The following is a 144,179-nucleotide window of genomic DNA, read 5'->3' as shown; positions in this document are numbered from 1 at the left end:
CCAGACTACAATTTTGATTTTTCTTTTGGTCTTCCTTCATTCATGATGTTTTAGGTTTCGTTCTTTCAATCCGCCAAGCTCTGTTGTGCCACGAGAATGCTGACTTATCCTCCAGGTCTTACACATCCAACTCTGTCAGAAGGTCATTCCTTATCAACCAGTCTAAAGCAGTTCCCCTCATCTAAATACCACTACTTCCCCTCTCTCTATTGCTATGTTTTATTTTTCTCAGAACACTCATCAGTATCTGGAATTATCCTGTTTATTTTTGGCTTATTTATTATCAGATTTCTTCCCACTTGTCTAAATATCCTAGTAGAATAGAAACTCCATTTGATATTTTGTCAGTTATAGTTGCAACACAGGATGATATTTTTCCCCTCTAAATCTCTTTGGTCTTATTTCTCATGAAATAAGACAGGAAGATGTGTTACACATAGGCTCTACTCAGAATCCTCAGAAAAATATAATAGACGTTTTTGTCTTTGAGGAATGAGACTTTATATCTACATTTGACCTTTTATTTCTCTTCATCTTGCTCTATGATTCCCTTCTTCCTTTAGTAACCCAATGGTTTATTACAATTTAATGGACATTTCTAATACTTTATTATAATGATACAATATATTTTTGTTTTTTGTTCACGTGTACAAGTATTTATGTAGATGACATAAACTGTATATGTCTTAAATATATGCCATTTTTAAATTTAATAGGTAGTGTTGAATTGTTCTCTAAAGAGCTATACAAATATTTATGCTTACTATCTGTTTCCTTCCTATATCCTAACAGTGGATATTTGCAAAATTTTAAATTTGGGGCCAACCTGACATGGAAAATGTGTTAATACATTATTTTATTTTTTCATTCAATATATGTGACTGAACATATTTACTTAGATATGTTATTTGATTTTTTCTATAAATTGCCAGTTAATATATTGTTCTTTAAAAAAATTGAATTTTCTTTATCTTATTGATTTTATATGATTTTAAAAAGCTTTGACATTATTCATTTTATCTTACATATGTCAGAAATATTTTTTACTTTCCTATCATTTATCCTTGAACTTTTTCTGGCATGTTGCAGCCAAAATATTAATTTTTTTCTTTGTAGCTCTTACGTTTAGTAATTTGTCAATAAAGAACTTCTTCAATCAAAAATTATAAAAATATTTTCTTATAGTTTTTTCTAGTACTTATATAGATTTTAATTTTCTTATATAGATTGTTTTAATGTATTTATATAGATTTTAATCTTTAGTCTATAATTTTCTCTCTTCAATGGGATTCAAATTAAAATTTCTCTTAGTAAATATATAACTATCTCAACATTGTTCCCTAAGTTATAACCACCAATCAATTGAAATGTTAATTTTATCTTATATTAAATATCCATATATATGGATATATAGAGTTGTTTCTTGATAATATTCTTTTTTTTTTTTTTTTTTTTTTTTGCGGGTCTGGGGATGGAACCCAGGGGCACTCGACCTCCAAGCTACATCCCCTGCCCTATTTTTTTTTTTTTTATTCTTTATTTTGAAACAGGTCTCACTAAGTTGCCGAGGGCCTCACTGAGTAGCTGAGGCTGTTTGCGAACTGCCATCCTCCAGTCTCAGCCTCCCGAATGCTGGGATTACAAGCATGCGCCACCACGCCCGGCATATTCTTTCTTTTTTAGAGCAAAACTTTTTTTAAAAATTGAAGAACAGGATATAAACAAAAGTATAAATACTATAAGTGAACAGCTGGATGCTTTTACAAAGCAAACCATGTAACTACAAGTGGGTCCAAAAAATTATCATTATCTGAAAAGCCTCTATTTTGTATGAATTCAATCATATCTTCAAGTTGTAACAATTCTCTATATGTGTATACACATGTGTGTATTTGTGTGTTACTGGAGTTTGAACCCAGGGGGATTCTACCTTCGAGTTATATCCTAAGTTCTATTTCATTTTGTTTATTATTTGAAACAGGATTTCACTAAGTTGCAGAGGACCTTGTTAAGTGCTTAGCTTATGATCCTTTTGTCTTAGCCCAAGTACTAGGATTATAAGTGTGTACTACCAACCTGGCTATGATTCTGTCTTCTTAAAATTTATTTTTTTATTGATTCTACAATATTAGAAAGGACTCCAGAAATGTACAACGACTAACTTGTTTTGTTTCTGCTTTGAATGGGAAATACTTTTTATGTTCTCTTGTTAAATATGATGTTTAACATATATTGGTTCTTGGTAGATTTTGCCTGATAAATAAATAAAAATAATTTTTTATTCTATGTTTATGAACTTTGAAAAAAATCATGTAGAGAAACTGGTTTTTTTTGTTTTTTTTTTTGTGAAAAGTAAGAATCATCAAAAGCAGAAACACTTTCTTGTTGTTGCAAAGTATTTTCTTTTTTCAGAGGTTGGGGCAGGGTGCAATGGGAGAAAAGCACAGATATTTTGGGATTTCTAAGACAAAGCTCTCATGTAGGTTCAGACTGGCTTGCTTAGATGTCTGCTAGCTGGGCCTCTCCTGCTTCAGGAGGAGAGAACTCACCCACCTTTAGCCTCTACCCTTCCTTTACTACCTTTGCAGGAAAGACTGCAGAAGTCCATCTCTCAAGGTCTAAGAAAGCTGTCAGGCCTACTCAGGTAATTACTGTAAATTTATTTTACCTAAATTCCAGAACACTGATGCTGAGTGCCCTGAGTATTTTCTCAACTAGCAGAATTATAAATCATAATCCTTAAATTACAAGGAGGAGAGATGAGGACATGGAGGTGGTCATAGGGGTGGGGATTGGGGTTCTTCCATTGGAACAGTGTTTATATTCTCAAGGTCAGGTGACCTGACTTCCTGTGACACATCAGGAGGATGGAGGTGTCTATTGGGCTCTTTCTTCCTTGCTGACACCTGGAAGTATGTCATTACTTTAGGCCGATATAAGACTTCTGACCTAAACAACTGTAAAATAAGAAATCTGGTTGATGTAAGCCACTACATGGTGATAATTTTTTATAATAGCAGTAGAAAACAAGTATACCAATGCTTTAATTTTGATTTCCATATAAAAATAAATTGGAGCATTTAATTTCTGATTTATAATGTTACTGAGGTGTGATTAGGAAATGTCCAAGTTTTTTTTTTTTTAAGCATTTCTTTTGGGTCCCCTGCCATATGTAAACATTGCCAGGGTAGTTTCTGTCTCCTTGTTGAACGACAATTGATAATATATATATATATATATATATATATATATATATATATATATATATTCTATTTTTATTGTGAATTAGTACAAATTCACTGTTGAGTATAAAATGCTATGCTACTATGTAGCTCTATCAAATCAAAATGATTAAAATTTTTTTTACTTGGGATTGAACCCAGGGGCATTCTACCTCCAAGCTTTACCCCTAGACTCTTCTATTTTTTATTTTGTTTCTGAGGTTGTCCTTGGACCTGTAATTCTCCTGACTCAACCTCACAAGTACTAGGATTATAGGCATGTGCCACCACACCTGCCTATTGAAATTCTTTTTTTACTTTAATTTATTCAACTACTTGATCTCTTAAATTTTGAACCATTTTAAATTCTTTTATAATGATTGCAAATTTCAAAATAAAATTTTGTGTTTTTTTAATTTTTAAAATACACTTTTATTGGTATATTATAATCTCACATCATAATATAAATATAGTGATAATGGCAAACATGTTACACAGCATTTGGTGGGCTTTCTCCTGGCTCCCTCTTCATTCTTTCCACCTTACCCACACAGGGCATCGAGATTAACATTAGTATTCTCATGTATGTATATAGTGTTGATGGAAGTCATTCCTTCATTGCTCCTCCCTTTCTTCCTTCCTCTCCTTTTCGTAGGCCACCTCCTTGGCTCCACTAAAGTTTCTTCTCCATTATCTGAAGCCCCTCAATTATCCTGATTTCCCCATAACTTCCACACATTAGAGAAAACATTTGACCCTTCACTTTCTGTGACTGGCTAATCTAACTTAATATATGTTTTCAAGGTCTATCCATTTTCCTGCACATGACAGAATTTGGTTATTTTTTTATTATTGAATAGAATTACATTGTGAGAGCCAGACGTGGTGGTACACACTTGTAATTCCAGCCTCTGGGAGGCTGAGAACAGAGGATTGTGGTTTGCAGACAGCCTCAGCTAATTAGTGAGGTCCTCCATGACTTAGTGAGACCCTGTTTTTAAGATAAAAAAGAAAAATAGGACAGGTGTGTAGCTCGAAGGTCAAATGCCCCTGGGTTCCATCTCTATACCTGCAAAAAAAAAAAAAAAAAAAAAAAAAAAGAATTCCACTGTGTACATTTTACAATTTTGTAATCCATTCATCTGTTGATAGATACTGGGTTAGTTTCTTAATTTTGATATTGTGAATTATGCTGCTATAAACATGGATATGCATGTTATTGTAATTCTCTGATTTCAGTCCCTTTGGAAAGACACCTAGCCATATGGTGGGTCCAGTCCCATTTTTTTTTTGTTTGAGGATTCTCCACACTGATCTCCATAGTTACTCAACTAATTTGCAATCCCAACAGTGTAGAAAAGTTAATATTTCCCCACTTCCTCACCAGCATTTGTTGTTTTTTGTATGCCTGATGATTGCCATTCTAATTTGGGTTAGATGAAATCTCAGTGTAGTTTTGATTTGCATCTCCATTATTGCTAATGGTGTTGAACATTTCTTCATTTATTTATGGCCATCTGTATCTCTTCTTCTGTGAAGTGTCTATTTAGTTCAATGGCCCATTTCTTGATTGGGTTATTTATTTTTTTACTGTACTTTGTATATTTTAGATATTGGTCTGCTATCAGAGAGATAGCTGGCAAAGATCTCTCATTTGTAGGCTTTCTCTTTAGATTCTTGATGAAAAGAAACTTTTTAGTATAATGTCATCCCATTTATTAATTCTTTTAATTTATTGAGCTTTGGGGATCTTTCTTTTAATTTATTTTTATTGGTGCATTGTAATCATACATCACATTGGAATATAAGACTTGAGAGGATATACAAGCACACATCATCCAATTAGCCCTCATCCAGTCCCCATCCCATTCCCTCCCCCTCCCTCGATCCCATGCTTGTTTGGTGATTAATTTTGATACATGTGTTTATGTACCTCCTGCTTTTTAAAGAGGCTCCATCCTCCCCTATTCCATACCCTCTGATTGGTCACCTTAATTGCTTCACTATAGGGCCCTTTCTATAGCTCGACCACTTCCTGTTGCCTATTTCCTCCTAGTTATTGCTGATTAGGGGAAACGTCTGGTTTTAATTTTCTGCGATATTCTATTCTGATTTTATGCAACAGTTTTAATATGAATGAAAGCCGGGTGTGGTGGCGCACACTTGTAATCCCAGCATTTGGGAGGCTGAGACTGGAGGATCACGGTTCGCGGACAGCTTCAGCTACTTAGTGAGGCCCTCTGCAACTCAGTGAGACCCTGTTTTAAAGTAAAAAATAAAAAATTGGGCAGGGGGTGTAGCTTGGAGGTCAAATGCCTCTGGGTTCCATCCCCAGACCTGCAAAAAATATATATATTAAAAAATAATATGAATGAGTATTGGATTTTGTCATTTGCCCTTTCAGCATTTATTGATATGATCGTATGATTTTTTGTCTTTAGTTCTATTTATGTGGTGAATAACATGTATTGATTTCACTATGTTCAACCAGCCTTGCATCCCTGGGATGAACTTGGTCATGATGTCCAATTTTCTTGATGTGGGTTTGAAAGCACATTGCTAGTATTTTGTTTAGAATTATTGCATCTATTTTAATCAATGATACTGGTCTGTAATTTCCTTTTCTTGAGGGATATTTATTCAGTTTTGGTATTAGGGTGATACTGGCCTCATGGAAGGAGTTTGGAAAGATTCCATCTCTTTAGATTTCATGGAATAACTTGTGAAATATTTGGTTTGGTTTTTCTATAAAAATTTTATAGAGTTCAGCTGGGAATCCATCTGGACCTTTGCTTTTTTGACGGGAGGCTTTTTATTGCTATATCTATGATGAAATATTTGATGCTAGTGACAATTTCAAGCATAAAAATGAATATCTATGTGCTATCAGTGGATCTTATGAATTTCAACATAACTGACACTGAACAGCACCACTGTGACTCCCTCTACCTTATATTCCTTTTTTCTCTAAGAGTTAACCACTGTCCTAAGTGTAATGCTTATCATTCCCTTGCTTAAAAACAAAAAATCTACCATGTACGTATTTCTATTACTACAAAATATATTATTTACTTTTGAGTATTTAAAATGTTATAGGTAGTTGTACTGGGGTTTCTCTAGAGAAATTGAATTAATTGTGGACACACACACACACACACACACACACACACACACACAGATTCATTATGAAACTTGGTTTATGAAATCTGTAGAGGTTGGAAAGTTGCATGATACAGCATTTGAAAGCTTGTGACCCAGGAGGGCTAATGTTGTAATTGAGTTAAAGTATGAAAGTCTAAGGACCAGGGATGTCAATGGTGTAACTCCCAGTTTAAGACTGAAGGCTTAGCAGGGTATGGTGTCACACAATGGGGTTGTAGCTTGGAGGTAGAATGTTCCTGGATTCCATGCCCAGTACTGAAAAAAAAACCCAAAAAACCAAAAACAAAAAACGACTGAAGGCTTGATTAAAGACTAGGAGTGAGAGGTGTGCACATGTACGTGTTTGTGTTGGTATAGGTGCCTGAGTGGGAAGGTCTGAACACCAGGAGCTCCCAATGTTCAAAGGTGGGACCTGGAAACACCATTATAGGTATATCCAGAAATTATGCATTATCAGTTCTCTGGGCATTTCTTAGTTTATTCAAGTAGTCACACAAAATTATGAAGCACCAGTGTAATCTGTGAAATCCATTCTTGGCTCAACTTTGTGTTTAAGATTGATTTATTATTTGTAGGTGTACTTATATGTTCTCACTATTATATAGTTTTGTATTGTATGAACTTAGTATGATCTATATTTATTTATTCATTTTCTTCCTAGGGGATATTTAGATGACTTCCTTCCTTCTCTCCTTCCTTCCTTTTTTTCTCCTCCCCTTCCTTCCTCCCTGGGATTGAACCCAGGAGTGATTTATATCTGAGGTACACAATCAGCACTTTTGTTTATTTTGAAACAGGGTCTTTCTAAGTTTCTGTGCACTGGCACTGACTCTGTGATCTTTTTGTCTCAGCATCCTAAGTACTGGGATTATAAACATGTACCACCATGCCCACCTTGCAAAGAGTATTATATGAATATTTTTATGCTTCTTTCCTGGAACACATATATAAGAACTTCTCTATGGTATATGTCTAAAAAAAGATCTGTGTTGAAATTTCAAGTTAGCGCTAAAATGTCCTCTAGAGTGGTTGTAGATATAAACCACAAAAGCAGTGGTCCAACATACTTTTGCCAGCCTTTAGTATTATCAGACTTAATTTTTGCCAATTTAGGAAACTTAGAATGATTTTATGTTTTCTTACTTTGCATGTTCTTAATTCTTAATGAGTGGAATATCTTTTCTTATGTTTTTTGGCCATTCGCTTTTCTTTTCTGTAGAACATTTTTTATGTCTTTTACTCAATTATTGAAATATTTGTAATTTTAAAATAAAATCAAATGTAACATTGATTTTCAATGTTTACTCTTCTGTTACTTATAGATGTTGCAAATATCTTTTTTTTTAGCTTGCAACTTTCACTTTGGTTTTTATTTTTTATTTTTATTTTTGGTGGTACTGGGGTTCCTGGAAGCCCTCCTTCCTCCGGGCTACACTCCCAGACCTATTTTTTATATTTTTGAAACAGGGTCTCTTACGCCAGCACGGCTGGCTTGGAACCTGCGCGATCCTCCTGTCTCCGCCTCCCAAGCGCGGGGATTACAAGCGTGTGCCACCACGCCCGGCCACTTTGGTTTTTATTTTATAATTTTGTTTTAAAGTCTTATTCTAAAAGTATTTTCCTACTCCAATGTCATAAGAATATTCCCCTATGTTTGTCTCAGACTTTTAAGAATTTCAGCTATTGGGAATTGATTTTTGCTAGTGGTGTAGCCTTTTTAATTTATTTTTTCCACAGTAACAATCAATTTTTCCAGTACCACTTATGAAAGGTTAGTTTTTTTCAGGTGATTGCAACACAGTTTTATTAAATGTCAAGTTTTCTTTTTTATGTAGATCTGTTACTGGAAATCTATTCTATTATGCTATTATCTATCAGAGTGCCAATACTACTCTATAAAAGTTATTATAGTTTCAGTGAAGATTCTGATATGGACTAGGGTAACACTCTGCTTCTCTCCCCTTTCTATTCTTATTTTTCTTGTCTTCTTTCTCACCCATTTTGACTATTTTCTAATTGTAGAGTTTTATAACTTCATGTAAATTTTATAATCTTTAATTCAAGAGCTTTCAAGTTTCTTAAAAAAAACCTTTCTAGAACTTGACTGATTTGATTGAATCAGTAGATAATTTTGTAGAGAATTGACAACTTTATGAAATTGAGTCACTCTATCTTGAGAATATATCTCCATTACTTTAAATTTTCTTTAATTAAGATAGTCTTGGAAACTCACCAAGAGCTGTATGCACGTATGTCACTATCACTCTGAATTACATTACGATATGAGACTATAATGTACCAATAAAAGCATATAAAATAAAATAAATAAAATAAGATTTATATAAAATAACAACTGCTATAAATATTAACATGCAAGTTTTTGTATGAACATATATTTTCAATCATTTGGAGACTATACCTAGGAAATAATTGCTGGTTCATATGCTAACTATATGCTAAACTTTCTGAGGCATGTTCAAATTGTTTTCCAAAGCAGCTCCACAGTTTTGTATTCTTACCAGATTTGCATGAAACTTCTAATTTTTCCACATGGTTGCCAAAAGTTGTCATTCATCTCTGTGTGTGTATGTGTGGTACTGAGTATTGGACCCAGGGGCATTTTACCTCTGAGCTATACCACTAGCCCTATTTTATTTTTTATTTTTACACAGGATCTCAGTAAGTCCCCGAGGATCTCACCCAGTGGATGAGTCTGACCTAGACTCTGAAGTCTTCTTATCTCAGCCTTTCAAGTACTGGGATTACAAAGGCATGTCATCATGCCTGCCTCCCATACATCTTTCTGATCATAGTCATTCTAGTAGATATAAAGTAGTACCTTACTGTGGTTTCAGTTTGTATTTTTCTTATGATTAATATTGAATCTCTTTGATGTATTTTTTGCCCATTTACACATTTTATTTAAAAATGTGTATTCAGATTCTTTATGTTGGGTTGTTTTTTTACTATTGAGTTATAAATATATTTTATTTTTAAGGCTTAAATTTTTTTTTATTGGTACATTGTAGTCCTACATTTTAATGGAGTACAAGAAGGTGGAGGCAAACATGCACACATCACCCAGTTAGCCCTTACCCATTTACCACCCTATACTCTCCTCTCCTCCTTCTCATGTTTGGTTTAGTGATTGACTTCAATATGTTTGTGGATATATATCATGCACATTAGAGAATTTCCGTCTTCCCCCTCCCATCACCCTCAGTTAGGTTGCCTTATATGCTTATCTATAGTATCTCCTTCTTTGTCTAGAGTTCCTCCTGTGACCCATTTTCTCCCTAGCTTCTGCATATTAGGTAGAACATCCGATTTCTTATTTTTTGTGACGGACTAATCTCACTTAGCATGATGTTCTTCAGTCCCATCCATTTCCCTGTAAATTATGTAATTTTGTTCTTTATGGCTGAGTAAAATTCCATCGTGTACATATCCTGTAGTTTTGTAATCTATTTATCAGTTGATGGACATCTTGGCTGGTTTCATAGTTTGGCAATGGTGAATCATGTAGCTTTGAACATAGATATGCATGCATTAGTTTGCTAGTTTGGTTTCCATTCTTTTGGGTAGATACCTAAAAGTGGTATTGCTGGATCATATGGTAAGTTCGTTACCATTCTTCTGAGGATCCCGCATACTCTTTTCCAAAGTCATTACACTAATTTGCAATCCAACCAACAATGTATTAGAGTTCCCACTTCTCTACACCCTTGCCAGCATTTGTTGTTGTTTGTTTTGAATAATTGCCATTCTAGTTAGAGTTAGGTGAAATCTCAGGTTAGTTTTGATTTGCATCTCTTTGATTGCTAATGATATTGGGCATTTTTCATAGATTTATTGGCCATTTGAATTTCTTCTTTTGTGAAGTATCTATTTAGTTCACTTGTCCATTTTTATTGTGTTATTTGTTTTCTTAGAGCTGAGTTTCTTGAGTTCTCTATATATTCTAGATATTAGTCCTCTATTGGAAGAGTGGATGGCAAAAAATTTCTACCATTCCATCGGCTCTCTGTTGAGGTTCTTGATAGTTTCCTTTGCCATACAGAAACTCTTCAGTTTAATGCAATTCAACATATTGATTCTTCTTTTAATTTCTTATGCCTCTGGAATCTTGTTGAGAAATATTTTACCAGTACCTATATATTGAATTGTTGGGCCTATGCCCTCTTCAAAAAGCTGTAAAGTCTCTGTTCTGATTTTCAAGTATTTGATCCAGCTTGAATTGACTCTTGAGAAAGCAAAGTGAGAAAGTGGGATTTATGTACATCTTTTTTCTGCTTATGGTTAACCAGTTTTGACAACACCATTTGTTAAAAAGTCTATCTTTTTTCCAATGTATATTTTTGACCCCTTTGTCAAAAATCAATAGGCTGTAAGTGTGTGGATTTGTTTCTCAGTCTTTTATTCTGTTCCACTAGTCTATGTTTCTGTTTTTGTGCCATGCTGTTTTTATTACTATGGCTTTGTAGTATAGTTTGAAGCCAGGTATTGTAATGCCTCTTACATGGTTCTTGTTATTAAAAATTACTTTGGTTATTCTGTTTTTTTTGTTGTTCCAAAATAATTTAAGAACTACTTTTTCTATGTCTGTGAGGATTGACTTTAGTAGTATTATGGGGATTGCATTGAATCTATACATCTCTTTTGGAAGAATGGCCATTTTGATGATTTTTATTCTGCCTATTCAAGAGCATGAAAGAGCTTTCCATCTTTTAAAGTATTCTTCAATTTATTTTACTAATGTCTTATAATGTTTTTTGTACAGGTATTTTGCCTTCTTGGTTAGGTTTATTACTAAGTATTTTAATTTTTGTGGGATATTGAGAGTATAAGTGTTTCCTGGATTTCTTTTTCAGTGAATTTATGGTTACCATACAGAAAAGCTTCTGATTTTGTAAGATTGATTTTGGATCTAGGCACTTTGCTGAATTTGTTGATAAGTTCTATGAGCCTTTTAGTTGATTTTGTTGGGTCTTCTAAGTGCAGTATTATGTCATCTGCAAATAGGAATAATTTTAGTTCTTCTTTTTCAATTTGTACTCCTTTGATTTTCTTTACCATATTGCTCTGGCTAGAGTCTCAAGTACTATATTGAAGAGGAGTGGTAGTAATGGACAACCTTGTGTTTTTTCTATTTTAGGGGGAATTCTCACAATTTCCTCCCATTTAATATGATGTTGGCTCTGAGCCTATTGTATATTGCTTTTATAATATTGAGATATGTTCCTTCTATTCTGATATTCTGCAGGGCTTTTAGTATAGATGGGTGTTGGATTTTATTGAATGCTTTTTTAGAGTCTAATAAAGCAATCATGTGAATATTTGCCTTTGGTTCTGTTTGTGTGGTAAATTACATCGATTGTTTTTTGTATGTTAAACTACCCTTGTATCCCTGGGATGAACCCGACTTGGTCATGGTGTAAGATTTTCTTGATTTTTTAAAAATTTTAGTACTAGGCACAAAACCCAGGGGCTTTCTACATTTGGGCTACACTCCCAGACCTATTTTTAAAAATAATTTATTTAGGAACAGGGTCTTACTGAGTTGCTAAGAGCCTCACCAAGTATCTGAGGCTGGCTTTGTACCTCCGTGATCCTACTGTCTCAGACTCCCTCATACTGGGATTACAAGTGTGCTCCATCTCTCCTGGCTCGTGATGTGGTTTTGAATGCATGTTGCAAAAATTTTTAAAGCACCTTTGTGTTTAAGTTCATCAATGATATAGAGCTATAGTTTCCTTTTCTTGAGCTGTCTTTATTTGGTTCTGATATTAATGTAATGTTGGCTTCAGAGAATGTATTTGGGAGAGTTCTTTTGCTTTCTATTTCATGAAATAGAGAAGTATTGGGATTAGCTCTTTTATAAGGATTTTATAAAATTCACTTGGAAAACCATATGGCCTTGGTTGTTTTTTTGATGGTAGGCTCTTTTTTAAATTTTTTTTAATTGGTGCATTATATTCATACAACTTATTGGGGTAAAAAAACTTATGTGTACAAACATGTACTCATCGCTGATTTAATCCCTACCCAAATCCCACCCCATTCCCTTCCCGTCCCTCCCTCCCTTGCTTGGCTTAGTGATTGACTTCGATATGTTTAAGTACATTGTGAGCTTTAGAGATTTTCCTCTTCCCCCCTCATTTCTCCTCCTTTAGGTTGACTTGTTTGCTCCTCTTTTCTCCCTAACTCTCACATATTAGGGAAAGCATCTGATTTCTTATTTTTTGTGCCTGACTAATCTCACTTAGCATAATGTCCTCCAGTTCCATCCATTTCCCTGAAAATGATGTAATTGAGTTTTTTTTTGATGGCTGAGTAAAATTCCATTGTGTACATATCCCACAGTTTTGTAATCCATTCATCTGTTGATGGACATCTTGGCTGGTTCCATAGTTTGGCTATGGTGAATTGTGCAGCTATGAACATAGATACACATGCATTAGTTTGGTAGTTTGGTTTCTTTTCTTTTGGGTAGATACCCAACAGTGGTATTGCTGGATCAAATGGTAGATTTGTTCCCATTCTTCTGAGGATTCTCCATACTGTTTTCCAAAGTGGTTGCACTAATTTGCAATCCCACCAACAATGTCTTAGAGTTCCCACTTCTCCACATCCTCGCCAGCATCTGTTGTTGGTTGTGTTTTGAATGATGGCCATTCTAGTTGGAGTTAGGTGAAATCTCAGGGTAGTTTTGATTTGCATCTCTCTGATTGCCAGTGATGTTGAGCATTTTTTCATGCATTTATTGGCCATTTGAATTTCTTCTTTTGTGAAGTGTCTATTTAGTTCATTTGCCCATTTTGTTATTGGATGCTTTGTTTTCTTAGTGTTGAGTTTCTTGAGTTCTCTGTATATTCTAGATATTAGTCCTCTATCAGTGGTGTAGGTGGCAAAAATCTTCTCCCATTCTGTTGGCTCTCGATTGAGATTCTTGATAGTTTCCTTTGCTGAACAGAAGCTCTTCAGTTTCATGCAATCCCATGTATTGATTCTCCTTTTAATTTGTTGTGCCTTTGGGGTCTTGTTGAGGAAATGTTTGTTTGTGCCTATGTGTTGTAGTGTTGGACCTATGCCCTCTTCAAGGAGCTTCAAAGTCTCTGGTTTAATTTCCAAGTCTTTGATCCATCGTGAGTTGACTTTAGTACAGGGTGAAAAAGTGGGATTAACATCCAATTTTCTGCATATGGTTAACCAGTTTTGCCAACACCATTTGTTGAAGAGGCTATCTTTTTTCCAGTGTATGTTTTTGGCCTCTTTGTCAAAAATCAATTGGCTGAAAGTGTGTGGACTTGTTTCTGGGTCTTCTATTCTGCTCCATTGGTCTATATATCTGTTCTTTTGCCAGTACCATGCTGTTTTTATTACAATGGCTTTGTAGTATAGTTTAAAGTCAGGTATTGTGATTCCTCCTGCGTGGTTTTTGTTGCTGAGAACTACCTTGGCTATTCTGGGCTTTTTGTTATTCCAGATAAATTTAAGGACTGATTTTTCTATGTCTGTGAGGAATGATCTTGGTAGTTTAATGGGCATTGCATTAAATCTGTAGATCACTTTTGGGAGGATGGCCATTTTAATGATATTTATTCTGCCAATCCATGAACATGGAAGGTCTTTCCATCTTCTAAGATCTTCTTCGATTTCTTTTTTCAGTGTTTTATAATTTTCTTTGTAGAGATCTTTTACCTCCTTGGTCAAGTTTATTCCTAGGTATTTTATTTTTTTGTGGGAGATCCTGAGTGGAAGTGTTTTCTGAATTTCTTTTTCAGTGGATTTATGCTTGGTGTACAGGAAAGCTTCTGATTTTTTAAGATTGATTTTGTATCCAGATACCTTGCTGAATTTGTTGATCAGTTCTATAAGCCTTTTGGTTGAGTTTGTTGGGTTTTCTAAATATAGTATCATGTCATCTACAAATAGTGAAAGTTTGAGTTCTTCTTTTCCTATTTGTACTCCTTTGATTTCCTTTTCTTGCCTTATTGCTCTGGCTAGAGTCTCTAGTACTATATTGAAGAGAAGTGGTGATAGTGGACATCCTTGTCTCGTTCTAGTTTTTAGGGGAAATTCTTGAAGTTTTTCCCCATTTAATATGATGTTGGCAGTGGGCTTATTGTAGATTGCCTTAATAATGTTGAGATATGTTCCTTCTATTCCAATTCTCTGCAGTGTTTTTATCATAAATGGATGTTGAATTTTATCAAATGCTTTTTCAGCATCTATTGAGATGATCATTTGGTTTTTGTCTTTGATTCTGTTTATATGATGAATTACATGGATTGATTTTCGTATATTGAACCAGCCTTGCATCCCTGGGATGAACCCTACCTGGTCATGGTGAATGATTTTCTTGATGTGGTTTTGAATGCGTGTTGCTAGTATTTTGTTTAATAGTTTTGCATCCAAGTTCATCAGAGATATAGGCCTGTAGTTTTCCTTCCTTGAACTGTCTTTATTTGGTTTGGGTATTAGTGTGATGTTGGCTTCATAGAATGTATTTGGGAGAGTCCCAGTTTTTTCTATTTCCCGAAATAGTTTGAGTAGTATTCGGATTAGTTCTCCTATAAAGGTTTTATAGAATTCACTTGGGAAACCATCTGGTCCTGGGCTTTTCTTTGATGGTAAGCTCTTTATTGCTATTTCAATCTCTTTGATTGTTATTGGTTGGTTTAAGTGTTCTATATCTTCTTGACTCAGTTTAGGAAGGTTGTATTTATCTAGGAAGTTGTCGATTTCCTCCAGATTTTCCATTTTGTTGGAGTATAGTTTTTCAAAGTAGTTTCTGATAATCCTCTGGATTTCTACGCTGTCAGTAGTAATGTCTCCTTTTTCATCCCTTATCTTCATAATTTGGGTTGATTCTCTCTTATTTTTAGTTAGATTGGCTAGTGGTTTATCAATCTTGTTAATTTTTTCAAGAAACCAGCTTTTGGTTTTGTTGATTTTCTGTATTGTTTTTTTATTCTCTATTTCGTTAATTTCTGCTCTAATTTTAATAATTTCCCATCTTCTGCTGGCTTTGGGGTTCAATTGTTCCTGCTTTTCAAGGGCTTTGAGATGTGTCATAAGGCTATTTATTTGAAGATTTTCTGTTTTTCTTATGTGAGCACTCAGTGCTATAAATTTTCCTCTTAATACTGCCTTCAAAGTGTCCCAGAGGTTTTGATATGTTGTTTCTTTATTTTCATTTGTTTCTAGAAATTTCTTGATTTCACCTCTTACATCTTCTATGACCCATTCTTCATTCAGAAGTGTGGTGTTCAGTCTCCACATGTTTATGTTGTTTCTCTGGGTCTTCTTATAGTTGATTTCTAGTTTCATTCCATTATGGTCTGAAATGACACAGGGAAGTATGTAACATTTTTTAAATTTGCTAGTGCTCATTTGTGTCCCAGGATGTGATCTATTTTGGAGAAGGTTCCATGAGCAGCTGAGAAAAATGTAAACTCTGCTGTAGTTGGGTGAAATATTCTATATGTGTCCAACAGGTCCATTTGGTTAATGGTGTTCTTTAGTTCTGAGATATCTTTACTGACCCTTTGTCTGGAAGATTGGTCTAGTATTGTGAGAGGTGTGTTGAAGTCTCCCAGTATTATTGTGTTGGGATTTATGTGTGACTTCATGTCACAAAGAGTTTGATTTATGAAAGTAGCTGCCCCTATGTTTGGGGCATAAATGTTGATTATTGTTATTTCCTCTTGCTGGATTATTCCTTTTACCAGTAAAATGTGACCTTCTTTGTCTCTTCTAATAAGTTTGGGTTTGAAGTCTAACTTGTCTGATATCATAGCTGCTACTCCTTCTTGTCTTCGAGTTCCATTAGCATGGATTACCTTCCTCCATGCCTTTACATTGAGTTTGTTCCTATCTTTACTTGTAAGGTGTGTTTATTATAAGCAGCAGATGAATGGATTCTGGTTTTTAATCCATTTAGCCACTTTATGTCTTTTTATTGGGGAGTTGAGGCCGTTTACATTCAGTGTGATTATAGAGAGATAATTTTTAATTCCCAACATGTTAAGATCTTATTTCTGTTTGAGATTCTGTTTATTCTTCTTTGCTTAGTTGTCTGCTGAATGGGAATTCTTGTTTCTTTTGTTCTGGCGTGTATTACCCATTTCCTCTTTGCAGTTAATCTCCTTGAGTATTTTCTCTAGCGCTGGTTTTGAAGACATAAATTCCTTCAGTTGCTGTTTGTCATGGAAGCTTCTTATTTCCCCATCTAATTTGATGGATAGTTTTGCTGGGTAGGAAATTTTTGGCTGGAAGTTGTTTTCTTTCAAAGTTTGGAATATGTTACTCCAAGCCCTTCTGGCTTTCATAACTTGGTTTGGGAAGTCTGGAGTGATTCTAATTGGCTTGCCTCTGAATGTCACGTGGCCTTTTGTTTTTGTTGCCTTTAAGATTCTCTCCTTGGCTTCCACATTAGTCATTTTGACAATTATGTGGCGTGGGGATCCTCTTCTCTGATCCTGTCTAAAGGGAGTTCTATAAGTTTCCTGGACCTGTGTATCGACTTCTTGCTCTATGTTTGGAAAATTTTCTGCTATTGCTTCCTTGAAGAGATTGTTGATCCCTTTGATTTCACCTTCTTTTCCCTCCTCTATTCCAATTATTCTTAGGTTAGCTCTCTTGAAATGGGCCCATATTTCTTCAATGTCAGATTCCTGCTGTCGGGTTTTTTTTTTCTAAATTAGAAACTATGCGTTCATTTTTAGAATGATCATCTTCAAGAAGCGAGATTCTATTTTCCATGTGGTCTAATCTGTTGTTTATACTTTGAATTGAAGCCTTTACTTCATTAATTCCATCCTTTATCTCTTTTTGACTCTCTTTAAATTCTTTTCGAAAGTCCTCTATTATTTCTAAAGTTATTTTCCTAATTTGATCTTCTAGAGATCTTTGGATTTCTGTGTCATCAGATTCTGATGTTGTGGGGTTGTTGGCATTCACTGCTCCATTGTTATTTCTCTTTCCCATGATTTTGTAAGTTTGTGCCTTCTCTGGGTTCTTCCCTGAGTCACTACGAGTTCACTTAAGATGCTCTGGATCTTGTGTCTGTGGTATCTCAGTCACCACTACTCCTTTACTGGGTTGTATCACAAAGTCTCAGACCCAGGGAGTCAATCAAGGCTGCTTAGACCGTGGGGGGTGCCAAGTTGGGCGTTCTCCAGTGGGGAGTTGTGACTATGGTATGATATCTCTGCCACTGCCACTCCCCCACTGGGCTGCACTGCTAAAATCTCCGACCCAGGGAGACTATCTGCGCAAGTCCCTGGGAGTGCAGTACTGGATTTCTCCCCTAGGGGCCGCAATTTGACTCACAGTTGTTGAGTGCGCTGATGGAGCTGTAGTGAACTCGGTGGATTCGCTGCTGCCGCCACTGGCAATATGGTACCACTGCCACGCCCTCGGCCGTGATGCGGCGTATTTCTTCTCTGGTTTTGAACTCCGCTCTGAGTCCTTGCCAGTTGTGCTGTGCCCGGCCCTTGGGAGCTTTAGATGTTCCCTGCACCAACAAAACTGCTGACTGCCGCCCGGCTGTTCAGCACCTGCTCACCTTGGCTCACTGTCAACCCCTCCTCTCAGGTGCCTGGTGGCTGGTTGAGTGGGTTGGTCTAGGGCCATCTGGTGAACTCACCGCTGCTGCCAGCAGTAAGATGCTGCTTCTGCATCCTAGGCCGCGAGGCCAGAGTACCTCCTCTCTGGATTTGATCTCTGTTTTGAGTCTCCCTCCTCTCTGGAGCCTGGTGCTGCTAGGGGAGATGTAGGCCGCGCCGCTCCGGCCGCTCTGCGCCGCAGCTCTGGCTGTTCTGCACCATGGCTCTGGCCACTCTGGCTGCTCCGGCCGCTCTGCACCGTGGGTCTGGCCACTCCGGCTGTTCCGCGACGGGGCTCTGGCTGCTCCGGCTGCTCTGCTCGGCTGCTCTGGCTGCTCCGCTCAGCTGTTCTGGCCGCTCCGCTCCGGCTGCTCCAGCCGCTCCACTCCGCCGCTCCAGCCAATCCGCGCTGCGGCTGTGGCTGCTTGGCTCTTCTGGCCGCTCCGCTCGGCTGCTCTGGCCGCTCTGCTCGGCTGCTCTGAACCGCGGCTTCGGCTGCTCTGCACCGCGGGTCTGGCCACTCCGGCCACTCAGGCGGTTCCGCGACGCGGCTCTGGCTGCTCCGGCTGCTCAGGCCGCTCCGCTCCGCGGCTCCCCCAAATCTGCGCTGCGGCTCTGGCCGCTCCGCGCCGCGCCGGCACGGCACTTCGGGCTGGTTTTTTTTTCCGGTGTCTTGATTTTCCAGCCCTTTTTCTCTGTCCCTTGTATTTACCATTTTTATTTCTTTTCTGGTGGTGTTTTCTGGCTCTGAAAGACGCTGGTTTTGTGGTAGTAGAGTTGGATTGTTAGCGGGACTTGTAAGTGCCCTGGTAGGCTCTTTATTGCTGCTTCATTATCTTTGTTTGCTATTGGTCAGTTTATTTATTTATTTATTTATTTATTTATTTTATTTTTATTTATTTTTTTGGTGGTACTGGGGTTCCTGGAAGCCCTTCTAACTCCAGGCTACACTCCAAGACCTATTTTATATTTTTATTTAGAAACAGGGTCTCCTAAACCAGCGCACGCGGCTGGCTTCGAACCTGCGCCTCCCAAGTGCAGGGATTACAAGCGTGCACCACCATGCCAGGCTGCTATTGGTCAGTTTAAATTTTCCATATTTTTTGACTCATTTTAGGAAGGTTGCATGTATCTAGAAATTTGTCAATTTCTTCTAGAATTTTCTTTTCCTTTCTTTCCTTCTTCCCTTCCTTTTCTTTTCTTTCTTTCTTTCTTTCTTTCTTTCTTTCTTTCTTTCTTTTTTTCTTTTTTTTTTTTTTTGGTGGTACTGGGGTTCTCAGAAACCCTACTACCTCCAGGCTAAACTCCCAAACCTATTTTGTATTATTTTTATTTGGAAAGAGGGTCTCTTAAGCCAGTGAGGCTGACTTCGAACCTGTGCGATACTCCTGTCTCTCCCTCCCAAGCGTGGGAATTACAAGTGTGTGCCACCATGCCTGGCTTAGATTTTTCATTTTGTAGGAGTATTGATTTTCAAAGTAGTTTCTGATAATCCTCTGGATTTTCATGCTGTCAGTGGTAATATCTCTTTTTCATCTCTTACTTTAATAATTTGGATTGATTCTCTCTTTAGGTTATGTTGACTAGTAGTTTGTCCGTCTTTTTTATTTTTTAAAGAAAGAAGCTTTTGGTTTTGTTTATTTTCTGTATTGATTTTTATTTTCTACTTTATTGATTTTTACTCTGATTTTAATAATTTTCTGTCTTCTACTGGCTTTGAGGTTAGTCTGTTCCTTTTTTTCAGTGGCTTCGAGATGTGTCATTATGTTATTTATTTGTTGATTTTTTGTTCTTATATGGGCACTCAGTGCTATGCATTTTTATCTTATACTATCTTCAAGGTGTCCTAGAGGTTTTGATATGTTATGTCTTAATTTTGTTTGTTCATAGAAATTTCTTAATTTCACTCCTCACTTCTATGACTCATTCTTGTTTAGCAGTGTGGTGTTCAGTCTCCATGTTTTTATGTGATTACTCTGTGTCTTATAGTTGATTTATAGTTTCATTCCCTTGTGGTAAGAATGTCTTAGGTACCCAAATTTTATGATTCACTCTAACCCTTAGCCTCTTGTGAACTTCTGGGAGGGGCTTGCTGTCTTTGTGGCATCTCCATCTTAAGTGGTTATTTTGGATCTCTTCTTTTTTAGTAACAGAATCATACAGTCTGCATGCATAACTTTGAAAATGTACATATTGCCATACATTGGTAAATATAAACTACTTGAAGAAAGTTAGTTCAAAGTTATTTTTTATCTGCTTTTAAACTAAAAGCCAGGCTTTTTTTCAGAGAGAAATGCATGATTTAGGTTTACTTGATAATTATTTTATAGTTTGAAGATCCTTATTAACATTATTCTAAGTGATATGTAGACTTCTATATTACATGGACATTTTCTGGACATGATGCTAAATTAATGTTATCTGTGAAATCTGTTATATTAGGTGACGAGGCTAAATTATTTTTTCTGTAATTATATATGGACTGAGATTTTTAAAAAGTCACCTTTTCCTTTATGCTAGATTATAAAAATCATTACACTGCAAAGACATGCTTTTCCTTTTACATCTTAAACTTTTCCTAGCACTTTGTATTTACATGTTGTTGGTTTGTGGCTTTTAAGTCAGAATTAAGTAAAAAAAATAAGTTGTAATACTTGTGAGACCTAAGTAAGTTTTCTGGTGATTAAGCACATTACACCAGAATTCAATATAATACACTACTTTCTGTACTCAAACAGATAAGTCATTGTGTAGTCTATATTGTCTGCAAGATCTATATTGTAAACCACTTCTTGACAACTGTTTCCTTTTATGTTTGAGTAATCTATATTTTAACACATGACTTTTTTCTTGAAAAGTAGTAAAGCCATGGATCTGTGCAAAACAATTTTCAAATTTATAATATTAAGTATGTAATGTGAGAATAAGATTTGTATGTAAAAACACTTTTTCCAGTCTGGAACTTACAAGGAAAAAAATCCAAGAAATTTGAAACATTGATTTTAATGAGCCAACATACATAAATGAATGAATGAATAAAAAAGAAAAAAGAAAAAACCCAGGAGAGTATGTCACATTTTTTGAATTTGCTAGTGCTCACTTCATGGCCTAGGGTGTGATCTATTTTGGAGAAGGTTCTGTCAGTAGCTGAAAAAATTGTGAACTCTGCTGTAGGTGGGTGGAATATTCTATATGTGTTTAATAGGTCCATTTGGTTTATGATGTTCTTTAAGTCTGAAAACATGAAAACTCATGTTTTGTCTAGAAGGTCAGTCTAGTTGTGTGAGAGGAGTGTTGAAGTCATCCAGTATTACTATATTGTGATCTATGTGTGACTTAATGTCACAAAGAGTTTGTTTTATGAAAGTGGCTGTACCTATGTTTGGGGCAAAAATGTTGACTATTGTTATTTTCTCTTGCTGTATTATTGCTTTAACCAGTTAAAAATGACCTGCTTTGTCTCTTCTGATAAGCTTAGGCTTGAAGTCTAACTTGTCTGATATCATAGTTGCTATTCTGCTTGTCTTCAAGTTCAATTGGAATGGATTACTTTGCTCCACCTTTAACCATTGGTTTGTGAATATCTTTACTTGTAAGGTATATTTCTTGCAAGCAGCAGATAGATGGTTTCTTGTTTTTAATTTATTTTGCCACCTCATGTCTTTTTTTTGGGGATTGAGGCCATTTATGTTCAATGGGACTAGTGAGAAATGATTTTTAATTCCTAACATTTTGAGTTTTAACTTCTGTTTGAAATAATGTTTTTTCTTTGTTAAGTTGTTTGTTTGATGAAAATTTTTGTTTCTCTGTCTCTGATGTTTACTAATTATCTCTTCTTTTTTTGTGGTACTGGGGATGGAACCCAGGGGAATTGTACCTCCGAGCTACACCCCACCCCTATATTTTGAAACAGAGTCTCACTGAGTTGCAAAGGGCCACACTAAGTAGCTGAGGCTATCCATGAACTGTGATTCTCTGGTCTCCACCTCCTGAATTATGGAATTATACTACTTTGTAGTAATCTCTTTGAGTATTTTCTCTAGTGCTGGTTTGAAAGACATAAATTCTTTCAGATTCTGTTTGTAAGGGAAGATTTTTATTTCCCCAACAAATTTGAGAGTTTTTTTTGGGGAATGGAAAATTTTGGACTGCAAGTTGTTTTCTTTTAGAGTTTTTAATATGTTGCTACAGACCCTCATGGCTTTTATAACTTGGTTCAGGAAATCTAGAGTAATTCTAACTGGTTTTCCTATGAATATTACTTGGTCTTTTGCTTTTCATGCCTTCAAGAATCACTTCTTAGCCTCTACCATAATCAGTTTGACTATTATGTAGCATCTTGTACCTTTTCTCTGGTCTTGTTTAAAGGGAGTTTTATATGTTTCCTATTCCTGTGTATTGACCTCTTGTTCTATGTTTGGAAATTTTTCTGATATTACTTCTTTGAAAAGATTCTTACTTTTGGGAAGATGGTGACGGAGAAAAGTGGTGTTTATGACTCCCACTAACAATCGATCTCTATTACCACAAAATCAGTGCCTTTCATAGCCAGAAAACACCATCAGCAGAGAAATAAAAACTGTAAATACAAGGAACAGAGAAAAAGAGGGCTAGAAGAACAACCAGACACCAGAAAAGAAACCAGCCTGCAGTGTCATGGCCAGAGCTGTGGCACAGAGTCGCACTGCACCATCTTTCCTCGCAGCAGCAGGCTCCAGAGAGGAGGGGGACTCAGGACAGAGTTCAAAACCAGAGAGGAGATATGCCGGCCTAACGGCCAAGGATACAGCAGCAGCACCATACTGCCGGCGGCAGCGGTAAGTACACCAGACGGCTCCAGACCAGCACACTCAACAAGCCACCAGGCTCCAGAGAAGAGGGGTTGACAATGAGCTGACGTGAGTAGCTGTGGAAAAGCCAGGTGGAATTCAGCAGTTTTTTCAGTGCAAGGAGCGTTTAGAGCTCCCAGGGTCTGGGCTCAGCACACTCTGCAGGGACTCAGAGCAGAGCTGAAAACCAGAGAAGAAATACGCCAGCCTCATGGCCGAGGATGTGGCAGCAGTACCATATTGCCAGCGGCAGCAGCAGCAAGTTCACCAAGTCCGCAACAGCTACAGAACAGCATATTCAACAACCGTGAGTCAAATTGTGGCCCCTACAGGAGAAATCTCAGTACTGTACTCCCAGGGACTTGTGCAGATAGTCTCCCTGGGTCAGAGATTTTTGCAGTCCAACCCAGTGGGGGAGAGGTGGTGGCAGAGATATCACACCATATTCACAGCTCCCTGTGAGAGAACATCCAGCCTGGCACCCCCATGGTCTAAAGCAGCCTCGATTGACTCCCTGGGTCTGAGACTTTGCAATACAACCCAGTAAGGGAGTAGTGGTGACTCAGATACCACAGACTCGAGATCCACAGCACTTTAACTCTTAGTGACCCAGGGAAGAACCCAGAGAAGGCACAAACTTCTGAAATCATGGGAAAGAGGAATAACAATGGAGCAATGAATGCCCACAACCCCACAACATCAGAATCTGATAACACAGAAATTCAGAGATCTCTAGAAGATCAAATCAGGAAAATAACTGGAGAAATAATAGAGGGCCTTCGAAAAGAATTCAGAGAGAGTCTTTAAGAGATAAAGGATGCAATAATTGAAGTCAAGGCCTCAATTCAAAGTATAAACAACCGATTAGACCACATGGAGAATAGAATCTCGCTCCTAGAAGATGATCACTCCAAAAATGAATGCATAATTTCTAATTTAGAAAAAATTCTGACAGCAGGAATTTAATTTTGAAGAAATATGGGCCCATTTTAAGAGAGCTAACCTAAGAAATAGGTAACACAAGACAGAACCAAAGAAACAAGATTTCCCATCCAGCAGACAACTAAGCCAAGAAGAATAAACAGTATCTCAAACAGAAATAAAATCTTAACATGTTAGGAATTAAAAATTATCTCTCTATAATCACACTGAACGTAAATGGCCTCAACTCCCCAATAAAAAGATATAAAGTGGCAAAATGGATTAAAAACCAGAATCCATTCATCTGCTGCTTATAATAAACACACCTTACAAGTAAAGATAGGAACAAACTCAATGTAAAGGCATGGAGGAAGGTAATCCATGCTAATGGAACTCGAAGACAAGAAGGAGTAGCAGCTATGATATCAGACAAGTTAGACTTCAAACCCAAACTTATTAGAAGAGACAAAGAAGGTCACATTTTACTGGTAAAAGGAATAATCCAGCAAGAGGAAATAACAATAATCAACATTTATGCCCCAAACATAGGGGCAGCTACTTTCATAAATCAAACTCTTTGTGACATGAAGTCACACATAAATCCCAACACAATAATACTGGGAGACTTCAACACACCTCTCACAATACTAGACTGATCTTCCGGACAAAGGGTCAGTAACGATGCCTCAGAACTAAAGAACACCATTAACCAAATGGACCTGTTGGACACATATAGAATATTTCACCCAACTACAGCAGAGTTTACATTTTTCTCAGCTGCTCATGGAACCTTCTCCAAAATAGATCACATCCTGGGACACAAATGAGCACTAGCAAATTTAAAAAATGTTACATACTTCCCTGTGTCATTTCAGACCATAATGGAATGAAACTAGAAATCAACTATAAGAAGACCCAGAGAAACAACATAAACATGTGGAGACTGAACACCACACTTCTGAATGAAGAATGGGTCATAGAAGATGAAAGAGGTGAAATCAAGAAATTTGCCTCTGAATGTCTCGTGGCCTTTTGTTTTTGTTGCCTTTAAGATTCTCTCCTTGGCTTTCAAATTAGTCATTTTGACAATTATGTGGCGTGGGGATCCTCTTCTCTGATCCTGTCTAAAGGGAGTTCTATAAGTTTCCTGGACCTGTGTATCGACCTCTTGCTCTATGTTTGGAAAATTTTCTGTTATTACTTCCTTGAAGAGATTGTTGATCCCTTTGGTTTCACCTACTTTTCCCTCCTCTATTCCAATTATTCTTAGGTTAGCTCTCTTAAAATGTGCCCATATTTCTTCAATGTCAAATTCCTGCTGTCGGATTTTTTTTTTTCTAAATTAGAAACAATGCGTCCATTTGTGGAGTGATCAACTTCAAGAAGTGAGATTCTATTCTCCATGTGGTCAAATCTGTTGTTTATCCTTTGAATTGAGGCCTTTATTTCAATGATTGCATCCTTTATCTCTTTTTTACTCTCTCTGAATTCTTTTTGAAAGTCCTCTATTATTTTTTTTTTTTGCTGGTTCTGGGGTTCCTGGAAGCCCTTCTACCTCCGGGCTACACTCCCAGACCTATTTTTACATTTTCATTTTGGAAACAGGGTCTCCTAAGCCAGCGAACGTGGCTGGCTTCGAACCTGCGCGATCCTCCTGTCTCTGCCTCCCAAGCACGGGGATTACAAGCGTGCGCCACCACGCCCGGCGAAAGTCCTCTATTATTTCTAAAGTTATTTTCCTGATTTGATCTTCTCGAGATCTCTGGATTTCTGTGTTTTCAGGTTCTGATGTTGTGGGGTTGTGGGCATTCACTGCTCCATTGTTATTCCTCTTTCACATGATTTCAGAAGTTTGTGCCTTCTCTAGGTTCTTCCCTGGGTCACTAAGAGCTAAAGTGCTGTGGATCTCAAGTCTGTGGTATCTCAGTCACGACTACTCTCTTACTGGGTTGTATCACAAAGTCTCAGACCCAGGGAGTTAATCGAGGCTGCTTAGACTATGGGGGGTGCCAGGTTGGGCGTTCTCCAGCGGGGAGTCGTGACTTTGGTGTGATATCTCTGCCACCACCACTCCCCCACTGGGTTGGACTGCTAAAATCTTTGACCCAGGGAGACTATCTGCACAAGTCCCTGGGAGTGCAGTACTGGATTTCTCCCCTAGGGGGCGCAGTTTGACTCACGGTTTTGAGTGCACTGATGGAGCTGTAGTGGACTCGGTGAATTCGCAGCTGCCGCTGCTGGCAATATGGCACCACTACCACGCCCTCGGCCGTGATGCTGGCATATTTCTTCTCTGGTTTTGAGCCCCCTCTAAGTCCCTGCCAGGTGTGCTGAGCCCGGCCCTTGGGAGCTTTAGAAGTTCCCTATGCCGAAAAAACTGCTGACTGCCACCTAGCTGTTTAGCAACTGCTCACCTTGGCTCGCTGTCCACCCTTCCTCTCTGGAGCCTGGTGGCTAGTTGAGTGCGTTGGTCTTGAGCCATCCGGTGAACTCGCCCCTGCCACCAGCAGTTAGGCGCTGCTGCCGCATCCTCGGTCGTGAGGTTGGCATAGTTCCCTGGTTTTGAGTTCCACTGAGTGCCTGCGGGGTGTGCTGAACCCGGCCCTTGGGAGCTTTAGATGCTCCTTGTGCCGAAAAACCTGCTGACTGCCGCCTGGCTGTTCAGCAGCTGCTCACCTCGGCTCGTTGTCCACCCCTCCTCTCTGGTGCCTGGTGGCTGGTTGAGTGCGTTGGTCTGTAGCCGTCTGGTGCCGGCAGTAAGGCGCTGCTGCTGCGTACTAGGGCGTGAGGCCGGTGTACCTCCTTTCTGGATTTTAGCTCCGTTCTGAGTCTCCCTCCTCTTTGGAGCCCAGTGCTGCGAGGGAAGATGTAGCCAGCACAGCTCCGCACCGCGGCTCCGGCTGCTCAGGCTGCTCCGTGCCATAGTGGCTGCGGCACTACAGGTTGGTTTCTTTCTGGTGTCTCGTTTTTCCAGCCCTCTTTTTCTCTGTTCGTTGTATTTACAGTTTTTATTTCTTTGCTGATGGTGTTTTCTGGCTCTGAAAGGCGTTGGTTTTGTGGTAGTAGAGATTGATTGTTAGCGGGACTCGTAAGTGCCGCTTTTCTCCGTCGCCATCTTCCCGGAAATCTGGAAGACTTATTAACATGAAACATTTAAGGAAAAATCTGTACAATCACCATAATTTATCATATATATATATATATATATATAATTATTTGTGCTATACTCTTACATACCTGGAAGCAAAATATGTTTGCTTACACCAGCATAAACATAAATATGTGAGTGATGTGTTGTGCTGTGTTATGTCTATTATAGATATGTTCAAGAGAAGCCATAAAATTCTTTAAGTAAAAAGTGAAAGTACAATAAAGTGTTTTTAGAGAGAGGGAAAGCATGTGAGAGCAAGCAAGAAAGAGAGGTTCCATGTTCACATAGCTGTTACTATGGTAAATCATTATAATTGTTCTATTATATAATTAATTATTGCTAATACCTTACTATGTCCAACTTATAAATTAAATTTTATCATCTGTATGTATGTGTAGGAGAAGATATAGTATATAGGTTTTGAGACTATCTGCAATTTTAGACTTCCACTAAGGATCTTGGAACATTTCTTTGCCTGAGGAGGAGCTAGCATAGCTTTTGCCAGTGTTCTTTGTTACTGCTTATATAGAGTAGTGGATTTTCAAAAATTCTTATTATATCATTTTGAAAATGTCCTGATCTACCAAATATTGGACCATATATTCTTAATTTTAAAAACAATTTAAAATATGGAATAAAAGAGACTGATAGAAATCAGTATAAAAGACATCATTATGCCTAACTCTCATAACTAACGCAGACTAATCTTTTTATCATTGTACTCTTTTGAAATTTCTCAATAATAAAATATTGTCGTGATTCAATTATTTAGTTGTTTCTGTCCTACACAGTCATCTGTATTAAGCACTTGAATTAATCAATATAGGTTGTGGCTAAGAGCATAAGCTTTATTTTCTGAAAAGAATACATTTAGTTTCCATTTTCTTATAAATTCATAACTTTAGACATATTTTAGTGCTTCTGACTTTCAATCTTTTCATTTTTAAAATAAGAATCATAATATATACTTAGTAGTGCTATGTTGAAGATTGAATGACAGAAGTTATGTAAAGCTCTTTCCACAATAAATAGTGCCTATTATTATTTAAAATTGAGGTGTAGGTTTAATAATTTCAGTTGGAGAAATTAGTAGGTGAGATGATTTATTCATTGGTAGATCTAATATCCTCCCGCTTGCTTTCTGTTGGTTACTTTCAAATTTTTATGCTGCTTTTTTTTCTTGTGGGTCTGGGGATAGAACCCAGGGGCACTCGACATCCGAGCTATACCCCGTGCCCTATTTTTTATTCTTTATTTTGGAACTGGGTCTCACTGAGTAGCAGAGGGCCTAAGTAGCTGAGGCTGTCCGTGAATTGTGATTCTCTGGTCTCAGCCTCCTGAATGCTGGGATTACAAGCGTGCGCCACCACGCCCGGCTATGCTGCTTTTTTCTATGTGATTTTTGGCATCATTTGTTTATGTATTTTAGTTCCAAAGCACAGTGAAAGGCCTTTTCCTTGATAGTGTTCCTGTCAGTTATACTGATTTACTTCCTCCATAGGGCCAGGAAATTCTAATTGAGATTATTACATCCAGCCAGACAAGTAGGCTTAGCAGTAGGTTTATCACTTCATATAACATAATAATTTTACATATATAAGTGGCATGTTAGTGATGAACACAAATGTTTCACAAAATGATATCTTTCTTTGCATAGCATCATATGACTGTAATCCCAGTACTTGAGAGGCTGAGACAGGAGTATCACAGGTTCAAACTCAGCTTTAGCAATTTAGTGAGGCCCTCAGCAATTTGGTGAGACCCTGTTTCAAAATAAAAAAATAAAATAGGGCTGGGGCTTCAGATTGTAGGTAGAATGCCCCTATGTTCAATCCTCAGTACCACAAAAAGGAAGAAAAGGAACTAGCTATCTTTACTTGTTAATTCTCTGTAACTAGTATTGGATAGAAATAACATTCAAGTGTCAAAATATTAATTTGTTAAAATTTTCTAATATATTAAACAGTTAAAGAGAATATAATACTAAATGTTAAGCTGATCTAATAGATAAAAAATGGATATTACTATTATAACTGTGTGTGTGTGTGTGTGTGTGTGTGTGTGTGTGTGTGCACGCGCGCACATGCACGTGCATGCATGTTTGATTGGGAATTGAACCCAGGGATATTCTACCTCCATGCTATATCTCCAGCCATTTTTAATTTTTTGTTTTGAATCAGGTTCTCATTGAGTTGCAGAGTCTTGTTAAGCTCTTGAGGCTGATCTCAAACCTATGATCCTCCTGTCTCAGTATACCAACTACTGGGACTACAAGTGTGTAGTATGACACCTGGCTCACTATTTATAATTCTCAAGAGTACTCACACAAACAATGAATAACAAAATTTAAATTATGTAAAATGTATATGTAAATATTTTTATCATTTTCTCAAAAAATAGGTCATATGATCTTGCTTTTGGGATTCACTATTAATTGGTGTTCAAGCCTTTTAGTAGTTATATTTAAAATATTATATTATTATTATTATTTTTTTTTGCAGTACTGGGGATGGAACCCAGGGGCATTCTACCTCTGGCTATACCCCCACTCCTATTTTTTATTCTTTATTTTGAAACAAGGTCTTACTGAGTTGCAAAGGGCCTCACTAAGTACTAGCTGAGGCTGTCCTTGAACCGTGTTCCTCCTATTTCAGCCTCCCAAATGCTGGGATTACAAGCGTGCACCACCACGCCTGGCTTATATGATTATTTTTTGAACAAATACTTGTGGTAAGATTGCAGCCCTTGCTTCTATTACTGAAATTTAAAATAACTCACACAATGTTTATTGGAAGTAATGTACATAAAGACTATCAATTGTTTGAAAACATGTATGAATTCTGTTAGTCTAAATCAGAACTACATTGAGATTCCATCTAACCCCAATGAGAATGCCAATCATCAAGAATACAAAGAACAGTAAATTCTGGCTAGGAAATCAAAATTCTTATACATCCTTGGTGGGATTACAAATTAGGTCAACAGCTATGGAGATCAATGTGGAGATTCTTTAGAAAACTGGGAATGGAACCACCATATAATCCAGCTATATTACTCCTAAGTATATTTCCAAAGGAATAAAAATCATAATATTATAGTGAAACATTTGTATTCATGTTTATAGCAGCACCATTCATGATACCAAGTCATGGAACCAACCTAGATATCCATCAATAAATGATTAGATTACAAAATTATAGGATATATACCCAACAAAATTCTACTCAGCAATAAAAAGAACAAAATTATGTCAATTTCAGGAAAATGGATGAATCTAGAGAACATCATGAAAAGTGAGATTAGCTAGTCACAGAAAGTATAGGGTCATATATTTTCTCTCATATGTGGAAGCTAGGGAAAACTTGGGATACAAGAAAGACTTTAGATAATGGGGAGGAAAAACCCCAGTGGAGAGATGGAGAGGGTCTAGGAGAGCTTAGTATTGGTGTGTGTGGGGGGAATTAATGAAGAATACTCTTCTGTTGATCTATGTAAATATACAAAAATTATCAGTGCCTATCTCAATATCATATATGGGGAAAAGGAAGTAATGGGGAGTTAGCCAGGGGTAAGTTTACTAAGTGCTATGTGCATGAATATTCCTATTACTCTGAATTTCATAATGATGTAAGACTATAAGATACCAATAAAAATATATTTAAAAAAGATGATGTAATATTTTAGTTTGTTATAAAACAAATATACCCTAAATAAATGTCCTACTTATACGATGCAGAACAGTCAAGATTCCAAATATAAGCAGCCTGTTGACCACCTGACTTAATAATAATAGTTTTTATTCATAGGAACATTTATAATTATTATTTTACATTTTATCTTCAGAAATACGCGGTGATCACAGCACATTTATTGAGTTTCTTCTACAATTTAATAGTTTTATTGGCCCTCTCTCATGATATCTTGGCTATCCTTTATGAAGTAAATGAATGGGATCTTCTGATCTTTGGTTTCCCACTGGGATTTCCCAGTGGCTGTTACATTAGGAGAATAGAAGCCTGAAGAAAAGAAATATTTGATATTTATTCATCCTCCTTGTTTTCCATCCTATCTCTATAGAGTTTTTTGAGAATATCTACAACAGACCACCACTTATATAACTATAGTTACTATGGACTTAATCCTTGTCTTACAAGTTGCATGAATGATACATAGCTAAATACTGAGCAACTTATTAGCCTCTGTACTCTAGGTAGAACAGAGGACAATATTATTTTTTGTTGCTATTGTTGTGCTGGGGATTGAAACCAGGGATGTTTTTACCCCTGAGCTATACCCCAGCCCAATTTTACTTTTTATTTTGAAACAGGGTCTCAGTAAGTTGTGGGAACCTAAGTTACTGAGGCTTGCCACAAATTTGTGATCCTCCTGTCTCAGCCCCCCAACTACTGGGATTACAAATGTCATAATGTCTAGACGAAGGGTAATTCTTAATTTGGGGGAGACAGTACCTAGAAGAAAAACTAGATACCAGAAGATATGCAGTGAAATATATATGTATAAATTAATATATCCAAATAGGTCAATAAATGAACATAAACATGGAAAAGACACATTAAAGTTATACAGTTTTATTGAATCATTAAAAGTGTAAATTTGCTGGGCGTGGTGGTGCACGCTCTCAAATGTTCATGGAAACATTATAAAAAATAAGCACAACCTAGCCGGGCGTGGTGGCACATGCTTGTAGTCCCCGTGCTTGGGAGGTGGAGACAGGAGGATCGCGCAGGTTCGAAGCCAGCAGCGCTGGCTTAAGGGACCCTGTTTCCAAATAAAAGTATAAAAATAGGCTGGGCGTGGTGGCGCATGCTTGTAATCCCCGCGCTTGGGAGGCAGAGACAGGAGGATCGCGCAGGTTTGAAGCCAGCTGTGCACGCTGGCTTAGGAGACCCTGTTTCCAAATAAAAATCTAAAAATAGGTCTGGGAGTGTAGCTTGGAGGTAGAAGGGCTTCCAGGAACCCCAGTATCTCTCTCTCTCTCTCTCACACACACACACACACACACACACACACACACACACACACGTATAAAAATAGGTCTGGGAGTGTAGTCTGGAGGTAGAAGGGTTTTCAGGAACTCCAGGACAAAAAAAAAAAAAAAAAAAAAAAAAAAAACCTTCGAAGAAGCTTAATGATCATCAAATAAAGAGTGGATAAATACATTATGTTATATTCACATAATGGAATGCTATTCAGCAATAAAAGGAAATAAACTATAAGTACCTGAGAGCACATGGATGAATTTCTAAAGCATTATGCTAGAAAAGAAAATCAGATAAAAAAAAACCCCACTACATACTATATTATTCCATTTATGTTACATTATAGAAAAGGCAATTACAGGGACAGAAAACTAATCAATGTTTGGCAGTTGGCTGGTTTTGGGAAAGTGAGAACTGACCGCAGGGGTAACTAAAGGAATCTTTCTAGTTCTTGGAAGTGTTCTGATTCTTGATTCTTTATTCTGGTGGCTTTTATATTGCTATATACCCATGTCAAAATTCATCACATTCACATTTGAAAAAGATTTTTATTGTGTAATTATACTTCAATAGGCTTGGATTAAAATAAAAAGAAAGAAAAAAGAATTAATCAGTCAACTCATTGATCATAGGTAAGTGTTAAGTTACTCTGTGAGCTGTTGATAGTGTATTTTGGTTTTGAGCATTTTTCAGTGTAATTCAGCTTACTTGGAATTTGAGGCTCTGATATAAGATTATTTATACTTCTGAATAGCATGTTATTGGAAAAATAGAGTAAACTAGGAGAGTTTATTTTTTCAGCTAAGAATCTTATTTGTGCTTGTGTAACAGAAATACATGTGCATATTTTAAATGATGGATAAGTGTGAAGTAGTTGAGAATCGTAAGAGAGGAGGAAGACTGTAGAGTCAAGTGTCCTTGAAAATGCTAATTTTCAATTAAATAAAATAAGCAATTCAATGAGCAATATTTAGCAAAGACCAGTTTTGCAGAAACCTAAGCCCATCAGAAGAAGTAGTTTCTTTTGGAGTTATCTGGAAAAGCTCTGGGAATACTCTCACCCTTGCCAGATTAGATTTGTACTTGTGCCCAGCCTAATTCAAAAGGAACTATAACTAATTTTTGGTGGAGATCATAGGAATTCAAATTAAATTGACAAATAAATCCTCTAACAGGTATTTAAGTAATAGAAATGTTAGAAAACAAACCATGATTTTAGAAAGATAATCTTTTCTTTTGCCTTTTAACTCATGATAAGAGATTATGCCTTTATTGCTATTTAAAATAAACTCTGAATAGCTTATATTTTCATTCAAAATTTAATTTAAAAATGGTCATTTACTTACTTTTTTAGTTCTCTGATTTACTATTTCTTGCAAAAATATGTGGTTTATATCTTATTGTCTTCTTTGCTATTTTTTTGTAACTAGCAATTTATAAATTTATTTCAAACAACATGAATATTTTGTTACCTTATGCTGTTCATTTTTGAAATAGTAAATTATTTTCTTTTTTATGTTCCATAGACTCTATCTGTGGACTCTCTTTCTATGGTGGCATTAAAAAAAAGTATTCTTAAATTTATGTAAACTCTGTGCATTTCAGAAAGGGGTACAATCTTCCCCAGCCTTTAAAGAATTTATCCTCTCAGTCAAAAGCACTTGGTTATTATCTAAAAAAGTTCTCTATCCCAGTCTTATAGCATTTGTTCTTTCTCTATGTGCCAACATTTAGAAATTCTAGGAATTAGCATTTAATATGCGAGTAAAAATCACATTTATAAAAGAGGACTCCTGTGTTATTGGTGTCTACTATTTGTCAAATATCAGTAGGACCTTCCATCCTTCCTTTTTCAGTGCTAGAACTTGAACCCAGGGTCTTAAACATGCTAGGTTAGGCAAGCATTTTACTACTAAAACCAAATCTTCAGCCCTTTCTTGTATTTCTTAATCTTCCTCCAGATTCTGTGAGACAGGAAGAAGCAAATATGATATAAAGTGATTGGACTAGCTTTACATAGTATGGTAAGAAGCAGTGGTAGCATATATCCCCATATCTAGCAGACTTGAAATGGGCAGCCTTACCATGTAGTACATAAAAGAGAAAGAAATTCACACAGTAAAAGAAGATGTACAATTTAAGTTTCCTGTACTATAACTTTTCCAAGATTTTCTAAAATCTTTTAAAAGCTATAGAAATCACATACATCCATGTCCCTTTGTTTCTGTATTATATCCACATCAGTGGCTGGAAGAAACAAGATTTCATAAAATAAGATGTGGAGATTTCTCAACATTTGATTGCTTTTCAAGGTTTCTGTAGAATTAAATCAGATTTTCCTGTCGGCAATCTCTGTGTTCAAAAAGATGTGTGTCATGATTTTGATTTTGATTTTTATGTTGTTTTCTTAGATGCCTCCAACCTTTTTGAAACAAGAACAAACATATTTTTATGGATGTGTTTGAGCAGGAGAATTACAAATATATATTTTCCTGCGATGGCATTCTCCCTTAAACCAGTACAGAGTGCATTTTGCAGCCTGTGCTAGTTAAGCAATCCTGAGAAGTACCTACAACTATTACCCATGAGTCCAGTTCTGTACTTACAGCAAACATCTCTGTAAAAATAACTTATCAAACTTTTGTTTGGTTGTTTCTATGAATCTTGAAAAACTATTAATCAGAATATTTTTGACATTATCTGGCACCATCAACTAAATGACATAAAGAAAAAGTGAATTTCATATCCCTGTGAAGTGGGTGTATTAAATGCCATAGATTTTTTGGATGATTCATTTAAATTAAAATGGTTGAAAACCTGCTGACAGAATCCAAAAGGAACTTGGCAGTGTGTTCCCAGTGCAGGCATGGAGAAGATAGAATCTTTGCAGATTTTATTAAAGGGCATTTCCCTCCCTTCTTTCCTTCTCCAGCCGATGAAATAATTGTTGTAGGAGATCATGGAAATTGATCCACACAGTGCCTCAGCAATCCTTTCATTTTGTGTGTTTCTGATTACTTATAGTGCTAAGTGTGTTTGAAGGTTATAATTGAAATAAGTTATATTAATAATACTTATGGCTTTTGGAAGAGTTTGGATATGCTCATTCATTAGACCTTTACATATTGTAATTTAATAGAAAGCATAAGATGTGCATGCAAATATAAGGCTGAAAAATTCAATGAAAGAAACACTTATGAATTTGTTATGCTAGATCAGAAAGAAGCATAGTTTGAAAGTCAAGGAAGGCTTTCTGGCATTTAGACTGCAACTTCCATAATAATGGTGGGCCAGAGGAGGGTATTCAAGTGGGAAGGAACAGATTTTTTAAAGATAGGTAGAAAAATGTTGGATATGGATGGGGAACTTGAAGTTGTACAATTTGGCTTGAAATAGAATAAAATGGGGAAATCAAATGGGTTGTTTCAGGATTCTGGACGCATTGTATGACAGACTAAAGAATTTGGCTTTTATTCTACAAGCAATTGAAAAATCAATTGGCACTAATGCATCCATTGGAGAACTCAGTGTACCAGAAGGAATTCCAATAGTCTTGTGAGAGGTGTTAAGAAGTCATTTAGCAGAACTTATTTTTTTCTTGTTTATTTTTTCCTCTTCTCTCTCTTTCCTTTGATGTGTTATCAAATATGTCAAAAGTAAACTTTCCAAGATTTACAAATCATACCTACTAGCTATTAAAGTCAGATCAACCATAATTGACCAAACATAACTGATACTGAATTTCCATAGTGGAGAGACTCATTATATCTTGCTTCTCAAAGCTTTGTACCAAAGAATCCTTCATACAGAGTATAAAACTTTTACCTTCAGTGTTCTGAAAAAATATCTTCAAAAACTCACTAGTATAGATTTTCTTTGAAGTATTTTGTTTGGTTTTTGCTTGCTTGTTTTGACATGTCACTTTTTAATGCACTTTAAGCAATGTAAACAAAATTCTTACTAAGTTCTACATAGTAGCACATGCTTGTAATCTTAGTGCCTTGGAGATGAAAACTGGAAGATTATAGGTTCAAGGCTAGTCTCAGAAACTTAGTGAGACTCTCAGCAACTTAGCAAGACTGTCTTAAAATAAAGTACAAGGACTAAAATGAGCTCTACGTGTCTCATCTGGTGAGTGAAAAGATAAGGCAGGAGCCATCTTGGCAAGCTCAGGGTGGAACTGGTTACTGTCAGAAGCTGGTGGTTCTCAGAGATAAACTCCAGCAAAGAAGAAGCTAAATTTTTCTGAGCCAGTGATTGTAGAGAACCAACATAAAAAAGCAATCACATCCTTTTCTTCATGCTAGTGAAGAATTTCAAGACTGCACATTTCCAGACCACCTATCCAAGCTACCCAGTGAACTCCTGCAGCTGTAACTGAACTTAATGGGACCAAAAAATTACACACCCTTTCTGAAGGGATATGAGTGGTTACAACTAGCTTCCTCAAATCACAAGTTTACAAACCTTCGCAATGGGGGCCTGTGTGGCTGCAGGGACTTAGTTGGAAACAAACAGTCCCAAGGGATCTGTGAGTTTGCAAATCATTTCTGCAGAAGTGGGGGTAAGGTTTATAGTTGGATACAGCAGAAACATAAATTAGCAGGCAATCCTTAGGGACACTTGGATGGGCAGAACTTTGAGAGAGCAGTTTCTTCCTGCATTTATTGGGTCTTGAATAATCAAGACTACCAGTAGTGGTGTTTGTGAGGTGAAGTAGCTCAGCCCACCATACTGCAAACTCAGAAGGTTTAAACTCTCACCTGATGGTATCTGGCTGCCACAAGTACAAAGGCTGGTAGACAGCAAGGCCTCATGTGACAGCAGCTACCCAGAATAGCTGTGGTGTCCCTGGGGCTAAATAACTAAGCCACCCAAGCCCTAGGCTAAAAATTGTACAATCTCTCCCTACAGGAATTTAGTTTCTGAGAGCAGAAAGACAAGAGGCAAGAGGCTAGCGGAATTTCATGTGATTGTAACTAGCAGAGTAACAGGAATGCGTCTGGGGCAATTTGACACAGATAACTACACAGCCTGGAAATGCAGCACTTTCGCAGCCAGCCATTTGTACCTTGTGATCATGCATGCCAGTGGCTGACTTTACTTCAGGTGACTGCAACCAGCAGGTGAGTGGTGATATCCCTGGACCATCAAAGCTCAGCCAGCTGGGCTACAAATGTGGAACATCATCTCTAGCACTGCTGAGCTTGCGCCTAGTGACTACAGAATCTGGAGGCTAGCACCATGCAGGGTTTCACATGTTCACAACTAGCAGAGCATCAGTGATATCCTTGGGGCATTAAATGTTAGTCAGCAGGCTGCAGACTTTGAAAGGAACATTATAGCCTCTAGCCCAGGTGAGCTTGGGCCTGGAGAAGATAGAGGTCTATGGCCAATCAAAGACTTCTGCTTGCCTTTACAAATAACTATACTCCATTAAAGAAGTTCTGAACAACTAACTCAAAAGTTTAATTATAAGTGACTGATTCACTGATGCAAATATATATTTCCAGCATAGGCTTTACTGTAAAGGATAATAGACATAGTACTCCCACATAAAAAGGAAGAAAATGCCAACACAAAAGAGCCACAAACCTGAGAATTCTGAAAACATGAGAATGAAGGTGAAGGAAGAAACAATATACTACTGCACCTTAATAGCAAGGGTGATGACTGATACTGAGCTGCAGAAAATGCTAGAAGGAGGATTCAGAATTTTGATTTTTAATATGGTCAAATGCCATAGAAATGAAATCAGAAGAAGATTACAGGAACTAAAAGAACATCGAAATAGAGAAGATGAGGCCCTAAGTAAAAACCAAAAAACACTTAGAACAAAATGAAACATGCAATAATTCAAACTGAGGGCATTAGAAATTTCCTCAGATTAAATAATATTAGAGAATTTCCCAAACACAGAAAAATGAGGTGGACATCAATGTACAGGTGACATTTAGAACTTCAGTTAGACAAGATTTAAGAAGTTCTCCATGCCATAAAAATGAAAATAATTAACAACATAGAGATCAAGGAAAGAATTTTAAAAGCATTGAGAGCAAAATAATAGCATTCAGAGGCAAAACAATAATCATCACTCTAGACTTCTCAACCTAAATCATGAATTCCAAGATGGACAGGTCTGATATACTCCAGACACTGAAAGAAATCACCTTCCAACCAAGACTGCTATATTCAGCAAAGATATCTTTCAAAAATTATGTAGAAATAAAAACTTTCCAAGATAAGCAGAAACTAAAATAATGACTACAACACCAGCACTAGCAAAATACTCAAGGAAATATAACATAAAGAAGAAAAATGAAATAAATGCCAGAATCAGAGAAAGGGTGAATGCCATTACATGAGCTCTAAGCAAAGGAGAATTACAAAATATTGAACAAAAAATATAACTCAAAATTACAGGGAACATAAATAATCTCTCAATTATAACATTGAATGTAAAAATACTAAGGTCTCCATTTAAAAGGCATAGACTGGCAGTGTGAATTAAAAACATAATCCAACTATATACTCCTTTCAAGAAACTCACAGACAAAGATATTCATAGGTTAAAGAGGAAAGGATGAATAAGATATTTCATAAAAATGGAGACATGGAGAAGCAACTCTCATATCTAACAGAGTAAGTAGGCTTTAAGCAAAAACTTATAAAAAGAGACAAAAAGACCCACTTCTTACTATTAAAAGGAGTGATTCAAAAGGAATATATTAATGATAGTAACCACTTGTACTACAAATGTGGGCACACTCACTTTTATAAACTCTTCAGGACATTAGATTTTGATAGACTTCAATACAATAATATTAGGAGACTTTAACACATCTCTCATACCACTAGATCAATCTTCTAGACAAAATATCAGTAAAGACTCTTCATACCTAAAGAAAACTGCAAACAAAATGGACCTGATAGACATATACAGAATATTCCAATCAACAACAGCTGAATATACATTCTGAGAAGAATGCTCATGAAATCTTTTCTAAAATAGACCATATTCTAGGCCACAAAGCAAGTACCAGCAAATTAAAAAAAATAATATTATTCTTTGCATTTTTCTCAGATTATAATAGAGTGAAAATAGAAACCATCAACAGAAAGACCCCCCAAAATTATATAAATACATGGAGATTAAGTGATACACTTTTTTCGGCAGGTCTGGTGATGGAACCCAGGAGCATTCACTTCTGAGCTACACCCCCTGCCCTATATTTTAATCTTTATTTTGAAACAGGGTCTCACTAAGTTGTGGAGGGCCTCACTATGTAGCTGAAGCTGTCGGCGAACCGCGATCCTCCTGTCTCAGCCTCCCGAATGCTGGAATTACAAGCAGCACCACGCCTGGGTAAGTGATAAACTTTTGAATGAGGTCTGGATTATACAAAAATTAGGAAAGAAAATAAAAATTTTCTAGAATTAAATGAAACTGAAGATACAACATACCAAAATATATGGAATACCATTTTTTGAAAGAATTATTTATAGCAATGTGTGGCGCATAAGAAAAACAAATTCCCCAAACAAACAATCTCATGGTATACCTCCCACACAAGAGTCAACTCAAGATGGGTCTAATACCTTATTATTAAGCCAGAGACTGTGAAATTACTAGAGAAGGGCATAGGTCCAATAATTCCACATACAGGAACATGTAGGAACTTTCTAAATAAAAAACCCCAAGGCTCAGGAAATTAAAACAAGAACTAATAAATGGGAAGAAACTAAACTAAAAAGCTTCTGTTCATAGAAAAAAAATCAAAATCTAAAGCAAGAGCCTCCAGAATGAGAGCTCTTTGCTAGCTATTCTTATACTTTTTTTTTTGAGGTACTGGGAATGAAACCCAGGGACATTCTACCTCCGAGCTACACCCTCAGACCTATTTTTTATTCTTTATTTTGAAACAGGGTCTCACTGAGTTATAAAGGGCCTACTAAGTAGCCGAGGCTGTTCGCAAACTACAATCCTCCTGTCTCAGCCTCCCAAATGCTGGGATTACAAGCGTGCGCCATCAAGCCTGGCTTGCTATTCTTCTAATAGAGAGCTAATATCTAGAATATACAAAAAACTTAAAAGACTAAAAACTACAAGAATAAATAGCTGAATAAAAATGGACCATTAAACTAAATAGATACTTCAAAAAAGAAGAAATACAAATGTCAATAAATATATGAAAAAATGCCCAACATCATTAGCAATCAGGGAGAGGCAAATCAAAACCACACTGATATTTCATCAAACCCCAATTTAGGATGATGATCATTAAGAAGTCAAACAACAATAAATGCTGGAGAGAATGTGGGGAAATTAGAACTCTTCTACACTGTTGGTAGGACCTCAAATTAGCAGCTGCTATGGAAATAGTGTGGAAATTCCACAGAAAACTGGCAATCAATCCACCATATGATCCAGATATATAACTCCCAAGTATCTTTCCAAAGAATCTGAAATCAGAATATTTTAGCAGCACAATTCATAATAGGCAAATTATGTAACCTACCTAGGTGTCCATCATCAGATGAGTGGATTGCAAAATTATAAGATATACACACAATGGAATTCTATACAGCAATAACAAAGAACAAAATTAAATAATTTGCAATAAAATGGATAGGCCTGGAGAACATTATGTTAAGTGAGATTAGCTAGTAACAGAAAGTGAAGGGTCATATGTTTTGTCTCATATGCAGAAGTTATGGAGTAATTGGGATATGAGAGAAACTTTAGATAATGTCAAAGAAACCCCAGTGGAGCAATGGATGAGGTTTTGAAAAGAATTACGGTAGGGGAGGGAGAATTAATGAAGAAAACACTTCCATTGATATTGTGTGTATATATTTATATATATGAATGCGAAATGGCCCAGTGCCCATCTCATTATCCTATGGGGAAGGGGAGGGAGTGGGGAAGGATACAGGGGGAACTTACCAAGTATTGTGTGTAAGTATGTCCTATCTTTCTGAACTGTATTATGATGTCAGACTATAATGGACCAATAAAAGTATATAAAAATAAGAGAACATAAAATAGGGCTGAGGGCATGGGTTTAATCTCCTGTCCTAATAAATAATAAGTGAATACAAAATACATAAATAAAATGCTTACTAATTTTAAAGGTAAGGAATGCTTGATTTTTCCTATAAATGCCTTTGAGTAAAACTGACACTCAAAGAAAGAGGAATGAAGTTTGTGCCATGACATAGTATGCATATTACTCAATATATTTCCTTTCTGGATTCATTTTACCTATTTAGAGGTACACAGGATGACAGCTTTCCATACCCTTAAGGACCTTAAAAATAGCAGGGTGTGGGGACGGGCGTGGTGGCACATGGTTGTAATCCCTGTGCTTGGGAGACGGAGACAGGAGGATTGCAGGTTCGAAGCCAGCCCTGATGGCTTAAGAGACCCTTTTTCCAAATAAAAAAGTATAAAAATAGGTCTGGGAGTGTAGCCCGGAGGTAGAAGGGTTTCCAGGAACCCCAGTACCACCACCACAAAAAAAAAAAAAAAAAAAAGCAGGATGTGGTGACACACACTTGTAATCCCGGTGCTTGAGAGGCTGAGACAGGAGGATCACACAGGTTCAAAGCCAGTCTTAGCTACTGAGTGAGGCTCTCAGCAATTTAGTGAGACCCTGTTTCCAAATAAAGTATAAAATAGATCTGGGAGTACAGCCCAGAGGTAGAAAAGCCCTTGGGTTCCACTCGTATTAACACACACACACACACACACACACACACACACACACACAACCTTAAAAATATACTGAGGAGATGAAACATAAAGACTGTGAGTAGAGCAGAGTGGATCACATCTATAATCTTAGTACTTGGAAGGCTTAGACAGGTGGATCACTGGTTTAAGGCTAGCATGTTGTAACTTATAAAGAAATGATTAAATGGGTTTAACTCAGTGGTAGAATGCCCCTGGGTTTGGTCCCCAGCACTACACAAAGAAAATAAAAGGATTTTTTGGTTACTTAACTTACTTAAAACGATTTTTCTTAACTTTTTATTAAAATTCAATTCAGCTAATGGAAATACATTATCAGGCTACAATCAACTGAACTATCCAGATAAAAAATAAGCATATAGGAGACAAGGGGAAAGGAGAGAAATATTTAATATTTATATTTTATCTTACAATAAAACATAGCATAGCACTTCCCATTTTAAAAGAAAATTGATTTTTATACCTTTAAAAACACTTTTATTAGTGAATATTAATTTCACTTCATAGTGAGAGGTTCAATGTGATACAAACACTTGTGTGCATAGCTCTTGGTGTTTTCCTTCAGCATCCTATCTCACTCCTTCCCTGTACATGTTGGTGAGACTGGCAGTGATACCATCATATGTGGACATAGCATTTTTAACTCTTTCCTTTACTAATCCTCCTTTAGCCCCTACCCTTGAGGAAATTGATTTTGCTAATGCTTTTTAATATAAATATCTTAAAATTGAATTGTCTTGAAAGGGTTAAATAATTTACATTTATCATCACTGAGAAGATTTCATTTATATTGCTGATAAAAATGTAGGCTTAATTTGCAAGTACCAGCAAATAGACGTTTTTGCCATATTCTCTTTTTCATTGGATCTTTGATTTCTGTTGTTTCTGTTACCTATTTCTTCTTTTACGTTTCCTTTTTCTTCCTCTTTTTTGTGGTACTAGGAATTAATCTTAGGGGCATTCTATCTCTGAGTTAGATCCACAGCCTTTTTATTTTTTTCATTTTTCTCTTTTGAAACAGGGTCTCATTAGGTTTCTAGGAGTTTCAGTAAGTTACTTAGGCAGTCCTTAAACCTGTGATCCTCCTGTTTCAGCCTCCCAAGTACTAGGACTAAAAGCATGCAGCACCATGCCCAACTCTTACATTTTTCTTAACATTCAAATGGTATTTTAAAAATATTTATGACAAATGGAAGTAGTCTATGACTTATATTTAAAGAGGGAATCCTTTTATCATAGGTATTGTAAATTATGATAAAGCTATAATTATTAACATAAAATACAATCACAATATTGTGTTGTACAAGAGACTGGTTGGTGGATATTTAGTCAGTAGCCTTCCACTTAAGAAATATATAGTCCAACTCTTCTGGAACTATATATAATAAAATATTCATGATGGTCATTTAGAATTTTCTGATATTTTAAGTGAGTAAAACAATTTTAATCACAGAAACAGTAAGTGTATTTAAAATAATACTTAGAATAATATTTTGCCGGTTTTTGGTATTAAGGTATTTACATGTGGTAACTTTGATTTTGTTTACTTCTCTTTTTCAAGAGCCAGTGCTAGATTCAACTGCTATTTTTTTCTATTTCCTATTTTCAACTCCTTTGAAAAGATTTTTTTTGGTAGTTTTGACTTGGAAGGAAGACCTATCAGCTCTAAAAGTAAAGCCAACAGAAATTTATCCTTTAACATCTTCCCTTGGTTTTATTTATATCTGTAGTTACATAGTCACTCCAGGACATGTATGTAGAAAACGTGTGGCACATCATACTAAAGCTGATGTATACTACCACCATATCCCAGTAGAGAAAGTTATGGTTTTCATAGAAAGTCTCTTTCTACAAATATCCAAACTCTTGCTATTTGTCAATTGGTAGGAGCGGATTGGCTAGCATTGGTGACTTAAGTCATACATATGTACTTATTTCTCTGAATATTCTCCTCCCATGCCTTCTCTTTTGGGACTCAGTCTTGTGCCTCTGGAATCCCAATATAATTCCTCTGTATTTGTTACTTGCTATGTCTTTGAGTGTGGCCCATTCATTCAGAAGCAGACCACATAGAGGAAGAGTAGTCATCGGCCCTCATAAGATCTTGTGTCCTCCATTCTTTCCTCAAGGGATTCTGGTGTTTTCCTGGAGGATCTGTGATACTTTTTGGTATTGTTGTCACTTGTAAATGTATAGTCTATCATTACCTGTGTTTTAGAGAAGTAAAAATATAAAATTTTCCCTCATTTTCTATACATAAAATTTTATTAAATGTACTCTTTTGAAACATTTATTTTTCTACTGTGTGACTCTCAACCCAAGTTGGGTTTCACTCTCTTTCTACTTCTAAATATCAATTGGAAGGTAAAATAAGATATGAGAGCTATAATAATATAGCAAGAAGGGCAGAGACTCTAGAGTGACAGCGCAGACAGCTCAGGCTATGAGTTCTCTTCATATTCCTCTACTGTTTGACTATGGTCAAGTCATAGGACCTGTCTGAGCCTTGCTTTCCTCATTGGCAAAGGGCAGACCAATTATCATGGAGACTAAAATTTGTCGCTAATTTGATATAGTATATGGTAGCTTTTATTAGGATGTATGAATGTGTGGAAGTATTTAATAATTTACAAAGTGCTTTATAAGTGGAGAATTAAGATCCACTTCATATACATATCCCTAAAGCATTAAACCTGATCAGGATTTGCCAAGATCCGTAAAACCCTTTCCCTTTTTTAGATGATTTTGAGACTAGTCACTGGCTTCTCTTCCTTTTTTATCCCCACCTCTGCACTCTGATGCACTTCTTGTGGGAATTACTGATTAGCCCTTAGCATGTTTCTATGCACTGATGTATATATTTTAAATGTGTGTTTTTCCTTCCTAACCAGCATTTATTTCATTGACCTGTTCATGATGTCTTTCTCATTAGTACATTTCAGCATGGGTATTTAATAGAAAATATATAGCATATAGGCTTTGATTAAGAAATACTGGCTTTGGTGAAGGGATCTGAAATTAACTTTAGAGTGCCATCTGGTTTGAGTTTTGGCTCTGCCACTAATCTCTGGGAATTTGCTTATAATCTCATATATAATATGTATATATGATTATAAATATATTATAAATACATATATATGTATTCTAGAGAACACAAATTGGATCATGGTTGGGAGAATTGCTAAAGATATATCTGGGGGGATGCAGCATTGTTCCTAAATAAGTTAATTTGGATTTCTTTCTCTTATCTTTCTCAGATTAGCAAATCTTTTTATATTATATTTTAATTGTCTTCTATGATAGCCTAACCCTATGTCTCTTGACTCACTTTTCTTCTACCTACTCAAATGTCAGAGCTTCACATAATTTAAACAAGGATCTATTTCTGTTGTTTATTTTTATGCTTGAGTGTTTTGGTGTAAGTAGGTGGGAATATTAACTCCTAAATTGTCACATTTCAAAGGAATTCTTAATAAATGTATAAAAGTTATAAGATGAAACTTTTTATTTTTCTGTGGTGGATATTACTGTTTGCCTATTCTGCTTTCATCAGTCATCTTCCTTTCTTTTTCGCGTAACTATCCTGAATTTTCAGGTAGCTTCCTTCTGCCATTTCACCAGGTGTTTCAGAGGAAGATGACCACAGCCTAACTCTGCAGGCTGGGTCCTGGCTCCTCTAAGGCTCATCAGTCTCACCCTTTCTTCGTAGGTTATTTTTTCTCCCAAGAATAAAGATATCCACCAAGCAGCCTGTGAGTTGCCCCTTCTGAAAGGGTCATGAAACCCATGGTAAGTCAAAGAAATAGCAGAGTTGTTTGGAGCTTCAGGGAACATAGTTTTCTGATACAGAAAAGTTCAGAAATACTTCTCTCTTCCCTTAAATTTTAGGATGTGTCAGTATAAAGCTAAGAACTACCATATAATCATTTATTTCTGACATAAAGGAAGCTATGTTGACCATGGAGACAATTTAGAGGAGGGGCATAAAGAGGATATTAGAGAAACACAACTGAAATACTGGATCCAGCCTATTTTCAGGCCTAGTTGTCTTTTGCCTAGTACTTAAGATAGTCTACATCTTAATATTTAAGATAGTTTGAATAAAGGTCAATGTTACATGCATGGAAGTTTACTCAAAAACGTCTTAAAATAATAAACTAATATAACTCTTTTTTGGTATTAGGGATTGAACCCAAGATTGTTCTATCTCTGAACTATAACCCAACCCTGTTTAATGTTTTTATTTGGAAAGGGAATCTCACTAGGTTTGAGAGCCTCGATAAGTTGCTGAGGTTGGCTTTGAATCTGCACTCCTCCTGTCTCATCCTTTCAACTACTGGGATTACAGGCATGCACCACCACTTCCATCTGTAATATACCATTTTAGAATTCAGATTTCCCCTATGGATAAAAATGTGATAGTCAAATTATGGAACTAGTCTAAGTGTCCATCAACAGATGAATGGATCATGAAATTATGGTATATACATATGATAAATTTTAATTAGCCATGAAAAGAACACAATCATGCCGTTTTCTGAAAAATGGGTGGAACTTGAGAATATTATACTAAGTGAGATTAGTCAGTCACAAAAAGTGAAGGGTCATATGTTTTTAACTCAAGTGAAAGCTAGAGGAAAACTGAGAAACAAAGATTTTAAGTAAATGAAAGAGGCACTAGTGGAATGGGGGAGGAAGATTTGGAGAGGAAGATGGGGAGGAGAAAGGGGACATCTGTTGAAAGAAAGAATTCAAATAACTCTTCACATATGAAGTTCTCTGTATCAATGTGTATCAATGTAAATATGATCTATCAGATGGGAGTGGGGGAGCAGCGAGGGAACCAGAGGAAAATACCCAGTGAATGCTGTGTGCATATATGAATCTGTCACTCTGAACTTCACTGTGATAATTACAATGCACCAATAAAATAAAATAACAAAAAAAATTGTGATTTAGATTGGTACTGTCCAAAAGAACTTTTTTGGATGATGTAAATGTTCTAACTAATGTAGACATGGTCCACATGGGGTTATAAAACAATTGAAATGTCACTAGTGCCACTCAAGAAATTAATTTCTAATTTTCATTAATTTAAATTTAAATAGCCTCATGTGTCTAGTGGGTACCATGTTGGATAGCACATCTGAACCAGCCAACCTTCAGATAGTTGGGACAACTCTGCCATATTTCTCCTAAACTTCTGTCTCCAAATGATCACTAGTAACTATTCTGCATTCAATTCTGGACTTCAGCAGTCCATTCAAATACCAATCAAAGCTCAGAGTATGTGTGTTATGTGTGTGTGTGTGTGTGTGTGTGTGTGTGTGTGTGCGCGCGCGTGTGTGTGTTTGTGTGTACATGTACATGAGCTCATGTGGGTATATATGTATACTGGAAGGTTTCTATTAGTTCAGATTTCTTTTTCATATAATGAGGTTCTAAGAACAAAAAGCATGTGTTTATTCCTTGCCATGCAGCTAAGATGAATACATACCAAACCAACCCTTAGCAGTACAAAGTAATATGTACTTTTGTCTCTATATATGTAAGTGCTGAAATACTCAGAGAAATATTGGGAAGCCCTATTTTACCAAATATAGCTCTTATGGCTTCCTCCAAAGGGCAGTAAGAGAGTTAAATTATAATATGTGCAAAATAAATCATCTGTTATTTTCAGAAGATCTGGCATTTATTTTAAAAATAATTATATGACTATTTTAAAAGCAATTTATATCAAGAAAATTTTCACCAATAATCAGGTGGTTAAGTAATGGTAAATAACTTAGTATACCATTTCAAATTTTTATTGGTAAAGTAATTGTAACCATATAATCTTTTCATTTACCTTCAAGTATTATTACAATGGTAATATATTTGAAAATGCTTTTAAAATTAAATCTGTAAGTAAATTTTACTATTTTAAGGATTATAGCTTGCTAAGAAAATAATTCAACAGACTACAAATTAAAACTAAATTGGCTAATGGCTAAATTTTTAGAGTTTTGGAGAAAATAAATAGAAGAAAAAGCTTTAGAAATTTACCACTCAAAAAAGCACACAGCATTTTGGATAATCCAGCAGACAAAACCCACTTTCTCTAAACAATAAAAAGCAACCCAGGTATTAATGAAGATCTGACAGCTTGTCTGTATTGGCTATTCAACAAGGCAGACATCTTTCAGAAAGAAGATATGAGTTGTCAAGTTCTTCTAGCTATAATTGGAGTATATATTGACTTTGGTCAGTTTAGCAAAGAGGATATCAACTTCCAAAGTGCTAGCTATGATGGAGATGTGATAACTGAAGATCACTGCTAAGATATCTGCCACTTTCAGAAAGATTTGTCTTTAGAAGTTAATACGAATTTTAAATTGTTGCAACAATTGCATGTCAACATGACTATTTAGTGGCTATTAAAGTAAATTTATAACATATTACTTTGTTTGAACATTTTCTTTCTGTCAATTAGTTCGATTAAAATTGAGTAATTATAAACATTTGTCACTAGAGCCTAAATTAACTATTTTGTAAGGAAACATAAGCTAATAAGATAAGAATATATATATATATATATATATATATTATAATATTTTGCTGTTGAATTTATTTTTTGATGATATAGTTTCAACAAAAAATACTTAAAGTGATCCTGCAATAGAATCATGCATAGATTCTTACTTCCAGATAAAATAATTAATGCATCCACTATGCATATTTTTAGTGCTTAAGTTAAATATATCTATTTATTTAGTAAATAATTCAATTGGTCTGCTCTCTATTAAAGCAAACCATTTTATAAAGAAATATTTATTTCAGAAGTATATAGGACCATAAACAATGGATATTTTAGGAAGCATGAAATTGATAATTCTTTGATTTGATAGACCCCAAAACTGAAACTGAAATTGTAGTTATATGGTGTGCCTATCTATTATTGTTTTATATGGTTTTATTTTAAGTTTACATATTAAAAGAAAGAAAAATTATTCTCACTGAAGCATCAAAGTCTTGCACCATAGCAAAAATCCAAAGTTTGCAATGGCTTAAAAACTTGTTCAGGCTGACTTAACAAGAAGAGGGCTCTTAAATCACCAACTTTTGCTAATTTAGTACTAGGGTGATTGAAAATTCAACTCTTCCTTCTCATTTAAATTCAATATAATATATTTTTAATAATTAACTCAGGAGAACTCAATCACATACATAAAACTATTTTTAAATCCAACATTTGGAATTACCTTTTTCTCTTAGTCTTGTCTCTAGTTTAGGAAGAGTCATTTTATATAACAGATTAAATGAAAAAGTCAATTTTTTTCTTACCAGATTGGACTATTGTCCTCAGTATGAGTTTATGAAATAGCTTCAATAAAAATACAATTACAATAAGGTATTTTAAAGTTATTAACATGATCACTTAGACTCACATAGAAAATAATGGGAGTATATAATTTTAAAATTATTTTAGCTTAGTACCTCTCCTGTTCACCATTAAAATCTACTAATATTAAAAGGTGAACAATACTTTACTTTAGATACCATGTGGCCAGAGACTTGGCATTTGATGGCTCCAGGGGAATCACTAATGAGCTACAAAGCCTTTACACCTCTAGGTCAGTAGTTTGGATTAGACCTGGGTTGGGAGTGACAGAAAGTCGTTACCATCTCATGATAGTTCAATGGTTTATGTGAAGGGAATTCATTGTTTCAGGCCACTTTCTAATGAACAAGCATCCACTTCACAAAAAGTCGCTACTGCTTATGACAGTAATTGGCAGAGACCAAGAGAATAAAGTATTTGACCAAGAATTTTGTTTCCTTCCTGCTATGATTATGACTACCATATCTGAATAAGAAATTTTTTTTTAACAAAGAAAGACACTTTCTCTTGGTTTGCAGAAATGTCTATGTAAAGCTGAGACTGGATTAAGGCTAGGGGAAAAGGAGCGAAGGAAAAGAAAAACTGAAGAAAAAAGGGAGAGCCATCTGGAATAGAACAAATCAAAACAGGATTGACTCATTATCCAAAAGCTTCACTTAGTACTTACATAACTCCTATATTTAGTTCAGAAAAGGCATGCACCTCAGGGCTGGGCGTGGTGATGCACCCTTGAAATCCCAGCATTTGGGAGGCTGAGACAGGAGGATTGTGGTTTGCAGTCAGCCTCAGCTACTTAGTGAGGCCCTTTGCAACTCATTGAAACCCTGTTTCAAAATAAAGAATAAAAAATAGGTTTGGGGATGTTGGGGACAGACTCGGAGGTAGAATGCTTTTGGGTTCTGTCCCTAGTACCTCAAAAAAAAAAAAAAAAAAAAAGAAAGAAAGAAAAGGGAAGAAAGTCATGTACCTCTCAATTTGTTTCATTTAAATAAAAGTTTAATAATTTTAACTGAGCCTTTTTTGATTAGGGGATCCACTGAAGATAAATGATTTGAAACATGGTTCCCTTAGTAGAAAGTTCTCACCACACATGTCATTATTGTTCTCTGGTTGGGAGTCAGCTTGGCTGGATTTAGTGAAAGAAGAATTCCCAATCTTTCTGCTGAGTATTTTAGCACTTACATACATAGATACAGAATTATGTATTGCTCTGTATTGATGAAGGTTGATTTTGTCTTGGTTGTTTGGCAAGGAATAGACATACACTTATTATTCTTTGAGCCCCCATTACATGAAATACACATTTGAGCAAAGAGGAAATTTTGGTAGACACATAGACAAGTAAGTGCATGTATGCATACACACTCATGCCCTTGACAGTTGAGTTTATTCAAATCTGAGCTTTTTAAAGTTTAGACTTACTTATGGAAATTCAAAATACTCTTTACTGGTCATTTGGAGACAGACACTCAGGAGGAATGTGGCAGAGTGGTCCGAATAGGTCTGGAGTTATTCTCTCCTACAGAGTACACACTAGACACATGAAATGACTTAAATTTAAATTAGTAAAAGCTTACTAAACTAGAAATTTACTTCCTGAATCACACTGGCCACATTTCAATTGTTCTGTAGTCTCATGTAGACAGTGTCCACATTATATGAAATGCTTCCATCACCTCAGAAATTTCTATTAGAGAGTACTAGTCTAGACCACATTTTTATTCCCATTGTTTAATACATTTTTCAATAAAACCTATTCCAAAATAGTAAAAATCTAAATGCACAATTGGTAAGTATTGGCAATTTTAGAAAAACCTCAACAAAACACAAATGCATTCGATATGGAAGCTTATGTAATCAAGGAGCTATAAATGTCCCCTTAGTTACTATATTTAATATATATGCTTTACATTCCTATACTTTACAATGCTTGGAGAGTTTAGATTTTCAAAAGTTAAAAAATTATGGCTGTTTTTCTTTGCAAAAAAGATTATTTTAAAAAATTAGTGCTGTTTCTTCTATCTTGAATTTAGTTTATAGGAAAGGCTTATCAATTATGAGACTTTAGGATCTTTGTCTTATTTTAAATGAATTATTACACTTACTTGCACAAATATAAAATCAATAACCCCATTTAAAAGATGAGGATATACAAATACTTCCTTAATATCTTTGAAGGGAACACCACTAGTACCTCAGAATATTAGAACTGAAAAGACATGCCTATCTAGTAATTTATCTGTTTGAAATATTGTCCTCTACATTTTCCTTTTCATGATGTTCCAACTAAAAAAAAGTTTGGGGATTGTGGTGGGTGTGAAGGGCCAATTGTTGACAAGTTTAATTTCATTTTGAGCCATCATCACAGGGAATATGTGGATACTATCTTAGTAAATCTACCATTTTCTCAGCTTATTCATAACAGTCAAAGGAAGATGATATCTCTGTGTGCATAGTGAAAAGGTGTGGAAGGCAGAAAGTAAGTCTTTTATTAAATTCTTGTCCAGGAGTTCATTTGTCGGGTTTAGAAATGTCTAGTTATTATTACCATCTACCCCAAGATCATCTATGATTTATATGGAAAAATAAAACATTTAAAAGAATTCAACAAACAGTGGGTTTATGTTGTTCTTGCCTGTCAATTTTATAACTAAAGAACAAATCCTTGTTTTATTCACTTAGACAATTCTTCCAGTGCAAGTCAGACCTATTTAAAGGAGAACGCTTCAAGGAGAGGGTTGTTTTAGAAAACAAGTTACATTTTGCACTGGTAAAAAATAATATTGTCATAGTTTTTATGATCATATTTACAGAAGCATAAATAGGGAAACTCTTTAATATATTGGTCAAAGATGAATTAGTGAAATTTCCCACTCAAATGTATAGTTAGATTGTTGAAGTATACTGCATATTAGAAATTTTTATAAAGTATATTCTTTAGAGACCTAACAAATTAGCCTAATGATGCTTTAAAAACCAATTAGGAATATAGCAATTTGGGAATATAGCAATTTAGGAATATAGCTTTGACCTTACTGGAATGATTAATTCTGGATGTTCATAAATAATTTTACTTCTGTTTGTGTTGGACAATTTCTCCTATGCTACCCATATTACAAGGGGAGAACAAAAAAATTAACTTAATAAAAATATGTCATTTGCTGAAAAATATGGTTTTACTAAAATAGAAACTTCACTGACCTAAAGGAAGCTAAATGTACCCCCCTTTTTTTTTGCCGTACTGGGGAGGGAACCCAGGGACATTCTACCTCCAAGCTCCACCTCTAGCCCTATTGTTTTTTTATTATTTATTTTGAAACAGGGTCTCACCGAGTTGCAAAGTGCCTCACTAAGTAGCTGAGGCTGTCCAGAAACCGCGATCCTCCTGTCTCAGTCTCCCAAATGCTGGGATTACAAGCGTGTGCCACCATGCCTGGTATTTTATTTTATTTTATTTTATTTTATTTTATTTTATTTTATTTGTGGCACTGGGGATATAACCCAGGGGCTTTCTACCTCCGAGCTACACTCCCAGACTTATTTTATATTTTATTTGGAAACAGGGTCTCACTAGGTTGCTGAGAGCCTCACTAAGTAGCTGAGACTGGCTTTGAACCTGCGTGATCCTCCTGTCTCACCCTCCCAAGTACTGGGATTACAAGTGTGCACCCCCATGCCTGGCTTCCCCCATTTTGATACTGACCTTATGAGGAAATGAGAGCCTACTTACATGTATAAAGGATAGCAATATTCCAAACTGTCTTGGTGGTGAAATCTCTTCTTAAAGGCATCTTAGGTGTTGATGCATGTATTCAGATTTTCCATGGTGCGGACATTAGGAATAAAGGACAAGAGCAGGAGGACCCTTGTTGGAAGAGGGCGGAGGATCACCAAGAAGCCAAGGAGAGGGGTGATGGATAAAAATTATAGAAGTGGTGATGTGGCGTTCCCCCTCCTCTCCAGCACATCTCCTGCAAAGGTAAATAAATGTCTTCTCACCTCAGCTTTTGTTTGCAAATTAGAATCAAGACTAGAACAAGTCAGACCATTGAGACTCATTTGTTTTCTTTCTGCGCTAAGACAAACAGATCTAATTCTGTTCAGAGACAAGGCAGGTGGGCTTAATAGACAGTGTGGGGGTGGGTGAAGAGGAGGAATGGGAACCGTGGGAGGACATCAGTTATAATTTATCTTGACTTGGTAAGACTTTTCCTTTCTGCATGACATGCTGCTCAACAAATGGAGAGACACTCCAGCTAAGTAATTGCTGTGATTATTAAGAGTGTTGTGCTTAAAAACGACATCTAAGCTGTATTGGCTGAAGTGATATCGCCAGTGCTCATCTTCAAGGGTCTGTCCAAGAATGAATCTACTTAACATCTTCATCAGTGGCCAAGATAATGGAAGAGAAAAAGCAGGCTGGTTAATTAACGTTAGGAAAGACATTAGACTGTGAGCGTTGGTTTGCACGCTGTAGGACAAGGTATGAATTTTAAATGGCCTTTGTCATGATGAAGCTCTTGTTGGTTGCATTTAGATTCTCAAAGGCTATTTGTGTTTTGTATATTCCCACATGCATGGCTAAGAAAACCAAAAAGTGAACTCTCCCTACTCAGAACCTGTGTGTTCTATTTGTTACAACATAAACCATTGGGACTTAGAATAAGTTTTGCATTAGGCAGAACCATCTCTTATAGGTGTACTCCCAAGTGGTTTTTCTTTTCTTGACATGTGTTATTTCCTAGAATTTCAAAGCAATGTTCTGTTGGTGTAAGTCAGAATCTGCTATACAAATTGTTGGGCCCAAAGCAGAAAACAACAACGAAAACAAAAGTCAGGGCCCCTGGTTCATAAAGCAGGTAAAAAAAAGTAAGTACCAGTATAGGTGCTAAGATATAAAGCATTTTACATGGTCTCCCTGGCAACATGTAGTGGTAATTTCTATTTACTCTTATATTTTTTTTAATTTTTTACTTTTTTTGTGGTGCTGGGGATTGAACCCAGGGGCATTTTAGCTTTGAGCTACACCCCTACCTCGATTTTTTATTCTTTACTTTGAAGCAGGGTCTAAGTTGCGAAGCGCCTTACTAAGTAGCTGAGGCTGGCCTCGAACCCCAGTCCTCCTGTCTCAGCCTCCCAAGTACTGGGACTACAGGCATGTGCTACCATGCCTGGCTTCAGTTTACTCTTAAATGTCCTTTAAAAAAGGCAATAATTAGAATTTAAATTATTAGCATAAATGTTATTCATCATTGTATAGTACACTCTCAGTTTAAAGGCAAATATAACTTTTTTGTGTATGTGTGGTACTGGGGTTCCTGGAAACCTTTCTACCTCCAGGCTACACTCCCATACCTATTTTATATTTTTATTTGGAAATGGTCTCTTAAGCCAGTGAGGTCGGCTTCAAACCTATGCAATCCTCGTGTCTCTTTCTCTTAATGGCAGGGATTACAAGCGTGCGCCACCATGCCCGGCCCAAATATAACATTTAACTCATGTAGAATCAACAAAATGAAGCAACTTGTATATGCCTATACTTTATTCTTCCAGTAAGAGTGGAAACACTGTACAAAACTAAATCAATTATTGTGTGTGTGTGTGTGTGTGTGTGTGTGTGTGTGTGTGTATGAGACTAGGGATTGAACCTAGGGCCATTTGACCTCCTAGCTACACCTCCACCCCTTTTTATTTTTGAAACAGGTTCTTGCTAGATTGCTGACAGTCTCTCTGAATTGCTAAGACTGCCCTTGAACCTGTGATCCTCCAGTCTCAGCCTCCCAAGCACTGCCATTATAGGCAAGCATGGCTGTGCCTGGCTTAACTCAACTATTTTTAAAATTTCACTTCTTTACCTGCACACATTCTACCAATATTCAACTTGAGCTTACTGAGGAGTGAGGAATGGAAAATGAATGATGGCCTGCTGTGCTGTGTTGTTCCCTTCTTTCCTATAATCATCCTTTTCAGTAGAAGACATGGACTAGTACAGAGAAGTAACAGCAATAAGAAAGGATAAATGGTTCCTGGTCATTTGTGTGATTATAGAACTGCCTTCTTGCAAGTCCTGTTTCGGGACTGCCAGTGGCAGGGGCCACCAGCACCTCTGCGCCCTCAGTCTTGGGTGCAGCACTCTAACATCATGCCTGCTTTCAGTCTTGTTCAGTTCTCACGTATTATGGATTCCCTCGATTTCTGTGCTCAGGGTGCACCTGAGATCTGAATAGGGTGGCAAGGAATAATAGTGGACATCTACATTGTGCTGACCCCCCCTGTTTTGCACTTGCTTGCTTGTCCCAGTGGATTTCACCTTCTGTACATATGTTTAAAGATAAAGGCATTGAGGATTTTAAGGTGGTGATAGAGAGCATGAGACCCTTCTGAGCACGGGGTCTAGTGTTACCACACAGGTTGAGCTCCTACGAAGCTGGCCCTGGAGCAGGATCTCTAGATGCAGGATACACATCTGGCATGAAGGGTGGATGTCAGGAGTTTTTCTTCTCTTTGCAACTGTCTGTAGTGGAGGATCTAGGCACAGCATTTGAGCCTGGCCTCTATTATTACTCTCAAATGACATGGCTTCCCTGACAAATGAATTCATTGTCACCTTGGGAAAATTTTAAAGTCCGAGTCCTATTTTTTTTTCATCTGTTAAAAGGAGATAATGCCTATGTTGCAAGTGTCACTTAATAATTTAATAAGATCTTCAAAGTATCTCACATAGGACTGTATTCCATCATTTATTTGTACTAAGTCCTTTTCAGAATAAGTAAATCCCCATGTGTACTACATTCAGTACTCAATATTTATGTGAGTTTAAGAAGTTTAATTATTATTCCTATAATCCCTTACTTATTCTCATTTTGTAATTTGTTGAATTTTGCACATCTTAAAGGTTTTCCATCTTAGCTATGCTAAGGTGGAGTTGGTAAAAGTGAGTACTTGATTGTTTCACAGTAAAATGCTGCCATGAAAAATAACTTTACATTTTTGCAAATTTGTCATCAAATTTTATGAATAAGATGTACCAATTATTTTTTAAAACCAGGAAGAAAAAATATGCATTGATGTGGCTCAGAGTCACAGCTTTTATGTGTTCCACATCTTAGTTGAACTTTTATTCTTACACTGCTTCTAAGTTTAGTACTTTTTAATGTATAATTTATATTTATTAGAGAAAATTAAAAATACAGAAATAAGAGCATGAAGATAAAATGGTACACATTGAAGAGAATCAACGTAATTTTTCCTTTTACTGGTTTTTTAATGTACAACTTTGAAAGTACTGTTGGGATCCTTCTGTGTATAGAATGAAAAATTCTGTTTTGTACATGCATTATATTTTAAACATTCTTGTTCAGGTTACAGACTGCATAAGCATTTTCCTGATTGCAGAATATACCATAACATGGGTTTATTTAATGAGTCCTCTATTTTCTGTCACAATTTTAGCTCATAGTAAATACTGTGATGAGCATATTTTTAAATAAAACTTTTTCTGTTTTTTAAGGTTATGTCATTAGGATGAATTCCCAGAAGAATCAAGCATTTCATAAGTTTTAAGTATCTTGATATTTATTGACAAATTGCTTTTCAAAGAAGCCATACCAATTTTTACTCCTGCTAGGAATGTACCACAATCTGACCTCTCTTCTTATAGTAATCTTTGCTATTTTGATAAATGAAAATCGGCAGTACTTTGTTAAATACAGGTTATTGCTATTAATGATGGGCATTTTGGAAAATATCTTTATTTTATAACTCTCATTCCCCCTTCATGAATTTCACTATTTCCTTCAGGTTCTTTGGTAGATTACTCCTTCTTATAGTCATAACTTTCTAGCCGGTGGGTAGAAGAAGACAACACTCAAAAACTTTTACAGAGTTTGTATCATTTCTGATGTTTCCACTTCCCTAGCCACCTTCTCCTATACAAAGTAGAAAAATAATTGGTTTTCTATCACAGTGGTATAAACAGAATTGGCTTACTCTTGCCCCATCCTTAACCTGTTCTCTCACAAAACAGATGCTCTCTTTCCCTAGTTCTGGCCTTTTTTTTTTTTTTTTTCTCTTCTTCTTTTTCCTGAATTTACATGTGGGCAATGTGGTTTGCATCTCTTTTAAGAATCTGATCCCACAGGCCCTCTAGATTTTGTTTCTTCTTAAGATTCAGGCTGTTTTGCTGTATTAAGGAATGCTGGAGCAAATAATATTAGAGAAACATTATATTAGGAGGCCAAAAATCTCTTTTTCTCCCTGAAGCTAAAATGCATAGCTTTACCCTGAGGAACGAATTCTTAAAACCAAGCTAAAAGAGAAATGAAATGAAAGGCGGCCTACATTAAATTTCATTTAGTCCTATTGTTTAATTTATGTTCTGGGTTCCTTGATTCCTTTTAAGCCCTAGGCATGCCCATACCCTGGTACCATGTTTGTGTGTTTGGCCACTCCTTATTTTAAGCATCTTTGGGCCTCATAGGGATTTCTATTTTGGAGGTTTATAAAATCCTCTGGCTCTTCCTTTTGGGGAGAGTAGGTAGGTTGATAGGGAATTTTTTTTAACAGGTCTATTAGTATAGAATTTTCCTTTTCATTATTTTATTGGTGCATTATAGTATTACATCATAATATAGTTTCTAGTGAGAGTGACAGACATGCAGATTTTTCTTCTATTAAACTTGATTTGGCTTTCTACATTCTTGACTTTAATAACAGCACCTCTTGCTTCTGTTGACCAATTTTTAAAATTTTGCTTTCTCATTGGTACTTGGAAGGTTTTGCCATGTTTTGGGGGGTATTTGTTTATTTATTTTGGAGCAGACATGGAGATTCCCTGGAAAAGCACAGTTATGCACACTCTAACCCACTTGCGGGCTTTGTCATTCCTGGAAGCTCCATATGGCTAAGCAGGATTTGATTGCCTCATTTCTGACCCAGCAGTCAAAGATGTCGTGCTTTGCTGGAGGGAAGTGTTCACAGCTACTGCCTTTGTTGTAATTTTTTTTTTTTGGAGGATTAACAGAAGACCTGGATTTTTAGGGTTTTCCATATGGTTGCTTTCTTAATAACATTAACATTGACTTAAAAAAAATCAACAACCAAAAAACAGACCTTCTTCATTTCAGGGAAAAGAAAGTCCCAAGTCACTTAGTATTCCTTACACTCTGGAAAGCGGACTATAAAGGCTCACGCTTCCTGCTGTGATCGTATCCTCCTCGAAAGAATGAAGCAGCAACATGAACTTCATACCCTTTATCTGCACAGTGATTCTAAGTCCCAATTTCTGCAATCTTCCCTCTTTGACTATTTAATACAGTTATCGTTTCTCTGCCCGGCATCCCCTATAGGAGAGATTGAATTTAACAAATGTACACTAAGAATGATAGCTGACACTAATTCAATGAGCAGAAGGTTAAATCCAATCATAATTCCTGAGGTAATGGAGATGGGTAGGGTATGCAGATCTCTGAAGAGTCAAGGAGATTAAATGAGACTACACAGTTCCATTGACTGTGTAGCCACTAGAAAACTGTAATAGCATTTTAAGGTAGGGTGATAGGAGAGCCTAAAGATTTATTATTTTTTAAATGAACACAGCATCACAATCAAGTTGATGCAGTCATTTTGCAGTCCTGTGAGCTGTTAGGCTCAAGCAAAGAAAGATATTAGCTAAATACAATCTGGAATGAATACATTAATTTGCATAGCCCCTTTCCCCAAATGTGCATACAGTCTTGAGCAGTTTTAGCTCAGGTGGATTTTAGTCCATCATAAAATCCAGACTGCCTGCAAAGCTTTAAAAATATAAATAAATCACATTAGTGATATAAATATAAATAAACATAAATAAATTGAAATAAATCACATTAGTGATATGGGGTAGAAAGGGAGGGAGGAAAAATTTGCAAAGACTTAACAAAATAACTTTTTGATTTAATGTCTGAAGATGAAAGCTATGGATCAGCACTTCCCATGAGACCCCATGGCGAATTGTCTCTGATGGCAAGTAACAGAAAACTAAGAGAAAACTTGCAGCTGGGGCCCTTCCTGGTTCTACCTCTAACAGCCCTTCTCAGTGGGAAGGCAGGATTAGGGTGAAGGCTGATAAGATGATGGAATCTGTGCATGCCTGGCCTGATTGTACCCCTGATCTGTTCACTAGTATTGGGGTGACAGCTGCTTTTCCAACCCCCTGAGCAGCAAGTATCAGAGCAGAAAGTCAATCACATGTGCATATTTAGCCATCATATATTGACAATTAAGGATAGAGATTCACGTTTGTATTACCCTTACTAAAGAGGTATGAAATATTTAGTCAAAGAGTTGGAGGGTTTAGAAATCCCACTGTGAATTTTTGCATGACTGAGCAGGGTTCTTTTAAAATATATACACGATCAGCGAATTATGATAATTCATGGGTTGGTATGGCTGTGTAAAGATATTGAACATTACATATGCGATTCACATGCATACCTCAGAGGAAGACTGTCAAGTTTTAGGAATGCAAGCAGTATTACATGATACAGAAATTCAGCTGTATTTGTAAAATTCAGAATGGAGGTGATAGAACAGAAGGAAAAAATGAAAAAAATAATGTTTTGTTTTCAGGAATTAAAGCTTTTAATTTAGTGGATGAAAAACATAACATTTTAGGAATGAAATTTTATGTTTTTAATAATAAAACACATAAATATATTACTTTTTATAAAAAGAAAATGGCTAGATATGTAAGTCTTCTGGTATATATCCAAAATATTTATTTATTTATTTATTTACTTATTTATTTATTTTCCAGAATATTTAAAGGTTACATGTTATTGAACCTTATGTTTTCACACCAAAGAACTGTTTGCACTTAAATAATTTAAATTCGTTGTTTGGTTTTGCAACTAAAGAATATTATCTTTTGTTCTGTGTAAAAATGATAATGTTTGACCAAAGTTTGATGGAATATTCTATACCTATATCTATCTATCTATCTATTTATGAATGCAGCATAATAACTGACCACTGGTGATGTCAGCTCCCATTTGTGACCTAAAATATTACTCAAACAGTCATGTTACTTTCCCATTTTGTCCAATTTTTCTATTCCATATAGATACTAAATAAACTTAATTTTATCACTTTCTTTTCTAAAATGCTTTCATTATATAAGTATATATTTTTTAAGAAATTATTTACCAACATCAAAGTATAATTTATATATGATAAATTTCACCCAGTGTGGTAAAATTCTGTGGTTCTGACAAAGGCATACACCATCATGAACAAGATAGAGGATAGTTCTATCACCCCTTAAAATCCTCCCATGTCTCTTTGTTGACATTTCCTCCCCCACCCCAACCTCCAATCATTGATCTGCTTTCTGTCTAATAGTTTTGCCTCTTCCAGAATGCCATATAAGTGGAATTGTACATTATATTAATTATTTTGAGTCTGTTTTCATTCTTTATACATAATGCATTTGAAATCCCTCCATGTTTTTTGTTTGTATCAGTAATTCATTTCTTTCTATGACCAAATAGTATTCTTTCAAAGAAATATACTATAGTTTGTTTATTGATTTACTGGCCGAAGAATACTTTGAATTGCTTCCAGTTCGTTTGTTTAATTATAAGTATACTAGCTATAAATATTTGTATGGTTTATTAACATAAACTTTTATTTTTCTCTTGTAAATATGTAGAAACTATATTTCTAGGTCATATGGCATATTTGTGTTTAACTTTACAGGAACCTTTATAAGATATAGCATATATCTCTGAAGGTATCATATCATTTTATGTTTTCATACAAAATTTACCAAAGTTTATGTTGCTTGTTCTGCATCTTCTTCAGTGCTTAATATTGTCATTTGCCTTAGTTATTTATTTAAAATTTAGCTGTTCTTTTATTAGAGATCTTTGGGATTTTAATATATACTTTCTGAATGACAAATAATGTTGAGCATCTTTTCACTTGCTTATTGCCCTTTATGTATCGTTAGTAAAACGTTTGAATTTTTCCTATACTTCTTCTTCTTATTTTTTTAATATAGGGGATCAAATCCTGGAACTCACACGTTAACCAAAAGATCTGCCACTGAGTTTTATCTGCAATGACATGACTGTTCTTTTTTAATGGGTTATTTTTTGCTGAAGTCTCAGGATTTTTATGCACAGATACAAGTCCTTTGTCACATAGTAATCAGCAAATACTTCTTTTAGTCTATGACTTATCTTTTAATTTTCTTACCAATGTCTTTCTTTGAAAGAATAAAAGTTATTAATGCTATTATCAAATAATTTTTCAACTTTTCTTTTATGGATAATGCTTTGGTATCAAAAATTTAAAATGTTTTCTAATTTTAAGTTACAAAGATTTTTTTCTTCATACGTTTTATAGTTGTGTTTTTGACATTTAGAGATTATAATTCATTTTTATTTTTATTTGTGTGTGTGTATGTGTGTGTATGTGTGTGTGTGTGTGTGTGTGTGTGTGTGTGTGTGTGTGTGGTAGTGGGATTGAACACAGGGGCATTCTACCTCTGAGTTACACCCAGTCCATTTTTTATTTTGAAACAGAGTTTCTCTAGGTTGTTGAGAGATTTGCTATGTTGCTGAGGCTGGCCTCGAACCTTCAATGTTCTTGTATCAGCCTCCCAAGTACTGGGATCACAGGCTATGCAACCATGCTCAGCTTTAGTTAATTTTATCATGTAAAATATGGACCAACATGTGTATTTTATTCTATACAGAGAGCTGATTGTTAGTTTAGAAGAGTATCTTTTTTCAATTGAATTGCTTTTGTTTCTTTGCTGCAAATCTAGTGAATATATATGATATCTACTTTTGATTCGCTAATGTTTTTAAAAATCGACATATGTCTGGCCTCTTACCAATACCATATCATCTTGAAAACTCTACCTAAACCAGGTAGCATGAAATCAAGTGGTTCATTAAACAAACAAAACTGTTTGGCTACTTAATTCTTTCGTTTTCTCATGTGAATTTTAAAGTCAGTTTAACCTGCTGTTCTGATTGAAATTAAATTAAATTTATATATCAATATAGGAAGAAATGATATCTTAAACACACTGAGTCTTCTGGGCCATAAAAGTAGCTATTGCCGGGTATGGTGGCGCATGCTTGTAAACCCCACACTTGGGAGGCTGAGACAGGAGGTTCATGCAGGTTCGAAGCCAGCCTCAGCTGGCTTAAGAGACCCTGTTTCCAAATAAAATATAAAATAGGTCTGGGAGTGTAGCCCGGAGGTAGAAGGCCCCTGGCTTTCCGTCCCCAGTACCACACACAAAAAAGTAGCTATTTATGTATTTGCACTTTTTAGGAAAGTCAGCATTATGTAGTCTTCAAGATATGGTCTTGTACATAGTTTTTTAGATTTATACTTAAGTATTTAATGTTTTTGGTGATATTATAATGGAAATTTCAAAATTTCAGTTTTCAATTGTTATGGCTAGTATAGAGAAAAACCTATTGATTTTTACATGTAACCTTTGTATCTGAAACTTATTTATTAATTCAGTTTGTTTTAAAAATATTTTGAAATTTTAAAAAGTATACAGTCTTACTGTCTGTGAATAAAGACAATCCTATTAGTCTGTATTTTTCAATCTGTAGTCCTTTTCTTCCTTATCATTGCCTATTGCACTGTCTTGGGTGTTTGGTATGATGAGCAGGAGAGCACATATCTGTGCCCTGTTCTCAGATGGAGTATTCAGTCTTCCCAGCAGTAAGTGTGATATTGCTGTAGATTTTTCATACATGTTAAATTTTATCAGTCTGAGGAATATTCTTTCTATTCCTAGTTTGCAGAAAGTTTTTAAAGTCATGGATCATTGATGAATTCTGTCAAAATTTTCTGCATCTGTTGAGATTGATGATATGTTTTTCTTCTTTATTCCCTTATATGGTAAATATGTTGGTAGTTTTTCAGTAAGCCCAGCAAACTCCATTTGGTCAAAATGTCTTGTTCTTTTTAGATACTGCTTTTTTTTTTGTTTAGGACATTTGGCTATGTATTCATAAGAGATATTGGCTCTCTCTTTCTACCCCTGTATTATCTTTCTCTGGTTTTGATAAAAGGGTATTTCTGGACCCACAAAATGAGTTGGGGACTCTTCTGTATTCTATTCTTGGAAGATACTTTGTCAAATTTGTATTATTGTGTTCTAAATATTTGGGAGAATTTATCAGAGTGCTAAGAATGTTGTTTATTATATATGCCAAACCAGGACTATAATAATTAATAAAGATTAGGTTATTCAGGGGACCTGTTGTTTATACTTTGTATCTTTTAAGGTATTTTTTTTTTTTTGGTGCTACTAGTGGTGGAACCCAGGGGCTTTCTACCTCCGGGCTATACTCCCAGACCTACTTTTATATTTATTTGGAAACAGGGTCTTGCTAAGTTTCTGAGAGCCTCACTAAGTAGCTGAGGCTGGCTTTGAACCTGTGTGATCCTCCTGTCTCAGCCTCCCAAGCACGGGGATTACAAGCGTGTGCCACCACGCCCAGCTTAAGGTATCTTTATATTTTAACTATGTTGTCCAGTTTTGGAGCATAGAATGTGGTGGTATATACCTGTAATTCCAGTACTTGGGAGGCTGAGACAGAAGGATCAAAGGTTTGAGGCCAGCCTCAAAAATTTGCAAGGCCCTCATCAACCTAGTCAGACCCTGTTTCAAAATAAAAATAAGATTGTAATCCTAGCATTTGGGGGGCTGAAATAGGAGCATCAGCTAATACTTAGTGAGGCCCTTTGCAACTTAGTGAGACCCTGTTTCAAAATAAAGAGTAAAAAATAGGACCAAGTGTATAGTATCAAAGTAGAATGCCTGTGGGTTCCACCCCTAGTACTAATGAATAAATAAATAAATAAACAAACAAACAAATAAATAAATAAATAAAATGGGGTCGGGGTGTGGCTCAGAGGTAGAACAGCCCTGGGTTCAATTCCTAGTAACACACACACACACACACACACACACACACACACACACACACACCACTCTCCTAGTTTCACAAGGTCTATTCATATATCATTTACTTGAAATTTTACTTCTAACATAAGCATTTGGGTATTATTAATTTTCTTTAAGTGTTAGATATTTGCATGCATTTCCCTTAAGTAATATGTATTTTGCATTTTACATATTTTAAATACGTATTACATATTTTTTATTCAATTAAAATATTTTCTAATTTTTTGTGACTTTTTAACTTTTGGCTTATTTAGAAGTGTGCTGGCCAGGCATGGTGGTGCACTCTTTTAATCCCAACATTTAGGAGGCTGAGACCGGAGGACTCTGGTTCATGGACAGCCTCAGCTATTTAGTGAGGCTCTGCAAATCAGTGAGACCCTGTTTCAAAGATAAAGAATAAAAGTAGGGCAGGGGGTATAGTTCAGAGGTAGAATGTCCCTGGGTACCATCCCCAGACCTGCCAAAAAAAAAAATGTGTCCTGGATTTAAAACAAATATGTTGAGATTTTTCCAGAGATTATTTTGTTATTGCTTTGTAGTTTAATTTCTTTATTTTATTTTATTTATTTTTATTTTTATTTTTTTTATTGGTGCACTGTATTCATACATCATAGTGGGATACAGGATGGTGGAATCATACATGCACACATCAACCAATTAGCCCTTATTCAATTCCCACCACATTCCCTCCCCCTCCCTCCTCATATTTGGTTTAGTGATTGACTTCGATATATTTGTGATTGTACATCATGTGCATTAGAGAATTTCCCTCTTCCACCCTTTCATCCCCTCAGTTAGTTCACCTTATTTGCTCATCTATAGTATCTCCTTTTTCATCTAGAGTTCCTCCTGTGATCCATTTTTCTCCTTAGCTTCTGTATATTAGGGAGGGCATCTGCTTTCTTATTTTTTGTGACTGACTAATCTCATTTAGCATAATATTCTTCAATTCCATCCATTTCCCTGTAAATGACATAATTGTGTTTTTATTTATGGCTGAGTAAAATTCTACTGTATACATATCCCACAATTTTGTAATCCATTCATCTTTTGATGGACATCTTGGCTGGTTCTATAGTTTTATCAAGAGTAAATTGTGTAGCTATGAACATAGTTATGCATGCATTAGTTTGGTAGTTTGGTTTTCTTTCTTTTGAGTAGATACCCAGAAGTCATATTGCATATTATAAGTTCATTCCCATTCTTCTGAGGATCCTCCATACTGTTTTCCAAAGTGGTTGCACTAATTTTCAATCACACCAACAATGTATTAGTGTTCCCACTTCTCCACATCCTCACCAGCATTTGTTGTTGTTTGTATTTTGAATGATTGCCATTCTAGTTGGAGTTAGGTGAAATCTCAGGGTAGTTTTGATTTGCATTTCTCTGATTGCTAATGATGTTGAGAAAATTTTCATGCATTTATTGGCCATTTGAATTTCTTCTTTTGTGAAGTGTCTATTTAGTTCATCTGTCCATTTATTGATTGAGTTGTTTTCTTAGTGTTGAGTTTCTTGAGTTCTCTGGATGACCACTATCACTACTTCTATTCAATATAGTACTTGAGACTCTAGCCAGAACAATAAGGGAAGAAAAGGAAATCAAAGGAATATAAATAGGAAAAGAAGAGCCCAAAACTTTCACTATTTGCAGATGACGATACTATACTTAGAAGACCCAACAAACTCAAACAAAAGGCTCATAGAACTTACCAACAAGTTCAGCAAAGTGTCTTGATCCAAAATCAATCTTGAAAAATTAGAAGCTTTCCTGCATGCCAACCATAAATTCACTGGAAACGAAATCCAGAAAACACTTATACTCACTATATCCCACAAAAAATTAAAATACTTAGGAATAAACCTAACCAAAAAGGCAAAATACCTGTAGAAAGAAAATTAAAAATATTAAAAAAGAAATTGAAGAAGACTTTAAGAGATGGAAAGATCTTCTATGAGCTTGGGTAGGCAGAATAAAAATAATCAAAATGGCCATTCTTCCAAAAGTGATCTACAGATTGAATGCAATACCCATTAAATTACTAAATTCAATCATCACAGACATAGAAAAAGCAGTTTTATATTGAATTGGAACAAGACATAACCCAGAATAACCAAAGTAATTTTCAATAACAAGAACCATGCAAGAGGCATCACAATATTTGGCTTCAAACTCTACTACAAAGCCATAGTAATAAAAGCAGCATGTTACTGGCACGAAAACAGAAACATTGACCAGTAGAGCAGAATAAAAGACTGAGAAACAAATCCACAAACTTATAGCCAATTGATTTTTGACAAAGGGGCCAAAAATGTACATTGGAAAAAAGATAGCCTTTTTAACAAATGGTGTTGTTAAAACTGGTTAATCATATGTAGGAAAACAGAAATAAAGCCTATTTTCTCACCCTGCACAAGAGTCAATTCAAGATGGATCAAAGACTTGGAAGCTAGACATGGAAAGAGACCTTCAGGCCCTTGAAGAGGGCATGGGTCCAACACGACAACACATAGGCACAGGTAAAACGTTCCCAACGAGACCCCAAAGGCACAAGAAACTAACAGGCAGATCAATACGTGGGATTGCATGAAACCAAAGAGCTTATATACAGCAAAGGAAACTATAAAGAACCTCAACCGAGAGCCAACAGAATAGGAGGAGATTTTTGCCATTTATTTCTCCAATAGAGGACTAGTATTTAAAATATATAGATGTATTTTCTGTTCCTGAGCCTTGACTGGAATCTTCTCAGTGATCCTGTTTCTTATCTAAGTGTGAAGAGTCTCTTAGTTTTCTAGTGCTTTTATATAAAAAAATTACCACAAATTGGGTGGCTTGAAACAACACACATTTATTATCTAACAGTTCTGGAGGCTAGAAGTTGTTAATCAAGGTGTTTTAAGGATTGGTATATTTTTAAGGCTCTGAGGGATCCCTTTTTATGCCTTCCTTCTAGCTTCAGGTGACTGCCAGCAATGCTTGGTTTTCCAACTCCAATTTTTGTCTCCATCTTTACACAGTATTTTTCTTTTTGTGTTCTTGTATCTACACATATTTCAAAGTTACCTGGGATTGTGTTTAATGCCTGTCCTAATCCTGTATTATCTTGACTGGACTACATTTATTTAGACTCAATTTTCAATTAAGGTCACATTCATTGGAGTTAGTACTTTACTGTGTATATGTGTGTGTGTAGTATAGTGTTAGTTTACCATAACAAGAAAATACCACAAACTGGTTGGCTTAAACAACAGAAGTTTATTTTCTCAAATTCACATTTTTCACATTTCTGGAGGTTGTAAATATGAACCAAGGTGGTTTTACCTTGGCTTGCAGGGGATACCTTTTTGTCATGCCACCGCATGGCTATTTCTAATATGGCCATGTCCCTTGTTTTTTTCTGTATAACCAGATTTTTCTCTCTTTATAAGGATACGGATATCCTGATTTTAACTTACAGTCACATTCAAGGCAACATTTCTTTAAAATTTTTTTAATTGGTGCATTGTAGTCATATAGCTTAATGGAGTACAAGATGGTGGAGACACTTTGTACATGCACACATCATTCATTTAGCCCTTACCAAACCCCACCCCATTCCCTCTCATGTTTAGCTTAGTGATTGACTTTGATATGATTGTTAAAGTATATCATGTGCATTAGAGATTTCCCTCCTCCCTCCTCCCATCTCCTAAGTTAGGTTGCCTTATTTTCTCATCTATAGAATCTATTTCTTTTTCTAGAGTTCCTCCTATGACCCATTTCTCCCTAGCTTTTGCATATTAGGAAGAGCATCTGATTTCTTACTGACTAATCTCACTTAGCATAATCTCCTCTATTTCAATCCATTTCCCTGTAAATGATATAACTGTCTTTTTCTTCATGGCTGAGTAAAATTCCATTGTGTACATATCCCACAATTTTGTAATCCATCCATATGTTGATGATGGACATCTTGGCTGGTTCCATAGTTTGGCAATAGTGAATTGTGCAGCTATGAACATAGATAACCATGCATTAGTTTGGTATTTTGGTTTCCTGTTTTGGGGGTAGATACCTAGGAGTAGTATTGCTCAATCATATGTTAAGTTTGTTCCCATTTTTCTGAAGATCCTCCATACTGTTTTCCAAAGCTGTTGCTCTAATTTGCATTCCCACCAATAATGTATTAGAGTTCCCATTTCTCCACATCCTTGCCAGCATTTTTTCTTGTTTGTGTTTTGAATGATTGCCATTCTAGTTGGAGTTAGGTGAATCCTCAGGGTAGGGTAGTTTTGATTTGCATCTCTCTGATTGCCAATAATGTTGAATATTTTTTCATGCTTTTATTGGCCATTTGAACATATTCCTTCATGAAGTGTCTATTTAGTTCACTTGCCCATTTTTGATTGGATTATTTGTTTTCTAAGTGCTGAGTTTCTTGAGTTCTCTTCATATTCCAGATATTAATCCTCTGTCAGAGGAGTAGTTGGCAAAAATCTCCCATTCTGTTGGCTCTCGGTTGAGGTTCTTGATGTTTCCTTTGCTGTACAGAAGTGCTTCAGTTTCATTCAATCCCATGTATTGATTTGATTTTTAGTTTGTTGTGCCTTTGGGGTCGTGTTGAGAAAGTTTTTACCTGTGCCTATGTGTTGCAGTTTTGGACCTATGCCCTCTTCAAGGAGTAAAAGCCAACATTTCTAAACATACACCCTGAACTGGTTGTGGTGGTACATGCTTGTAATACCAGCATTTGGGAGGCTGAGACAGGAAGATTGTGGTTTGCAGACAGTCTCAGCTACTTAGTGAGGCCCTTTGCAAATCAGTGAGACCCTGTTTCAAAATAAAGAACTAAAAATAGGGCTGGGGGTGTATCTGAGAGGTAGGATGCCTCTGGATTCCATCCCCAGCACCACATAAAAATTAAATAAATAAATATACATCCTGAGATACTGGGTCTTCATATTTCAGCATATGAATTTAGCAAGACATAAATGCGTCAATAAAAAGGGAGAGAAAGTAAAAATCAATTGAGTATTGTGAGGCCTAGGGAAGTGTCTACTATTTATCCACTCAGAGACAGAGAGAAAGACAAATATAAAAAGTGTAATAATGTTTTCTCTCTTATTTTTTTACATTACTATTCTACTCTTTCCTTAATTCACATCTTCCCAACCATTATTTATAATTAATTTAACAAAACTAAGCTTGTGATTTTTTGTCTCTTAAATCACGTGAATTTGTGGGATTTCAAGAGGTGGAATTTATTGGCACTATCTTTCAAAATATTTGTGTATACTTATTTTGTAATCCAAGGGATACTATCAACTTAGTTTTACTTTAGTCCTTATAGAATATCCACCTTAATCTAATGGTCTCTAATTCATCCTGTGACCTATGGGTTAAGGCAATTAACTTTTGATTTGACATTAACAATGGCATGTATCTATTGGGTATGCCTACTGTCTTAGTCTGTTTTATGTTACTATAATAAAATGCTTGAGACTGGATTGCTCATAAAGAAAAGGGTTTTATTTTGGCTCACAGTCTGGTCTGGAGGTTGGGAAGTTCAGAATTGGGTGATGGCATCTTTCAGCTTCTGGTGAAAGCATTGTTTTATTGCATCATAACATGGCGGATGGTTTATGCCAGAGTGGTGAGTGGGCACGTGTAGAATAAAGGGAATGGAAAAAGGGATGAACCTGCTTTATAACAATAGCCTTTTGTCAGAACTAATCCATTCCTGTGAAAACTAATCCACTCTTGGAGGAAGAAGGTAATCTCTCTTAAAGAACTAATTACCTCTCAAAGGCTCCGCCTCTGACACTGCCACATTGGTGATCTCTCTTAAAGAACTAATTACCTCTCAAAGGCTCCGCCTCTGACACTGCCACATTGGTGAACAAACTTAAACATGTTTCAGTGGGGACAAACCATATTTAAACCATAGCATCTGCCTTATTGTGGTGCTTACAATTTACCAATCAAATTTTAGCTGATTATTATTTATTTTCATAGAACATTTCTTTTCCTTCTTGGGAGCCCATCAATATTATGTGTTTTATGAAGGGTCTAGTTGGTTGGTATCATGCAGACCTTTCAGAATATTTAGTTCATTAATTCTCAGAAAACAGTAGTTCACTTATAGAACTCCCTTTAGACAGGATCGGAGAAGAGGATCCCCACGCCACATAATTGTCAAAATGACCAATGTAGTTCTCAATAATATATTTTGTAAGATTTCTGTACCTGCTCACAAAGAGATATTTTTGTCTTTTTCTTATTTGTACATTATGAGAATGAAACATTAAAAAAATCATATCCCAAAGCCGGATGTGGTGGCGCACACTTGTAACCCCGCACTTGGGAGGCGGAGACAGGTGGATCGCGCAGGTTTGAAGCCAGCCGCGCTGGCTTAAGAGACCCTGTTTTCAAAAATAAAAAAGTGTAAAATAGGTCTGGGAGTGTAGCCCAGAAGTAGAAGGGCTTCCAGGAACCCCAGTACCACCACCAAAAAAAAAAAAAAAAAATCATATCCCTACTTACAAACAGTAAGGTCATACACAATTATTAGTTACTTTACTTGTCATGCAGTAAGCAGCTTTATGTTTTAAACTAAAAACTTTCATTAGAATTTATTTTTAAGTATACTGCTCGAAGTAAAGTTGCTCATTTAAAAGCATTTTGTAAGTTTTCTGATACAGTCTTTTGGACAAATTTAAATTTTGTTAGGAAATATAAAGTATGTTTTAGACTTTATATTTGCTAATTTTTATTTTTAAATTATGCCATTTTACTTTCAATACAGTTAATATTTTCCATTTGATAGAATTAAAGCCTTGCCTACATGGACAATTTTCTATGTTGTATAGAAGGTTTGTTACCTAGGTCCTAGTTTTAACTTGTATTTGCTTCTAAACTTTGGATAAGTTAGTTGACCTTTATTCTTTGTTTTCTTACACATAAACTAAAGCCATTGAGTTGGAACAGGGGTTGTTAAATTTTGTTCTAAGGTTGGAAGAATGAACTTGGTAAGTGGTGTTATGGAATACTTGTCCCAACTTCAAGTAAGACAGTTGTTCTTTCATTTTTTTTTTTTTTTTGTAGTAAAAGTACTGAAAAATATTTCATTTTGGAGAAAAAGCATTTTTTTTCATTAAAAGGAGTTTAAAATAGTTTTCTTTAGAGAAAATAACTTCTAAAATTTTATAACTTTTTATTCTATGAATTGCCAGATATTCCAGTATTTGAACTCCAATGATTTCTCCTAGTTTTTACACTCTTATATTCCATGCAAAAATAAATGCAGCCATTTAGACAAAAAATAATGAGAAATGTTTTTTTGTTCCTTTAATCCATTCTCTTGGCTTTCCTCTCTTAAATTGAGAATGTTTCTCTCTCAATCTCATTTTTTTCTTCAGGGAGAATCAATTTTTTTCACATTTTAAAAACTTCACATTGTTAATCTTTATAATTAGACTGAATGTCAATATAAAGCCATGCCTTATATTCTATCTTTCCTCATTTTCTTTGGGGTATATATCCAGAGCCCATATGTTGGTTATTTTCTAAAGAATGTTTCTATTTTTACTCTCATCAATTTCTAAGCCCCAGCATGCCTTCCTATAGTCTATATTAAATACTATAGTCACATATATTTTCTCTGAACACTACCTTCTGCAATAGGAATTTCTGCATTTCTCTGGGAAACTCTGATTAACCTAGCCACAGAGCAAAATTCTTCGTTTAGATTTCTTAAGCAGGTCTTCTCAAAATAGTCACTGGGGTAAACCGACTCATGTTCCCAAGGCCTTATTATCTCTTTTGGTTGAAATTCACTCAGTTTGCATCAATGTTAATAACTTCTGCATCTTTACAATTTCTACTTTTTCCACGGTTCAAATGTAACTTTCTTCTTCAGGAAAATTTCTTCTATTAACTAGGGATAAAATGTTCTCTTTTATCATTCCAGGCAAGGTACTTGTATCTTGTCTATAATGAGAAAACAATGAAATATTATTGAAATACTATTTAGTAGGGCTGAATTTGCAATAATTTTACCTGTACTGAGCTGAATGTGCTATTTTAAAAGACATTTACCAGGGAAATATACATAATTAATATTGCAGGAGAGATACATTCACACACACATAAAAATATGAACTGCCCTCAAATTTGAAAAGATTTTAAGATTATAGACTCTTCCTTCTACTACCTTAAATAAAAAACATCTTCGAAGAAATCAAATATATTTCATACTATTTCCACATATTCCCTGTAAGTTAAAGTATACTTCTTTTGATCTGAATAGCCCTATTTTATTTTTAAATTTTGTACTGTTACCATTGTGTTTTTATTACTGTAGCTCTGTAATATAATTTGAAATCAGGTATTGCGATGCCTTCTGCATGGTTCTTATTGCTGAGAATTGCTTTGGCTATTCTACGTCATTCGTTTCTTCATATGGAATTTAGGACTTATTTTTCTAGGTTTGTGAAGAGTGACATTGGAATTTTGATAGAGGTTATATTGACTTTGTAGATCTCTTTATAGCAGAATGGCCATTTTGACAGTATTTATTTTGCCTATCCAAGAGCAAGGTAGATATTTTTATCTTCTAAGATCTTCAATTTCTTTCTTTAGTATTTCATAATTTTCATTGTAGAAGCCTTTTACCTTCTTGGTTAGGTTTATTCCTATATATTTTATTGTATGGGGGATTATTGTAAATGTAATTATTTTTGGGGGTTTCTTTCTCAATGCATTCATGATTAGCATATAGGAAAGCTACTGATTTTTAAGATTGATTTTGTAGCCCGCTACTTTGTTTTGAAATGAGTTCTTACTAGGTTGCTGAAAGTCTAGTTATGATGCTGAGGCTGGTCTTGAACTTTCAATCCTCTTGCCTCAGCTTCCCAAGTTATGGGATTGCAGATGTAGGCCACCATGCCCAACTTGAGAACAGAATGCTGAAAAAAAAAAAAGAAAGGTGATTGGAATTTATAGTCTACAAGATTAAAATGTTGCCATGTCCTAATAAAATGCTTGCCATGTCTCACAAAAATGTCAATGGAATATCAATATGACTTATTCTCATGAAGTCATTAAAAATCAAAGTAAAGAATCTTATGTATATGTAGACCAAGTATGCAGGTCATTTGCGTGGATGAGAAATAATGTTGGTCTTAGACTTCTCTATATTAAGTTTCAAAGTATGTTCCCATATTTTTGACACCCAACCAATTTTTTTCCAATATTAAGGCAATGGACATTCATTCTCAGGGAATAACAAGTCAAACAATACTGTCTCCATGAACCTTAGATGAAAATATACACAGCAACGGGACCATGGCATCTAGCCAGAAAAGACATAAAGCCAACTTAGAAACAGGATGGAGAATCCATGCTCTGCATTGAACACACTTTAATATGGAAATAACATTAAATAACTGGGAGATTTTCTTGCAGAACATATTATAAATGCTATGAACCTTATAATGAAGAGTTTAATATTACAAAGAGAAGAAAGAGGAATTAGTATTATATCTTTTTTTTGTGGTACTGGGGTTCCTGGAAGCCCTTCTATTTTTACATTTTTTTAAAATTTGGAAACAGGGTCTCCTAAGCCGGCGCGCGCGGCCAGCTTCGAACCTGCGCAATCCTCCTGTCTCTACCTCCCAAGCGCGGGGATTACAAGTGTGCGCCACCATGCCCGGCTGTATATATCTTATTTAACATTTTCATCTTTCATAGTTCGGGCTCATCGTCATAGTTTATTTAAATCATGAAGACTTTTTGAAGTAGTGATTCTTATCTCAATTTTTTAAATGTATATGTATGTATATATTTTTAACTATAAAGAAATGAGGAACTGATATTATGTGCTAATGTTTAAACTATAGTTTCTTCAGGTTTACTTGTTTTCCTTACGTTCAAATTCGAATTGATTCATGTAATTTAGAAGTTGTAATTAAGTGTGATTCCATAGAACTTTTACCTCCCTCCCTCCCTCCCTTCCTTCCTTCCTTCCTTCCTTCCTTCCTTCCTTCCTTCCTTTTTTTCTGTCCTACTGTGCAGAGATAAGGGGGTGGGACTTGGAGAAAGAGGCTCCAGATGGCAACAACAGAGGTTACTTCTGGGGATTCAGAGATAGTGCTAATGTGATCAGTTTCTTATTTGTAATTATAAGTAGTGGTCTATGGAGGAAACCACCAACAAAGGAAAAAAGGAATCCGTTGGAAATCACCTCTGGAAATGAATCTATAGGTAGGGGTAGGTGGGGCTGAAAAATCAACCATGTAAACATTTTTTATTTGTGTGGGATTCTTCAGTTCACAGATCAGAAGTTGACACACTTTTATGGAAAAAGTATAGTATTTTGGAGAAAACTTTTTAGTTCTGATGCACTGACTATTTCAAAATGGAATTTTTAATTACTTCCCTTTAAAATCTTCAATTTTTAAGAGATTTTGTTACTATTTTGAAGCGTTTTAATTATTTTTGAAACAATGGCTTATATTTTTGGGGGATATTGTGTAGCTGTTATACTGTATGAATAATATATATATGTACATATATGTATATACTTATGTATATATAGTATGTCTATACATATATAATGCAAAGATAGAAGCATATATAGGCAAAGAATGAGACAGAAATAGTAGTCCAAATGTGACTATATTTATTTCTAACTTTTATATATAAAATATACACATATGCACACACAGACACACATATATAAGCATTTTCAATTAAAAATTTTGAAATGAGACTGACTTACTAAAATAAGCTCCTAATTTTTCTCACTTAATTTTATCCTTAAAATTAAGTGTATTAGAGCTGGGCATAGTGGCGCACACTTGTAATCCCAGCATTCGGGAGGCTGAGACCGGAGGATCACGGTTCTCAGACAGCCTCAGCTACTTAGTGAGGCCCTCTGAGACTTCGTGAGACCCTGTTTCAAAGTAAAGAATAAAAAATAGGGCAGGAAGTGTAGCTTGGAGGTCGAATGACTCTGGGTTCCATCCCCAAACCCGCAAAAAAAAAAAAATATATATATATATATATATATATATATTGCAAAGTCACAAATTTTATATATTCTGTATATATTTTGTATAACACAGTTGTTTTGTTCTTTTAAATCAAACTCTATTGCTTAAACTATTGCTACAAGGCTCACTTTCTAATCTAGACAGGTGCTTATAAGGAATTTGAGGTCAGGATTGAACTAGATATGTGGGCTTTCTAAATGGTGGCACAGCCTACAGTGTTAGTAGTTGGAAGTCTGAGACAGGAGAATCTCAGGAACTCAGAAGGCCAAGACTGGAGAATCACAGAAACTTAGTTGCTTAAGCCTCAGCAACTTAGTGTGATTCTGTTTCAAAATAAACATAAAATACAGTAACAGGCTGGGTTTGTAGCTCTGAGGTAGAATGCCCCTGGGTTCAATCCTGAGTCCGAAAGAAAGAAAGAAAGAGAGAGAGAGAGAGAGAGAGAGAGAGAGAGAGAGAGAGAGAGAGAGAGAGAGAAGGAAAGGAAAGAAAGAAAGAGGAAGGGAGGGAGGGAAGGAGGGAGGGAGAAAGGAAGAAAGAAATAGCAATCAAGGTAAACCTGTCTTTCTACTTGCAGTCAATGGGTAGGACTTTCAAATTCATTTTTGAGGTAAAAATTTTGCTTTTGCAAACAAAATAGACATAGTAACTGAAATCTATAATTGTAGAATTTTAGAAGTCAAAGGTCTGTTTGGGTAAGATTTAGCTTTGCAAACACTAGAGATGGCTCATGGCCTTGCCTGCTTTGAAGGTCAGGGGTGCCCCAGAAGGCAGGGCTTTAGTCTCCAAATGGTGTTTCCTGCTTGTTGTCAGAGATCAGAGTTCACACAAGAAACAGAACTGGAAGAAGCCTGATTGACCTAGGATCAAAGTTCACAGTGGGACCTACATCAGCATCCAGGGCTCCTTCTGCACATAGTTACCCACATGAGACAGAGAAGACCACTGCTTACTCTCTCTCAAGGGCCCAGAAGAAACTCAGCCCTTCCAGATTCTTTTTTTTTTTTTTTTTTTTTTGGTGGTACTGGGGGTGGAACCCAGAGGCTTCCTACCTCCGGGCTATACTCCCAGACCTTTTTTATATTTTATTTGGAAACAGGGTCTCACTAAGTTGCTGAGAGCCTCACTAAGTAGCTGAGGCTGGATTTGAACCTGTGCAATCCTCCTGTCTCAGCCTCATAAGCACGGGGATTAAAAGCATGTGCCACCACGCCCAGCACCCTTCCAGATTCTGTATCCACATTTTCTCTTGGTAACTCTTTAAAAGAGAAGTTTAGAAGGCTTCCTCTAAAATGTGTGGGTTTAGGGGTTAGATTCAAGCCCCTGGAAAAGCTCTGTCAAAAAAGCACTGTGTAGCCAGGTGTGGAGGTGCACATCTGTAATTCCAGTAGTTGGGAGGCTGAGACAGGAGGACCTTCCATGTTTGAGGGCAGCCTTAGGAATTTTAGTGAAATCCTTGGCAACTTAGTGATACCCTGTTTAGGAAAAAAATAAAATAAAGAGGACTGGGAGTGTAGCATGAAGGTAGAATACCCCTAGGTTAAATCCTAAATCCCCAGTAGGACACACACACACACACACACACACACACACACACACACACACACACACACACACACCACAGTGCTAGTCCCCAAACAACAGGTGTCATGGGAATTAAGAAAATGGGTCTAGTTACCAGCACACTTCTGCCTAGTAGAATCTTTCTCTTTTATCACTATGAACCCCCATTGCTTAACATATTGCCTGCATAGAGGAAGAACCCAATATTGGATGAATTATTAAATAATTAAGTAAATATATGACAACAAGAAAAGAGACCTAGCTGGGTTTTATTGAGGCAGGAGCTATATATTTGGTCTTGGAAATGAAGCAGTCACTAGAGCTGTGAGTAGATTTAGTGCAATAAAGTGTCTTCCGAGATGTGAAATTAGGACTTTTTCCTATTTTCCCACTAACTTGACTTGAGGTCTTGAAATTCCCTTTAAGGATTTTTTTTTTTTTTGTAGTAAGGATGTGGCAGAAGTAGGGCTGTTGAGTTTATCATGACTGCTTCTGCATAGAAAGACCATGTCAGGTACCACCAACAAACCGAATCCCCAAACAAAAACAACATCAAAAGTACAGGAGAATATCTCCAATACACACATACATGCACACAAATAGATGTCATTTGATATTAATGGAATAGTTTGCCAAAATTAAATTTTTTCGTTAGTGACTTATTTTATAAAAAGGTTTTTATTGCTGGGCATGGTGGCGCACCTTTGTAATCCTAGCATTTGAGAGGTGGAGACTGGAGGATCCTGGTTCACGGACAGCCTCAGCTATTTAGTGGGGCACTTTGGAACTCAGTGAGACCCTGTTTCAAATAAAAGTCCTAAGCTAGATGTGTTGGCACTCACTTGTAACCCCAGCATTTGAGTATAACAATGTCTTCTTCTCCTTAGTGTGAATGTGTTTTGCATAAAGTCAGGGATGGGAACAATTAATTACGTCTTTTCTCTTGGACAGTGTAGAAATGGATCCTATGTCTGAAAAGCATGTATCAGTCAGAACAAGACAGAAGTGTAAAGTTGAAATGGCTTTGGTTCCATTTCTCAGTGGTTTCAAGTGCATAGTGTTTGGTATATATTTATAAATTTTAAACTTCTTAGTGCTTCCCTTTTTTGATGGTAATCTTATGATGATTGCCAGAATTTTTACTTTGACTTATGTCATCTGTGGAAATAGCAGGAGCGATGCCCTGATCTATTCTCCAGTTGTAAGGTCACCCTCAACAAAGAGCGGACCAGAGACTTGGATGGCTTTGATTAAAGGGAGACACTGTTAGGAAGGAACCCCTCTGGCGGCTCTCAGAATTTCCTTGTATCTCCCTCTGACGACTTATTTCTGACAATAAAGTCTGTGTCCTTGTAATATGCTTTTTTTTTGTTGACTGAAATTTCATACATTTTGCTACCTTTAATTTCAGATAAAATATTCTATTTGAATTCAGTGGCATAAAGTAGGTCATTTTTTAACTAAAAATACTGACTAAACTTGGACTTTAAAAAATCTTTTTCTCTTGAAGTATGTTATAGAGTTAAAAGAAATAAAAATAATTAGATGTTTATTGTTTGGCTTTGTAAACACAAGTTTTTGTTTGTTTTGGTGATACTAGGGTGGAACTCAGGGTTTTTTCTACCTCCGGGCTATATTCCCAGACCTATTTTATACTTTATTTGGAAACAGGGTCTCACTAAGTTGCTGAGAGCCTCACTAAGTAGCTGAGGCTGCCTTTGAACCTGCACAATCCTCCTGTCTCAGCCTCCCAAGTTCTGGGATTACAAGTGTGCACCACCATACCCAGCTAGACACAAGTTTTTGGAACTTATTTTTTGCTTCGTATAGCACAAATAAGTGAATTCAGCTATTCCCTGTGATACTCAGCTTGTGATAGAAACTCTTTGTTTAAAAAGTTAAGATTATTTTTCACAAAAATTTTGTTATTAATTTATGTCAAGTAAGAATTCTTTCTTAAAAAGTGGAGTGAATCAAAAGAGATAAATGTGACATTTTAGACTGGTGAGATCTTGCTTTAACTGCAGACAAGGATTTGGTTGCAGAGAGAGGGACATCATTCTCTTTTTTAATTAATTCCTTTTTCTGACATTTATCCCATCATGAGGCAAATTTGTTTGTGGCGTTTAACCTTTAAGTATTATATCAGTTTTCACTGGAGTCATGCAGTGACTGAAAGTAAGTAAATGGACAAGAAGAAAAGTTTTTTAAAAAAGGCAAAATATTCCTCACATCAAGTTTGCCATCAGGAAGTTTTCTTTTCCCCTTACACTCAGGGCTTCTAATCTCAAGTCTACCTCCTTCTCTAGATCCTTGTTTCTCTCTTCTCTTCCTCCCTCCCTCCCTTCCTTTTTTCCTTCTCTTTTTCTTTATTTTTGTGATATTGGGAACAGCCCAGAGATATTCTAACTCTGAGAGATATCTTCAGCTCTTTTCATGTATGTATGTATGTATGTATGTATGTATGTATGTATATATGTATTTATTTATTTATTTATTTATTTATTTATTTATTTATTTATTTGATGGTACTGGGGTTCCTGGAAGCCCTTCTACCTTCTGGGCTACACTCCCAGACCTATTTTATATTTTTGCAACAGGGTCTCTTACGCCAGCGCGGCTGGCTTTGAACTTGCGCGATCCTCCTGTCTCCGCCTCCCAAGCACGGGGATTACAAATGTGTGCCACCACGCCTGGCATGTTTTATGTTTTAAAACAGGGTCTTATTAAGTTGCTGAGGCTGCCCTCAAACCTGTGATTCTCCTGCCTCAGCTTCTTCAGTGCTGCGGTGTATGCCCTCTTGGTCCCTCTTTCCAAACTTCAGAGACCTTGCATTCTGCAAATGGCACGCTAAACACACACACACACACACACACACACACACACACACATACACACACATATATATATATTATATGTAATATATGTTATATATATGTTATGCCCTCTCTTGTTACTTTCTCAGCTCTCCTTTTCAAATGCTAAAGCTCACTTTTACTTTCTTAACCCCCACTTTCTCTATTATCTCTCTTTTTTCTGCTTACAGTTGTTGGTCCTTCTTTTTTCTCATGGATTTAGCACATGGCTCTGTTGGGGCATTTTTTCCACGTTATGGTCATGTGTAACAGGTCTGGTTCTATTCTTCCCTTCCTTGAGAGCACATCAGGTTTCAATGAGATTTAAATACCTGAACAAAAGGCATTACAGCATCAACCCAAGATCCATCTGCTCTCTTTGCTGGTATCAGAGGCAAGAGATGCCCCAAGGGAAAAGAAAAGGTGAGGTGGACATGGTGGCACACCTTTATAATCCTAGTACCTGAGAAGCTGAGAGGGGAAGATCACAGGCTCAAGGGCAGCCTCAAAAACTTAATGTAAACTTGTTTCAAAATAATAAATACTATAAAAAAGGGCTAAAAGTATAGCTTAACGGTAGAGTGCTACTGTTGGGTTCAATCCCCAGTACCAAAAGGGGTGGAGTGAGAGGAAGACATGTGACTTGGTCTTATCTCTAGGATATAATCTTTGCTAGGAAGACATTATCTGCACATAGCCCTTAGGGTACCCATTGTAAATAGAACCCAGGACATGAGAATTGGTTCTCTGGAGAATGTCCCCTGGGTTATATAACACTCTAGAGAAAGGGTCAATGAACTTTTTCTGAAATGATAAGACAATACTTTAAGCATGTGGGCTGCATGTGCTCTGTTGCAATTATCCAACTCAGCTTCGTAATGGGAAAACAGTTATAGACAATACACTGCAAGTAGCCGAGAAGTGTTCCAATAAAACTTAACTTACAGAAATGAGTGCCTGGCATGTGGGTTGTGATTTACTAACCATTGATCTGTTCCAGGGTATAAAATAGAGATGTTTCAGACGTTAAATCTTTTCTGTGGTGTGGGGTAATTGTGGAGCCTCACTTAGAGTACTCCACTGTTGTTCTCAACAGAAGTCCATGTCCCAGGAGGGAGGAAGCATCCGAGAAACCACTCTTAAAAATCCATACTTCATTCTGATATTGCCTTTACCTTCAAAATTAGTATTAAGGCTTAATTTCTAAGGGAGATATGATTTATAAAGGCCTGATTTGACAATCCAGTCTTGGAGCATATCTCAGACACCATGTATCTCATAGGACATATTAGCCAGAATATGAGACAATGTGTATCTGGTGGAAAGAATTACTCTGAGCCACTGATCTAAGTCTTCTAGTAGTATTTGTGCCTTCAATAAAAAAAAACCTCAAGAAGCAGACATACACATTGCTGGTCTAGATTTAGAATCAGATGGTCCATCCCCGTATACTTAAAACTATTTCAAGCAAGTAAAACTTCTCTGAGCTTTGTTGATCCCTCTCATTCTTTTTTACATGTGTTTTGAGGCACTCATTATATAGTTGTTGAAACAATTTCCGAATTAACCAGTTTTGTATTGCTAACTACATTTTTTGTTTTCTTTAGAACCTTTTCCTAAATAAGGTTCTCTGTCTATGGTATAACACTGTGGGGATTAGTAACATAGCTGGATGTTGAGAGACACGATTAGGCTTGGCCTTTGACGTGGCATCTTAGTTGACATACACACATGAGAGATGCTTCCACTTCCTCTGTTTATTATATGATTCCAGACTAACTCAGAGTCTGAAATGACAGAAAAAACTCCTTCCCCTGCCTTCTGAAACATTTCTTCTTTTTTAAAAATGTATTGATGCAGTGTAGTTATCATCTTAACCTAGTACAAGATGGTAGAGGCATTCACGGGCTCATCACTCATTCAGCCCCTCTCCAATTCCCACCCCATTTCATCCTACCTTCCTCCTTCTCATATTTGGCTTACTGATTGACTTTAGTATGTTTGTGAATGTGCATCATGTACATTAGGGGATTTCCCTCTTCCTTTCCATCTTCCTCAGTTAGGTTGCCTTCTTTACTCATCTAAAGTTTCTTTTTCTTGTTTGAACTCCCTCGTAGGTCCCATTTCCTTCCTAGTTTCCACATATTAGGGAGAAAATCTGAATTTTCATTTTTTGTGACTGGCTAATCTCTACTCAAGAGTAAAAACCAACTACCAGACTAATGTACACACATCTATGTTTATAGTTGCACAATTCCCAATTGCCAAATTATGGAACCAGTCAAGATGTCCATCCGCAGAAGAATGTATTACAGAACTATGGAATATATACACAATAGAATTTTACTCAGCCATTATTTTTCTTTTTCCTCAGGTTGAAAGACAGTATTAGGCAGTGTTGGCACTAAATTTTGTTAGACCATTAAGTGGCTGTGTTACTCCGACCAAAACAGAACTTCTCTGAACCTGTTTGTTTTTCCTGCAAAATGAGAAGTGCACTTTTATCATGTATATTTGAAAAGAAGCTTATTTACAGGTTGGGTGATTATTCTTGTTCAGTGTTGGCCTTTAGCCAGAACTTATATGCACATGCACATATGTCACTCAGAATTACAATCAAACGTCCAGAAACCTCCCCTACAGATGTTCCTCAAAGAAAAGGGCAGGTTTCCTCTTTCTAGCATGATGTAGGAACAATTCTATTTGAAGACAGAAGGCTAAACTGAAACAATCTCTTTTTGTCCTTTATAGTCCTATTAACCTGTCTATTTTATCTGCTTCCCTTTGGTACAAACAGTACCATCCTCAGCATGTTGGCTCCAAGAGGGCAGCCCGTGACACTAGTGCAGAATACTAGTCAAGTGCTGAATAAGTGAATTTGGGATGTGTGTATGGCTTAACTAAAATTATTTATTCAGTCAGGGAAGAAACTAATTCACACAGCAGTGCCCTAATTGGCATCAGAGAGGCGTTTCCATAAAGCCCTTAGGAAAAGCAGGAAGTTGATTAAATAGAAAAAATGCACATGGAAATAAGAGTACAAAGAATGTATAGGAGAATAAAATATGGTGGTTAAATAATCACCCTCGTGAATATTTTTTTTTTTTCCCTGAGAAGTTACCTTTGATTTAATGCAGGAGAGAGCACCTGGGAAAATTTCAAACTGGAGTCCCTCCCACTCTGAGCTGCCTATGCTAAAAATCCATGGCTCAGAATTCAAATACTAAATCTAAGAGAGGCAGGTAAAAAGAACAGTGGAAAACAGATGGCAGCAGTTACAACTAGCAAATTCCCAGTTGGTGGCTCTCACATTTAGAAGCGGGCATCTGTTCTCCTTCCCCACTGCAAAGTGGTTTTAACTCAGAGGTGTTAAAAATATCTAAGTTGCTGTTTTATTCATTTCTGCTATTTACTGACTTTAATGACTTACAGTATATCCAATGAAAAGTACAATGTTTACCCAAGCGGCAAGAGACTCAAAACAGAAATATGGGATGCTGTTAAAAAAAAACCTTGTGGTCTACCCAACAGCCTGTGTGGTTTTATAGGTGTACCTTGCTTTATGAAATAGGTAAGTGCCTTAACATTTGTGTAAACTGAAATATGCTTTAAAATACTCCCAGGGTTCTTATATAGAAAGAATCCCGAGCATGTCACTACCTCTCTGGGCCTCAGTTTTCTCCTTTACAAAAAATGGGACTAATAATGTCTATGATATTATTTAGCTGTTCAGATCCATTGTGAAAATTAGAGATAGTATTAGTAAAAGGGATTATAAGTCCCTCAAAGATTGTATATACTTACTCACTGATGATACACTTGATTATCATGAAGATTTCCATTGTGAAATAAATATACCTATTCAAATAAAATTAAGAATTTAAGAGTATAAGTTTGTTCATAATATTACCCCAAAATGGAGAGAAAAGAGAAAGTCTTCATAAATATGAAGAAAATGTCAGTAGCCTGTCTTTTTTATTTTTATTTTTTTGAGGAACTGGGGATTGAATCCAGGGGCATTCTACCTTCCAGCTACACCCCCAGCTCTATTTTTTATTCTTTATTTGAAACATGGTATCACTGAATTGCAGAGGGCTTCACTAAGTTGTTGAGGCTGGCTGCAAACCTGCAATTCTCCTGTCTCAGCCTCCCAAGTACTGGGATTAACAAGGGTATACCACCACACCCAGCTAGATCTCCTTTTTATGTTATTGTAAATATGTATCTCCCATAACCATTTGTAATTGGTACTAGTAAGAATGACCTATTGAATCAAATATCACTTAGCCCAGTACCTGATTCAGAGTAGATGATCAGTAGATATTTATTGACCACTTGCTATTTCACATTAGTTTACTTTCCTTTATGCTGTATTAGTCATTTTTTATTCATTGTAGAAAAATTGGAAATACATAAAATCATGAGGAAGATTAGCAAATAGAGCTTGCAGTTTAAAACTAGAGACATCGCTGGGTATATACTTATAATCCTGGCACTTGGGAGGCTGAGACAGGAGCATCATAAGTTTGAAGGCAACTTTAGCAAGAAATGAGACTTTCATCAACCTAGCAAGACTCTGTTTCCAAATAAAAATAAAATAGGACTGGTGGTGTATCTTGCATTTAGGATGCCCCTGGGTTCAATCCTCAGTATCCTCCCCTATAAAAACAAAACAAAACTCAGAAACATCATTTTAAGGACTAGTATATATATTGCCAGCATTTTATGTTTATTTATATAAATATATATTTATATAAGTATAAATATATATATCTTGTATCTGCATATTGAGAAAGTACTGGCAATAAGATTAGTTTATAGTTTTTCTATTCTTACAAAACTTAAGCTGAGTAATAGGTGTATCCAAAGAGTACTTCATAATCATAGTTTGACCTTACAAGTACTCTGAATGTTCTTTCTTAGTGAGAAAGTATTAATATTCACTGACATTTACTATGTACCAAGTACTATAGAAAAACTCTAAACATTAATTCATTTAAACCTCACAATAATTTTATATGTCAGGCATTATTATTTATAAGTGAGGAAATGAGAACATTTAGTATCCAGAAATATGCCCAGGAACACATGACCAGTAAGAAGTATAGATGTGATAATTTTGTGTGTGTGTGTGCGTGCATGTGTGTGCGTGCGTGTGTGTGTGTGTGTGTGTGTGTGTGTGTGTGTGTGTGTGTGTATGGTACTGGGTATTGAACCTTGAACCTAGGGACATTCTGCCTCTGAGCTACACCCTCACCCCTATTTCATTTTTACTTTGAAACAGAGTCCCACTAGGTTAATGAAAGTCTTACTACTTGCTGAGGCTGTCCTTGCACCTGTGATCCTCCTGTCTCAGCCTCCCAAGTACTGGAATTTTAAACATGCTCCACCATTCCCTGCTAGAATGAAATATAGAATGTGACATCTGAAGCCAGGTATGGTGACACACTCTTGTAATTCCCACGCTTGAGAGGCGGAGACAGGAGGATCACACAGGTTCGAAGCCAGCTGCGCTGGCTTAACAGGCCCTATTTCCAAATAAAAAAGTATAAAATAAGTGTGTGAGTGTAGCCTGGAGGTAGAAGGGCTTCCAGGAACCCCAGTACCACAAAAAAAAAAGAATGATATCTGATTCCATAATGTACACTGAGCTATTCTCTGTAGCATATGGTGGAGCCTAGATTTTAGAGACAGACATGTTTGGGGGGAATGCTGGCATTGATTCTCACTCCTTGTGCCTCCTTTCTTATGGGGGTACTTTCACCTCTGTTTACTTTCTGTCCCTTCAGTTTCTCCTCACATGAAGAAGCCCTGCATCTTGTTTGTGGCTAAGGAAGTTTAACTGGTTGTCAGAGCCTTGGCTCTTTCCCCTCTTCTCTTACTCAAATTCTGTCCTGTGTGAAGAGAAACTGTGCCTTCAGCTACCCTGTGGCAGTGCAGGCTGTCTTCATAGGACAACCAAAGTTCTTTGAGGAGGATGATAAATTCAGTTCAGGAAGTATAGGTCACCATTTCTCTTTGTACCTAAATCACCTCTTTCTGTTTACTTGTTTACCTCTTTATTAATAATTTATCTGTCTGACTGATGTATATCTATGTTTGTGGCACACTTGTTTTTAGAAGAAGAATTATTTATTGACATTATAGGACTCCTGAAAGATAGTTCTAAGTTCACATTTCTAAGCTTCAGTGCCTTTTTTTTTTTTTGGTGGTACTGGGGTTCCTGTAAGCCCTTCTACCTCCGGGCTACACTCCCAGACCTATTTTTACATTTTTATTTGGAAACAGGGTCTCCTAAGCCAGCGCGCGCGGCTGGCTTTGGACCTGTGCAATCCTCCTGTCTCTGCCTCCCAAGTGCGGGGATTACAAGCGTGCGCCACCATGCCCAGCTGCTTCAGTGCCTTTTTTTTTATGTGAAACATTGAGTAAGTTATTTTGCTGCTCTATTCCTCAGTATCTTCAAATTTAATATGACATATTTTTTATTTCTCAGGGATCTTTGTTAGGTTTGAATGAGTTAATATGTACAGAAGCATAGAGAAATTTCTTGGGAGAAGAAAGAAAAAAAAAATCCAAGATGTAGACATTTGGTCTGAGATCGGTGGGCTGAGATGAGATGGAGGAGATGACTTTGGTGCACACTGAGTGTTTGTTATCCTGATAATCCCCTAGCCCAGCCACTTTGGACTCAAACCTGAGCTTTTCTTTCATCTCATCTTTACAAAACTTTGTAAGATAGAAGTTATATTCCCCATTTTATGAAGACTACAGCTTAGAAATTATATGTGTGTTAGTCATCTTTCTGTTACTGTAACAAAATACCTGATATAACCAACTTAAAAAGAGGAAAGGTATATTTTAGCTCACTGTTTCATTGGATGACCCTGTGGTGAAGCCACACATCATAGTTGAGAGTGTATGGTAGAGCAAGTTGCTCATTTTGTGTCCAGGATAAAAAAGAGAGAAACAGACTGGTGGTTGGTCAACAGTTCCCTTTGAGGACACAACCTAAATGACATAAAACCTACTATTTGACCATATCTCTTAAAGGTTTCCACCAATTTCCAATAGCTCCAAGTTAAAGACCGAGCTTTTATCACATGAGCCTTTGGGGGACAGTTCAGATCCAGAGGACAGCAAACCTGCCCAGGTCGCAAAGCTGTGAAAAATAAGTCTAGTGTTTCAAAACAAGTCTGGAGGCCTTGCTTCTTCCAGGACCTGCTCTGATTATTGTGGCAAGGTCTGTGTGCAGAGCAAGCACATCCTTGGTGTGGACAAGTGACATTGTCACTAGATGACAGTAAAAAGATACACCTCAGGGTATTTCCATAGGTCATAGGAATAATGGCTCAGAAGTTGATAGAAGAGTGCTAGAGCTTCTGAAAAGAAGAATGCTTTTTAAAATTCCATCTATTAAGCCGGGCGTGGTGGCGCACACTTGTAATCCCTGCGCTTGGGAGGCAGAGACAGGAGGATCGTGCAGGTTCGAAGCCAGCCGTGCTGGCTTAAGAGACCCTGTTTCCAAAAATAAAATAGGTCTGAGAGTGTAGCCTGGAGGTAGAAGGGCTTCCAGGAACCCCAGTACCACCAAAAAAAAAAATCCATCTATTATTCTTTGGTAATTAAAGTTCTGGTTTTTAAAATACTGGCATCTAATGTAGAATTACACAGTTTATGATTATGAATATGACTGCATTTCTATTTTCCCATAGTAAATCCTACTTCCTCCAATAATATGGCTGAGGTTAACTCTTCCTGAACCATAGTCATCTTTCTCAGGCCCCCTTGGTCTCCTCTGTCCCTATCTTCTCTTTTCTCTCAACCTAGAAAGCAAGGTCGTTACTACTGAAGCAGGAATAAGATGTAGAAGGCTTATATATAGCTTAGGGGAAAATCTGGCAACATACCTGCTCTGAGAACATAGAGAAGTTGCTTTAAAAGGTATCAGGCTGACAGTTTGCAGAATAAATTGTATTTGTTTGTGGCTGTCTATTTTTTTTGGAGGGGTAGGTAAAAGGGCATTTTCTGAATGGACAAATTTGAGTTTAGTTATTGTTTGAAACAGGTGCAGATTCTTTGCTAAAACTAATATAAAATGAAAGCAACCTTTGTTGAGTGCCCCTGATAATATTTTTGAACCACATTATCTTAATTCATCTTTATGATAATCCTGAAAGCTGAGTAGTATCATATTTGCTTTTAGAGAAGCAAAGCTGGGACCCAAAGCAATTGAATGCTTTGCCCAGGGTCACCCCTCTGGTAAGAGTCATGAACAAGTCTGTCTGTTTCCAAAACGCCTTGCTCTTTCTTGCATGAACTAGCTTATTAAATATGAATGGGTGAAACTTCACTAGGAGGCTTTTTCTTCAAAAGAAGCCCCAGGAATCCCTTCTCTGCCTGTAAGTGGACACATTAGTATGATCTCCATGTCTACCTATAAATTATCTATAGTGTGATCAATTCTGAGCCTGGCAAGGACAAGCTTGGGCAAATAGCTCCTCTTTACTGAGTCTAGAATTGGAGAGAGAATGGCTGTACTCAGTGCCATGAATTTTTCAAGAGAAATGTTGCAAGGGATAGAAATCTTGATAGATAAGATTTTTTTTTGAAAACTCTATATGAGAAAATTTTTCACAAGGGACATCCCTTTTACCAACTTGGCAAAGACTGAAAATGCAGTTTCCAGGATCAAAGTGTACTTGCGATGGAAAGAACTATCCCCTGATAATCAGGCTGGAAGAGGGAGGTCTCCTTTTATCTTTTTTTCTTTGTTTTATTTTATATATTATTTTCCTGAGGGGGAAAATTTTTCTTTTCATTTCTTTTTTTGCTGACTAACTCTTCCCTTTAATCATTCTCATTTCCAGACACATGGCAATTCCTCCTACCTTATACGTTAAGACTGAATATAAAAACCAATCAAATTTGAGTTTCTATTTCAGGGCATTTTTTTCTTTCTCTTTTATACCTATTCTTGAAATGTTAAAACATAAGTAAAAGAAAGCTAAAGTGAGGCTAGCATGGAGACTTAGCAGAATCAGAAGTCTCTCTCTCTGGGCTTCACTCTGTACCTGCAGAGCTGCAGAGGAAGCTGATCCTCAGCACAGCAAAGAGTTCTGCTTGAGTCAACCAAAGACCCCTTAGAATTGTCATGAACCAGAGAGAAGAAATAGGCTTTCAAAAGATCTCAAGAATCCAAGGAAGTTCTATAAACGGAATCAGAAGTAGTTTCTTATAAGTGAAAGTTGAGGTTTTTGGGAAAGCACTCATTTGTTAAAGATTTTATAGCTTTACCTGGTGTGGCTTCACTTTTCAGGATAATGCCAAAATAAGGAGTGGGGGAGACTCCTTACTTTAGCCCATCTGGAGGTCTAAAATGGTGGCATGCAATTGAAGCCACTGCTTCTGAGTTCTTTTTTTCAAAAAAGCTCCAGTTATTAAGAAATAAAATCATCATTATTATCTTATTACAATACAGGCTCTGGATATGAAAAAAATTGATTACCTGATCTTTAGTTCCTTACTCTATTCTATCTGTCTTTAATTTTGTTGCTTGGGGATTATTGGACTATCAACACTCTTCCTGAATAATCAATCTGGTTAATTTAGCCTATAAACCACTTTTCCCCTTGTGTCTGGTGTAACATATTGTTTAGTAATGTGCCCAGTAAAGCAGAAAAAGAAACTCTCAGAAGTGGAAAAGGAAACAGCACTGAGATTTTGATCTTGGGCATCTTGCATTTTACCCATCTGCTGGGCTGAGTACTAATCAACTTTTTATTTATTTTGTTTTTAGCCATATGACTAGCCCTATCTCATTGTGTTCAGTGGCTGTGTAGAATGCATGATGTGATATTCTACAGCACCCACTCATCTTTACTGCTTTTATGACAAAGCTGTCCCTCCACATGTCTGCTCTGCCCTCTGACCCAAGGCATTTGCTTCAAGTAAACAGGCCAGATGGCTGAGAAAAGTGATGGGTCAAAGAACAACCCTCGAGGGTCAGGGGTCACCAAATCCTCCTTCACAAAGCAAACTTAAAAGCAACAATTTCACCGAATGCTGTGGAGTGCTTTCCTGGTGGAGATAAGGGTGAGAAGGGGAGACCTTAATTACATATTTTGCTTTCAGGGTCTAATGGTTTTAGGTACAGTGTCTATTGGTTAATTTGAACTTAGGCAGTTTATGAGAAACGAGAAGACAAATTGGACAGATGGTTTCATCTTAGACTCAGCAAAAAGCAGCAAGGTGAAGAGTTTATGTGGGAACGAGCAGTCCATGCTCTGGCCAGAAAATGACACAGATACTTTAAGGTCCTTTTGTTTTTAGGGGCTATTGTTGAAAGTTGAGGCCAAAGAGATGCCATTGGATCTTTTTATGTTGCTTTTCTCAAAAGTAATTTAACAAAATATTTATTAGTCATTTTATAGTACTATGTATTTGAGAAAGAGTGGTAAAATAATAGTTACTCTCTGCAGATAAGCTGGCAAAGATGGTCACTGTTACCTCTCTTTCAGCTAGTGATAGCATAACTAGCCTGAAAAATGTATTATATTTTACACAGTATCCTAATTTTAAAAAAATAATAAAGGGGTAAGAATTTTTTATTTTTTTCTATTCAAGACCTCAAAATACATCCATGATCCTAAAATTCCTTCTGGGATATGTAGTATCTTACATGTCTTTCAAGAAGTATGCTTCTCAGTTACTAAACATAAGTGCTAACTTTTTATTGTGGTAAAATGAATTCTCTAGCTGGGATACCATATAAAAGAGTTTAATTGGGATGTGAAATGTAGAGGTTATTTCTAGGGCTAAATTTGTGTTCTTAATAAGTTACCAAGCTTCTATAATACCTCATCCATGAAAAAATGGTAATAATAGTTAATCTTCAAGTCTTGCCAAATTAACACTTAATAATATTAGCAATAGCCACTAGTTACTGAGTGCTTACTATGGCTGGAATCTTTATGAGGTATGTCGGATCTATGCCTAATTTGATTTTCTCAGCTCTAGCAGAAGTGATAACAACTAATATTTATTTAGTGCTTACAAATTACCAATTGCTGGGCTTAATTGTCTTATATATGTTATCTTATTAAACCCTCAAAACAACTCTGTAAAGTAGATAAAATTATTAATGTCATTTTATAAGTAAGAAAACTGAAGTTTATAGAGTTTAATTAGCTTTTTCATAATTATATACCTGGCAAATGGCAGAGATAGACTTAAACCTAGAGCACAAGTTCTTAATCACTATTCTAGGTATTATTATTGTTCTTTCTAAATTACTAGTGGAATTCAAATTCATAGTTGTTGCATCTGGCCGAAGTTAAACTGTTAGCAAGAAGCAGGGGAGACATGCAAATTCAGGATTTTTTTTTAACTTTACAGCTCACACTAGATGTGGTAGAGACTTTCTCAACAAATCTACAAATTAACTAATTACCTACATCGCCTCTGTAAAATATACAGACTGGTACTCTCTCCATATTCACAATTTAGGACTAGAGAGCTATTCTCTAGTATGTTTGCAAACTTCTGCTCTGATTAGTTTAGTAATAAAGTTTCCAGCTGAACATGTTGTAGTTAATTATTTTATTATCATGTAAAACAATAAAATATGAGCATGGAAATAGAATTATTATTTCCATGAAAACTGCACTGGATAGGAAGACCTAATACAAGCAGGTTGGAAAAAAACAGCCAAATTAGGTGTGAGTGATACAGTTATGAAAGACTGGGAAAAACAGTGAAGAAAACCCTTTTTACTAACAATTGCTTCAAAGTTGCACTTATGTTTTTATGCACTTAAAAGTTCTAAAATTGGCCAATGAATGGATATTAATATATATTAGATTAAAATAAGATACATAGGTTTATGTTTTATGTATTATTATATATACAAAGGGTTTCACTAAGTTGTTAAGGACCTTGCTAAGCTGCTGAGGCTAGTTTTAAACCTGTGAGACTCTTGTCTAAGCCTTCCAAATACTGGAATTTTAGGCATGTGCTACCATGCCCAGCAATGTTATTTTCTGATTACCTGATGATTCTTGATAAGAGAGTTTCTTCTCTATTATCATCCTGTAGCTGAGCTACAGGTTCATTAACTTGCTTAGACTCTACATTCTAGGATATTAGTAGAACCGAAGACAGAGAAGCAGAGCTGGAAACAGGATCTAACTCTGATTCTCCACAGTATTTCCCTTCACTGTTCTCTAAGGATGATAAACTTGGGAGCCTAGAAATCATATGACCAGTTCCCCAGTGGAAAGTTTTGGGGCTCAGGTATACCTTAAAAGTCTGCCCCTAGTTTACTTCCTGCCCTCAAAATGTACTTCCCTTTTCTCAGACAGGTATTAACCTATTTGATTTTCAAAACCTTTAGGGAAAGAGATTTCATCACATTGTATTATGATTATCATTGTCATAAGAATTTATTTTCCTTAGAGACTCTACCAAGATATACTCATAAGATGCAGAGCTTTTAAGCAGCAAGAGACAGAAATGACTTATAATGACATGACAACATTGCTGAAGTTGTAAGTCCCAGAACTTCTCTAACTTGTCTTCCCCAATGACTTACTTGACATTTCTGAATTATTCATAACTGAAAAAAAGACATTGTGTTTTAGAATTTGATTATTACAATTAGTTTTAAAATTATTTATTTAACCAGTTTCTATCAGTTGAATTAAAAAGAATACCAATTTTCCTAGAGAATTTCCATGAAAGTAATCCATGATCTTTGTTGAGAATTGACATGGGTAATGCTGAGCAGGTGTGTGTGTGTGTGTGTGTGTGTGTGTGTGTGTGTGTGTGTGTATGTGTGTGTGTGTGTAATTGCTGAATTCACCCTCTTTTCTCAGAACTTATGTAATATACAGGTCTCCTAAATTAGTTACCATAGCTGAGTAACACGTCAACCCAAAACTTAGAGGCCTATAACAACAATACTTATTTACTCTCTTTCATGTTTTCCAGGGGTCAGGACTTGGACTTGGCCATGGCTTGGCTAGGCAGTTCTGGATTGGGGTTTGTTGTTAGGCCACAGTCAGAGATTGACTGGGCTGGTCATTTGAAGGCTGGGATGGGGCTGTAGCATCTCCTTGTAAGGTGACTGCCTCATATGGCTGCTTGGCTAGTAGTAGTTGTGGTTGGAAGGCCTCAGTTACTCTCTAGATGGGTCTCTCTGTGGGGCTGCTTTGAGTGACACATGGCTTTGGGCCTGGCTTCTCTCACAGTGAGATACCAGAGGAAGCAAAGGTAGAGGCTGTAATACCTTGTCTTAGCCTCAGAAATTATATAGAGGCTGTAACACTTTGTCTTAGCCTCAGAAGTTATATCCTGTCATTCTTACATATTCTTTCACTGTGACAAAGAACTTGAGCTAAGCAACCTAAAGGGAGGGAAAATCTCTTCTGTTTCACAGACTCAGAGGTCTTAGTCCAGGCCCTCTCTGCACTATGGCTTTCAAGCCTGGGATGGGGCAGAATGTCAGGGCACACGTTCATGGTAGAGGACACTCAGTTCATGGTAGGGGACTGTTCAATTCATGGCAGCTGAGAGACAGAGGGAGAGAGGATGATGTTTGGGTTCACATACTCTGTTCAAGGGCACTCCTCATGACCTAACTTCTTTTAGGCCTCTGTATCCTACAGTTGGGTCCATTACATCTCAATAGCACTACAGGTTAGCACTAATCATTTCAACACATGACTGTCAGGGGATATTTGAGATCCAAACCACAATAACATTCACAAAGGAAAAGGATCTTGAGAACTGGTTATTAATTTCATTGTTAAATCAAAATTTAAAAACTATTTTCAAATTTTAGAGGCTGGCTACCACACACTCCTTCTCTGTCCACTTGAAAACATGGCATCTATCATAATGTGGTCACTGAAATACTAGCTGTCTTCTGTTTTAGAATTTAAGTTCCTTCAGTGCCTATGTACTTATTTGTTTTCTCTTTCTTTAGTGTATAGTGTTTTAAGAAGCCTTTTTAAATTTCCTTTTGGTAATGGGATTTGTACAACAGGGGTGTTCTACTTCTGGGCCACACCCCCATTCCTATGTTATTTTTTAATTTTGAAACAGGGTCTAGCCAAGATGCTGAGAATCTTGTTACTTGGCTAAAATCAAATCTATGATCCTCCTGTCTCAGCCTCTTAAGTACTGGGATTATAGCTATGCCCCATCATTCCTGGCTTAAGAAGCCTTTTAAACACTTTTTCATCCCTCATCATGGATTTCAACTTGGTGACTGCATTAATTATTTGTTTCTGTAGAACAAATTATAACAAACCTTTGTGGTTTGATACAACAACCATTTGTTTGCTTAGAATATTTAGAATTAGCAACTGGAGCTGGCCCAAGTTGGGTGATAGTGTGACCATCTGTGTTGCCTGTTCGAAGACATCTGATAGCATGAAGGGATGAAGAATCTAGATAATCTAAGATGGCCTACTCATATGTCTGATGTCTGGCAGGTTGTCAACCCCTTCATTTTCCACTTTCTGGCCTCTCTAGCAGATCAACTTAGGCTCATTCACATAGGGTTTTCAAGTTAGCAACCAGTTAGCTGAGACAAGCCCAAGGTGTCAGCACTTTACAATTCTTTGCTTGTATCATATTAGCAAATATTATATTGGCTAAAGGAAGTTACATGCAGACTAAAAAAGGCAGAGAAATTGATGGTATTCCCTGGCAGAAGATTGGCAAAGTGACATTGAAAAGAGGAGTGATAAAGGATGTGAAGAATTGTTATGCTTTCTCTGCAAAAGGTCTGTCAAAGTGGCTTTTGTCTGTGCTTCTAGGTAGCTCTTCCTTATCTGCATCATCTGCTGAGTAGTAAGTTCCCTGAGGCAAGCACCATGGATGGTTTGTAATTTTCTGTACCCTTAGCACTTGTTCTAGTATTACATAAATATTTGGTAAGCGGAACAATATTAAAACACTTTCAGGAAAAAGAGATTGTAGAAAAGGGAACTGGAGAATGAAATTGAAAGACTCACACTGTATTGACAGTTTTGACTGGATTCGCTATTTAAACAAGTGCTCAATCTAGGCAAACAAAACCATTTGATTTTTCAAAATTGAGTGATTAGTTATTTGCTTGAACTAAAAGCTATTTAGTCAAAAAGGTTGGATAAATTGTGGGCATATGGACAAAATAAAAGCATAACATGTTGATTGACATCAGTTTGATAGTACTTTCTTATTGCTGGGTCACATTAAATGCCCAATAAAACACATCTTTGATACCTCTTGCACAATAATCATGGGACTGCTCTTGTCAACTTTATCTATAGTTCACAAAAGTCAAACTGCACAAAATGAGAATGCGTAAGTTTATAATTTTCCCTAAGATTACTGTTGAGAGGTTCTGAACATATATTGGGTAGTTAAATACCTCATCATTACTAAAGCATTATTCAGTAAAGCAACACATAACAAGTTATTGGTGACAATAAGACATTTATTTTAGCATTTACTTTCAGATTATTTATGCTTTTTTCCACAAATTTGTGCTATGGTTTTCCTTTTAAGATTAGATATCAGCCAAACATGGTGACACATGCTTGTAATCTCAGTACTTTGTAGGCTAACAGGTGGATTATAGGTTGGTGGCCTGCTCAGAAACTTTGTGAGTACTTCGGCAACTTAGTGAAACCCTGTTTCAAAATAAAAGAATAAAATAGAGCTGAGAGTATAGCTTCAAGATATAGTGCCCTTGGGTTCAATCTCCAGTACACACACACTCAAAGATTTGATTAAAAATATTTTTTGCCAGGTGTGGTGGTGCATACCTGTAATGCTAGTACATGAGAGGCTGGCACAGGAAGAACAGATTTAAACTCAGCCTCAGCAATGTAGTGAGGCTTTTATCAATTTAGTGAGATGCTGTTTAATATTAAAAAAAAAAACTGGGTGGTATAGCTCAGATATAGAATACCCATGGGTTCAATCTCCAGTACCCCAGGGTTTTTTTGTGTGTGTGGATCTGGGGATGGAACCCAGGGGCATTCTACCTCTGAGCTATATACTCTGCCCTATTTTGTATTCTTTATTTTGAAACAGAGTCTCACTAAGTTGCAAAGAACCTCACTAAGTAGCTGAGGATGGCTGTGAAGCAACAATCTTTCTGTCTCAGCCTCCCAAATGCTGGGATTACAAACATGCATCACCACGCCTGGCCTCAATTTTTTTTATAAGGTTGGACAGATAATCTACAACTATCAGTTTACTTTGTTTTTGTCTAAAATTTTATTAGCTAAAATTGCAGTGAGGAAGTTCTGGTTATTTAATTCTGATCAATTTTATGGAATATTTGATTGATAAGATAAAAGCAGATTGATATGTATACATTAGATGTTGGTAAGCAGATCAACTATTTCATAGTATGAGGCCCATGGAAAGAAGTAGCAAGAATAGTTTACTTGTAAAAGTTGAGAGCTTAAAGACTGTGTAATTGCTTTAAAAATGAAGTATTCAAAGATGGGAGAATAGAGGAAGACAGCATATTTTGTTTGCTCTGATATTCAAAATTCAACCTTTGGGAAGACTGCTTCATGCCATAAGAGGAAAAGCAATCAGAACTTAACATAAGAACGACTACAGAAATTTGGTGGGATTGGATGCAGCACAGAGAGCAGAGGACTGAAAGGAGCTCCCATCCTCTCATCTAGTCAGCAGAGAGAGGAGGTGGTATCATCTTGTAGAACCTGAACTGGGTTGGTGGCTGCTGGAACCACTAGCTCACAGAGACCAGCTCCAGCAAAGAAGCGGAATCTTGTCAAGATAGTGATTGCAGTAAATCATCATAAAAAAAAAATAGATGTAGGACTCTCATACAAAGAGGAAGATGCTAAGACAACATAAATGCAAACTTGAGAATTCTGTAGATATTAAAAGTAACATCAACAAGGAAGCAATAAACTCCCACAACTCAACAACAAAAGAAATAAAAAATACTGAGCTACAGAAAGTGTCAGAGGGAGTATTCAAATTTTGCTTTTCAATATGCTCAAAGATATCATAAATCATATTAGAGAAAGTATAAAGGAAATTAAAGAACATATGAATAGTGAAATTGTTTTCCTAAGTAAGAACTAAAAAGAGGCTTTGAACTAAATGAATAAGACTACCTCTGACAGATTAGACCACATGGAAAATAGAGTCTCACACTTGTTATACATTTCATTCAAATATGACCACACAGTCAAAAATATGACAGCAAATCAGAATACCCAGGAAATAATATGAAATGATCAAACTAACAGGAAAAGGCATTGAAGAAAGCCTAGAAGCAAAAACTAAGGGTATTTAAAATATCTTCAGAGGAATAATATCAGGGAATTTTCCAAACATAGAAAACAGCTTGGACTTCCATGTATAGGAGATTTTTAGAATAGCAACAAGCTAGACAAGATCAAATAATTTCCTATACCACAAATTAATCAAAATGACTAACTCAAAGGCCAAATAAACATGTTAAATGAATCTAGAACAAAAGAACAGGTAACATTCCTGAACAAAACTAGAATCACTTTAGACTTCTCAAGCCATCATGAAAGCCAGAAGGGACTGGTATGATGTACTCCAAAACCTGAAAAGAAAACAACTTTCAATCATGACTGTTATAGCCAACAAATACATCCTTCAAAATTGACAAAGAAACTAAAATTTCCTAAGACAAGTAGAAACTAAAAGATTCCATGACTACTATGCTGGCACTAGAAAAAATACTTAAAGAAATAAAACACAAAGAAAAAAAAAGGAATAAATACCAAAACCATAGGAGCAGTGAGTTTTATATAATGAGCAACTAAGTAAAGGAGAAATAACACTATATTAAACAGAAACTATAACTTAAAATGACAGAAAAAATCATCTCTAAATAATAACACTGAAAATCAGAGGTAAAAATTCCCCACTTAAAAGACATAAAATGGCAATGTGTATTAAAGAGCATAATCCAACACTGTGTGGTTTGCAATAAGCTAAACTTATAGGCAAAATTATCCATAGGCCCAAAGTGAAAGGATGAAAAAAGATATATTATGCAAATGGAGACCAAAACCAGGCAGGGGTAGGAATGGTCATATCTGACAAAGCCAACTTTAAACTAAAAAATATAGGAAGAGACAAAGAGGGTCACTTCTTACCCAATAAAATAAACAATCCAACAAGGAAATATAAAGATAGCAAACATTTATGCCTTAAATGTGGATCCACCCACTTTAAAAAAGCATTTTTTGGAGGACTTTAGGTTTCAAACAGACTCCAATATAATACTATTGGGAAACTTCAATATACCAGTCACACCACTACATCAATCTTCTAAGCAAAATATAAAAAAATGACTCTTCAGAACACTATAAATGGCTCTAAAGAACACTATAAACCAAATGGACCTAATAGACATATATATAGAATATTTCAACCATAAACATCTGAATATACATTATTCTCAGCTGCTCATGGAACCTTCTCCAAAATGGACCAATTTCTGGGCCACAAAGCAAGTACTAACAAATTCAAAATATGTAATATAATTCATAGCATCTTTTCAGATAATAATGAAAGGAAAGTGCAAATCAATAACAGGAAGCCTTAAATTATATAAATATATGGAGATTAAATGATGCACTTTTATATGAGGTCTGGGTTATAGAAGAATAAAATGAGAAATAATTCTAGTATCAAATGAAAATAGAGACACAACATAACTAAATTTATGGGATACTTTGAAGTCAATTTTAAAAGAAAAATTTATAGCACTGACTGCCCACATAAGAAAAATAGAAAGTCACCAAATAAGCAATTTAATGAAACATCTCAAGGCTCTTAAAAACAGAAGTAGACTAATCCCAATGCTAGTAGAAGGCAGGAGATAATTAAAATCAGACGAGAAAGAAATAAAATAGAGAACAACAGTGACACAAAAATAACAGAAAAGACTAATAGAAGCTGGGTGTGGTGTCAGACACTTGTAATCTCAGTACTTGGGAGGCTGAGACAGTAGAATCACACAGGTTTAAAGCCAGCCTCAGCTCCTTTGTGAGGCTATCAGCCACTTAGCGATACCCTGTTTTCAAATAAAATATACAATAGGTCTGGGACAGTAGCCCGGAAGTAGAAAGCCCCTGGGCTTCATTTCCAGCACACCACAAACACACACAAAGACCCCAAACAACAAGATAGTTCATTGAAAAATTAGCAAGATTAATAAGCCCTTAGTCAACATAACTAGAAGATAGAATCAACCTGAATTATTAAAATCAGAAGTGAAAAAGGAGATATCACCACAGACAGTGGGGACATCCAGAGGATTATCAAAATAGTTCCAAATTTGATACTAAAAAAAAAAAAACAACAACATCTAGAAAACAGAAAAAAGCAACAGATTTCTAGACTCATACAACATATTTAAATTGAACCAAGATGATATAGAAAACTTCAGTTGACCAATAGCAAGCAAAGAACTTAGAAACAGCAATAAAAACAAAAGCCTTCCATAAAAAAATTTCAGATCCAGATGGATTTCTAGCTGAATTCTACAGAATCTTTACAGAAGGACCCAAAGAAGTAAACCAAATACTTCATGTATTATTCCATAAAATAGAGATGAAATTCTTCCAAGCTTATTCTATGAGACTAGTATCACCTAATGCCAAAGCCAAATAAAGATTCTTTAAGAAAAATTATCCTTCCATCAATTGATATTTTAGATGATTTCTATGTTTGCAATATCCTTGGTGATCATAGATAAAAAAAAATTCTAAACAAAATCCTAGAGATATGCTGCAAAACCACATCAAGAAAATTTTACATCAAGTTGGTTTCATCCCAGGGATGCAAGCCTGATTTAATCTAAACAAATAAATATAAATTATTTTCCATGCATATAGAAGTAAGGCAAAAAATCACATGAATATCTCAATAGGTATTGAAAAAGCATTTGTGATCATACAAAACTCAATCATTTTAAAAACACTAAGGAAAATCAGAATAGAAAGAAATTATCCTCAACATCTTTAAGGCAACATACAATAATTCAAAGCCAACATCATATTGAATGGGGAAAAGCTGCAGAAATTGTCTTTAAAATAAGGAACAAGTAAAGAATTCCCCCTATCACTACTCTTGAGCCTCAATAAAGTACTCAAGACTTGCCAGAGAAAGAAAATAAGAGAAAGATATTAAAGTAATTCAAACAGGAAAGGAAGACTGAAATTATCTTTATTTGCAGATTACATAATCTTATACTTAGAAGACCCACCAAAAAAATCTCAACCAAAACATTTCTAGAGCCAATCAACAAATTCTGAAAAGTAGCAGGATACAAAGCCATCTAAATAATTCAGTAGCTTTTCTACATGCCAACAATTAATCCACTGAAAATTTCAGAAAACAATTCCATTCACAATAATCCCCCCCAAAATAAAATATCTAAGAATAAACCTAATCAAGGAGGTAAAAGACCTTTATAATAAAAAAAATCATAAAACACAAAGAATTCAAAGATTTTCGAAGATGGAAAGATTTCCCATGTCTTGGAGAAGCATAATAAATATTGTAAATATGACCATTCTACCAAAAGTGATCTACAGTGTCAATGCAATCCATATCAAAATACTAATGTCATTCTTCACAGACCTAGAAAATCAGTTCTAAATTTTATTTGGAGAAACCAAAGACACAAAATAGCCAAAGCAATTTTGAGTAATAAGAACCATGCGGAAAGCATCACAATTTCTGACTTCAAATTAAGTTACAGAGCTATAGTAATAAAAACAGCATGATAGTGGCACAAAACAGACACATAGCCCAATGGAACAAAATAAAAAATATGCAGAAACAAATCCACAAATTTTGGCAAATTTATTTTTACAAAGGTGCCAAACACATACCTTGGAAAAAAGATAGGCTTTTCCACAAATGGTATTGGCACAAACAACTCAAGATGGATCAAAGACCCAGAATATGTATATATGTGTTTGTGTATATATATATATATATATATATATATATATATATATGTGTGTGTGTGTGTGTATATATATATATATATATATATATACACACACACATATATATTTGTTTTGTTTGTAATGTATATATATGTATATATGTATATATGTATATATACATATATATACACATTACATATGCTTATATACACACACATACACACATATATTCACATGTAAAAACAAACAAAAAAAGGAGCTTCTTCATGTGGTCTAGGCTTTCTTGCAAAATGGTGGCTGGATTCTGAAAATGAGAAAAGAAGAAAAGAGAGAGAGAAGAAGAGGAATAAAGAGCAAGTGTAAGAGAATGGGCATGAGAAAAAGAGCGATGCATTGCCTCTTAGGAACTAGTTTGGAAATCATGCATCTTTTTCACTGGATTCTATTCATGAAGGTATTCATCAAGTCCAGCCTAGTTTCTCAGCATGAAGACATAAAATCAATCTCTTGTTAGAGCAAGAAAATGTGTTCTAAGTGCAAGTGAAAGCAGACATGTTACAATGGTCAATTTTGGAGGATGTCATCTGCCACCACGGAGTGGGAACAGTTATAATAACATTAAAACAACAACAATGTTGAGCATGGTGGTGCACGCTTGTGATCCCAGTACTTGTGAGGCTGAGACAGGAGTATCGCACAGGTTCAAAGCCAACCTAAGCTACTTAGGCTCTCAGCAACTTAGTGAGACCCTGTTTCTAAATAAAATATAAAATAGGTCTGAGAGTGTGGCCTGGAGGCAGAAAGCCCCTGGGTTCCATCCCCAGTACTACAATAAATAAATAAACAAATAAATAAATAAATAAATAAATAAATAAATAAATAAAACGACGACAACAACTGATTGGGGCCAGGTGCAGTGGCACATGTCTGTAATCTCATTACTCAGGAGGAAGATAGCATATTTGAAGCCAGCCTCAAAAAATTAATGACATCCTGTTTCAAAATAAAAATAAATAAAAATAAAAATAGACTGTGTGTATAGCTTATATGTAGAATGTCCTTAGGATCAATTCTTGGTACAAACAAACAAACCATAAACAGCTAAATAAAACAAAACAAAGCAATCCTCCCTCCAAAATAAAAAAAATGCTAGGTTTTGAAAAAAGTACCAATATTGAATGTTTTGATTTGTGGTTTGAATAATGAATATGATTGGTAGTATTGGTTAGAGCCCAAAGTATTGACTTTAGGGGGATGATATTAATTAGAATATGATTCAGATAATTCAGAAAATACTGAGCATTTTTTGGTTATGATTTGGTATATTTTTATTGCAACAACAAAAGTGAGCTCAAATTGATTTCATCAAAAAATAATTTATTGCCAGTTGTGGTGGTGAATACCTGTGATCCCTGATGCATCTGAGGCTGAGGCATGAGTATCCCAAATTTAAGGCCAGCCAGGGCAACGTAGTGAGACCCTGTATCAAAATAAAAAAGATCTCAGGATTTAACAATATTGTAGAACCCTCCTCCCACTCCAATTTTATCCACCTGGTCCTGAGATAAAGGGAGAAAGGGAATTTCTTGGTTTATGTAATTGAAAACTTGGTAGATAGCTCTTGCTGAACATACAAGTGAATAAAGACCTCAAACTCTATCAAGAATTGGTTTCTTTTAGCTTTGCTCTTTGTTTTTATTTCTCAGGGAAGAAAGTGGTGACTGGTCAGATTATCTCTGCCACTAACTACTAAGAGATTCTGGTGAAATCCAATCATCTCTCCAGGCTTCTGTTTCCAGGGGTAATACCTTAACAGGTGATGGGAGGATCCAGAGATATTGGTCTCTTGATAAACACTTAGTATCTCATTTCATAGTAGAGTCAATACTATACAAAGATGGACAGCATGTGTAGAAGGCCTGAAGATTATTCCTACTAGTTTGAAGAGAGTGGAGTTAAATTGTCCTTGTTGGCATTATTTTCAAAGCCAAAACTATTGAGTCAATCATGAGAAAAAAACATAATAAACTGGCTAGATGATTGATAAAAATTGTATGTCTCTTTCTTCTAGGTATCTTATAACACTCTTGGTTGCATATGACAAAAACAAAGACAAAGGTGCTTAAATTTCCATTAGATGAAAAGTCATTAAATGGCAAACAAATGGAAAAGCCATAGGTATAGATCTGCAAGAATTCTTTGGTATATCTTGATATAATTACCAAATTATGCTTTTATAAATTCTCTTTTTATTCCTTTCCTTTCTTGATCATCTTTCCAAAAGTTCAAGGTATTATCTTTATGTTCCTATTCTAGGTTACACATCCTTTCCTCAGATACAATCATCAGGTCTATCCCAAATTCCAAAGACTGAGAATATGGTGCAGGTTGGCTTTCCAAAGAGAATGAGATAGCTTCTCTCAGCAGAAATTGGAATGATGGAACAGAATCCATGAACTGTTTCTTCATTAAGTACACGATCATGGACACATTCATGAGCTTTCTGAATCTTAGCTCTATTAACAGTTTGATAAATCCCATTTTATAATATACATACCCAGTGCATTCAGATCCTCTAGAGAACCTTAACTAATACAACTCCTACTGATAGGAACAGCAACTTCAGCATGTTAGGTTATTATTAAATGGTTTCACATCTTAAAAAACTTTGTAGAGTAGCAGGCATATATAGTATATCTAATTCTTGTCCTATTTTCTGGCATAAAAACAAGATTTGAGAGGAAAACAAGTGTAAAAGAGTAGCTGCTCTAAAATTACTACCACCACATCATTTTTTCTTGTCATATACATTTACAAGTTGAAATCATGAACAACTATATAGTATTTTCTATATCTCTGGGCAACACTAAGCAGTCAAGGGAATATCTCCCTTACTGGATGGGTGGGGTAACTTTAGCTCTTCTGTTTTTTTAGGAGCTTTCAGTGATCAAGTAACTCCATTTACTGCCCTGATGGAGGATGTCTGACCCCAACTGCCCATGTCAAAAATGTCATCAGAGACAGAAATGCCTGAAGGAGTTCAATATGTGTTAGCTCACAGAGAATATTAGCCACCCCAGGCAAAGGAGTCAAGAGGACTGTGGGACTATTGATCAAAGTCTTGATTGGCAATTTGCTGCTCTCTTGGTATTTTTCCTGTTAATGTGAAGAAAAAAGCTGTGGCATTATCACCACAATAGAGGAGCGTAGAGGAGCATGCTACCATTTGTTGTTATTTGTCCAGAAAAAAAGCCATAGTTATGTTTCTGTGGAAGTGCCGAAAGCAATTAGTTGTAACAGATCTCACCTATCAAATACATGCAAGGGAGGCAGGTTGTATGGTACCCTTTGAATTCCTCATTGATTTTTGCTGTAGGTTGTTATTTTGGTAATTTTTCTAATAACAAACATCATATGACAGCCTTCTTTCTAGCACATATTATGATCTTCAGTTTCTTGGTCGTGACATAATCCATTAATGGTTCCATTTCAAGCCTGGATAAAAACACAGAGCTGGTCAATTACCATTACAGTGTAAACCTTTGTTTAATAGAAAGTTTTGCAAGTGTTTTATGTGGCCTAAGGAATTTAGGTAGCATTGAATTAAAAAAAACAATAAACAAGAACATTTTGGTACCACAAAGTACTTGGCAGATCCTTTTCATATTTCTTTTAAGAAATTATAAAATCATTCACTGCTTCTTCAACAGTTTAGAAATATATCTTGTGTTTACTGCTTGAAACTGGGTCTGAGCACTGGACAAAACAATATTCCTTTTCTCAGGGACTTCACATTCTAGACATGTCAAAGAAAATTGTGAAAGTTTGCTTGGACAGCCATAACAAAACACCACAGACTGGGCAGCCCAACAGAGAGTTCTTTTCTCATAGTTCTTGATGCTAGAAGATTAAGGTGTTGAAAGGGTTGGTTCTCCTGAGGCCTCTCTCCTTGACTTGCAGATGGTCACCTTTGCATCGTGTTCTCTCTTCTCTTCTTCTTCTTCTTCTTCTTCTTCTTCTTCTTCTTCTTCTTCTTCTTCTTCTTCTTCTTCTTCTTCTTCTTCTTCTCTCTCTCTCTCTCTCTCTCTCTCTCTCTCTCTCTCTCTCTCTCTCTCTCCCCTTTATGTGTACCTGTCCTTGCTGTCTCTCTGTAGGCCAAGAATTCCTTTTCTAATAAGGACATTAGTCATATTGGATTAGGCTCTACCTTAATGACCTCATTTCAGTAATCACCTCTTTAAAGATCTTATCTCCAATGTCACATTCTGAAATATTGAGAGTTGGGGCATCAACAGATGAATTTCTGGAAAGAATATGAGTCCTCCCATAACAATACTGTAAATTAAGCCAAGGAGTGTGAATTATTTAAGCAAATGTTCTAGTAATAAGAAGAAAAGTAAAGCAGAATAAGTGTGTGGATGGAAAAGAGGGTGTTGTTTTATATAATGTGGCTAGAGGAGGCTTCTCTCTTGAACCAGCATTTGAGCAGAGAAATTAAAAAAAAAAGAATGAAGAGAGAAGTAAGGAGACTATCTGGGAGGAAAGTGTGTTAGGCAGAAAGAATGACAGCCAGTGTAGTAGGCAAAACAGCTTAGAGGCCTACATGGCATAGTGGAATGGAAGGTGTGAAGTGGGAGATGAGATCAGGGAGGTGCCTGGTTGTGTCATGGAAAATCTCAGAGGCCTGCTAGGAGAAGGTGACCAAATGCTGCAGGTGACAGATTTCTAATCCCACAGTCAAATATAACTGGGATATATGCAAGTGGGATTGTGCAGGGCATTGTAACATGTTGGTCACATCGTTTGTAGGCCCCAGTGCAAAATGAAAATTCATAGCATTTTCTCCACATGTCAAGATGGTGGTACCAGGGTATTAAATCAAGTTCGATATCCCAAGTCCTGGATGCGGAAATATAAGAGGGGGGTATCTGGCTCTACACAGATGTTTTATCAAAGTCAGAATAGGTGTGGTTATGAACAGTGCCTAACTAGGTTTGTATTTGAATTTCTCGGATAAAGTGTTTAACCAGCTCCTATGTCTTCTACCAGAGATTGGGCAAGTTACGTATGTATGTGTACGTACATACGTGTGTGTGCATGTGTGTGTGTGTGTGTGTGTGTGTGTGTGTGTGTGTGTACACCCCACTGATCTCAAATATCTCATTTGTAAAAGAAGGATAATGTACCCCATCTTATAAAATTTGTTCTGGTCCAATTTAGCTAAAACAATTGGTAAAATGTTTGGTAAACTCTCTGATTTCATAAAAGGATTAGCATTTTAGTAATGTATTTAAATTGCTTCTCTTTTATGTTCCATTTTGACATCTCCTCCTTCCTGTAATTCCTGAACAAGGAGAGCATTTTTTGAACTAACGATGATGATTTATACTGGAAATAAAGATTATTCACCTTCTTTTTATGCAGGGAATCAGTCTCATTATGCGATACATTTTATTATGGGCAAGAAGCCCAGGCGTCAGATTGAATGTTATGCTTTGTCCCATGACATAACTGAGATTGTATATCAATGGTCTTTATTCCTCTGCAGTAATTATTTGGTAAAATGAACCAATTCGAAGCGAGCCTGTGGTCTTGGCCTCATCCCTCTTGCTTCTTTCCCCTTTAGACAGCCATTTTTCTGCCTCTCTCGCCCAGTTCTCTCCCCGGAGAGCAGCTGTATTTGTATCTCATCTTGAGAGGGCAGGCAACTGGCCATCAAAGTCTCGTGGAGGCCTGGCCAGTGGGGAGCTCTGAAGAGCCATCTGCTCACCGCTGCTGCAGAAATGAGTGTCACCTCTGCAGTAGTCTTGTTTAGAGAAAGATAATAGAGTTATTATTAACTAAGTGTATTGCTTGCCAAAAAAGAGGCATAATTTTAAGCAGTAAATAAGGAGGAAGATGTAACCCATGCTGGTAAACTTGCCTGCTTAGCTACATGAAAATCATTTTCCTATAATCAAGTGAGAGATGGCAACAGGGACACTGGGGACAAACAGCCTATCGAGTAAAATCTCCAACAAACAAACAAAAAAAATGACAGGAATGCAGATGTGTTGGAATAGAAACTAAAAAAATAATTCATAGTTGGATTATTTTAACTCTCTATGTAGTATCATCCTAATCCCACCTATTGTGCCTAAAGCTACAAGTGAAATGTAGGGTATTGAAAAAGTACAGGCTATGACATCAGACAGGCCTACCTTTAGATTCTTACCTCTTCAATTACCTGGGTTTACATGAGCTAATTGAAATTTCTTGGGATTATTTCCCATTCTTTGAAATGACCATTATAATATCTACTTCAAAGTTTTGGGAAAAGTGGAGGCAATCTTTTAGTCATCACAGAAAGTACTTGAAGATAGTAGATTGGCACTAATCATTGAAGTTTACTAGTGTTAACTTGATTGCTTTTCATTATTTGTACCTATACAATACAAGAAACTCACTATAAGAAATATAGGCAATCTACATAACCATGCAGTCTTGATGATGGTTGAGACCTTAACTGAATTTAGCTATGACTTTAATACAATGCAACACATTTATTAAATGCTGATAAGGGGTGGAAATCATGTGCATGAAGCAGGAACCTCAGTTCAAAAGTTGTCAGGATGGTCCAGAAATGCTGCTAGGGAGCTAAGAACTTTTCTGTTGGGAAAGACCTTATTCTTTTCTTTTCTTTTCTTTTCTTTCTTTCTTTCTTTCTTTCTTTCTTTCTCTCTCTCTCTCTCTCTCTCTCTCTCTCTCTCTCTCTCTCTTTCTTTCTTTCTTTTTTTTTTTGGTGGTACCAGGGCTCCTGGAAACCATCCATTCTACCTCCAGGCTATACTCCTAGACCTATTTTTTTAAATTTTTATTTGGAAACAGGGTCTCTTAAGCCAGCGAGGCTGGCTTTGAACATAGCATGGGGATTACAAGCATGCGCCACCATGCCCGGCTTATTCTTTTATAAAATTCTTTTTAAATGATCTCTGCAGGAAATGTTGATGTTTTAGTCCTATTTCTTGACTACAGTTATACTGAAAAACATTTTCTAATTTGTGTATGATTCAAAATTTTTATTTTCTCCTCCTCCTCCTCCTTCTCCTCTTTCTCTTCCTTAATTTCTTTAGATACTGAGTATCTCTGGCTGAGCACTCACTTTAAAAGATACAACACACATTTTTATCTGAATTTGAGATATCACTTTCTTAATACTATTTCTAAATGAAAGCATAGAAGTATTGAATCTTGTCCATGTGGGTAGGTAGGGTTACTAAATCTAGTCCTCAGTAAGAGAAGACCCACAGTAAGTATGAGTGAAAATGAGGAAAATAAAAGAGATTCTAATTCATCAAGAAATGGGGAGAGAATAAAAGAAGCAGCTTAGAGAAGAGAAAAATGATACAAAACTGGATATGTGCAGAAGGGGAAAATAGAGGCAGAAAGAAGGGAAATTTATGTCAAAATATATAATCATGTCATACATAAGATCTTGGTCTTGTTTTTGTTTTGAAAAAAGTTTTTCTTCCTTGAAAAGATATTTTTAATCTATTACACTGTCTCTTACTTATATCTCTTAGAACATTTGAGAATCTTGGACACTGATATACAAATCAATAGGATCAAAGAGAAGTTTCAAAAAATTCTTGCTATTTTTTAGACCTCCTATTTGATCTCAGTTGGATGTAATATCAGCTGTAGATGCCCCTAACTGAACTCTGTCATTCACAGAACAGTTTCTTCTTCCAGTGGAGTGGGATTAAATTTTTCATGCAGTTAAATGAAAATGCCAGAAATCACTACCACTGCAGCCAGCAGATTGTGAGATTGTTTATGATAAAATTCCTTCTAGTTCTTTCTATAAGCAATGGATTTTCATTTTGGAAATTCTAAGTGCTGTTATCTAAATAATAGACACCTGGGGAGATTGAAGACAAGTTTTCTCAGCATAGAGTTATGCTATGATTTCTCACCTTATTTTCTACAGTGATGCTTGGAAGTTTTCATTTTGAGACATAGATTCTACGCTAAAGTGCAACACATAATAGTTTTGACCACAGCAGAGTAATATTTTGTATGTAGTTTCCTCCATCATAAATTTTCTGAGGAAACATTCTTGGGAAGTTTTCAAGGGAGTTATCTTACTTGCTAGCATTGTATGACATTTTCATTTTTATAATAATTTGATAAGCTGGGTGTGGTGGTGGACACTTGCAATCCCAGTACTTGGGAGGCTGAGACAGAAGGATCACTGGTTTGAAGCCAGCCTTAAGCACTTAGTGAGGCCCTCCGCAATTTAGGGCGACCCTGTTTCCAGATAAATAAAATTGGGCTTGGGGTTTAGCTCAGAGGTAAAATGCATCAGGGTTTAATTCCTAGTGCCACTAAATAAATAAATAAATATCCTACTATAGCTCTGGAGAGAAATTTCTAATTTGTTAAAGAATGAGCCTTCTCAACCAAATATTGGAAATTGTACTATAAATCTACAATGGAGAAAGGATAATCTCTTAAATAAATGAGACTGTGAAAACTGTATATTAGTATGCTAAATAATAAAACTACATAGCATCTCTCATTACATATGAAAATCAACTAAAAATTTATTAAAAGACAAGTGTAAGACTCAAAACTATGTAACTACTAGGAGAAAACACCAGGGAAGCACTATGTCTGGGCAATGCTCTTTACGATATGAACCGCAAAGCCTTGGCAACAGAGGCAAAAATAGCCAAATGAGATGACCTTCGACCAAAAAGCTCTGTACAGCTAAGGAAACAATCAAGAATCTACAGGTAACCTACACAATGAAAGTAAATATTTGCAAATTATATAGTGAGAAAGGGTTAATATCCAGAATAAATAAGGAACTCAAAAAACTTGATAGCAAAACAAACAAAAACCTAAAAATAAAAACAATACAACTACAAAGTAAGTTATCCAACTAGAAAAAGGGCAAAAGACTTGAGTAGTTCTTTCTACAAACAAACAAACAAAAAACAAACAAAAAAAAACAGCAAGTAGATGAAAAAACTTTATTAACCACTGGGAAAATACAAATTCAAGACACAGTGAGATGTCACTTCACCTCTGTTAGAAGGGCTATTATAAAAAAGAAACAAAAAAGTGCTGGTGAAGATGTATATAAAGGAATACTCATATACTGTTGGTAGGAATGAAAACTAGTATAACCATTATAAAAAACAATATGAATGTTACTTAAAAATTAAAAATACAACTACCATATGATCTAGTAATATCACTTCTGGGCATATTTATTTACTTATTTACTTATTTATTTATTTATTTTTGTGGTACTAGGGATTGAACCAGGAATAGTCTACCACTGAAGTACACCTTCAGCCCTTTTATTTATTTGTTTTTTTCATTTTGAAACAGGGTCTCACTTAATTACTGCATATTGGCCTCAAACTTGTGATTCTTCTTTCTCAGCCTGCCAAGTACTAGTTTATAGATATATAATACTGGCCTGGCTGGGTATATTTTAAAAGGAGATAAAATCAGTCCTTGGAAGAGATAATAGTCTTCCCACTTCATTTAAGCATTTTTCACAGTAGCCAAGATATACAATCCACCTTCATGCTCATCAGTGGGTGACTAGCTGAAGAAAATATGTTATATTTTACAGAATGAAGTATTATTTGGTCATAAGAAAGGGCAAAACCCTGCCACTGAGGCAATGTGGATAAACCTAAAAGATGTTTTAGTAAGTGAAATAAACCAGGCACAGAAAAACAAGAGCTACATGAACTCTTATTTGAATTCTAAAAAAAAGTGATCTCAAAAAACTTTGGAGTTTTTTATACATTTTGAGCATTTTGATGATATTTATTCTGCCTATCTATGAATGGAAGATCTTTCCATCTTCTAAGATCTTTAATTTCTTTATTCAGTGCTTTATAATTTTCTTTCTAGAGTTCTTTTCCGAAAGTGATCTATAGATTCAGTGCAATACCCATTAAGCTACCAAGATCATTTTTCACACACATAGAAAAATCAGTTCCTAAATTCATTTGGAACAACAAAAATACACAGAATAGCTGAAGTAGTGCTTAGCAACAAAAACATGCAGGAGGAATCACAATACCTGACTTTAAACTATACTACAAAGCCATAATAATAAAAAAAACAGCATGATACAGGTACAAAAATAGATACACAGACCAATGGAGCGGAAATAAAAGATTCAGAAACAAATTCACACACTTACATTCAATTGATTTTTGACAAAGAAACCAAAACATACACTGGAAAAAAGCCTCTTCAACAAATGGTGTTGGGAAAACTGGTTAGCCATATAAAATATCTTAATTAAGCCAAAAATCTCCATAGAAGATTACCAAGAACAAAGATCTCCCTGGTCTCTTTAGAAAGAGGATTGTAAATCAACTCCCCGAATGTAAAGACTTTTTCAAGGTGAAGCTGTGCGTGGATTGTGCGATAGAACACAGACAGTTGGATCCCTGGTCTTTCTCTGTCTGTGCTACTTGGTTGTATCACATTCCTCATTCCCTCAAAAGCTTGGAAAGCTGAGGAAATGGTATGAGTTAGGGAAGAAATACGTCTACATATCTCCTGTGAAGTTCATAAAATGGATCCAAAGTTAGAGGGCAGTACTCATTTAAAATCAGTTCAAGTTCCAAAATGAAGAAATGCTTAAATAGAGAGGGGAAGGGCCTGTGATTATGAGACACACTTATTTGGATTTTCTGGCCACAAGGCATTTTGTTTAGTTGTCCAGAGGCAGTTTTTTGTTTCTTACAGGCTGTACTATTGTGGAATTGGTTAGTGCCTTTATAGAGAGCTAAGGCTGACTGGGGGAGATGATTTCCTCTCTATTGGGCCTCTTTATTGATCACAGCCTGTGGCTGCTATAATAATTCTTTTTGGGTGACTGGTAGTGGAGATTGAACCTGGATGTACTCTACTACTGAGCTACACTCATAAACCTTTTAATTTTTTATTTTGAAATAGGTTCTTGCTAAGTTACTGCATGTTAGCCTCCAAGCTGAGATCTTCCTGTTTCAGCTTCCTAATTACTAGGATCACAGGTGGGCACCACCACACACAGCAATAATTATTTTTTAACCTTCCTTCCTTATCTTTGGGTTTTGGGAGAATGCTCTCAGTCCCCAGATCCTTGTCTCTTGTCTGGGTGCTGATTCTTAATTAATATTGCTTACCTGTTTCAGTCCACAGTCTTACCTTAGCCTCTGATTAGTTGTCTGATTTCTGATATGATTTTTTCATACCTTATAATTTTTTAATTGATGCATTGTAATCATACATCTTGTTGACGTTCAGGGTGATATAGGCACATATGTACACAACACTTGTTGAACCCTTCCCCAGTTCCTACCCTATTTCCTCCCCCTCTCCTCTTTCTCATGCTCAGCATGATGATTAGCTTTGATAAGTTTGTATATGTATATCATGTCCATTAAGGTGTTTCCCTCTCTCCCTCCCCCAAGTTCCTCAGTTAGGTTGCCTTCTTCACTCAACTAATGTTTTTTTTCTCCTTTGTCTGGAGTCCCTCCTACATCCCAATTTCTCTCTCTCTCGCTTTAGTGTATTAGGGAAAATATCCAACTTCCCACTTTTTGTGACTGACTAATATCACTTAGCAAAATGTTCCCCAGTTCCATTCATTTCCCTGCAAATGACATAATTTTGTTCATCTTTATGGCTGAGTAAAATTCCATTGTGTATATATCCCATAGCTCTGTAATCCATTCATCTGTTGATGAATTTCTTGGCTGGTTTGATAGTGTAGCAACTGTGAATTGTACAGCTATAAACATAGATATACGTGCATTGCTCTGGTAGTTTGGTTTTCATTCTTTTTGGTGGATACCCAGGATTGATATAGCTGGGTCATGTGGTAGGTTTTTTTTCATTCTTTTGAGGATTCTCCACACTGTCCAAGTGGTTGCACTAATTTGCAATCCCACCAACAGTTTATTAGAGTCCCACATACAATTTATTTAAGTCTTAAGCACTATTATCTTAACTTCCAGGAATAATTTCATTCTATATCTCCATCAAAGCCTGACTCTCACTTCAAGTTACCTGCTCTATTTTTTATGTATACCTAAAAGTTACTTGCCTCTCTCATTTTCAAAACAAATATTTACAAACACCTGTGAAAAGGGCTTCAGGATCCCATAACAACATTGCTTCCCTTCTTATTAAAGAAGCCCTGAACAAATATCTTTTTGGGTAGCTGGTTCAATTTTGTCAATACAATATTATTTATTATAAAAAAAACAAGAATCTTGAAGGATAAATGTTTAGGTTTGTTGTCAGAATCTTCTACTTTTTTCTCTGCTAATTAATATAACTTTGTTTGAGACATGGTGGGTGTGAATTGTTCTGAGTCTGAGGAAACATTTATAAAGCTCTGAAAAAAATCACTTTATAATCGTGTGTGGTAGTAATATCGCTATATGAAAACAGGTGTCAACCAAAAAGCCCAGCTTTGAAGGCAAGATTCCTAGTTGAGTTATGAGCCAGCTGGGGAGCAGAAAAATAGATATGGATCTATAAGCCCTGCAGGAGAAACAACTTTCATCAGGGCCGGATGTGTTGGGTGGTTATAACAAAGTCTCTTGGTATGTGTAAGCCTGGGATCAAATGGGACCAATTGGCTATTGACAAGCGTTATATTAGTGTAAAACTGGATGAAAAAATGGCTGTTGCCCTGCACAGACTCCAATAATGAAAAATGAGGTTCTTGTAAAAGAAAGGAACTCAGTTTATTTCTGAAAAAAATAGGTGCACAGGCCCAGGTGACACCTCTGCGAGACTGAAATTCCTCTAGGCCCAGCCTGCAGCCACTGCAGTGCATTTGGTACTGTCTCTGGAAGTCTCTCCAGGTGACAGGTCTCTTTGAGTCTCCAAATTGACTCCCTGGTTCTGAATGCCAGAAGCTGAAGCTGGAAGCCTGACCCAGGAGAAGGGAACCTTGTCCTGCCCAAGAGCCCCTGAAATGGATTTTACAAGGGAGTGGCATATGCCATACTTGGAGGTGCAGTTAAGCATGTTTCTAGCACTTTTCACACATCATAAATTAATTTGAAATAAACTTCTCTCCTCCCACAAAACATAATACCAGAGAAGGACTGTCATCTTGGCTTTTCTGTAGCCTGATGCCTGAGGGGAGAAAAGTCATTTTCGCCTGCATTTGTTGAAGGGACATGTGATAGATGCCAAATGCTAGGCTGTCATAAATGCGTGGCATGTGTGTCCAATTCAAAATAATTTACAGTTTGGAGTAGATTATCCACACCATCAGCCTTGAACCTGAAGGAGAAAAAGAAAAAAAAAAGGAGCTGTGCATATTCTGTTCTGAAGAGAGGTGTTGAATGTGAAGCCCAGACTGATGTGTCAGGGACCCCCAAATGTCCTGCCTTTGCTGTTTCTGAACTGCAAATATAAATGATTATTCTTGATTGTTATCTGGAAAAGATAAGGAGTAGCAAGGAGGACCTGCATTGCCACTTTAAAATTATGTGTGGGTGTTTGGTAAACAATAAAGAAATGCAATATCCTTTTTAGTAATGCTTCAAGGTGGGTAGCATGAAACCAATTTTGTTTTGGATCTTAAGAATGCAAAAGTGCTTTGTCACCTCCTGTGTAGCACCTGCCTTTTTATCTGCCATAGAAATTCACTAAAATGATCATAATAAAGTTGGTAGATATCACCAATTTTGTTTTGTTATTTTCTTTTACTTTAGTTTTTGTAGTAGGAGCCACATTAAAGCATAATAGATCCATTGCCCTATTGCTGAAAGTGATTGTGGGTCAAAGAGAAGGGAATATTGAAGTGGAAAAGAAAAGAGAAAGAAAAATACAAAAGAAGGTGTTATGCCAGTTGGTAAGTATTCTAGGAACAATTTGAACTATGTTTTTGGTACGGGGGAATGAATCCAGGAGTTTTCTACCTCCAAGCTATACCCCTATCCTTTTTATTTTATTTTGAAATGGGGTCTAAGTTGCTAAAGTTCTCAGAAAATTGCTGTAGCTGGCCTCAAACCTGTGGTTCTCTTGTCTCAGCCTCCCAGGTACTGGGATTACAGGTGTGTTACCACCTTCATCTATAAACTTTCTTTTTGGTGGACTTTTCTCCTGCACGGATGTTTTGTTGATTTCTAAAAGGAAACAGCTTGTTGTCCATAGACTATTCTCACAGGTTTCATAGGTACCTCAAATTTTGTATCACAATCTTTTTTTACTCAGAATATTTTCATCCTTCCATAGTCTCTGACTTAAGAAATGTCATTAACCATTCTACCAAAGGTAGAAACCTAGATGTCATCATCATCTCAGGTTATTTTTCCTATCTTCTTTCTCATCAACTATTCAAGCCTTGTCAAGTCTATCTCCAAAATTTCCTACCCTTTTATAGCCAAGTGTACTGCTCTGACAGTTCTTGCTTGGGTTCCTAGCTGCGTGGACTCCCTGACTCCACCCACTCCTCTTTAATTTAGCCTTCACCCTGCAGCCATGGCTTTTTAAATGCAAATGTGATTACATCACTTTCCTGATCTAAATTCTTTGATGTTCTTATTGCCTATAGGACACATTTAACACCCTGAGTTCTTCCTGATCTAGCTGTGCTTGCTTCTCTAATTTTATTTTGTGGTGCTATACTCTGGTTTGATGCCATTTCATTTGTACTATTTTTGTTGCTGGGAGCAACTTGTAGTGCTTGGTACCTAGCTGGGTATTCCATGTTCATCCATAGCGAACTAATGTTTCTTTATTTACAAAGCCCTCCCAGAATTCTTAGTTTCAGGTATTTTCTTTTTCTAGCCCTTCTTCTATCATGTACACAGTCCTAACATATACATACATGTCAATTTAGTTGCTGTTTCCCTTGACTTCCTCACTTATTCTAAGCTCTTTAGGTTCAAGACAGTACTTTTTACATTTTGAGTCTGTAGTATAGTGTAGTCCCTAGGATACACTGATAGTTGCTCAATGTATATTTGTTGTACAAACAGAGGATTTAAAGATGAAACAAAACTTGATGGGGTGATGGATGAAGAGCAACCATCTCTGAGAGAAGATATCTATCTCTATTGTTTGGGGGATTTTGGTGATACATGGACCTAAGAGCTATAGAAAATTTGGTTTTATACCAGCTTTGATTTGCATCGCTGGGGCATATTGTTGTTGAGAAGCTAATAGCAATTGGGGGTGATTGTCAGGGTGTATAAGAGAAGTAACATTTATATAACAAACTAAAGAGAGTTTTGTTCTTTCAGGTCTTGATATATCTATACATTTAAGTGATCCTTTCTTTCCCTTTCTTTCTCTCATTTCCCCTCTCTCTCACCCTCCCTGGCTTCTTTCAAAAGGGATAAAGAGATGTATTAGGATGTATGTATGTATTTTAATCATACATATTTACCTATAAATATATATATTTATTTATTTTAAGGAGGCTGTGTTAAAATATTTGTACATTATGTATATATATATATATATATATATATATATATATATATCTCCACATTCTTATTTATTTTATTTTTTGTGGCAGTGATGACTGAACTCAGGGGCATTCTACCTCTGAGCTATACCTCTAGCCTGATTTTATTTCTTATTCAGAATTACTAAATTGCAGAGGGCCTCGTAAGTTGCTGAGGCTGGCTTTGAACTTGCAATCCTTTTGTCTCAGTTTCCCAAGTACTGGAATTACAAGTGTGTGCCACCAATCCATGGTCTAACTAGGCTTTTAAAAAATAAGGCATAATTCCTCTTACTGAGTAGCTAGTTCTATGTTGATATCAGTATCAGAACTGTGGAGGGAGAAAAGAAGTCAAAAGATGGTAAAGTTAGACTATATACCTTAAGAACCAATATAAAGGAGAGGAAGAAATAATGACCGGGCATGTGGGCCTTAGAACGTTTTCTCTGCCTTTCCAAGGGGGGGAGTGGTGAATGGGCCTGGGCTGAATAGGATGCTGGCTTCCACATGCTCAGCTGTCCAGATACCATGGACAGAGCTCAGGCTGACTTCATTGGATTAGGGTAGACACTGAAGAAACTAGCCCTGGGTACAATGGGGACTGTCTTTTTTAGCCTTACTCGACTAAGAATGAGCATAAGAATCACAATAACTTTTGTTTTTGTTTTTTTTTTTTAAAAAGAATCTGTTATCCTCTGCTGATGGACTTTTAGCAGCATTGAGAATCCGCCAGCAACATGTTAGATACCCATTCCTTCATCAACCCAGCCTTTTGGGTGCTCTTCTAGGTTGGAGAGAAAGCAGCTGAAGAAGATGAATCCATTGTCTTCAGTTGTAAAGTATTCAGGAGAAGCTGTCCAACAGGGCTGGAGATTTGAAGGTATCCATGGCTTATGAGGAGTGATGATGGTTTCATTTGTAAGAAATTTCTTACTTTGCTGTGTAAAGTTCTCATATTAAGATTCCTTTCAAGATGTGGGTGTAAAAATAATGCATGGGTGAGCACAGTGGCACATGTCTATAATCTTAGCTATCTGGAGGCTGAGGCAGGAGGATCAAAAGTTGGAGGTCAACCCGGGCAACTAACAAGACACCATCTCAAAAAAACAAAAACAAAAACAAAAACAAAAACAAAAAGGCTGGGGAGTATAGCTCAGTGGTAGAGTGCTTGTCTAGGATGTGCAAGGCCCTGGGGTGCAAGCTTCAGTACCATACACACACAACACACACACACACACACACACACACACACACACACACACACACACACACCATGTGCTCCAGGAAGGAAAGGCAGCCATGGCCCTCTCCTGGGGTAGGCTGGACTCTGCAGTCAGGCAACTGTGGAGGGTGCTTAGCCTTGCTCTGTCTGGCTTGAATTCTGTCCACACTCCTTCCTCCCACTGCTGTACTTGTACTTGCCATCACGTCTTGGTTGGCAGCAGGAAAGTCAAACCTGACAGCTACTGTGAAAAGGCTGGAGTTTTGAGCCTGCTACATGAGCGGCGGTGCCACAAAGGTAAGTCGCTGTGAGCTCTGTCATTTATTTCTGTCTACTTTAAATCTCTCATCTGTAGGGCGTAAAGCATTTATAAAGCTTTCAGAAAAATGCTTTGTGATTACCAGCACTAGGCAAGCAATGGCTTGCCTGTTTTCCACAGATAGCTGCAAAATATGTCTTTTAGGGGGAATTATCTGCTTTCTTCCACTTAGATTCATATACAAACACACCGACAAAGAATATGTTTTGGAAATCCCATAGTCCTAGGTATGAGAAGATATTTCTGTCCCAGGTTTGTGTTCAATCAGATGAACAAACAAACAAATAGAAAACACTGAAAAACAAAAAAAAGGCGAAGTAAATATTCAGTTATAAATATACTCCTGAAACCTATTCTTATGCTAACAAAATTCCTGCTATATGGTGATTCTAAGTCTAAGATCCCAAGATAAAAAGTCTACTGGTATAAAACACCAAACACTCCCAAACAATACACCAGATACTTTGATCAGTGCTGAAGAAAATAATAAGGAAAGGGCCATTATCTTTTTCTAACATAAAACCTATACCTGGCATTCTACAAGGTGAACATATCATGTCAGACACAGCAAATATATACATTTTTTTTAGTCTATTAAACACAAACCCAAATCATGAAAAATATTCTCATCCCCTCTTGGTGGGGTTTACTGGGGTGATATTTTTCATCCGTGAAGAGTAAAAGGGGATGTTAGGATGGTTTTCTCCATTGACCTGATGAGACCCCAATCTTCACTGCACTTTGCATTTTCCCATGCAGATGTCAACTATGAGAGTATTTCTTAACACACTGTACGGTTGCCCTTCTAGAAGTTGGCCCCTCCTGTATGATTAGAAGAGCAGCGTGAGGATGTGGCTGCTGAGGAGGTCCTGGACACCTTAGACACCGGTCTAATGTGCCTTGTTGAGAGGATGTACCTGAACGCTTGCTGCCCCCTTGAGATGGATGGGGGCCTCTGGGCTGGGAGTCTGCTGGGCTTATGATCTGCTTCAGCTTCTGGATTCAAGGAATTCCCGGGAAGGAAATTCTGATTTTTTTTTTTTTTTTTTTTGGTAAAGAGCCAGTTTTTGTATATTACCAAGTGAAAAGAATGAACCTAACCTTTAAAGGGTAGAGAATCTGTTATTCTGAGTGTCTTTTTATATTAAAAGCCTACTGATTCTATTTGAAATATCTCTTCCTCCTGAGGTGCACAGTCCTGGCTGGAAAAAAGGCTTCAATGAGCCAGGCATGGTCAGGCGACGGCTTTGCTCCACTTTGCTTTGCTGTTGAAACATTAAGTGTAATCTGATGTGTCAATAGAGTCACCTCCGGTACTCAGAACCATTTTAATTCCTCTTACCGTCAAAACACAGTGTCAATACTGACACGAATTGGCATTAAAAATATATGCGAAATCACCTGGAGAGCGGCACTTTTTCCTGATAGGAGGTCTCTCTAAAATCAGTGTTTGTCAAAGATTCAATTTGAACTCTCTTTTTGGTTTTTGAGTTTTACAGAGAGGATCCTCCTTTTTTTTTTTTAAGCCTGACCTCCTGCTTTGCCTCATTCAAACCTATCAGTGGAGGAACTCTCTACCTTTTATGGATCTGCAAGATGACATATGAGCAGATGACATCACTCAGTGCTGCTGGTTCACTCCTGCCCTGGGACTCACAAACTGTGCTCCCAGGGGAGTGCAGAGGAGGAGGATGGTGTTTGGAGTCTCCTTATGCTCTCCACCTGGGTGCAGGCTTTCACCATTCCAGACAGATTTAAAATTGGGGAGAATATGAATGTATCAAATAGAATGATATAAATATAAAAACATTAGATTTTAGTTCTGAGGGAATATAAACTTAAATATATTAAGTCATGCATAAAATTTCAGAAACATTTCATATACTTTATATGCATATGTACTAGATATACATGTATTAAATTTCAAATACTTTATAATGCATAACATAAGATATATCATATCTATACATATAACATATAACAAAATATATGTAATATTCAATATATGTGTTCACAGTATATAATTTATATGTAGTGTACTGGATCCTCACACAAATAGAAAAACTAGGAAGAAAATATTTTTTTGATAAATGCCATATTCTTTGCTAAGTAACACATTGAAATCACCTAAATGCTTTTTATAAATATATTGCCATGTTATATTTGAGGAGATGAAGTGATCTTTGAATATTATTTAGGAAATAGTTCATTTATTAGGATGAAAGACCCATCAAATTTATGTGTATTGACATTTGGCACACCCTTTTTAAAATTTTTCTTGCTTTTCAAAGTCTTTAGTGGATATATAACCTGTTGAATTGAAAAGTGAACATCATTACATTTCAGCCCCTGAAAGCAATGGATTCTATTGACAGGAATGACCAGATTTTCTTTGTTGTTTGAAACTGATGAGTGGATCATCCTTTTTTAAAAAAGAATTGTTAATGTTAGTAGTCTCACGCACTTGTGTGCATGTGCATGTGTGTGTATTTGGCAGCCAATCTCTCAGCTGACCTTTTTCATAATCAACTATAATAAATGGATCGTGTGTGTGTGTGTGTGTGTGTGTGTGTGTGTGTGTGCATGCACACCTGTACCTTTGGTGTGATGGACAGTTTTCTTAAATATATAGGAAAAGTTAATCCCTCTGCCCCTGACCTTTGGCATGGGAACCTTGTGCTTCTAGTAGAAAGTGTGGTAAATGCCAAGTCCTTTGGGCAGAGGATGTTTGCATTAATGTTTTCTGTGCTGGAGCCTGAGTCATAGATTTTCTGTCAGTCATTCTTTACACTGCTGATATGGAATAGGTTGAATTGTATGTGGAATATAGTGCCTGATGCCATCTGTTTTGACACTGAATATTTGAACCCTAGCCACTGTATTAAGGAAGAAAGCCTCCCACTCTCCCTCATGCATGTTATTACCATGTAGTACAGGAGCTGGAAACAGTCATGGAATTTAGTGTAATTGTCAAAGTTTTGGTTGTCATGTTCACTGAAAAGAGCTGAGCAATTATAAGATGACAGGGAGAGGGAGGAGGATGGGTATTGTACATGTCACACTTGTAAATACAGCTAATTCTTGCTCTTTTTGGACATCTAGGGCTGTGGCTCTCTAGCACAAGATGGGCCTGGATGGTGACTCACATATTCTGATCTCAGTTACTAGTGCTATATCACCATGAAGAGCCTGAATTATGGGGAATACACATTCCAAACAGGATGAGGCAGCTTTAAAAGAAGGTCTTACCTAGGAAGAGTCACACATTCAGTCTGGCATCTGGGTTTGGCAGTTGAGGAGTAGTCCTTGAGTCCTCTGTCTCCACGTTGCTCCCTCCAAAGTGACATGAGTCCTATTGCTTCTAGCCCCTAAACATCACCCAGATCTATAATTTCTCTCCATTTGCATCTTCATTTTGTTGGTTCCCCTCATTTATGGCCTAGATTATTTATAGGTTATTAGTACCTGCTTCTGTAGTCCATCCTTCAGTGTAGTTTTTTAAAGGAGTGCCATTTGTTCTGAACTGAGTGTTGTTTTCTGAGGACTGTATCTGCTCTACCCTCTGGTCACTTTACTTGCCATTCCCTTTACATTTTCTATTTTCTTGCCTCCGAGTCATCCTTTAAGACCTGGGATGTGTATAATCTCCTTTTTGGACAGCTTCACTGGTCTGATTGAAGAGCCTGTTGTGCTTTCATGGCATGATATGCTTGTTTTGGTTATAGTTTCTTCCCTGATTTATTACACTTGTCCTGTGACAATTGTCATCACCACTCTTGTCTTCTAGAATGTGAGCTCTTTAAGTAAAGGGATCATTATGTTTTGTTTTGTGTAACACAACATGACACATAATAGGTAAAAAATAAGCGATATTTTATATAATAAAATAATATGTATTTAAAGAGTAAATTTTAAATTTTCTATGTACATAATAATTTATTGCTTTTAAATCACTCATTGACAAAAAGGACTTTATATCACTTTATTTATTTAGAGATATGTTTTTTCTTTTTTTATATACTTATTTATATTGGTGCATCATAGTCTCACATAATAATGTAAATCATGTTGACAATGATATACATGCACACTTGGTGAACTTGCTGAGATCTCCCCTCCCTGGCTCCCTCTGCATACTCCACTTACCCATCCAGGGTACTAAGATTGACATTGGTGTTTTCACATATGTACACAAAGCCAATGGTAGTAATTCCACCATTGATCCTCACTCTTTCCTCTCCCCTTACACTAGAACACTTCCATGGCTCTTCTGAGCCACCTCCTCCATTATCTGGAGTCTCTCTGGTATCCCAATTACTCCCTAAATTTCACATATTAGAGAAAACATATGACCCTTCACTTTCTGTGACTGGTTAATCTCACTTAACATAATGTCCTCCAAGTCCTTCCATTTTTTGCAAGTGATATACTTTTGTTTGTCTTTATTACTAAGTAGAACTCCATTGTATAGATATTCCATAATTTTTAATCCATTTTTCTGTTGATGGACACTTTGCTTGGTTTCATAATTTGGCTATTATGAATTATGCTGCTATGAACATGGTATGCATATATTAATGTAGTTCTCTGATTTCAGTCCCTTTGGAAAGATATCTAGGAGTGGTATAGCTGTATTATATGCTAGATCCATTCCCAGTTTTTGGAGGAATCTTCATACTAATCTCCATAATGACTGAACTAATTTGCAATCCCATTAACAGTGTAGAAGATTCCAATTTCCTCGCATGCTTACCAACATTTATTGTTTTTTGACTTCTTGATGATTGTCATTCTGATTGGGGTTAGACATTGATTGCTAATGATGTTGAACATTTTTTTCATGTATTTATTGGCCATTTGAATCTCTTCTTTTGTGAATTGTCTGTTTAGTTCAATTGCCCACTTCTTAATTAGGTTATTTGTTTTTAGCATTTAAAGTCCTCTACACTTTATACTAAAGTGTAGTCTTTTACATTCTAAAAGAGTGTAAGTTTTAAGTTACAGAATAGCATATTATATGACATGTAGTATTCCTGGCAGATGAGCATTAAAAGTAACCAGCAAAATATATTTAGGTTCATTATCTATGGGTACACATTTGTTCTCATTCTTCTCAACCCTCACCTATACCCTACCCCCCCCCCCCCTTATTTTTGCAGTTTTAGGGATTGAACCCAGCAGTTCCCACATGCTTAGGCAAGAACTATGCTACCAAGCTATATCCTCCATCATTTTCATTTTTATTTTGAGGTAGGGTCTTGCTGAATTGCCAAGTCTGGCTTCAAATTTGTGATTCTCCTGCCTCAGACTTCAGAACAGCTAAAAACACAGGCATAACACCATCACACCTGGCCCATACCAATCTTGACATTTTCATTGTAAACTAACTTGTAATAATTCATTTAATTCCTTATTAGCTTTCCTTTGAGGTACATGATAGTTTAAATCCTTTGCTGTATGGAAGTTCTTTACTTTAATGCATTCCATGTATTAATCCTTGTTTTAATTTCTTGTGCCATTAGGGTCTTTCTAAGGTAGATTTTACCTATACCTATATGTTGTAGTGTTGGTCCTATGCCCTTTGCAAGTAACTATAAAGAATCTAGTCTAATTTTTAGGTCTTTTTTTGGGGGTGGTGGTGGTACTGGGGTTCCTGGAAGCCCTTCTACCTCCGGGCTACACTCCCAAACCTATTTTTATATATTTTCTAAGATTTGGAAACAGGGTTTCTTAAGCCAGAATGGCTGGTTTCGAACCTGCTTGATCCTCCTGTCTCCTCCTCCCAAGCAGGGGAATTACTAGCATGCGCCACCACGTCCGGCTTAGGTCTTTGATTTATCTGAAATTGACTATTGTGCAGGGTGAGAAAGTAGAATTTATTTCCATTTTTCTGTATGTGGATAATCAGTTTTCCCAATCCCATTTGTTGTAGACGTTATATTTTTTTCCAGTTTATGCTTTTGACCACTTTGTCAAGAGTCAGTTGGCTGTAAGTTTGCGGATTTGTTTCTGAGTCTTCTATTCTGCTTCATTGGTATATGTGTCCACTTTTGTGCCAATACCATGCATTTTTTTAATCTAATTTTATTATTTTTTTACTACTATGTCTCTGTAGTATAGTTTGAAGTCAGATATTTTTATTATATTCTGGGATTTTTGTTGTTCTATATGAATTTAATTTTTCTAGATCTGTGAAGGATGACCATGGTATTTTAATGGGAACTGCATTGAATCTGTAGATCACTTTTGGATGGACAACCATTTTGACATTATTTCACCAATCCAAGAGCATAGGAGATTCTTTCTCCTTCTAGGATTTTCATTTTATTTCTTTAATGTTTTAGAATTTTCATTGTAGAAGTTTTTTTTTACCTCTTTGATTATATTTATTTCTAAGTATTTTATTGTTTTTTGAGGAAACTAACAAGAACCTAAAGAGGGAGTCAACAAAATGGGAAAAAAGATCTTTTCTAGCTACTTCTCTAATGTAGGACTAATTTTTATATTTTTTCACGGGTCTGGGGATGGAACCCAGGGGCATTCTACAACTGAGATACACCTCCTACCCTGTTTTTTATTCTTTATTTTGAAACAGGATCTCACTAAGTTGCAAAGGGCTCACTAAATAGCTGAGGTTGGCTGCAAATGGCGATCCTCCTGTCTCAGCTTCTGGAATGCTAGGATTATAAGTGTGTGCCACCATGCCTGGCTCACTAATATTTTAAATATACAAGGAACTAGAGAATCAAAATGGTGACTGGAACACAGCACATCTCAGTAGCTGAAACAAAGTTCTACTACCAAGAAGGCAGTGTATAGAGAAACAAAATAAAGATAGTTTATGAACAAAAACAGAAACAGGAACCACAGTAGAAGGAATCCAATAACTCTGAACTATGAGATCCACTGCAAAAAACCCGAGCATGCAACGGACCTGCTGCAGACTGGCCACTGGCGCCACCAGGGGCCACAGGCCCAAGCTGCGTGCCTCAGCTCTGGCCGACACTGGCGAGGGAGCCCCAAGATATCCAGATAAGTAATCCAAGTGCTTCAAAGCAGCCACAGACCTCCAACATCTTAAGTGGTGAGTGCTGCCCTATGAAAATCCCATGTGCTCACCAAAAGCAACACCCTCAATGGCACAGTGAGCCCTCCAGAGACCAGGTAGCTGGGTGTGCCCAGAAAACCCATGGGACCCAGTGGCACAGCAATTCTCCAGAGACCCAGTCCAGGACAGCCAGGTAATCTTGTGTGCCCAGAGACTGGGTTCAAAAGCTGACAGGGTACAGAGCAAATAAGAGACATTGGAATATACTCCAGAATCTACCACAGTGATCAGACATACAGATATTATATGAGACCAGCCCCATATTTGTAAATTAGTAGGACTGATTTTTTGTTCTGTTTTTTCTTTTCTTTCTTTTATGTTTTTCTTTTTTTGTTGTTGATTTGATTGTTTGTTTTGCTTTGTTGTCTCACTGTTGCTAATTCTTTTTATATTATTTTGGTCCTTTATTTCTCTTCTCTTTCTTATTCTTTTTTCCTTTTGTTTTTTGTCTTCTACATATAATTGTTAGTTTTTGTATATTGTTTTGTAACTTTATTCATTTTTTTGCTCCTTCCTCCTGTTCCTTTTACAAACTTCTTCATACTAGCCTATCTACTCTCTTCTCTCAAAACTTTATTTACCCTTACTGTATCTCCATGTTTAATATTCAAGGTATTTCATATCTCCATACTTATTCTACTAACTACAAGAGTCCTACTATCTAATCTTCTCTCATTCTCAATGAGATACTACCTTATCAAACTTACCAGCCGGGCATGGTGGCACACGCTTGTAATCCTTGTGCTTGGGAGGCTGAGACAGGAGGATTACACAGGTTTGAAACTAGCCTCAGCTACTGAGTGAGGCTCTCAGTAACTTAGTGAGACCCTGTTTCCAAATAAAGTATATATTCAAAAAAGATCTGGGAGTATAGCCCAGAGGTAGAATGCCTCTGGGTTCCACCCCCAGTACCACCAAAAAAAAAAAAAAAAGAAAAAAATATACTTACATTCTTACTCAATCTAATTATATCTTCTACCTTACCTCAATCCTGTACCCTCCTGTACCCATCATACCTGTTCTTTTCCCATTGCCCAATCCTTACCATTGGAAAAAACACTGCTTACCTACTGGCACCTCTAAATTTCTACCACTAAGATTATATTAGGCATAATACCCACAAACCATGTGAAGACATCAGAAAAGCAAGCCTGAGAACCTTGAAAATATAAGATCCAGGAATAGCAAAGAGACCAAAGAAATCACAAATACTGACCTACAAGAAATGCAAGAAGGGGAATTCTGAATCCTGATCTACAGTATGATGAAAAGCCTCAAGTCAAGTGTTCAGGAAACGAAAGAGGAATAGAGATACTAAGAAAGGATCAGAAAGAGGTCTGGAATGAAACGAGAGTCAATAAATGAAATGAAACAGCAATAGAAAGAAATTCTGGAAGATTAGATGAAATAGAAAGTAGAATATCACTGTTAGAAGAAAATAGTTCATTCACAACTGAAAACACAGTCAACAGCATAAGAAGTCATTACATCAACAAAACCTAAATATCCAACATAATGGGACAATATGGATAAAAAGCATTGAAGAAGGGATAGAGGTACAGACCAAGGACATTCATAATCTCTTTAGAGAAATAATTTTAGAGAATTTTCCAAACATGGAAAGAGACTTGGACCTACATGTCCAGGAGACATACAGAACACCATTAAGATCAAAGAAGGACCTTTCATGCCATATAATAATCAAAATTGCCAACATAGAGGGCAAGGAAAGAATCTTAAAAATAGTGAGAACAAAAGGATGGGTGACATATAGGGGAAAAACAATAAAAATCACCCCAGACTATACAACACAAGTCATAAATGCCAGGAGAGACTGGTAGGATGTGTTCTAGACCCTGGAAGAAAAAAACTTCCAACTAAAACTGGTATATCTAGCAAAGTTATTATTCAAAATTGATGGAGAAACAAGTATTTCAAGATAAGCAGAATCTCAAAAAATTCATGAATTCAAAGCCAGCACTAGAGAAAAGACTTAAAGAAATAAACCATAAAGAAGAAAAAAGAAGTAATTTTCAGAACCATAGAAGAGATGAAGATGATCAGCAGGACATCTAAGTAAAGAAAAATAATAGGATACCAAACAGAAGACAGAACACAAAATGACAGGAAACAAAAATCATATTTACATAATGACTCTGAATGTCAAAGGATTTAACAATCAAAATCAAACTGGAAATATGGATTAAAAAAACATAATACAAATATATGCCGTTTGCAAGAAACTCACTTTACAGCCAAAGATATTCACAGATTGAAAATAAAAGGATGGAAAAAGATATATCATGCTAATGAAGACCAAAAATGGGCAGGGGTAGCAACGTTGATATCCAACAAAACAGAATTTAAGCTAAAACACACCAGAAGAGACAAAGCAGGGGACTTCCTTTTGGTAAAAGGAACGATTCACCAAGAGGATATAATGATAGTAATTGTTTATGGCCCAAATGTGGATGCAACCACATTTGTAAAACAAACTCTTCTGGACATCAGATCTCATATAGACCAAATACAATAATATTGGGAGACTTCAACACACCTCTCACACAACTAGATCAATCTTCAAGGCAAAAGATGAGTAAATACTCTTCAGGATTAAAGAAAACTATAAACCAAATGGATCTAATAGACACATACAGAATATTTCAACTAGGAACAAGAGAATACACATTCTTCTCAGCAGCCCATGGAACCTTCTCCAAATAGATTACATCCTGGGCCACAAAGCAAGTGACAGCTAATTCAAAAGATGTAATATAATTTTCTGCAACTTTTCAGGCCATAATGGAATGAAAGTCAAAAATAACTATTCAAATACATGGAGATTGAATGATACACTATTGAATGATGAATATGTAAGATCAGAAATTTGGGGAGAAATAAAGAAATTTCTGGAATTATATGAAAATAGAGAAACAACTAAAAGTGTATGGGACACTTTGAAGGAAGTGTTAAGAGGAACGTTTATAGCATTGAGTGCCCACATAAGAATAACAGAGAGTCACCAAGTAAGCAACATAATGACACATCTTAAGGACCTAGTAAGACTGCAACAGTTTAACCCCAAAGCCAGAAGAAGGCAGAAAAATATTAAAATCAGAGCATAAATAAATGAAACCTAGAACAAAAAGATAACTCAATCAACAAAACAAAAAGCTGGTTCTTTGAAAAGATTGATAAGATTGACAACTCCCTGGCCAACCTAATCAAAAGGAAGAATCAACTCAAATTATTAAAATCAGAAATGAAAATGGACACCTCACCACAGACAGTGAGAAAATTCAAAGGATTATTAGAAACTATTTTGAAAACTTATACTCCAATAGACTGGAAAACATGAAATAAATTGATAGATTTCTAAGCACATATAATCTACTTAAACTGAACCAAGAGGACATAGCAAGCCTAAACCAACCAATAGTAAGCAAAGAAATAGAAACAGCAATAAAAAATCTGCCATCAAAGAAAAACCCAGTCCCTGATGTGTTTCCAGCTGAATTCTACAAAATCTTCAGATGGCTCAAGCTTGTAATTCCAGCACTTGGGAGGTGGAGACAGGAGGATTGTGTAGGTTCAAAGCCAGCTGTGCTGGCTTAAAAGACCCTGTTTCCAAATTTAAAAAAAAAGTATAAAATAGGTCTGGGATTGTAGCCTGGAGATAGAAGGGTTTTCAGAAACTCCAGTAACACCAAAACAAACAAACAAACAAACAAACAAAACCTCAAAAAAGCTAATCCCAATACTTCACAAATTTTTTTGAGAAATTGAAAGAGATGGAATTCTTCCAAATTTCTTCTACAAAGCCCTCACATAACAGAAGGTAGGGAGAAATTGGGACAAAGGAGGGACTCCAGACAAAGGTGATACATTAGTAAAGAAGGTGACCTAACTGAAGGAGATGGGAACAGAAAGGAAGACTTGAAGAGGGAAATATACCTCAATGAACATGATATTCATATACAAATTTATCAAAGCCAATTACTGTACTAAGCAGGAGAATGTGGGAAGGGAGAGAGGGTGGCATGGGAACTGGGAAAGGGATCAGTGAGTGCTGTGTGCATATATGCCTCTATCACCCTGAACTGCATCAAGACATATGATTACAATGTACCAGTAAAAAAAATATTACAACAAGACCCCAAAGGTGCCTGGCGTGGTGGCTCACACTTGTAATCCCCGTGCTTGGGAGGCGGAGACAGGAGGATCGCGCAGGTTCCAAGTCAGCTGTGTTAGCTAAGAGACCCTGTTTCCAAAAATAAAAAAAATATAAAATAGGTCTGGAAGTGTAGCCTGGAGGTAGAAGGGCTTCCAGGAACCCCAGTACCACACACACACAAAAGACCCCAAAGGCACAACAAATTAAAAGGAGAATCAATATGTGGGATTGCATGAAATTGAAGAGCTTCTGTTCAGCAAAGGAAACTGTCAAGAACCTCAATCGAGAGCCAAGAGAATGGGAGATTTTTGCCACCTATACCTCTGATAGAAGACTAATATCTAGAATATACAGATAACTCAAGAAACTCAACACTAAGAAAACAAAGCATCCAATAACAAAATGGGCAAATGAACTAAATAGACACTTCACAAAAGAAGAAATTCAAATGGCCAATAAATGCATGAAAAAATGCTCAACATCACTGGCAATCAGAGAGATGCAAATCAAAACTACCCTGAGATTTCACCTAACTCCAACTAGAATGACAATCATTCAAAACACAAACAACAACAGATGCTGGTGAGGATGTGGAGAAGTGGGAACTCTAAAACATTGTTGGTGGGATTGCAAATTAGTGCAACCACTTTGGAAAACAGTACGGAGAATCCTCAGAAGAATGGGAACAAATCTACCATTTGATCCAGCAGTACCACTATCATTTGATACCCAAAAGATAGGAAGCCAAACTACCAAACTAATGCATGTCTATCTATGTTCATAGCTGCACAATTCACCATAGCCAAACTATGGAATCAGCCAAGATGTCCATCAACAGATTAATGGATTACAAAACGGTGGGATATGTACACAATGAAATTTTACTCAGCCATTTAAAAAAAAAACTCAATTATATCATTTTCAGGGAAATGAATGGAACTGGAGGACATTATGCTAAGTGAGATTAGTCAGTCACAAAAAATAAGAAATCAGTTGCTTTCCCTAATATGTGAGAGTTAGGGAGAAATGGGTCATAGGAGAAACTCTAGATGAAAAAGGAAATCCTATAGAGGAGCAAACAAGACAACCTAAAGGAGGAGAAAGGAAGGGGGAAGAGGAGGAAAATCTCTAAAACACACAATGAATAGGGTGGGAAATGGGTAGGGGTTAAATCAGTGATGCGTACATGTATGTACACACAAGTTCTTTACCCCAATATGATGTATGAATATAATTCACCAATAAAAAAAATCATTACAAGACACCTTCTTAGTGAAATTATAACCCTTGGATTTGGGAGAAGGGGGTCCTTTTTCCTTTGTCCTCCAATTTTTAAAATGAGGGTTTTCTTTCAATTATTCCTGGGCCTTTTTATCACACCCCTATGTGTATGAATATATAATTCACCACTTTGCCCTCCTTTATTTCCTGGAGCACAGGTACACTTAGGAGGATGTGTTCTACTTCATGTCTTAAGTTTTCCAGGAAAACCATATGGAAGCCTGTGCTGGGTCAGCATTGCTTATGACTAGATTGGGATGACAGTTTTATTCTGATGTTCAACAAAAGGATCCAGATTTACTGGATATGTGAACCATATTTTCCAACACTAGGTTTAAAAGTATTAAAAGGTGACATTATATATATATATTTGGAGTAGGGTTAAGATATATTTGCTAACTAAATAGCAGCCAATCATTTAGAGTTACTTAGAGCCATCCATCATTGGAGTTATAAATTAGATGGCTGAGCAATTGTTCTAGGTTGTGGGCAGTGGTCTGGTGTAAGTATATCATTAAAGAATAGAGACTACTACAGACTACTACTTACTTAAGCCAAGTAAGCAGCAAGGTTAGCACAGTAGTGAGTGGTTGAATACAGAAGCAAGAAATGAAAATGTCTGTGTAGGGGGAGGAGTAAAATGACAACAAACATGGATACAAGATAGGTGATAGAGATCAGTAATCCAAGCAAGACAGAGTTCAGACATCCAAGGAAGGATTCTGGACAGAAAGCTACCCCAGGACCTAGAAGCATTAAACTTTAAGTTTATAAACCTCCGGGCTATACTCCCAGACCTACTTATATTTTATTTGCAAACAGGGTCTCACTAATTTGCTGAGAGACTCACTAAGTAGCTGACGTTGGCTTAAAACCTGTGCGATCCTCCTGTCTCAGCCTCCCAAGTACGGGGATTACAAGCATGCGCCACCACACCCGGCTTTATAAGCATTAAACTTTAAGTTTGGAAGATGTCTTACATATTGTTAAATCTAACCCCACATTCATTATTGGATATGGGGTTAGATTTATTATTACTATATAATATCAGCTTTAACTATTTACTACCTCTCTCCAGAGACAGAATTCTTATTATGTATTAAATCACTTTGTCTAATTTTTGAGCCTCTTTAATTATTTTGCTTTTTATTTTGAGTTAAATCAATTTCTCTTGGTTAATCTGTAACTACATGATACTTGATCACTAACTCTGATATAAGTCATGGAATTTTATGGCTGAAAGAGACATAAGATGATCTTTCCTTCTGCCATCATAGCTAGAAAGAGAACTATTCTTCTAAATACAGGTGGTATAGCATGGCTTTATTTTCCCATGATAGGAGAGGCCTTGAAACAAAATTGGTTCTAGTATCTCCCTCCTATTGAGAAATATGGCTCCATATGTACTAGGTTAAGAACTTTGTCTTTGGCAGAAATTCACCATTTGCTTGGTCAGTATTAGTAACACATCAAGTTCTTCAGTCACCTGGGGATCACTTTTGCAGTTAACTCATTCTGACAGGTGCCATTGTCATATGTTCTACTTGAAATCAGCTGTCCTGATGGAGCACGTTGAAGGTACTGCTATGGCCACAGTGGGTGACTGTTAAGACTGGGGAATATTTCCAGATGCCCCTTCCCTCCAATAAAATGAAAACCCAGCTCTCACATGGTTTATAGTGATACTGTTGAGACATTATCTAGCACTTGTTCAATTACTTGGCTTTGAAAGTCCAAAACTAAAAACAATTTCTGGAAAAACATCTTGCACATATGCTCTATTTTTGCTTTAATAGAGATGTGAATGACCTTTTGTTCTAGAGAGAATGTTGGTTTACTGGGGATTAAATCCAGGAAAATATGTTCTCCCTAAGCTCCAGAAGGTCTCTCTAAGTGACTGAGCCTGGCCTTAAACTCTTGTATCTTTTTCTCTCAGCCTTCCAAATGTCACAGGAGAACACATGATTCTGTGGAGTCCTCAGGAGTTCCCTGGCTTGGGGAAGGGAAAGCTTACTTCAAGACCTTGGGGTCCTTAACTTCCATGGTAAAGAAGAATTTCAACATGTACCAATCGGAGACAAAGACAGAGATTTTATTTAGAAAAAGTGGGGATAAATGTTCAAGGGAGAACCTGGGTCACCTTGAGTGTGTGAGACACTTGGGATCCTTATGATCTTTCCTTTATCGGGAACTCTGAGGGGATGGGTAAGGACATAGGGCAGGGATGGGTAACATTGGGTAGCTTGTCTTTTTTCTTTGACTCTTTAGGCTCACCATTTCATTGGTGGGTGCTGGATGATGCCTGGGCTTGACAAATGGTGAAACTTCCTTTGGGTTTTTGTTGTTGTTGTTTGCCAAGCACCCCAGGAAGTATAGGCAGAAATATAGGGAGCTGGGCTTGAAAATATGAGACTACTTCTTCTTTCTTTCTTTTTTCTTTTCTTTTTTTTGCTTGCCAAGCATACCAGATGAGGTGTGAAGATAAAGTATTATGATTAAAAAAATATAGGACTATTGGGGGTCTTCCTCTAAGGAAAAAAAATAAAACAGGCCAGATGGGCCATTGTAATTAAAAAAGTGTAGTCTAGGACCTTTGCCTAAGAAAAGTATAGGGCAGATAGTTCATTATAATTAAAAGTTTGTCCCAAGGAGGGCTTTTGCCTAAGAAAGAAGGTAAGGATTATGAAGTTTCTAGATTTTAAAATTGTATTTTCTCTTTCCTTTCCAACTCATCTTTGTACCTAATATTTTGTCTCTCCTATTCTACCTCTCAAGGACTGGGATTACAGGTGTATGCCACCATGCCCAGCTAGTGACAGCATTTTTAATAGAAAAGATATAATCCATGCTTCCTTATTTTCCAAAACATGTAATGTTGTTTATTCCATTCAAACTCATCAAATTCTTTTTCCTTACTCATGCAAACAAATATCATTGGAGTACAGAATCTAAGCCAACTTGTAGCCCCTGCTCTCTGATGGTCATTCCACTCTTTATCATAATGTCTAGGTAAATTTTTTTGCTTACTTTCATCCTTTTAGTATTACAGAGTTCTTTCTTTAGATTTCCTTAGACCACATTCTTCTGTCTGATTTTGTCTGTTTATTTTGGTGCTAGCAATTGAACTCAGAGTGTAATTGAGTTACACTTCCAGTACCTTCAATCTACTTTTGGAAAAGTTTCTATGGTAGCTCTTTGTCTCTGAGATCATTCTAGTATTTCCCTTCTGCTTTTCTAGACTGAAGTCACTTATAAGGTACATACCTACTTGCTGCTTTTTCCACAAAGAAGACTTTGACAGATAGGACCTCAACCTGTTATAGAATGCCATCAATACCAGCTTGGTAATTGTTTGCTTCTTACCTACTTGCTTTTTTGAAAGAATGGTATACAGGGATTTAAGGCTATTACTTTCATGGACTAATACTACTGTATATAAGTTGTTTTCATTTCCATTATATTAGACATCCTTGGAATATATGCTTGTCTATACATTTAGTTTCTTATAGAAATAACTTAAAGCAGTTATACTTTAAGATTGTGACCTCAGTTTTTACTGAGGTTCACTAATGAGAAATAGCCCATATTGAGCTATTTTGTAAAAACATTATTGAGGATATTGTCTATCACTTCTTATCTCACATTTACAGCTTCGGAAGCATATGCCTCTAATACAAGACAGAAAAATGCTATTTCTTCTCATGAATGTTTTTTCCTTTCTATAATGAGAAATTCACATTTCCAATAATGTAGCTCATTACATTTCCATTTGTTTTGCTCTGGTTGCCAGGAAGCTCAGGGCAAAATATAATAGTTAAATATAGCATTTGATATTCTAGTTAGTATAAGTGCATTTCCCTCTTTACCTGAATTTCCTATTCATATGTCATTGGGTTATTTCATATTTGTATGTGTATTTGTATAAATATAATCTCAAATCTATTTTGGAAAGAGTCAAGATATAGATTTAGAATGCTTCTCATGAACAGTCCTCTTTTTTGCTTGAGAAAAACTGGCAAAGTCTTTAGGGACCTACTACTGGAGTCTCTAGAGAAATATTGAGATACTTATATCAGCCTCATTCTAACTTTTTGGGTACTTGTTTTCTTTCTTTCTTTCCTTTTTTGTGGTACTGGGGATGGAACCCAGGGGCATTTTACCTCCTAGCTACACCCACAGCCCTAGTTTTTATTTTTTATTTTGAAACAGGGTCTCAGTGAGTTGCAAAAGGCCTCAGTAAGTAGCTGAGGCTGGCTTCGAACCTGTGTGATCCTCCTGTCTCAACCTCCCAAATGCTGGGATTACAAGCGTGCGCCACCATGCCCAGCTTAACTTTTTGGGTGCTTGTAATGGCATGTGATAGATGTTTTAAATTATGCCCAAAGCAAACTAATCTAAACCAAAACTGTTTTCATCAGTTCCTATGTTGATGAAGAAAAATATTCCATATGAAAATATATCCTTAAGGGCATGAGGAGTTTGTGCCGACTGTAGGAAATCAGCAAGTGGACAACTTGGGTGATTATTCTTTATGGCAAGGAATATGAGATACCAAGTAAGGATGGGTTTGAGTGCATGATGGAGGAAGATGAGGGAGGATGACAATGTGCTGGTGAGGTTGTTCCTCACTCAACTTTTGCCAAACCCTGATTTGTGGATTTTGCCAGTTTCAATGTTTAAATACTTTCACCATGATAATTTCAAGCTGCTAATGATTTAACAACTGGCACGAAAAATTCCTGAATATTTAAAACTTGGCCATGACTAGCCTGTTTGAGCCATATCTAGCATATCAGTGGATGGAGGCTTCGTAAGAATGTACTTTACAAACAATATTCAGATTTGTAAGTTACTACCAAGGGACAGTCCTGAGAAGCTCCATCAGAATGTTCATGCTGGGAGATGATAGCAAGATATGAGTTAATTTGGAACAGAATTTTGAGGTCTTGGCTATGCAGTTGAGATTTATTCTTCAGGGTGTAGGAGGATTTTAATACTGTTTAATAGAGAAATGACAGGATAAATTAATATCTTTAAAATTGACCTGTTACTAGTTATATTTTGGATGGTTTTATGAGGATAGAGGGGAACAAAGTAGGTTGCTATGAAATTTCTGTACTGCCATAAATGTGAAGTGATAGGGATTTAGGGCAGAAGTGATTAAGTATGGGACAAGAAGGAGGGAAAGAAGGAAAGGCATGGGTACAATACATCTCTGATCCACATGATGCAAGATGGGTTGACCTGAATGCTTGGACTGAAATAAACTGAAGATTTAGTTCTTTGTTTGCGAATTAATACTGGTTATTACTGGAACTTTCATGGAAGCTATGGAGAGAACATCTTTCCACGAGGCTAGTTGGCCTTATAATAGCTTGGTGGCTGAGTTCTAAATAACCACATTTCTTCCTACAACTTAGTTTGATAATCATGTGATTTATATCTCTCCTATTTGTGAGTTAGTCACAATCATTGTTTCTATTATCATTCTCACTGCTGTAATACAAAACACTGATCACCACAATTTAGAGGAAAGAAGATTTATTTATTCACAGTTCTGGAGATTTCAGAAGTTCAGTCCATGGTTGGCCAGGTTACATCTTTTGAGCTCAGGACATGGTGATGAGTTAGAGAGAGAGAAGAGTTTAAGGGCTCTGCTCTCATGTCATGAAGGCTAAAAGCAAGACACCACAAGCAGGGGGAATCAAGAACACAACCACAGTTCATGTAGTGACATTCCCAGTGACCCATCTCATCTAGCCATACCTATCTGCTTAGGTTACCACACAATAAGTCCATTACAATGAATCTATTCACTGATGGAATTACAGTTTTCAGGAATTAATTATATCAACTCTCAACATCAATACCTGGACTCTTTCAGAGGACACTCTGTTTCTAAGACATAAAACTTATCTTTAAGGGGAGAAGAAATAAGACCCCAAATACATAAGAAATAGTAAGATTCTATAAGGTCATGTGGGAGTGATATAGTACCTTATCACTAAGAAATTACTATCACTCTTATATGGAATTTCATGCTTGTGAATAAACTCGTTTCCTCAGAAACTTGATAAATATTTCAAATAAATGCTTAGTATAGATTAAGTAACAGCACTGAAGTAGCTAGAGGTTATGTAGCTCTTATTAATGAATAGTATGATTAAAAATTTGTACTATTGCACTTGCCTGAAGACAATTCCACTCTCTAAGAAGGGGTAATATCTCATCTGTATGAAGAGCTTCTTTTTATATTAACTGGGGAAAAGTAACGCAATAACTGCAAATTCTATTGAAAGCTCAAAGCTCAGCCACTTAGGTGCTATTATAATTCTCCTGGCATTCTCTCTACCCAATCTTGTACTAGATTAAGTAACTCACTTTTATAAATTACTTTATAGTCACATATCAACCTAGGAGATAAGTATTATTTACTCCATTTACAAATGATAAAACTGAGGTTCTAGGAAGTGAGATCATTTGTATGATGCCGCACTGTTAAATATGAGACTTTAATTCAGTTCTAGGTCTGTTTTCTATCTCTTTTCCTTGGGGTATATTGTAATATTTCTCTATGAGTCAGGGAGATATCCAGAAAAGAAACAGGCCTAACTTTGATTGCAAATAAATACGTGTCTAGGACTGGGGGCTCATGTTGCACATAAATCATTACCTACATTGTGGGAGAGGATAGGGATTTAGAAAATGATGGAGGTAGGCATGTACCCTACAAATTTTGTAGTCCTTTAGTTTAAAATGTAGGTCTTTCTGGATACTGTAGAGTATGCCTGTATTCCTAGTACTTGTGAATCTGAGACAGAAAGATTGGAGTTCAAGACTAACCTCAGAAACTTAGTGAGAATCAGCAACCCAGAAAGATCCTGTTTCAAAAATAAAACAAGATCAAATAAAATTAAATTAAAAAATGGCTGGGAGGTGGGTAGCTCAGAGGTAGAATGCTCCTGGGTTTAATCCCCAGCCCCTCACCCCAACAAATGGAGGTCTCACGTTAGAATATAGATTGCGATGAGACCAGAGAACTTGAAAAAATGATTGCAGAGAAGTGTAGCACACATTTTATCAGTAAATATATTAGATGTTAAAAATCTGCTTATATATCTGCTTCTCTCAGTAGGCTATGAGCTCTTGTTAAAGTGTAGTACATAGTAGATAAGTTAATACATGTCTACAAACTAACTAGAAAAAAAAACACTTTATCCTTCTTTGACTATATGTTTATGTTTTGTCTTCTAAAGTTTCTTCAAAGTTTCAGTGTGTTTTAGTGATTCTAAGTGGAACCAAAGTATAAGATCTCTCTCTTTTATCATTCTTAGTCCAATGGATAAAAGTAAGAGAGGAACAGCTTTGAATGCCTGTTTCTTGGTTGAATTAATCCTGATGGGAGAACTCTAAGAGGAAGATAAACCACAGGAAAATAAAAGCAATACTCTCTTATGGTCCCCAGAGACAGTCATAATCCTTGTCCATAATGCTATGAAAGTATTCCTTTGCAATAAAATTTGGAAAGTAAAATTTGGTAATTCATCCGAACAATTGTAAGACTGTTAGAAACTTTATAGCTTCATATTTTTTTTGATATTAGTGTGGAATCCAGGGGCATTCTACCTCTAAGCTATACTCCCAGCTTTATTTTATTTTGAAGCAAGGTCTTACTAAGTTGCTGAAGCTGGCTTTGAAACAGATGTGTATCATGTGCCTGGCTGACTTTATATTCTTTTATGTAACCAAATTATTGTATTGTTGTGACAGTTTATCAGTTCTTACATTTTGACATTTATGTGATTAACACTTCTGGTGATGTTTGAAATTAAACAGACTAAGATGATTCAGGTAGGACAAAGATGTCCTCTAATTTTCCTGAAGACTAATCTCTCCTTAAATTTATAAAAGTAATTTTTTTAAAATTTGAAACTGCACCCAAACTCTTTTCCTAAACTATAATTATTGATGAAAATTAAGATTTTAGTGAAAAATACACTCTGATTTTTCACTTCTGATAGAGGATTTTTTTTTCCAGGTTTCTCTGAGTTCTTTTATTTAGAGGAAAAAGCAGATGAAAGTGGCTCTCAGGTAGTGATAACTTCCACAGGAAGAATTATTGAGGCATCATATTGAATCAAATTGATACTCAAATCAACTCATTGCCCAGTTTAAAAATGTTCAATCCTAATATTTCAGGGATGGAGCTTTAATACCTCGTGTTCCTTATAGACCAATGATATAAACTTTACAAACATAGATGTCACCTAAAGATGGTACCTACCTTTGTGAAAGTGCAAGTGCTGGTACCCTACTGAGCCTTTATAACCCAAGCACCTCGTGAACAGTTAATGCTGACTTTTTAATCTTCAAAAGTCTTTGATATAAGTATTGTCATTCCTTTTTTAAAGAGTATAAAACTAAGACTGAGAGTTAGATCCTTGTCCAGAGACACAAACATTTTAAATAGAAGAGCCACTCTAAACTATGTCTCTCAAGCTCACTCTCCTTCCTTCCTTCCTTCCTTCCTTCCTTCCTTCCTTCCTTCCTTCCTTCCTTCCTTCCAAAACATGTCCAAAGGCCCATGCCTGCTTCTCTTTCCCTTAGTTATGAAGTATTGGTTTCTTTATTTCTGCTGCCCCAGAATAGTATTTCTATCTTTCTTTAATTTTAAATTAGTAAGCTAAGTAAAGTTTCAGTAATAAAATATATTTTACCCATTTTCCATTAAATGTATGATGCAATTGATTGGGAGATACACCAGTAATTCTTCTACTAAGAAAAATTTTAGCAGTTAAACAATGACATCATTCCTTAAAGATAATTTAATATAATCACATTTGCTATGTGAATGTACAACCATCATAAAATGAAGCCCTCTATATTGTATAATTATTATCTACTCAAAAAGATGTCCTATATGACACATGAACTAATCACATCCCACTCATATTGTTTTTCACCAATTACAAAGAATTTAGCAAGTTCTTTTATTCAGTTCCTCTGCTTGGTGCATGACAGGCAATCCCTTTTGTATGCATTTAGTAACAAAACTTAACATAGCTTCATCTACTTTGGGCATTTTCTTTTCTTAGATTCTATAAATCACATGGTTATTGTCTTGTAAGAAAATATGGAGCTGTAGTCATTCTGAAATCATAAATATTTGTTTCACTAAAATTTAATTTATTCTCTACTGTTCTATTTCTGAATATTTTTGTGTGTTCAGTGACTTCTGCCTCAATGCTGGATCATAGAGTAATCTTTTAAAATACATAAATGGCAATTAAACTCAACAGTTGTAGTATCCAAAATATTCAAAACTCAATGGAAATAATGACAATGTGAATATTTATAATCAAGGCAATGATAACCACATCAAAACTGCCACATGACCAGAAGTGATTGTAATACATCAATGAATCTAAGGTCCATCCCGATTTCACAGAAATTAAACTGTAGAAAACTGTATTTTTAGAGCCGGGCGTGGTGTCACATGCTTTTAATCCCAGAATTCGGGAGGCTGAGACTGGAAGATCTCAGTTCACTGACAGCCTCAGCTACTTAGTGAGGCCCTCTGCAACTCAGTGAGACCCGGTTTCAAACTAAAGAATAAAAAATTGGGCAGGGGTGTAGCTCAGAGGTCAAATGCCCCTGGGTTCCATCCCCAGACCCGCAAAAAAAAAAAAAAAAAAAAAAAAAAAAAAAAAAAAACAACCCAAAAAACTGTATTTTTACAAATAAGGAAATAAAAATTACAAAGAAAAATTTCCCTCCTTCCTTCCTTCCTTCCTTCCTTCCTTTTTTCCTTCCTTCCTTCCTAGCTACTGAACCCAGGGACATTATAATTCATAGCCATACCACAACCATTTTATTTTTGAAAAAGGGTATCACTAGCTGCTGAAAGTATCACCAAGCTTCTGAGGTTATCCTCAGACCTGTGATCTTTCTGTCTCAGTCTCCCAAGTACTGGAATTATAGAATGACAGATTGCACCACCACACCTGACTTGAGCATGTTTTTTGATAGCCTCTGTTTCCTGCTTCTCAAAATCTGATCATTTCTAAGCTTTGTTATTCTTGAGTACCCCTTCCTTCCACATCTCCCAGCCTACAGAAAAACATTACTTTGTACTGTGCCTTCATCCTCCAAGATTAATTCCTTCCTCTACTCTAGGCTACATTTTAGCATCTTCCCCAAGGCCTACTATAAATGGATAGAAAATTAAAAATTTCCTATCCCTTGTAGCAAGAGAAAACTGAAGTACATTTGCAACTATGGTTCTGTATCTTCTACATTTCCATTATACCATGGTCATATATAGCCCTTTCCTGATAGTAGAATGAGTATAAAGGGATTTAATTAGTGTTGGTTGATTTAACTCATTACAAAACTTTTTAAAGAATTTGATAATTTGTATAGAAGAATTATTTTCCATCATTAAACCTATTTTGAGAAACTTTTTATACATAACTAATGAATGTTGTTTTTTTTTGTACCTTGAGAAAAGCATTCATGTGGTGGTTGTTATTTTATTTTCATGGCAAATTCCTTTATTTCCTCTATCTTCCACAAGTTTTTCACTGAAATACCTGCATAATGGATCAAATCAAACAGTAAAGAGTAAAAAATGAAATTGATAGTTTCTCACTTTCTCTTTCTAATATCTTATTCTAATGCATCTATAGTAAACTATGATTTATTTTTTGAATAGAAACAAGTGCAAGAAAACCAAGGCAAAGAACATTTAAATAATGTGCCCAAGGTAACACTGCTAGTAAGTGGTAGAGCTGATGCTCAAACTGAGGCTCCTGGGATATAAGCTCATGTCCTAACCCCTGTGCTGTGTGATATTTAGTTTTAAGGAAAGATTAGGGCAGGTGCTGAGCATAAACAGATATATCATTGTTAGGTTTAGAGAGTTCATTGCAGACTTTTTTTGAGAATATTGAAAGGAAAATATTTGTGTCTAAAGTGTCTATAGATACTTCTCTTTAAGAATAAATGAAGAGTATCATTTTAAAGTAGATTCTTGAAAATGTAGATTATTGTTAAAAGTGAACTACAGAGGCCACAAAGAAGGTTGATGAGGTACAAAGTGAAAAAGGGGAACAGAAGAAGAGAGGGGAAATTCTAGTCACATGAGGTATGGAAGGTCACAAATCCTTTAATGGAAAGAGATTAAAAAATAATGTCAAAACTGTCTTATTTGAATCTGTAGTTTGTTTAAATAAATTGTATGTAGTTTTCATTTCATTATCTGCTCTTAATTAGTCCCTTAGTGGCCTTTATGTTTTTCTCAGTTAAAGAAGACTAACATACTTCCCCCATTAACCCACAGTCCTCTTTCCCCAAGGATGGTTATAGAATAGATAGATTTACAACTGCTAGGATGTTTATTTTCACAAATTCAAATGTTTTAGAAATACAACTTGTGTGTTTTAATAATGGCTCCATTTAGTTTCATTTTGGAGCTCTCATATTGCTTGACTGCAGAAATAAGAAATAATTTTAGTCAATTCAAGATAAACAGGCATCTGTTTTAGGATCATTATATTCAGGGCTTTCCTCTCTAATTTATTCCTTAATTTTTCCCCAAATCTGTTTAAGTTGTAGGGTCTTCAAAGCATGAAAAATGGGAAGAGTATTTGGCTTAGGGCTTTTGTTTCCTAAAAAAAAAAAAAAGAAAAGAAAAGAAAAGAAAAGAAAAGAAAAGAACTATGGGTGTCCACTGGACAACATAGTTCTTTGTGGTCCTTAGAAATGAGCAGACCTCTTCACTGAACTCTGATGGGGTATCTGTTTTGGCTTAAATTGTGTTCTTTAAAGGGATATATTGAAACCTGTTATGGTTTGAATTTATAATACCACCCAGAACTAATTTTATAGACAAGGAAGCCATGTTAGATGTGGGGCTTGGTTATGAAGGAGAAGTCTCATGGGGTGAGGCTGTATATGCATTTCTTTTTCTCATGTTCTCTTTCTGCTTCTGGCGTTCATGATGTGAAAGCGGAGTTCCTACACTCATTTTTTTCTCTGCTTCCCACTGCTATGCTCTGAGCTCTGCAGATGTCATTTAGCCCAACATGGCTTAAAACCTCTGAAATCTCCAAAAATGTGAGCAAATAAATCTTCCTTTCTTTAAGTTGTGGTTCACTGTACTGAGAATGCTATCTGAAAGATAAATTATGGATTGAATTGTGTTTTCAAGGAGATATATTGAAGCCTATCAATTATTTATTAAAGTATCTATTGAAGGTACCCCCAGTATTTCAGAAAGTATCTTTATTTGGAAAGAGGATCATTATAGATGTGATTAGTTAGGTTAAGATGAACTCATACTAAAAGAAGATGGGTCTCCACATTCAATATGACTAGTATCTTCTTATCAGAAGACATTGTGAAGATATGAATGGTTTGGGCCATGTGTCAACAGAGGCAGAGGTTAGAGTCATGCAACTGTGAGCCCATCAGCACCAAGGATCACCAGATACACTAGAAACCAAAGAAAGGCATAGAACAGATCCTTCACTAGAGCCTTTGAGAAAGCATGGCCCAGAAGCATTTGGGTTCTGGCTTATAGCTTTCACAGAGATAGAAAGAATAAATTTCTGCTGTAGTAAGACACCAAGGTTGTGGCACCTTGTCATAACAGAGTTTGGAAGTGAGTATAGCACCCCAACTCATCACACTTTGGGAGAATCTTTTTAGCCTACAGGTTTATTTGCATTTAGAGTCACATCCACTCCATTCTAGGTAATTTGGGGAAATATTTAGTTGATTCCACTGTTTTGCCAAACTTCCCACCATCCAAGAAGTTTCTCTGCTGCACTCAGGGACTATGGTGACTTGAGTGATCTCTAATGCTGGTGTACGGTGTATCTCAGAAGTAGGATATTCCTGGATTCAATCCCCAGGAACACACACACACACACACACACACACACACACACACACACAAAGAAAAACACATACATCCAGAGAACATGGTAGCAAAAAAGTCACCAAATACAAGTTGTAGTATACAAATTATTTCTAAGCTGTGCTAATTATATGGCACTCAGGGATAAGGTAAAGATGAAATATATCTTTCTGGCCTTCAGATTCTCCAATATAGGTGATTTGAGTTGAATATTGAATCTGGCTGGACCATGTCTAAAGAGAAATTTCAGATCTTTGAGCTACTACTCAAAATTGGAAATGTGGTGATAAATTTAAAAAATCCCTTTTTGGAGGCCCATGAACAGTATAAGGTCCTTTTATTCACATAGAATCCTGGATGCATTCCTTGGGTTTATTTTTACTTGGGCCTCAGTCTCACTCACATTACTGCATTAGTTCAAGTGTTCTTTCTAAGGATAGGCCTGCAGATCTTATTAAATTCAGACTATGTAGCTGAGAGGGATGTTTCTTTATTTTTGCTCACTTCAGTGATCTCTTTGTGTGAAGCCTCATTACTCAAAGTTTCTCTCCAAAATAGTAGCAAAGCTCACCTTTGGTCTCAGTCTTGACAAAGGGCAGAAATATGTGATCAATCTGACTTAAGAGATTTGGAGAAGTCACCATCCAAACCCACTGAAGTATAAGTGCACAGTCAACTATGTTTTCAAATGATTTCTATTGAATTATTTTGAAAGTTCCACCTTCTAATAATGCCACACTGATGGCCAAGCTTCTAACAAATGAACCACTGGAAAATATACTTAAAACATATCTAAACTACAGCAGCTACACAGAACAGAAGTTGCTTACCTTGATCTATTACTTTTTTAGTTTTCTAAAAAGACAATTTACATTGAATAAACAGAAGAAAACGTCTTTAAAATGCATATATATGTAATTTCACCTTGTTTTTTGAAGTGTCCAATTAAGAATAATTTGATGTAAAAAGAAACCAATTAGATGTAAAAGTATTTACATTAAAAGAAAATATTTTGAAAGTATATTGTCTTATGAAGGTAAACACTATATTTAAAATATGCAACCCTATGCTTGACTTTTTTTTCATTTTCTTAAAAATGTAAATGCTTTAACAAATGTTGTAAATACAGAGAAGCAAACTAAATTTACATCAAAGAGCAAATATCTCACAAATGGCAACAAGACACCATTGTATTTAAGAAGACTGATATTACTTCATTGTCT

The sequence above is a fragment of the Muscardinus avellanarius genome (genome assembly GCF_963383645.1).
Source record: "Muscardinus avellanarius genome assembly, chromosome: 13".
Taxonomy (NCBI): Eukaryota; Metazoa; Chordata; class Mammalia; order Rodentia; family Gliridae; genus Muscardinus; species Muscardinus avellanarius.
Note: the sequence above shows the minus strand (reverse complement) of the source record.